The following is a 144,179-nucleotide window of genomic DNA, read 5'->3' on the forward strand; positions in this document are numbered from 1 at the left end:
CAGGGATCACCCCGGGACAATCCTGGGATAAACCTTAGGTCTAGCTAAGGCCCGTATGACAAACACAAGAGGCATTGGATTAGGTTTCCAATTATTTCGCTGTACTCGGGGATCTAGTTCATATGCTGCCATTTGATAAATCTATTTATGTCAATGCAAACCCATATCAAATTGATCAAACCTTTTGTGCTCCAAAAATTTGTGATATGCTAAATTAATATCAGAAGCCACACACAGGCAATATTAATACACCCAAGTAAATCCGTTAATCCTTTGCCTCTGGAGGGTGTCCTTTTGAACTGTAACACACCCTTCTACTTAACAAGATGCATTGATCTCCCTAAAGAAGTTCCTCATTCCTCTATCACATATCTCCTGATCCAGCAAATGAAGCAATCTTAGTGGCATGACTGTGACACATGTACATCTTGGTTTTAAAAAGCCCAAAATAAGTTTGATAAAATCTCAAATTGGCTCCTTTTTTTGCCACGATTACAATGATAGCCAAAATACAGCAGGGGTGTTGAATTTGCCTCAACGCATGGGCTGAATTTAATTTTGGAGAAGCTCTTGAGTCCACATTCCAGTGGTGCGTGAAGCCAAAGGCAAAAGGGGAGGGGCCAAAATACCAGCATATTCTAGCTTAACGCTCTCACTGCCAGGCATGAAGCCTTAGGAGAAGCATCTCAACCTTTTAGTATGGTGGGAAAACACGCAAAGAGAGAACCCACACAATAATCAGTGGTGAGACCAGGGAAAGTGGCAGGGTCATATGAGGAGCCCTGGACAGTTGTATTAAAACCCCAAGTGGGCCGGATTTGACCCACGGGCCTGTGGTCCACCACCCCTACAATACAAGCTCTTAGGTTCCATGGACTTCTGCAATCAGAATAATGAGCTGGTGAAGAATAGATGTGTTGCCCAGCCAAATGGGACGGAATGGAACAGCATCACTTCCCTGTGCCTGGAGGCCCTCCATCAGCATGCCTCTCATTGTGGGCGTATCCGCCTCTCCACCTCCCTTTGTCTACCAAGCCAAATTAGCATGTATCCAGTCCATGGCTCCACTTGGCATGGAGAATTTGGCTCGAATACATGTTGGCATGAGAAATTGGCCTAAAGCATTGGCCATCATCTTAAGCTGATGCTGCTCTGGCTGCCTTGGGCATCTCAGAGGAAGAAGCAGTAGCCAATGCCAGGGAAGCAGTTCCATTGCCGGGCTGGGCCTCATCCTCAGGAATAGCATCACCGTTTCCTGCCACCTGGCAAAACATTGTACTTGTTATGCTCAACAGAGGTGGTGGCAGGGAGGAGCAGGCCTAAAGAGGTTTCCGAGGAAATCTATTGGGTTGTTGCTTAAACACCCCCTTAAGGCGGATTTCTGTTGCCATTCTGTCTCATCCAACGCGAAATTAAACCGCATATGACTGCCAGGGCTCATGAATGGGGCATATGTTTCTACAGTTGCTGTATCTGCAAAGCTAGCCAGAAAGTAAATCTATCTGTTACAATTCCAAATCCCTCTAAAGGGGGTGCAGGCCTAGGTTCTCTACTTCTTGAGGCGATGGGAAGGAAAGAAGAAACGGAGCCATTTCCTGCTAAATCAACCCTCCGGAGACCCCTGAGTACTTTAAGCAGCTATCAGAGTTGACCTCTAGGGAACTAAATGGATGTTGTTTGTCATGCTAGCATTTAAAGGTACAGCATGGTCCTTGCAACTCCCATCCATGCATGCAAAATCATCTTTTTCCAATTAGTAGTACAGCTGGCTCACATCCAGATCTGCTGACAGCAAAAATCTGGCAGCAGCTTAAGGCCATATTAGACGTTACATGATGCAGATGTGAGTAACAAACCCTCAATGTCTTATTTTAATGACCAACAATCTTGGGAGGCTGTAAAATGGATGGGGAGTGAGAGAAGGAGATCCTTAATTCTTTTTCCACCAGCTGTTTTTTCCATTTGTTTCCCCCCAACATGAGGAAAGATACATATATCTGTTTAATTTCCCTTACAAGGGGGGAAACAATTGGGGCAACCAGTTTTGAGCAGAAAAATGACTCAGTGGTGGAAGAATGAAGGCAGGCCATGTTGGCAGGGGATGATGGGAACTGTAGTCAAAACACATTTTTGGGAAACCAGGTTGAGGAGGGCTGAGATAAAGGACTCCCTACTATTTTTCCCCTCCTGATTGCAAACCCCGAAGGGTGCTCTGCCTCTCAAATCTGGGCTATTGGGCAGAATAGAAACGTAATAAATGTAATAAATAAATAGAAGTGTAATAAATAAATAAAACATCAAACATTGTGTAAATCTTGTATGCATATAGCTTGCGACGACCCTAAAATGCTGAGGGCTGCCATTTTTTATTTCACTGAAGACAGCAGGGAGGTGGAATCAGGCGTGGTACGTAAGGGACACATTCAGCTGCATGCTTTAAATCATTTCCTTCGAGGACCTATTGATTGCAATACGATGATGCAAGTCAGCTGGGGGTTGTGGCCATAGAAACCAAGTGCTATTGACCTAGCTATTTAATAATGGGACTCGGGCCTTAGTCCCATAGACATGCATAGCTGTGGCATCGCATACTGCATCTTGTGTAGCTAAAGCAGAAGCCTAAAGGCAGGTACGAATAGGTGTGGCTTTTCCCCAGTGCGGGCAAAGCAGTTGGCAGAGTGACTGGGGGAATGACACAAAAGGGAAGGATTAAAGATCACATCTTCCATTTCAAATAGCTGCATTTTAAAAAAAAAAGAAAAAGAAAACGTGGGGAGGGTGAAGAATTAAAGAATGTAATATAATGTGCAGTTCTAAATCCGTTCTGCGACAGTTATTGGCAATAACACTGTAATGAACTAACTACGTCACATGTTTGTGTATTGGCATAAGGCTTTGTAGAAGTGAAAGGCCTCGAGATAGGATGTAGTTGAGCCATCTCCAGATCACCCCTTCTCCTGCAATTAGTTGTCAATGATCACTGTCTCCCCCATACTGCCCTTGCACCTGGTAGTCCCTCCTTGCATGCGCATGTGACTTCGCCTATGTCACTTTTTCTTCAAATCCTTCTTTAAAGCCCATCTTTTCCATGAAACTCTTCCTTAACAGATGGCCTTTCCCCAACTGGTAAACCACAAAAGCATCCCTTACAGCTGCTTTCCTACACACACTTACCTGGGATGAAGAATATAAGAAGAGCCATGCTGGAGCAGACCAAGGGTCTATTCAGACACTAACCCATCGTGGATCACTCAAAAACATGGTCCATGGTGGGCTAGTGCATCATGTGGCAGAAGAATTCCCTCCCCATGGTGGCCAAGTACCCAAGCCTGCTACCACCATCTTCTGCAAGACGGTTAGTGGACATCCATGGTGGTTCCCGTGTTGCATGACAAGAACTTTGTGGGGTATCGGCATCAAAGTGGTGAAAATCAAGAAAAAATGGTGGTGACCACAGAACCTACCATCAAGAGTGACCACAACTTCCAGCTGCACTCTTGCCACGATGGACGTTCTCCATGTTCAGTGGCCATCTACAGAGTGGCTGCCACCCATTTGGGAAGTGAAGTAACTACAGAGGGGCTAGTGGAACTACAGGGAACAGCATGGTTTCCGTTTGCATGGCGGACCTGTTTATCATGGTTCCATTTCTCCTCCTATCTGTGTAGTTCTCTGACCCACCCACCCTCTATGCATGTCTGAGCAGACCCCCAAGGGCTCATCTTGTCCAGCATTCTGTTCACAAAGTGGCCAACCAGCTGGCCATGGGAAGCCCACAAGAGGACATGAATGCAATAGCACCCTCCAACTTGTGTTCCCCAGCAACTGGTATACGGAAGCATATTGCCTCTGGTACGGGTGCCATGACTAGTAGCAACTGACAGCCTTCTCTCCCATCATTTTGTTCAATCCCATTTGAAGCTGTCCAAGTTGGTGGCCATCGTAGCGGGAATTACTTCCAAGTAAACATGCATAGGTTTGCACTGTAAATACGTTGCCTGTGTTTATCCCTCATTATGGCTGCCTTTCTCATTGTCTTCTTCCTATATTGTCTCCTTAGTCATGTCTCTTTCCATACCCACCCAGCTTTAAATCATAGTATGATCTTTGGGGGAAAGATGCTGTCTTTTTACTTGTAATACTTTGTAAAACAACATTTATAGTGATGGCACTGTATCAATAATAAAATCATCAATAATAATATATTTTTGGGACAGATCAATAAGAACATATGCTGCTGTTTTGGCAAAACGTCTTAGGCCCTCTCATATTCCTTACTGGTGAAACATCACAATCGGCAACAGTTGCAATGGTGGTAAAATCCCTGCACTTTTATTCTTCCCATTTATTTGTCCAGACATAGTGACTCATAATGTTGAACTACTGGACTCTTGAATAAGACTATGCATGTTACTGAATGTCCTCATTGATATGTGCAGACAGACTTGCATGGGTACCCACTGAAACAGCAATATACAAGCCTTTTGCAGAGGCTTGGTGTACACACAGCAGACATCGCACTGTAGTTTGACAAAAAGTGGGGAAATTAGCTCACTGGTAAAGATTATGAAGAAACAACACAGCTTTATTTTACCGTAAATGTTTACAGAAACAGGAAAGTTTGATTAGTATTCTAACACCGGATTGACATAATAATCAAGACAGAAAAGACAAAGGTGGGGAGTTGAGATTCAAAAAATAAGAGGCAAGGAGGGTGCTAGGGTATGAAGGTGTGAGGCCTACAGAGGTAAGGCAATGAAGTCAGGCTTAAAGGCCTAGGTTTTTTTCTGTTGGGAGGGGGTAAACCTGAGAAGCGTAATTTCATTTCTCCAGTTAAGATTAATTTCTTCAAGACAGAAACAGTACTGTCTGTTTTAGGGGGAGAGAGTATAAAAGAGTGAGAGAGGCAGCCAAGAGAGAGGCGAAGACCAGAGCATGACGAAGGAGCAGAAAGAAGCAGCCTGAAAAAATCTAGGTGCAGTTTAGGGTAAAAGAACTTGCATTTTTGCAACTTTTATTTTCTTTTAATGCCTTTTGTATTATTCAGCTGCATTGACTGAATATCTTTAATTGTAATTTGATTGTTTTAATTCACTAGTAAACTGTTGTGTTGCCACAAGCGCCTGGAGTGTCACCCCACGGTACTGGGAGTGGGAAGGTAAAAAGAAGGAAGGTGGGGCTCTTAAAGAAGCAAGAGATCCTTAAAGAGTTTCTCAGGGAGTCCAGGGCCAGATCTACATGTCATTGCGAAGGTGCTTCCGTGCGCCTTTTTTAAAGAAGTACCTAAAAGAAGCGCCTCTTTCTTTACTGTGTGTACTGTGAGCTAGGCAGCGCCGCCTGCGGAAGAATCTCTACCCCATTCAAAGATGCTGCTCTGGCCGCTTCCCCCTCGCGTGTTCTTCCATTCGAATAATCCCCCCTCCCACCCGGCGGCTCTTCTGGCGCGTCCTGGCGCCAGCGGCTCCTCCTGCAAAACACTTTTCTCCCTCGGTGTGTTTGTATTTGCATGCGTGTGTGCAAGCACACACCGAAGAGAGTCCCAGGGAGATGACATCACGGGGGAGAGCGAGAGGCAGGAGCTGAACTCATCCGCCGCGCGCACACAAACGCAAATACAAACACACCGAGGGAGAAAAGTGTTTTGCAGGAGGAGCCGCCGGCGCCAGGACGCGCCAGAAGAACCGCCGGGTGGGAGGGGGGATTATTCGAATGGAAGAACACGCAAGGGGGAAGCGGCCAGAGCAGAGCAGCGTCTTTGAATGGGGTAGAGATTCTTCCACAGGCGGCGCTGCCTAGCTCACAGTACACACAGTAAAGAGACGCTTCTTTTAGGTACATCTTTAAAAAAGGAGCACGGAAGCGCCTTCGCAACGACTTGTAGATCTGGCCCAGGACAGAGAATGAACCCTGACATAGGGAAATGTTTGTGGGAATCTTTGGAAGCCTAAGTGCAACAGGGATTCTTTCAAGTCTAATGGCACAAGGTGGGCCTTGAAAGGGTGTTTGTGCCCCATGCTTCCGAGAGACCACTGTGTAGAAGTACTTAGAACAGAGGGGACTATGACAGGTACTCAAGTAGTGCTTTAAGCTGCTGATCTCTCTTCAGGATTAGGCCACATTTTGCACCAGTGCTATAGACTGAGCAGTTTAAAGCAGCTCTTTCTTGATGCCCAACTGCCTGGATGAGTAAAATAAGCAAAGCATGTCTGTCAGATAATGTTCTTGCAGTAGAATCAACAGAAAACAGGAAATGAATACAATAAACTAAGCACCATCACTATGGAAATAGTCACATAGTTTTCATAGTATGAATCATCTGAATAAGAACACCCCCTACACACAATACACTTAAATGCCATAGACTTATACCAAACCCAAAAATGTATGTTTTCCAAAAGTAACCCAGCACACACACACACACACACCACAAAGTCATTTCCTATCTAAATTACTAGTGTGCTGTTTGGTGGGTTCTCATAACAACTGGAAAAAGTGGTATGTGGGTTTGGTACTATTTCTAAAATAAATTCTCCCCCCCCCCCACCTCCCCAAAAGAATTTTGCTTACCTCCATTAAACCCCAAATGGTTAAACAAACTGAAAACCAGGCATAGTTTTCAAGCTGTGTGATCTTGGTTTCTCCAGACTTTAAGTAGGGAACAAATTAAGACCATCACAGGCCTCCCAACCAAGTATGTAATGTATGCTAAGTTATTGTTTATTTATTGCATTTCTATACCGCCCAATAGCTGAAGCTCTCTGGGCAGTTCACAAAAATCAAAATGTTCCAGAAGAGAAGAAAAACACACTGGCTGGTTACTAGAATAGTTTGACTGCTGACGGAGACAGAATGAACACAACTGCAATCTTGTAAAAAAATATCTATAAGGTTTTGAATGTATAATTTAATTCATTTCATTGTACAGCTCCTGACGAAGGATCCACAAGATCTGAAATGTTGAGCATTGTACAAGTTTGGTTTAAAGTTTTTAGAACATTTTTTTTTATATTTCGTATAAGAAAAATAAAGAAACCTTTTTGACATTTCATAGCACCAGAGCTAGTTGCCTCTTTTTCTATAGCCTTTTTGTGGTGCTTTTTCCCTCTTTTTCCACAACTGGTTACTAGGCAGCCATCTGTAGTACTGGGTCCATTTCTCTTAGGACCACATCATTCTTCCCCTCCCTCTTTAAGGCCAAAGTGGATATTACCTGCTGCAGATGTATGTGATAACCAAAACCAGCTTCAGGAAGTGTTAATTGGGAGGGGCTGCATAACCCTTTCACAAACACAGATTTAAAACCGCTGTGGGAGGAGGGGATGCAGCAGTGGGCCGATAGGAAATTAGCAATGGCTGGTGTGACCTGCAGATCTTCTTCTTCTCCCTGCTCCAGATCACCATCTTCTGAGGATGTTTCCAAAGTTGTTTTTAAGCTTACACACATCTGCATTTCATCTAGTTTGGCCTCCAGACTCCATCTCACCTATAGTAATTGTGGCTGGAAGTGATTTCTGGCCTCAGGCCAACTAAGATAGTTTTCCAAGTAGACAGAAGTTTATTGGTGGCTGCAGATGTCACTTGCCTCAGGTCCACTCCTAACTCCTCTGCTCCCCCTCTCTACAAAATCGTTACATTGTCCAGAGAGACTGTCTGAATAATCTGAACCACTTCGGATCTATCCAATCTGCTTCAGATCAGATTCGGATTCAGACTGAAGTGCACAGCCCTACTAACTTGCCACAATGCACTGTAGGTTCCTCCACTGTACAGATGCTCATTGTTCTTCCAGCTCTGCAAATTCATTTTTTCCTGGATGTTCAGGCAATTATAGCTATAGGAAATAAATAGAGAGAATATTTGGGCTGCTCTCTCGATCGGCTACTTTTTAACTTGCAGAATTTCCTATGAGTGTAGAAGAAATGATGCCTCTTCTGAGCCACATTTAACATGAAGTACAAGTATCTCAACATTTGTGGGGTCTTACACTGATTTAATTTGTATGTCATGGGAGACTCGTTCACATTGTTGAAGAATGTGTGGGCAGGTTCCATCATAAGGATGGGGGATAAACTTCTGTCCTACCAAACCAAAATGTCTTCCCATCCAGTTTCTCCACACTAAGCATAATTTTCTACACCTCTATCACGTCTCTCCCTTATTCACCATTTTTCTAAACTAAACAGTCCCAGATGTTGCAACCTTTCCCCATAGGGCAGTCGTTCCATTTCCTTGGTCATTTCGGTTGCATCTTTTCTAACTCTAGGGATACATTAATGGGGATGAGGTCAAACATTATGTTCTACTATGTTTATTTATTTATTACATTCTAATCCCCTGTTCCTCCAAGGAGCTTAAGGAGATGTGTGTAGACATTTTTCTCCCCATTTTATTCTCACAACATTAGCAGCATGAGAGAACAATAGAATGGGGGGCACAGTCAAGGCAAAGTTCATGTCAAGGAGCAAGTTTTGTCTCATGTTAGGAAAGAAAAAATGGGGGGATAGGTCAGGATGAGCTATTTGTCCTCTCCACCCTTCCTCTGGTGCTGTGAGGTAGTTTGGGGGGCGGGGGTGGAGAGAGAGTGAGATAGAGAGAGTCACACATGAGCATCATTGTTGAGTGGGGATTGAACTCAGGACTCAATGATTTTATCTGAGTCTGTAACCATAGAATTGCTGCTGTAGCTGTACAAACAACTCTCCGGTGTCACAACAGGCTAATTGTCCTCACTGTTTTTAATCCTTACTTTCTATCAGTCATAATACTGCAATAAGGCATAAAAGGATGTTATGGAAAAAGCAAGTGGCTGGGAGAGGGGGCACTCAACAAACAAGAGGAATCTATTTCAACATTTTAATGTCAGGTGGTGGAGTTGGATAATAATGCCAGGAAGAAAGCTAAATATTATGCAGTGCCCCTGAAGGATCAGTGGAAACCATTCAATCTGTTTATTGAAGCTTTCCTTGACTGCTTCAATATTAAGATTAGAATCATAGAATCATAGAATAGTGGAGTTGGAAGGGGCCTATAAGGCCATTGAGTCCAACCCCCTGCTCAAATAACATTCTAGGCTAGAAAATGTTTTAAATCTTCATTCAATTTTTTTTGGGTTCTGAATAAAGGCCCTTGGATTTTCTTATAAGATTTTGTGATGATGACCTAAAAACAACACTGCTGCAGAAAATATGGCAGATGCCTAATATTACAATAAATTGGGCCCTTGACTGTTGCCAGAACTTTTGCCTGAAATTTATTTTTATTATTGTTATTACTATTGCATCTATATCCTGCCTGTTTTCCTCTTGCAAGGAACCCAAGGCAGCTTACATATTCCTCTTCCTCTCCATTTTATCCTCATAACAACCCTGTGAGGTTGGTTAGGGTGAGAGTCAGTGGCAGCAATCTTTGAAATGTGGTTCATAACAGCAGAATAATATTAACTACCAGCGGTAATGCATCTACTTTCAATCCCTGCCATCTCCAGTTATGGCTGGAAAAGTCCCTTTCTGAGCACCTAGAGAGCCATTGCTACTCAGTAAAGACAATAGTGTTAGGTGGTTCAGTGGTCTGACTTGGTAGGTGGCACCTTCCTGTGCTTCCTGCACCTTCCTCTGCAGACTCCACTTCCAATGTGGAGTCTGCAGAATCTGAATTATGGGTTAAATCCAAATCAAGGATGCAACCCTATATCCACTTACCTAGGGTAAGCCTCATGCTTCTTAATAGTGGTGCATGGGATTGCACTACAAGTTAAATTCCCATTAAAATCAATGGGAAGTAAATAATAGCTAATTTGTTCCATTAATTTCAATGGGACCTAAGTTCAATTAACTCCATCTGGATCCAACCCTATGATTTGTTTCTTGTAGATGTGTTGTACTGACTGCATCTGAGTTGTGCTTGGTGTGATTCTTCTTCCAATTCTCTTATAAATCTGGATGTAATAAGTTAATATGAGCCAGGGCTGTTTTGAATGGTTGCTACATATTAAGATACAAGGGGGTTGGTTAGATTTGACTATTCAGCCCAGTGTGTGATATATAACTGTGATCTTTTAAAAATTATAAATAAATAAAGAATCCTGCATTAGGAATATATGGTGTCATGGTTCCGTCTGTCTCCAGGACCTCTTGAGCAGCTCTTTAAAGATCTCTTGCCTCCTTAAGAGTCCCACCTTCCTTCTTTTTACCTTCCCAACAAAGTAGGGTTTAGGCTGTAGATGTGGAATGACACTCTACACACTTGTGGCTTAACACAACAGTTTACTAGTATATTAAAATAAGCAAATTACAAATAAAGGTATTCAGTCAATAGAAGTGACTGATACAAAGGCATTAAAAGAAAAGAAAAGTTCTAAAATCCAAGTTCTTTTTCCCTATCTGCACTTAGGCTTCTTCAGCTGCTGCTTCCTCATGATCTCATCTTTTCCTGCTTGCTCGCTCTGTGGCTGGCTTTCTCCTCTCTTTTGATACCCTCTTCCTTTAAAACAGAAAGTACTGTTTCAATCTTAAAGAAATGAAACTTAACTGGATAAATTAAACTACTCCTCTCTGGAATACTCCCTCCCAACAGTAGAACTCCAGGCCTCTAAGGCCTGACATTTTTACTTTGCCTCTGCATGCCTCAAAGCTATGAAAATTAGGGATTTTAAGTGCTTGAGCAACTTTCAGATAAGCAACAGCCTGAAGGGTATCTGGTACAAGAGTTACATTTCAACACTAGTCCACAGAATCAAATGTAATCAGCTGGAATGTTACCAAACTGGCATCTTCTATGTAGAAACATTGCTCAAGGATGTCTGAGAAATTGTTTGGAAACACATTCGCTATGTACAGGGGGGAAAGCTTAGAGAATAATGTGCAATATAAAACAGTCAGTCTTTGCATCAGTGTTGCACTTGGACTGTTGTATAACATCACCATAAACAATTAGGTATTGAATTGGGAAATGTATGGACTCTGGGGTTTGCTGACTGAATCACAAGTGCAAATGTTATTAAGCCATAATTTTAAAATTGTGGTTTTTTTCTGGACTTATAAGGTTATTTGTTGGCTCTACTGTCTCACAACTAACAGCTGTCAGACCTGAACTTAACATGTCAGCCTTTCTTTAACATGCAGCCTTGGATTTCTGTGTTGTTGTTGTTTTGCTTCTTTTAAAATTTTGTTTTAACTGTTTTATTCTGTTTTTATTTTCATTTTACCTTGTACACCGCTCCGAAATTTTTCAATGGGGAGCGGTATATAAATATTCTAAATAAATAAAATAAATAAATAAACTGGAGGCAAGTGTCAACTGGAGACGAAGAGGTCAGAACCAAAGATAAGCTGAGAGACACAGCAAATTGTTAACCAGAAACGAATTATAGTCATTAATCATGCAAATGACCTATTTATCTGCATACCTAGTTCCAAATGTCGTTGTCATCGAGGACCTATTCCATGATCCCTTTTAAAATGTACCTCTTGGCTTTTTGCTCCTTTTCATCTAAGTCAGCCTTCCTCAACCTGGGGCGCTCCAGATGTGTTGGACTACAACTCCCAGAATGCCCCAGGCAGCAGAGCTGGCTGGGGCATTCTGGGAGTTGTAGTCCAACACATCTGGAGCGCCCCAGGTTGAGGAAGGCTGATCTAAGGGATGGCACATGTCCCAAAGTGTTCTGGGCTGTCCCTCCTTCAAACTTTGTATTTTACTGTGACTTTAGAGTTGTCAAAATTTCCAGAAACATTAAAGACATGGGATTTAAAAAGGGGAGTGTTCCCGGGGGGGGGGGGGGGGGGGAATCCAAAATGTTGGGGAAATTCAAATATATGCAATACTTACATATCAAACCTGAGCTTATTTTACTGCTTTAACTATAAAAAAAAAATCATCACTAACTTACAGCTTAATCGTCAGTGTGTCTTTGTGTGGGGGAGAGTTTTGTGGTGGACTCGCTCTGGCCAGGCTGAGGCGTATTGATGCTCTGTTTGTTTAGTTCACCTTTTTCTTGGCATATCTTCGCTTTTTTTTAAAAAAAAAAAATCACTCCCATTGAAAACCTGGAATAGGTTGGGGAGATGATCCAGGGATGTGTTGGAGGAGTGGAGGGTAGGGTGGGATTCAGTTGATACGAGGTGACCCCAACACATACCCCAGAATACCCTGAGTTGGGCCCTACTGCCAGCAGTACTTCTATGCCAGGGGTGGACAATGTGTGGCCTTCCAAATGTTTTGGCCTACAACTCACATAATCCTGCACCATTTGCTATGCTGGCTAGGACTGATGGGAATTGTAGGCCAAAACATCTGGCAGGTCAGCCACTGCCCGCCCATGTACTGTGCCCATTGGAGATTCCTGTGGGGTCTCTGGGGCAGATGGGCGGCCTCCTTCATACAGCCCTTCTCCACCTATCCTGAATAGCTCTGCCCCCTTCCCCCAACCAAGCATTTGGTGTTTTCTTGGCTTTTGTGCAGTTTACCCTGTTCTAAAAGGCTGAAAAGCCTCTCCTAAGGTTTATAGTGACTGCCAGTAAGAGCTTTGAGTTACAATATGCGGGTACAGCTGTTACCTTTGGCCCCACGCACCACTGGAACATGGCCCTCAAGAGAGTCTCAGAAATGGAATTTGACCCTCGGGCTGAAAGAGGTTCTGCAGTCCTGTCTAGCATCATTCCAGGAATGAGGTAGAGTGATTCCACAATAAGAGCCTCAACAAGAAGCAAGGGTTGTCCTAAAAAGCACTTTAATCATTCCAACAGAAAAAAAAAAAATCATAGTAGGGACTCCCCCCGCCCCCGTTTGGGTTTCCAAACATTTCCAATGGTTCCATTTGGAGAAATGGCGTGGGGGGAGGTCCAATTTTTTTTCTGGACTTCCACATGTCTATAACAACTGCTAAGATGCAGTGCAGTGTGTGAACCAGCCCTGTAATGTGACTGGAGCAGGTGTTCCTTGGTTGCCTTAATATGCACCTGGCACTTTAAAGGTGAGACGGGCAAAGTAGAGAGGGGAGTTGCAGTGAAAAAAATAATAGGCAAAGAAGAGGTTAAGCACTCCCTGTCAGCCATTTCTCCGCTGGAAATGTTGGAAGTATTGCAACCACATCTGTATGTTTCTGGTCAGAGGCAGTGTTACAGTTAGCTAGTTCATGGGAATTTGACCACAGCTAGTCTTAGGATCTCTGTAGCTTACAATGTGGTTCCTGTGATTTCTTCCTTTTGCTCCTCGTCTTCCTCTGCCCCCTGACTTCCACCATTGCTGGCGGCATGTCTGCTTGCTCTCTCCCTCCTACCTGTGCAATGGAACACAAAATAAACGAAACACACTTCTTTTTGAAACTCTACACTGTACCTGCATTTTTATGCAAAAATATTTCTCTGTGAAAACCAACCATTGGGGTTTAAAATATGAGCGTTGCTACGTAACTTGTATTTTGGTCCTTATGGGAATCATAAGATGAAGCTGGAGATCACCTCCACTGTTGCCTTGGCTATTACTTTGATCACAAACAGGAATTAAAATGTTAATTTGGGGGCACACTGCCTTGATGACCTGATGCTTTACCTGCGACATTTAATAAACTGAAATTGAATGAACAGAATTAGCCTTTTGTTGAAGTGACAACTTAAATTAGTAATCCATTACAGCCTATCCTACAACCATATCCAGACTAACAAGTATGAGCAAACTGGCTATTTCTGGATGCTTTTTCTTCCCTCTGGCAGCATAGCTACAAATAATCGTTTCTACTGCTGTGACTGAGAAAGTTTTTAATCTCCCTATGTTGCAATAGTTCTTTTTGAGCATCTATTCTAGTGTGTCTTTTTGGAGGCAGTCACAAGCCACATCAGTGGGCTGACAAGCGCTGATCCAGGCCGAATTTCGCGCATGACAGCAGCATGCACATGACCCGCTCGAGCACCAGAGGTTTGCAGGCAACTAGAATTTAGTATTCCTTAGAATAGACTTCCACTTCGCAATCATCATCATTTATTTCAAAGATTTAGACGCCACCTTTCAGCAGAGCTTCCAGGGCCAGTTTAGTGAAATGAGATTGAATGCACAAATAAAATCTAACCGCAATATATTGAGAAACAGAGATGGGGAAAAGCACTTTAAAAGCCTGGGTGAATAAAACTTGTCATTGCCTAGCATCAAAAGGATAACAGCTTTGGTGTCAGATAAGCTGGAGCATGTACAGAGGAGGGCAACGAGGATGATCCAGGGGTCTGGAAGAGAGACTTAAAGAACTGGGCATGTTTAGCCTGGAGAAGAGAAGACTGAGGGGAGACATGATAGCACTCTTCAAATACTTGAAAGGTTGTCACACAGAGGAGGGCCAGGATCTCTTCTCGATCCTCCCAGAGTGCAGGACACGGAATAATGGGCTCAAGTTAAAGGAAGCCAGATTCCGGCTAGACATCAGGGAAACCATCCTGACTGTCAGAGCAGTGTGACAATGGAACAGGTTACCTAGGGAGGTTGTGGGTTCTCCCACACTAGAGGCCTTCAAGAGGCAGCTGGACAACTCTCTGTCAGGGATCTTTAAGATGGATTCCTGCATTGAGCAGGGGGTTGGACTCGATGGCCTTGTGGGCCCCTTCCAACTCTACTATTCTATGATTCTAAGCTTACCTGAGGAGGTAATTACACAAATGGAGCACTACCACTGAGAAGTCTGTTTCTGGCCATCGCCTGATGGCTGGGGCACCTGGCAGAGAACCTCTAAATGTGCCCTCAATACACAGGCAAGCTGGGACGGAAACAGGCATTTCTTATGTGGGTTAGTTACTATGGGGGCCAGTGTTAAGGACAGGGCATGGTCAGGCACTGGCTGAGGGCCCACACCCTAGCAGGGCCTCACTAACAAGAGCTCCCAGGACTTGCTCCTCCTCATCGTTGCAACCTGCTCATTCACATACCTCTTATTCTTGCACATGCAAATGACACCAATGATAAGAAGCAATAGCAGCTGGTGACAATGCAAGTAAGAAGGTAGCCTTACTCAAGAAGGGGCCACTGAGAGTGTCCTACCCAAGGACCCTCAAAAATCTGGAGCCAGTACTAGTTACTATCTTCTCAACCTAAAGTAATATCAATGGAGGTTGGCAGCTCCTTGGATAGCTCCTTTGACTGGTTCTGAGTGAAACCCAGAGCGCGTTCACCACCCCACTGTCATCGGAGTCACCAGCCTCCGCTGAAAAATCTCTCATGGGTATGTATGTGTTTGTGTGATATAATTGCATATGCCACCATGAACTCCTTCAAGACGCCTACGTTACAAGAGTTATAACGACACATAGAAACTTTTTTCATTTTAATGTTTTGTCCTTTTTGCGGGAAGAGACACCTTAAAGATTAACAGCCACACAATGGCACAAACTTTTGCGGCCATTTTCCTAAAGCCCAGGATACACTTCTGACTAAGCTCAGGTTTTTACAGCCTTCACTATCACACATTCCAAGATTACATGGTCAGTTTTCTTGGACGTTCCCATCACTTTCACTTCATCAACAAGTTATTTCCTGTTAGCCAGGATTACATACAGTACAGCAGATGACTTGTTCCTTTCTCTACCTGTTGAAAGTTAAAGTTGTCAGCAAGGCAAGAATTTATCAGATATTTCATTTTTAGCAGATTTCAGGATAGTTTAAATCCTGCATTACTTCTATAGTTCTTCTTTGTGAATTTTTTTTAATCTGCTTCAGGAAACCATCATCCATATCTTTGGTTGGGTTGGACAGGCTGTAGTATACTGCCACAACATCACTTTTTTCTCTGTATGTCGTTCTATCATCCAGATGCTTTCAACATGGCTCGCACACTCAGATTCATAGATATCTATGCAGGTGTACGCATTCTTTACATATAACACTACTCCCCTTCTCTTTCTGTGGGGTTTACCCCTTTTGAATAAGGCAAACAATTCGATTGCTATATTCAAGTCATGAATTCCAAAACAGCAAGACTTAGTGCCCCCATTCAGAAGACACCTTAAACCACGGCTTTAACCACAGTGAATAAGGCTTACTGGCTTAACCACCATGGTTAAAGCTGTGGTTTAAGGTGTCTTCTGAATGTGGCCATTGATACCTATCAGATAATACTTACCATTGCCTTAGGATTTCAAGTTCATCCTATTTGTTTCCTATACTGTAACTTAGGCCATAGCTAGACCTAAGGTTTATCCCTGGATCGTCCAGGGGCCAAACTTGTTCATCTAGGTGACACACAGGGGATCCAGTGCTCAGGCAGGGGCGAACCCTGGATGATCCCAGGTTAAACCTTAGGTCTAGCTGTGGCCTTAGACAGAGGAGGGCAACCAAGATGATCAGGGGTCTGGAAACAAAGCCCTATGAGGAGAGACTGAAAGAACTGGGTATGTTTAGTCTGGAGAAAAGAAGGGAGACATGATCGCACTCTTCAAATACTTAAAAGGGGTTCCCACAGAGGAGGGCCAGGATCTCTTCTCGATCATCAGGAAAAACTTCCTCACTGTCAGAGCAATACAACAATGGATCCAGTTACCTAGGGTGGTCGTGGGCTCTCCCACACTAGAGGCCTTCAAGAGGCAGCTGGGCAACCATCTGTCAGGTATGCTTTAGGGTGGATTCCTGCACTGAGCAGGGGGTTGGATTTGATGGCCTTATAGTCCCCTTCCACCTCTACTATTCTATGATTCTAGACATTGGAGGCAATGGGTATTGCCCTTTCACCATGTCCTTATTGTATTTACCTGTACTGTCCCCAATACTTGGCTCAGTATTTACCTCTTGGCGTTTGCCTCCCCTACCTCTGGATTTAATTTATAGTCATTGTAATCAGGGTTGTCAGGCTCCTGCCCGACATGTTTGTTACAGCCTTCGCAATGTGCATCCCATAGAGAAGGGCCAAATTCTGTTTTAGCGTTGTTGGGGGCCATGTCTCACCAGTGGGCGGGGCCAAAAGGAAGAGGCAGGGCCAAAAACCTAGCATGTTTAGCCTCAGGCTCTCACGACCAGTAACTAAGCCTTAAGAGAGGCATTTCAACTTTTTAGAATGTGGGAAAGGCAGGAAACCATCCAACGGTTGGGGTTTGAGGCCAAGAAAAGCGAATGTGGCCTTCTGGGGAATCCCCAGAGGGCTGGATTGGAATTTCAGGTAGGCCAGATTTGGCCCCCAGGCCTGAGGTTCTACACCCCTGCCATAAAAGATAAGTCACAATGACTCTATGCAACCTGCAGGAACAAAGCCTCTGTTGCTGGAGAGCAGCAATGAAAGTGATCCATTAACTTGATATTCTCCTTGTGAATTCCCCATGGGCATCCAGTTGGCCATTGTTGGAAACAGTGCTGTACTAGACACATCTTTAGCCTGATCGAGGAGGGCTTTTCTTGAAATCGATCCTATGCATGCTTGGCTTGGGAATATGCCCCATTGAACTAAGTGGGAATTACTTCTATGTAAACATGCATAGGGGTGCTGTGACTTATTATTGGGCTGACTCTGGCTGATTGCAGCAGACATGACCTCGAAAGATCTACATCATGGACAGTGTAATCCTGTGCTTGCTTACTCAGAAGCAAGTCCCACTGTTATGTTCAATGTGATTTGCTCTAAATAAAGAGCCAGTGTGATGTAGAGCCTTATTACACAAGGCATTTATTGTGTGCTTGTGATTCCTCACTCACAGTAGTTTACACAATGTCATTCTCCTCCAGGGTCTCTCTTGTGCTTTGCAACTATGATAGCTTTTTTATTATTATTCTAATAATAAGGACAATCTGGTATTTCTGTGAATGGCAGCATGAAATCCTAGTGTATTTGCGGAATTCCATTATACCACAGCACCACTTTTCTATATGTTCCATTTTCTATATGTAATGGAACATATAGAAAAGTAGAGAGGGAAAAAAACATGTGTAAAAGAGCTGATCTTGAATCCCACAAAGAATCTGGAAGCAGCAGCCTGGCTGAGGCGGACAGTTAAAAGCCTCATGTAGAGTGTCAGTCTCCGACTTGTGAGTTCCAGGTTCTATCCTCCACTCAGCCATGAAACTTACTGGGTGATTTTGGGTAGTCTAACCTAACTCGCACGATTGTTGCTGTGAGAATAAAATGGAGAGACCATGCAAAGCCACCTCGGGGTTCTTGCAAGAGGGAACGGGAAAGGTGGTATACATGAACAGCGTTATGAGGAGCCACAAACGCAATTTCCGTTAGGAGCACCAACGCACGAAAGGCCCTGCAACCTCATCTGAAGATGTGTCAGGCGGCAGCGTTACCAGCCAACAACGGACCAAGAACCTTCCTCTCCCGCATGAGATAGGGCACGCGGTTGTTAACATGTGGCATCGATTGATAACACGCGCTCTCGCTTCGCGGTCTCGGAGCAGCCTGGCTACGCGGGCCTCGAGCAGCGACTCTCCTTTCCTCCGGCGGTGGCGCCGAGCGCCGGGGACTCCCCGACCACACAGCGAAGGGGGAATCCCCGCGCTTTTGCGAGGAAGTCCGCCACCGCCTCCGCTTTTTCCGCTTCCCAAAAATCGTGAGCGAGGGAGACGGGGCGTCTCTCGCCCAGCCCTGGCTGGGGGAGGCGGCGTCCTTTCCCTCCGCATTCGACGGGCCAACTTGTCCCGTCGCGCGCCCTCCCGCACCGCGATCCGAGCTCCGCTGCACTTCCCAGACTGTTTTTCAGCGGGAGCCCCCCAGCTTCTGCAAGCAGCTGCGGCTGGGCTGGGCTGCGCCTTCCCCGCAGCCCCCCCCCCATCTGTTTCCACTCTTCTCCCTCCGACCCATAGTGTGATCACAAATCAGGGGTCGAGTCTGTGCCGGCCACGCCCTCCGTCTTGCCCCACCGCGACTCCCCCCACTTCATCATCATCATCATCATCATCTGCGTCCCGGAGTAACCCCTCCTCCTCCTCCGGCTTCTCCTTTGCTCGGTGGCCATGAAGCCGCGCTGTGGCTGATGAGCCCCACCCTCGCCACCGCGCGAAGAGCCCCCGTGAGCGCCAGCGCAATTCCGGGGCGTCGGGATTGGTGGACGGCTTGTTGGACGGCGAGGGCGTGACCAGCCTATATAAGCGCCGAGCGCAACCGCACAGCCTCCCTCGCGCCTCTGCCTCCACCAGTGTGCACCGGCCCCCCGAGCCCTCGAAGTCGCTGCCGCACCGGGACCGGACACCCCCTCCGGATTACAAAGATGAGCACCGTAAACAGCCGCCAAAGTTCCTCTTACCGCCGTATGTTCGGGGGCGGCAGCCGGCCCAGCACCTCCGGCAGCCACCGCTATGTCACGTCCTCGAGCCGCTACTCGGTGGGCAGCGCCATCCGGCCAAGCAGCGTCCGCATGGTCTCGTCCGCGCCCGGCGGGATATACGCGACCAAGTCGGTGCGGTTGCGCAGCAGCCTGCCGCCCATGCGCCTGGTCGGCGATGCCGGCGTGGATTTTTCCTTGGCCGACGCCATCAACTCCGAGTTCAAGGCCAACCGCACCAACGAGAAAGTCGAGCTGCAGGAGCTCAACGACCGCTTCGCCAACTACATCGACAAGGTCCGCTTCCTCGAGCAGCAGAACAAGATCTTGCTGGCCGAGCTCGAGCAGCTGAAGGGCAAAGGCACGTCCCGCCTGGGCGACCTCTACGAGGAAGAGATGCGCGAGCTCAGGCGGCAGGTGGACCAGATCACCAACGATAAGGGCCGAGTGGAGGTGGAGAGGGACAACCTGGTAGACGACATCATGCGCCTGCGGGAGAAGTAAGGGCCTGCCGCTGGGGAGGGTGGAGGGGCGAGGGAGGCTGCTGGGAGGCTGCTGCGAGCCTGGGGACCCGGGGACTGAGCGCCCGGGGACGGGGTTCAGCCGCGCGGAAGGCTTCCGTTTCTTTTGGGGAGACTTGTGCTGCCAGGCTCTTTGCCCTCACGATAGGGTCTTGCCCTGGGGACCCGCTCTCCATCATTGAGTAGTTGGTATATATGGGTGGAAGTGAATAGCTGAGGCGCTTCCCGGGTCTACTTTCGCAGGAAGTTGCAGTGGGTGGGTAGCTGGAGCTGCCAGCAGTAAGGCTGCAACTGATTGCTGAGTTCGCTTCTGCAAAAGAAACGGGGGGAGGGGGGAACCCGCCCTTTTCTCAGCTGAACAGCTGCCCAAAATTAATTGGGCAGCAAATTCTTTTTAATGAAGTATTTTTAACACAAGTGCATATAAATGCACATGTTTAACATTCTCTTAAGAGGCCATCCTTTTCTCTCTGTAATTATACATAGGAACGCCTCTTCTAAGAAGTTGCCTGTATGTTTGTCACCTAACGCCAAAGACAATGTACTCCTTGCTTCAAAGTGTTTTTATTCCTGTGCAAATGTATGCAGGCGAATTATATGCTAGATTCATTCATATTCTTTGGTGGAGTTGTGTCCCTTGTTAAGAGTTGGATAGTCTTCACTTCCATGCTTGGAATGAACTGGACATGCCAGTCCTAAGCAAACATAAAATTCCAATGGTTCATCCCTTTATCATTCAAAAGCTTGTGGGAGTCTGTCAGATGAGTTGATTCAGAATTGCTCACAGCAAACTTTTCCGGAGCCCAGCGTGTGAAAGAAATCTTGCTGCCGGCTGGAAGCAACAGTAAATGTCTTTGTTGAGAAGAAAGCTCCTGGTGGTCTTCTTCCCACAGGCAGCACAAAGAACAAATGATAAAAGTTCCTTCCTTTATTTTTATCTTTTTCATGGCAAGCCTACGAATGCCTATTCGGAATGAATTCCTATGGGGTGTGGCTTACTTCTAAGTAAGAATGCATAGGATGTAGCTGTAAGGTTCCATCCTATGCAGGTTTATTTAAGTGCGAGTCCTATCCAGTTCAATCCAGTATTTGCATCCACTATTTATGCCTGAGTTATTGTGTATAAAATTGTAGCCCAGTGCTGTAATTCTGTACATACTTATTTTGGAGTAAATAATCCCGTTGAATTCATTGAGAATAGGGTTTTTTTCTTAGTACTTCTGAGTAGACATGTGTAGGATTGCACTGTCAGGGTCTGACCACAGTTGCATCCATTTTGGCTGGTGTTTTAGTCATGTAGTTAGAAGCTGCCACGTCCCTACCAGAATTACAAGGTCTGGGTCTGGTCTAACTGAATTACTGGCTTGGAGAGCTGATGCGGCTTTCTGAAAACCTCCCTTTTTAGCAGTATGTGAATTTGCAAGACTAGGTAAACAAACTACAATGTAGGTCAATTTTCTTGCTTGCTTGAATTCAGTGGGCAATCCTTTTGGCAGGGTTTGTGCTAGGGTTATTGGTGGATTAATGCGGCCATTACTGCAGATCTGCTCCGAGTCTGATCATTTAGTAATAAAAATGGAGTCACACAATTCAAGGAATGGGATGCTTTTGTTTGGAAGCCTCCTCTCCTCTCCTCTCCTCTCCTCTCCTCTCCCACCCGTCCCTGTCCTTGCTCTAATGGGTGTGTCTGTCAAATCTAACATTCTCTTCGTTGACTTGTTATACATCTTTGAATGTTTCTTTCTTTTCTAGACTTCAAGATGAGATGCTCCAGAGAGAAGAAGCTGAAAACAATCTGCAGTCTTTCAGACAGGTTTGTAGTAGTTATCTGTTTTTTAAAGAAAGTTTTAAACATATGCGCAAGATCTAGACCTTAGAGTTTAAAAGTGGAATTTTAAAGCCATCTAGTGGCTGAAAAAAGAGATAAGAGCACCAATTCTTTGGCATGGATTCATTAAGCACTCATGAAAAGCTGTGATGATTCCTTTGATGATTTCAGCTTTGTTTTGTTCTAACAAATGTGTTTTTGGGTTTTTAGCAGTAAAACGTAATATACGCCTTCATGGGTCAGAGCAAAGGCCTATCTAGGTCAGCATTCTTTGTTACACAGTGGTCAAGCATATGTTTCTGGAAAGTAGAACATTAGTGCAAATACCTTTCCCCACTATTCTTCTCCAACAACTGGAATTTAGAGGCATGCTACCTCTGAACTTGGAGGTAGCATCTAGCCATGATGACAAGTAGCTATGTTGAGTAAAATCTTACATATTTGTACGTATCTATACACATTCTATAAGCAGTACAGGGTCTTGTCGCACCTTAAAGACCAGCAAATTTGTTCTGGCAAAAGTTTTCATAGACAGTGGGTAAAATGCAACATAAGTTCTACTTAGCGCAGACCCATTGAAATGAGTTGGGTATCAATTAACTTTACACACAGTGTCCCTGAAAGTTTGTACCGGAATAATTTTTTTAGTCTTTCAGGTGTCACAAGTCTCTTGTTTTTGTTGAAACCAATAATGTTAGTATCCCCCTGGAAATTTTTACATGTATAAAATGCAGTACTTAAGTATTAACTTGCTAGGGTATGCTTATTAACACCCAGCATGTATATACTGCATGTAAGTTTTTGGCATATACTGGGAAAGGTCCAGTCTTGGTCATACCTAGAGTAGACCCATTGAAATTAATGGGACAAGTAAGCCCTAACTAACTTAAGTCCCATTGATTTCATTTTGATTAAATCTAGATCTGCCCACTGTCTCTGTAGTAACCCTGAAAGTTAAAGGAAATGTCTTGCCCAGGACTGGTTTATGAGTTTGTGGCTGTGAGACTTGAACTGAAAACTTTTCACTCATGATCTTGGGCACTGAGTTGTACTTTCTGTGCTTCGATTAACAGTGGCACTTCTGAGCATGTAGAAGACTTAAACCTTAAAAACTGTTTGTTCTACCAAACCTTCCAGGGGCCAAGTATTGTCTCTGTTTTTATCAAAGTCTAGCCGTGTTACACAGTGAAGTTGTGTGGAATCCGTTTTTCTGATTGGTAAGGGTGAAAGGGAGCCATCTGTTCAGTTCGCTCGGCTGAAAGGTATTAATGGTTTCTATGGGATTCACTATGGAATGCAGATGCCGGCATTACAGCGAGTGTGGTGGCAGCAGATTGAAATAATAGAAGCCTTTGTATTCTGGGGTGCTTATAGCAGGCTGCATTCTTACTGAATGTGTAATGATGTAAGCATATTTTAGAAACCCACAAATTAGAAGCATTGGTCATTTTGTCCATCCTCTCTGCTTCTAAGCAGAATGAGACTGCAATTAAATCTTTGGAAGCAATGTGATTTCAATAAATCAGCTGGGATGAACTAAGTTGGGCAGGCCAAAATCTTACGAAATAAATTGCATTTTGCAATCACAATGTATGCAAATTCATTGCCTGTTTAAGAATTTTTTTTCAAGTTTTTGAACTAGATGCTCACAATTTGAGATGGAAGATACCCCCTTAGCCTTCAATCTTATGTATGCGCTTTCCTGAGAGTAAGTCCCATTGTAATAAATGGGAATGACTTCTGAGAAGGCATGCGTAGGGTTGTGCTGTTAGTTGGTTTCAGCCCTACAAGCAATGGGTGCCTATCATTTGAAAAAGAGGTCATAAGGGGCTCAGTTATCAACCCCAGATTCTGTAACTCTCCCTGGTGGGTAACCAAACCAGGTCTAATCAGAGACAATAGCATCAGTCTTGGAATTTAATTGGAGCACTTAAGATACTTTACTTAAAAAGTAATACACAATTTAAGAATTTGCCTGGTGGTTACATGAGCTGAAATGTTTGAGCACAAGTGATACAGATTAAAGACAAATGAAAGCGCCTTGCATTGGATGGTTTTATGAACATCGTTTGGAAGATCTTAAGTGATTACATTGGTAGCAGTGAAATGAGATATAGAATAAACTTGAGATAAAACAAGAAGTGTGCAGCTGTCAACATGATATTATGAAAGTAGGAAGTAAAATGGCTTGTTGGACTACCAAGATAGCTGGCTAAATGATATGATTTCCACTTGGGATTCTCCTGCACATTACTTTGGGTGCATGTTTAGACAGAATTTAAAGGTGTGATCCTATGCATGCTTAGACAGGAAAAAAAAGTCCTATAACTTGCTACCTGCCCCATTCAGCTATGGCTGGGTCATGCTGGGAGGTGTAGGACTCATTTCTGTCTAAACATGCATAGGATTGCACCTTTAAACTTTAAAGGATAAAGCGCTACTAAGACATGAGAGTAAGTCTCATTGAACTCCATGGCACTTATGTTCTGTGTAGGCATGTGTATGATTGTACTATAAGTTTTCCCTAAGGCATTTAAAAGTTAAATATCTAGGAGCCAACGCATAGAAATTAATAACTTAATCTAAAATTTAAGCTTACAGCATTAGAAGGGTTAACTGGAATGGGAAGTTAACTAACTGTTCCTGGATTTAGGAATACTATTTAAGTTCTAACTTTAGGTTCTAAGGTAACTATAACTTAAAACTATTAGAATAGAATTGTAAAGGGTTAACTATGCCTAAGAATTCTATTGTGGCCAAGAACTCTTGGTTCCAATGGAGGAGTGGTCCAGCAAAGAATTAGCATACACTTAAAGAAAAGTGGCTCTTCAGGATGGGAATGTGCCTTGATCTCCACCACATGGACTGCTGTATGTTTGTCCTGGTCAAAGCTGGATCCTACCATTTCACCAATAAGGGATGCAATGCGTGGATCTCAGCTGTTAAAGGGACAGACCAAAAACAATTTCTAAAAAGCACTGTTATCATTTAGTGCTTCCATCTAAAAAAGGAAATAAACCAAAAATAAAAGCTCGGGTAAATAAATACCAGCATCTAACTTGAAAAAAGGAATATAATCAATACCACCATTAAATCCTGTCCTTCCCCTTCCTCCTTCCCACCCCTTCCACTGAGCCCTTGTTAGATGGGCCAAACACCCATCTATCAAAAATACAGAGGAGGAGAAGCATGGAGGCGCCAATTGTCTCTGTGGTCTTCCTGCTCTTCATAGGATTCCCATTAGCCCCTGAGTACGGAGGGCTTCAGGATAGGATTGTGCCCTTAGCTATACTTGCCAGTTAGACTATTGGATGCTTTGATGCAACTAAAGCCTGATGTTTATTTAGTTTCAACATTGTAAGGTTAGGCACTGAGGAGGTGGGTGCCGGGATGCAGGGAATGGAGCAAGCGTATGCAGCCCCACTCCCCTACACACCTTGAAGCTCTCACGTGTTCAGGAGAATGCCTGTAGAGAGCTCCAGTCATGGTGGAGATGTCATCTAGTAAGTTTCTGTAACTCGCATCCAGTAAACAAAACTAAAACAGGGCCATGTTGGTTTTTAAATGCTTTTTTCCAATAGGCAAAATAGTTGAAATGCAAGACTGAATTGTAGGGTGTGGGATTCATTAGTGTTCATAGTTTTGAACACTATGCTCAAAACTAATTTCAAGCTTTACGTGGAAGTTACTGAATCATGACCATGACAGCTCAGTAGTATATCCCTTACCATGTTTAGATTCTAAGGAGAAAAATATGAAAGCACTGAGAGCCGTTAGCTTGCTTGAAGATCCGTAAAACCTTCCTGGGGATAGTCACCTGGAAAAAGTTAACTACAACTTTATTTTTAGATTTGACTGGTAGTCATTCATTGTTACTAATTCATGCTGCAAAACAATGCATTTCTAAAAATGGGAAACTCTCTGCAGAAAATGATGGCAGTGAAAAATGTGTTGCCTAAATTGTTCACTTCCAAAAAAAATTCCATGGAAAATGGTCATACACATCCCCGCCACCCAACCACACAGAAATACTGGAAGGAAATGGAGTCTGGTCACTGTTTACTTAGATAGTTATCACCATAAGCTTAAAGATATTGGTTTGGATCCAGATTCAGTTGGCATCTGAACTTACTTAAAGGTTTTCTTCCTTTCTTTCCTCAGGATGTTGACAATGCCTCCTTGGCCCGTCTGGATCTTGAACGTAAAGTCGAGTCCCTGCAAGAAGAGGTTGTGTTCTTGAAGAAGCTTCATGATGAGGTAAATTGACCTTGGTCAAGCTTTTGAATGCGGATTCCTGGGAAATGAATAGCATTGGCAAATGTTCCAACCTCTGGCTTTTCTTCTTTCTTTCTGGAAGGAAATCCGTGAGCTTCAGGCCCAAATCCAGGACCAGCATATCCAAATTGATATGGATGTTGCCAAACCAGATCTCACTGCTGCCTTGCGTGATGTGCGTCAACAATATGAAAGCGTTGCTAATAAGAACCTTCAGGAAGCTGAAGAATGGTACAAATCTAAAGTAAGTGGAAGTCTTATCTGAAGGCCCCTGTGGAAATACATTTTAATTACAGGATTTCTCAATAGAATTTTAATCGAAGAAAATAATCTGTAGTTCATCATCTCATTATAACTATCAAACAAGTCTCAGTACCACAAGAACTCTGCCTTAAACTACAGTATACCGCAGCCTTTCTTTTGGAATATTAGTTTCTCATATTTGTATAAGAAATTTATATCCTGGAGTTTGTCTCAGAAGAGAAACACAATGTAGTTCACATCTTTCAGTAAAAAAAAAATCATGAAATACAAAACAATTAAAACACAGCCATCATTCCATTAAAAATTACAGTGAGGAACAAAAATATTTCTCTTCAGTTTTTCTCATGTAAGGGAGGGGGTGTCACTTAAGCCACAAGATCTGACTGGAAACTAAAATCACAATCCTATGCATATCTACTCAGAAGTAAGTCTAATTGTGTTCAGTGAGACTTACTCCCAGGTAAGTGTGTATAGGAATACAGCCTAAGTTTTCCCTGGCATGATAAAACAACCAGCTCTTGCCACATGAAGTACATCCAAAAAATATTCAGCATAGTTTAGGGTTAAAAAAATACCTCATAGTGATTTCATCGTGTCAAAGAAAACCAGCCCAAAATTTTGTAAAACCTCTCTAGAACTGCATTTGTTCAAGGGCAGTACATAAATATTTTAAGCAAATCAAATAAGAGCTGTGTTCCTTGAGAAATAGAGCTATTTGCCTGTGCAGTGGCTGAAAATACTGGGAAATGTATTTACAGAATTGAGAGTTGAATGGTTCTAAGAATGTATTCCCCACAAAACTAGAGGGTAGACTACACATTCAGCTCAATTGGCTTTCTTGCTACCGGATTAAAGGGCAGGGTCTTCGTTCCTTTGCATCTTGCCCTGTTCTGAAGAGGTAGTTGCAGCGCAGAAACATGACTTCTGCATTGTTGCTAAGGTGCATCTATGGGTCTGGTTACGTTGTTAGAAGCAGTTGGAATTCTATGGGGATGTCTCTGTATTGTAAACAAAGGCCCTGCAGACAAAGAACAGGAGGTCAGATTGCAATCTTGCAAACCAAGCCAGTTAAAATATGGGAATTTCGAATAGTATGCAAGTCTCAATGAATCTTAATTATGCATAGCCTGTTCCATCAAAAGAGACTTGCCCAGAAAGTTATTAACCTGCATTTGGCTTCTACAGATTAAGTCATATAATATTAAATCTTTGCACTAGCTTTTAGTTGCCTAGTCCAGGGGTGGGGCATCTAAGGCCTTGGGGCCAAATTCGGTCCTTCTGGGACCTCAGTCTAGCCCTCCAGGGTTCCCCAGATGGTCACACCCTTCCCCTGGCTCCACCCCCTTTTGCCCAACCACCAATCATTTGGTGGTTTCCTGGCCTTTCTACAGCTTTCCTCCCATTTTAAAAGCTTGAAATACCTCCCTTAAATCTTAGGTTATATTTGTATATTTGGCCCCGCCTCCTTTGCCTTTAGCCCCGCCTGCCACTAGAATGTGCCCCTTCCCCCAAGGCTTTGTTGCAATTGGATTAGGCCCCCAAGGCTGAAAGCACTTCCTCACCCTGGCTTAGTCCTTCATCTGCACGCATTGGCTGAAAGGCTGGCAATTCTTTTACTCCTAAAACGTTGGTCCTGTTCTTAACCTCGTGTGTTGGTATTAGTTTGCAGATCTGTCTGAAGCCGCTACCCGGAACAATGATGCCCTGCGCCAGGCCAAACAAGAAGCTACTGAGTACCGCAGGCAAATTCAGTCTCTCACCCTTGAAGTGGATGCACTTAAAGGAACTGTAAGTGAAAGAGGCCGCATTATTGTGAACCGCCCAGAGAGCTTTGGCTATTGGGCAGTATAGAAATGTAATAAATAAATTAATTAATTAATAAATTATTAGCTGTTAAAGATGCCCCTTGACGGGAAGGTGTTTGCTTTTTTCTGCACAATAGTACTTAATTGCTCAGTATCGTACTTCTCTGGCTTTTCCGTGGGGGACCAGAAGAGCCAAGCATGAGGCCACCCAAGAATCCATTAGACTTCTCCCCCCCACTCTACTCACCTGCCCGCCAACCTGCGAGACTTACCTGAGGCCTCTGTGCGCTGGTGAACCACCCTTCCACCCTCCCAGGCACTCTGCTTTGCCCCCATCCAGCTATGTTTATGTATCCTCTTGAAGTCCTTCTCATAGCTCGGAACCTCCAGTGTGTCATAGCTCAGAGCCTCCACGCCACACATTGCCACGGATCACCTTAGCGTTTTTTCAAAGTGTAGATAGGTCTGCATTGCTCAGGAAAATCGATAACGACCAAGAAAAAGAACAGAACATAAATACAGTGCAGTATGGCAAAATAGACCTTTATAAAACAAACAAACCCAACTATTGATATTTATTGTAATGAATTCCCATAGTCCAACTTCCTTGAGCCAGGTGCTCTCCAGATGTCTTGGACTGCAACTCCCATCATTCCTAGCCTGCATGGCCATCTGGAAAACATCTGTTTGGAGAAGGCTGATGTGGGCCAGCATTTTGAAGTTGGACTGGAATTGGATATGGCAAGGACTGAACTGGAAACCTTAGTACACATATGAGCTATATGCTTTACCATGAGCTGTGGTCGCTCTAGAATGTGTGCATGCATGAAATAATTCAGTTCCTAAGGTGTTGGCCTCTTTCTGTATGTTAACAAGCACCACACGCTTCTCTCTCTCATTGCACTGTGCAACATGTGAAGGAGCCCCCGGCCTTGCATATTTACAGCTGAAGTAGAAACGGGAACTTCACTGAAATATTATTCCTGTAAAGTGTGTTTTAAGCCATTGATTGGCTTAAAGCACATAGGCACACAGCTCATAGTCAAACTATGGAATTCGCTACCACAAGACGTAGCGATGACCACGAATTTGGATGGCTGTTGAAGGGAATTAGACAAATTCCTGGAGGAGAAGGCTATCAATGGCTACTAGTACTGATGGCAATGTACTACCTCTAGTATCGGAGGCAATATGCCTATGTATGCCAGTTGCTGGGGAACATGGGTGGGAGGATGCTGTTGCGCCCATGTTCTACTTGTGGGTTCCTGGTCGACAGCTGGTTGGCCACTGTGTGAACAGGATGGACCCTTGGTCTGATCCTGCATGGCTCTTCTTAAGTTCTTACCTGCATACGATGTTGAATGGTCATTCCTGCTTCACACTTCAGTCTGTGGCTTTTGAAAATCTCTACAGAATGAATCCCTGGAACGCCAGATGCGTGAGATGGAGGATAACTTTGCTGTCGAAGCTGCTAACTACCAAGACACTATTGCCAATCTCCAAGAAGAAATTCAGAACCTGAAGGAAGAAATGGCTCGCCATCTTCGCGAGTACCAAGAACTGCTGCATGTAAAGATGGCTCTTGATATTGAAATTGCCACTTACAGGAAACTGCTGGAGGGAGAGGAGAGCAGGTAATAGATGCATCTGGTGGAGGGAGCCCACAGCAGGCAAACCTGAAAACAACTGCAAGTGTGTAAGCTAAATATAAATTTTATCTTCTTCTTTTTTTTTTGCAGAATTACAATGCCTATTCAAACTTTTTCTACCATGAACCTGAGAGGTAAGTAGCTGCCAACTGTACCAGGAAATGGTGCTTCTCAGAGTATTAGCAATTGGGTTGTGTTGGCATCTAAACAGTATAAGTGGCTTGGATTTCACTGGGATGGAGGCACTCCTGAAGTGTTGCCAGGCCTGCCTTGTGCCCATTGGGCTAGGAATGTTGAGGAGGCAAGCGTCATTGCAGTACAGCTACAGTTGGTGGGTGGTCCTGGTTTGTGGCCAGAGGGTTGACTGGCATTTGGCTTTTCTCTGCTTTTGTTTCATTAGAAGGCACCTTAAAGGGCTAGTACCTTAGTGAGGATGGCGGGCTGATTTGGCTTCAACCAAGCCCTCTGCAAGCTGGGGGATATCTCTGCGTGTGGGCTTACACCCTACTGACATATCACTCCATTAATGTTGCCTTTGTCTGTGCTGAGAGAGGCACGAAGTCCCATGTCCCTCCCAGCATGGAGAAAGGGACTTGGGCAGTGTTGGGAAGAGCGGTTGCACGATCTGCCAGCATCGCTTGTTCTTCAACTGGGATAAGGAGCAGCCTGCAAGGGAATCCCTTGGTTATCTCCGTTCCACAATCATTGATAACAAGAGAACTCTTCTCACCACTGCTTCCTCAAGTAGCCTCCAGGCCAGTGGGTAGAGCCCATGGAGGGAGCACAAGCCTCTGTGGGCCAACTGGGGAAACTTTTGCAGGCCAGAGGTTCCCCAGCACTGCCTTGGTGGTATGCGTAGCAATTCAGTGGTGGCTGGTGCCCATTAGGACTGGTGGGTGGAGGGCAGGGCAGATACTCAGTGTTCTACTGAGATTATCAGAGGACAGAAGAAGATCATGAATTACAATCGGCAGCTGCATGTTGTGCATTGGAGCAAATGCACTTGGCTGTGTGGGGGGTTTTCTGCCCCAAGTGGGTGGGGGAGAGGTGGAGGGTCACTGCCCTATTCTCCTTGCCCCCTCTGCCTAGTGTTGGACCCAAGCATGACACAGAGGTCAGCATTGCTACAGTATGTTTCTAATATAAGTGAGCGTTCTGTAACAGATGTCTTAACTATGGTAATGTCATTCCATCTGCAGAAACAAACCTTGAGTCTATCCCAATTGACACCCACTCAAAGAGAACACTCCTAATCAAGACTGTTGAAACTAGAGATGGACAAGTGAGTGCAAGTCATACTACTTGTGGGTGGGGGGAAAGTAGCCTCAGTTTAAGTTTCCATACCCGTTTGCATGGACAGATGGATTGGGGGCAGGAGTGAATGCAGGTAGCTGAAGGTTACCTAAGATGAGAATTCTTCCTAACCATCACCTATTGGAATGGGAAGACAAACATACCTGAGTACTTTCCATTGTAATACACCCATAGTTGGAGCCTAAAAGTTATGGAGTAAAGAACATTGACTATGCCAGGGAAATTGACCCCTTTCTGGACTGTAACTCTCTCATTCCGTCTTCAGAGTCTACCACCACAAAATAGTCTGCCATAGATGTAATCTTCACTCATAGGGGAGACGCAACAGCTGGGATTGTTTAGCTTGGAAAAGAAGCTAAGAGGAGACGTGATAGCAGGGTACAAAATCATGCATGGTGTGGAGAATGTGGATAGAGAGACATTTTTATCCCTCTCCCTTAATGCTAGAACCCAGTGGGATCATCACATGAAGCCGATTGGTGGGAGATTCAGGACAGATCAAAGGCAGCGCTTCTTCACACAGCCCATAGTCAAACTATGGAAATCACTATCACAAGATGTGGTGATGGCCACCAATTTGGATGGCTTTAAAAGGGGTTGGATAAATTCCTGGAGACAAAGGCTATCAATGGCTACTAGCCCTGATGGCAACTTATCAGAGGCAGGAAGCCTATATACACATGTTACTGGGGTACATGGGTGGGAGGGTGCTCTTGCATCTGTGTCCTTGTGGGTCCGTGGTCGACAGCTGGTTGGCCACTGTGTGAACATAGTGTTGGGACTAGATGGACCCTTGGTCTGATCCATCATGGCTGTTCTCATGTTCATCCTGAGCCCGGGGTGCTTAACTGGCATTAAGTGTCTATCTTCAAATTGAGGTTTACTAAAAATCCAGATGAGAGAGGGATGGGCAAAGGATTGTTGAAATGGTATGGAGACTGTAGTATAGGTTTGTGGGTAGGGCATAATTCTATAAGAGATTAATATAGGCTTCTAAGTAAGAAAGGAATCCCACCTGCAAGCCAGTAATAAAAAAGCCCGTCCAGCAGTCCATTCTAAAGCTCTCTGCAGCCTTTTTGTCGGATTGCTGGCTCAGTTCAAAGCTTTCCTCCCCAATGTGAAGAAATTCCACACTGGATCCCCTGCTTGTATAATGTAGCCATTCCAAGGGAGGCTCCGATGGAGCAGTTGGCGCAGGCTGAGGGATGTGATGAGAGAGAGAGAGAGAGAGAAGGCCAGCTGTCTCTCAACTGCAGAGTTTCCATTGCTTTAAGCCTTTTCGCCCTCACTTGGCTTGGAGAAAAATCCCTTGGGCAGGTGGTAGAAGGCGGGGAAGGATTTGTCGTGCAGTTGGCATGCTTTTCAGGTCAACGCAAGAAGGGTTCCTAGGGTGGCCAGGGTGAGAGAACTGGACTTCTGTGTGGAAGAGCTGTGGGTACAGTTCTGGCACTCAAAACAAAGCCCTGGCCTCAGGGTTCTTTAATTTGAAGTGTATTCTTTGCACTTGGCTCCATTTGGTGGACCTTGGGAGCAGTGGGGGCTGGTAGCTCCGATGTCAGTGGGGCATTGAATTTGCTCCGGGTTTCAGTCAGAACTCTAAAGGGGCCGAGCACCTTGGATAGTTCTTTCTAGAGTTCTGACTGAAACATGGAGAGTATTCAGTGCCCTCACTGAATCTGGAGCCACCAGCCTCCACAGCTTGGGATTCTAGGAAATGGCAAAGTAGATTCTGCAGTCCTGAAGTCTGCTCAGTCCTGTTTTTTAGAGCATCCAACAAACTCAATAGGAATGTCCATGTGAGATTTCTAGTCACTAGTTCGAAGTAGAATTTTTTTAAAGGCTCAGTCTTATGCATGTTCGTAGCATGGCTGGCGGGACAGGGGGATGCAGGACTTTTTTCCAGATTGCATCCTAAAAAGATTGACTGTGAAATGTCTTAAGAGTTGAGGTCATTGAACAGTTCCCTACCATTCTAATGCCCCCTTGTCTCTCCTAGGTTATCAATGAAACCTCTCACCATGATGATCTGGAGTGAAGAGAGGATAGTACATCTCCTTCTGTGGAAATGAACGCTCACCAGCAAGACTAAAAAGAGAAACCGCTTTCAAGTGCCTTTCTGCAGTTTTTTCAAGAGTGCAAAGTGGTTATGCTAGAACAAATAGGTATTAATTAGATCTTGCAAAGTGACTCTCTCTTCATGGAATTTACAGAAAAGAAGTTTAGTTAAAATAACAATATCTGCAGTACCGTTTTTTTAAGTTTCTAAATTTAATAAAACAGCTTTTTTTCAGTACAGTATGAGCAACCTCTCACTACTTCAATAAACATTTGGGAAATGGCTTAATAATATGGTCTAATTTGTGGCTGGGTCTTAGCAACAATTGGGAATCTTCATTTCGTTGTGGAAGTGGTGAGAAATGCATCCATCATGGCAGGAGCCCTGGTCAACAGCTGTTTGGCCACTGTGTGAACAGAGTGCTGGACTAGATGGAGCCTTGGTCTGATCCAGCGCAGCTCTTCTTATGTTCTTAACACAAAAGCACATCTGCTGTAAGCCTGGATCCTCTCAAGATGAGGAGATAAGCAATGACTATACATTCATTTTGGGATGATTATGGGGAACAAATGTTTTCCCCCTTGAAGTAGTGTAGCAAATTCAACATTTTCCGAGCACTTGAACAACAATGTTTTATTAATGGGAAAAGCAACAATATTTTATTTTCCCTGACCCGTTGGAACACTAATTGCACTTAGTGATAGGTGCTCCCCTCATCTCTGTTTGAAATCAGGTATTCATGTTGAAAAGCTAGGTTATCATTCCTTTCCTACCCAAGATGATTCCACAATCAGCCCCTCCCGCTTCATGCCTTTGATAACATCAGAAAGTGACAAGCCCAGAACACCTTTCCTTGATCCCAAATGTAACTGGCAGGCGTGACCATGGGGCCTTTGTATGAGATCTTGATGTCTCTTGGGTGTGGAATACTGAAGCAGGTGCCAAAGACCATGGAAGATGTAAATCTGACTGGCATACTCGGTACGAATATTGGGAGCTCTGCAAGCTCAATTTTCCCAGGGTACCTAGAATGCTGTCATGGCATTATTCTGGACGCTGGGGAGGCATGGAGACCTTTGGAGGGAACGGAAAAGGCTGCTGGCAGAGAATGATACAAGCCAGACCCAAAGATCAGAGGCCTTGGGGTGGGAAGGTTTACAATCTCACCCATTTTAGGCATCACTTGTTGCAATAGTGACGAAGGGTGTTGATGTAGTTGCACAATGACCTGTTGAATGGTGCTCGTCCAAGAATTAAAACGGGATCACTGATCAGCTTCTTTCTCGATGCCACTCGAATGCACTCAGTTCCTGGAAAGAGGTAGAAACCAAAAAGGATGTTCTGTTCACCCTGTGGCAATTTCCTGTCACTTTTTTCACTTCTTTGGCTCACTGCTTTTCTAGCTCTACGGAATCTTTGGTTACACTGTGTTGGCTGCCTTGGCCCTTTTGGTCAAACCAGCAAGGGTAAGATGGCTAGTCCACATCCGTCTCTGATTTGAAAGACCCCACGATATATGTAGGGAACCTAGTGGGGGCGGGGGGGAGAAGCATGACCTCGGTGAGAAAGTGTAAATAGGGTTGTTAGTTGATTTAAGAAATCTTAAAAGTGCAATCCTTTTACGGAAAGAAGTCATGCAGCTCCCCATCCATTGCACTCTCACCTCTCGGAAGCCTTCGAACTCAGAGGTTTCTATTTCTATGCCCTGCTGTGCAGAAGCTGGTAGGGTGAGAGGAGCAGCAGTGATGGCGATCTTTGCCTCCCTCTCCTCTGTGTTCGGTGATATTTTTTCAGCCTGTCTAGCGTGGCGCTTCAGAGGGGGAGGTTAAGGAGGTTGGAAGAGGCTCGGGATAACTCATATCCCGGCCTCTCTGGTCTCCCCTTCCCGCCCACCGGAATGTCCCCTTTCCTCCTCGATGGTTGGAGAGGTAGGCAGCACAGTTCTTCCCACAGGAGCTATGAGGGGGCACGATCGGTGGCCAGATCTCCATCTCCCCACACTCTCTCCGGCCTTGGAGATGTTTTCTAAGAAGTCCTATGGTCCTGCTCCCAGTGACTATAATATTGCTCTCTAATTGTATGAGTGATTAAATTTGCATCTGGGTAAATGCAGTTCTGAAGCAAAATGCGTTCATTATTCTTGGATGATATGTATGTCTGTGAGAGATTTCCTTCTGCGTCCAATCATTCTTCTCTCATGTGAGGGAAGGAGTGGGCCCCACTGCCTTTCCTTTGTTGAAGGAGAAAGGCAGAAGCTGAGAGTCTAGTCTCTGTGTGTGTTCCAGTTATAACTGGAGGTATGCACAAGTGGCCTCTCTAATTTCTCCACCCTATTTTTGGGTAGAGAAATTGGGACAATTTCACTGAAATTCTTCCAACAATTTCTCACAGGTGAGCATTACCATTGGGAACAAAACCTAAGGGGTTTCAGTTTTTCGGCAGTGCCGCTGCAAGTGGCAACGCCATCAACGGTGTTGTCAGGCTGGCCCCCGTTTTGCATCCCCCACATCACTCCAGGGCATTGAAGGGAGGGAATGCCGCTACCCCAAAAAATAATGGTGAAGAAAATGCGGAGAAAATTCTGAAAAGTGTCCTTTTATTTCTAGAAGGTAAGAAAAGAAAAATCTCAAGAATTTCCTGAAAGTTTTCTTTCCCCATGAAAGGGGCTTCCATTTTTCTGTCTGATTCTCAGGGCAGTTTATAATTTATTTGAATGTGTGTGGGTGTTTTTGACCACAACTAATCCCTGTGAGGTGGCTGAGTGTACTGTCTATATTCTTTCTATTACACATCTCGCCATTGCTCTATAGTCTCCCAGGCTGCCTGCACGTCCTGATTCGAAAAGACACTATGGGAGGAATAAAATTCCATGATGTCTTCCCCTGAGCGGGTAGTGCAGGAAGCCAAGGAGGCTACAGGCTGTCAGAGAAGACTGCACCACCACCACCACCACAACAACAACACACACACACAGCATTCATCTAAGTGAGGTGAGCACAAGAATCCATTAGAATTTCTCTGAAATTTCTTATCCTTTGAATTTCTTTTCGAAAGCAATTTTTTTCTATCAAATTGAATGAGAATGGTCAACATTCTCATGGGAGAAATTTTCAACACAGCACTAGTTATAACTCCTATTTTGCAATGGGGAGAATGGAGGAGCAACATCTAGCACATTGACTTTCAGATAATGACCCCCCAAGGTTGTCTCAAAAGTGGCACGTTTATGTGCATCTGTAATTAACCAATGGAAATTGAAATTACTTGGTATTACTGAATAGTAATAATTCAGTTTTAAATCTAGACTCTTCTGAATGAGTCATGGCTTTTACGTATTGTAAGTGTTTTATTGGTTGTTCTTTATTGTGGCTATACTTTTATGTATCTGTATTTTATAGACATGTTATACTGCTTTTGTGCTGACAGTTTGCTTTATTTTATTACTGTTGTATACCAGTCAATCATGTCCTACTTACAGATTTCCAACGCACAGCTGCTTGGCCACTGTATGAATAGAAGGCAGGAGAAGATGGAGCCTTGGCCTGGTCCAGCACAGCTTTTCTTATGCCTGTTGATTTTAGGTTAATGCATGCATCTAATGAAGTGGACAGTGTCCACAATAACTTATCCCAGAATATTCCAATAGCTTATCCCAGACTCTTTGTTATTTTTCCTTTAACAGACTTGACATGGCTCACAAATAGGCTGTCCGTGTGTGTGTGTAAGTAATTGGCTCTTGCAGCTGAGCTCTTGTTTTCCTTGTAGATGCTTTGTCTGGGATACCCAGGTTTTTCCCTTGGCGGCCAGTGGTGCCTCCACGACTGGAGATGCAAGGCTGAGTTCCCTTATTCTCTCCCCACAGGCTTTGCGCTGGAGGGACTACACAGTTACTAGTTTATCTCCCTGAAAGTTAAGCCTACTATATTGTTCATACTGTAAATACAATTATTTATTGGATGATCGTGCGGTTTACCCCAGCCTCTGAGAGTTTGTACCAGCAGATCTCTCAAATGATAAATACCCCTGTGTGTGTTACGGCTTAATCATAGCTTTGGCTTGTGAACAGAAGGACAGTTGATGCAATAGCTTTCCAGATTTTTATTTTGTTTTGTTTTTTACATCCATGTTTTAGAACAGTATAATATTATTGCTTCCTGGTGCTTAGTAGCTGTAAATTTTATTACAGATTTTCATTTATTATAAATTATTTATTTATTTCTACCCTGCCCTTCAAAGAAATTTGCAGAGTGGTTTACAGTGGAAATCAAACTACAGTGAAACTATTAAAATACACATCCTAGAAATAATGTTTTGAAAATTGCAAAATTTAAAATGGAAAGGTCTGGGAAAACAGGGAGGTCTTCAGCTGGTACTGAAATGATATTAAAGTAGGTGCCAGGGGAGCCTCCCTGGGGAAAGGAGTTCAAAATGGGGCCATCATCACAGAGAAGGCCTTTTGCAAGCTAACCATCCGTCTCACCTGAGATGGTGGGAATACCAGGGAACAGACGTCTATTGAAGAGGTTCGTGTTTGGATAAATACATGTAGAGCTGAGCAATCCTGTTTTTGTGCTTGTCCCAAGAAATGGGAAGGAAGAGAAACCAACAGGACAAACATCAATTGTCTCGTTTAGTTTATCTCCTTTCTTTTAGGCTTTAGCCCCAATGGGGGAGTCCCCACTTCTTGATAGACCTGAGTGCTTTTAAAAACTTCATGTCAAGTGGAAATGCAACAGCTGTGTTTTTACCTGATCTAGAAATGCCATGATGAGAACCAAGTGGCAGTGCTACCTAGACTGAACGGCATAGGAAAATAGCTTCAGAATTTATAAGTAATGAAACCTGCTAAGCCAGGGTGGCTTTCAGGGCCTTATGTAAACTCAACAAGAGTGGTTCCTGCTTTCATTCTATGGTCACTAGATCTTGTCCCCTCCCACCCTTCCCAGATGTCTTTATGGGCAGCTGGTCACCTAGGTTTCTACCCGATTGGGGGGTTCTGATCCCATGGAGTGAGCATCTGCTCATGTGTAGACTTCCCTGACTCAGACATCTGCACCAATGCACAAGATGTCCAAGAAATGGGGCTGGTGCCATGTGTCACAGCAGAGGTGGACCTGTCATCATTTAACAGCTACCTGGAGAGAACAACAGAGTTTCCATGAGTATTCCTCAAAACACAAGTGTGATTATTTATGAATCCCCTAGCAAACCAAACAAGATTGTAGAAGTCAGGATGGATTGTGAAGGATTCGGCGGCATGTAATTAACTCAACATACCACTAGGTGTTAGTGTTCTTACAAATATAGGACTGAAGGGGACACACAGAAGGAGCCCTTTACAGCAGAATGGTTATATCATTGTAGTTGCCCAACCCTGCATAAAAGAATTGCCTAGGCATAGTGCTGTTCAATTAAAACATGAACATAATAAAAATCCAGCAAAATCACAAATCAATAAAATTCAGCAGTGCATAAAACCAAAGAAGCACATACCGAGACAGCATAGTACAATACAATACAAATTCAAAAACTAAACCCAATTCAAGAGCTAAAAACACACCACCGGGACTACAGTAGCAAAAGCAACTTAAGTAGCCCATCCTCGCACACGCACCCCGCCACTAAAAAAAATTACAATTGAAACAATATTGGAAGTAGTTGTTTTTCTCTTAATATAATGCAAAGGCAGCAAGCTTAGATGTCTGATCAGGAAAAGACATAATGTGTATGTAACCTCTGCTTATATGGGTTCTATGGGGCTTAATTAGAATAAAATTTGCAAAGATATAAACTGAACAAGAACTAAAGTGATACCAAAACATACAACAGTTGCCTCAATACAAATAAATGCAAATAGAGTCCAAATAGAAATACTTTAATTTTTAGTTTTCCTCTGAGTGAGGACTCCATTTCTAAGGGACTAAACCATCCAATTCATAGGGGTTACGTATACACAGGACTAAGCTACTTTACAGAATCAAGAGTGCAGTGAATCTTTCCTCCAGTGAAAAGCATACATGTATTCGTTTCCTCAGAGTTAAGTCCTTTCAGGATTGGTTCCAGGTTTGAGGGGACCCTGGAGAAAGGACCCTCTGGGGAAACCCCTCCTGTGTTGGTGGGCTTATGTGCTGGTAGCAGCTTCAACAGTGCAGCTGGTTCTAACTGCCATTTCAATTTTCTACAGAGCCTCAAACCAACATCACATAAAGGCACTGTGGGAAATTAAAATGGTGGCTGGCTAAACCCAGGCACCAAGTACTGCTCAGAGCTCTGGGCTGTGGGAAATGTTTAAAGCTTCCCTCCCAGGGCAGCTCTCAAAAATGGTCCTGCCCAGAATGCTGGTTGCTGACCAAGAAGGAACCATGGAATATGAATTAAGTTTGAAGGAAAGGCAGTCCTTTTATCTGTCTGCTTCACTTACCAAAAGAAGGCAAGAAAGGCCAGCGAGGCTAGAGAAGGCCATATATCAGGGGTGGGCAATGGGTCCCCCCAGATGTTTTGACCTTCAACTCCCATGATTCCTCACCATTGGTTATGCTGGCTAGGGCTGGTGGGAGTTGTAGGCCAAAATATCCAGAGGGCCACAAGTTGCACACCTCTGATGTATATAAAAAAGAAAGACTCGTATCAAAAGACCTGAAGGACAAAGATTTTAGAAATAAGTCTTGCTTAGACTTTAGTTGTCTCTCCTCAGACATCACTGCTTTTTGCTTCAGAGCATATCTTCTTTGAATAGATAGTTTGGGGGCATTTGGTGGTTTCTGCTTAGAATATAGTTTATCTCCCCACCTATACACACACCGGCCCTGGTCTTGGCAACTTGTTCTTTAATCAAATAGCTTCTGGATCTCTTCGGTGGTTTCTTTCTTATTCTGGACTGTAATAGCCGGCAAAATTCATTCAATTCCACTTCAAGAGTGAGCCGCCAGCACTATCGGTTTAATCATCACTTCTGTTCACACCTCAGTTCACATCACAGTTCAGTCTTGTTCAGTTCTGTAGACTGCAGCTCAACTGCATTTAGGCAGAATGGTAGATTTGAGTTTTCAAGGTTTCTCTCTGAGAAATCAATGTAACCTAAAATGTTTTAACTCTTTCATCAGAAATCATTCTTAGTTTTACAGAGAAAGTCCAGAAGTGTACAATGAATCTCTTCTGGAAATGATGGGTTCCATCACACCTACTTTTTTTTTCCTGGTTTGCCTCCGTGATGTCTACCTCTGTTTCATTAGCGGGTCAAGCTAAGGGTCCCTTTCACGTGTGTTTGTGGTATCGCCACTATACCGGTGAAATCTCCTTTCGCTTGTTTGCTCTCCTTCTCCTTCTCCACCCCCCTTCTCCTTCCCCCTTCAGTTAATTGGTTCTTGTTGTTCAATTGAGTCAGCACAAGCCCGTTCATTTGACATGGCTGGCAGAGGAGAACTGCCCTGCCCTCTTCTTTCATCAGCAAGACCTCCCTTCAAAGCACCCCCCTCCCCAACAAAGGACATAGCATGAGGACTATGAGGGGGTAGAAGCACGCATTAATCCTGCATGGACGAAATAAACCGGAGTTTCCTGCTCTAGGAATGCACAGAAAATGGAGGGGAAGAGGCAGGGTGACTGCAGGACAGGCACAATGTCATGTGAATACCAGGCATGATGAGAGTGCAATAAAATGCTGGTGTGATGGAACCCAATGAGGCCTACTTTAATTGGGTACTTGTGGCCAGGGATTGGCAGATGCACCTGTATTATCTATTCAGTTCTAATTGGTTGGCTTTATGTTTCCTTGTTTAAACAGAAATGCCTTCAATTGCTAACGCAGAACACAAATAAAGAGGAAGGTGACTTAACCTCTTGGGGCAAGGAGTTTCACATATGGGGCACACAACCACTGAGAAATCCCTCTGTTGTTTTGCCACCAACTGGGCCTCTGAAGGCAATGTCACACACATGCAAGAGATGTTCAACAGGTGATCTTCAAGGTCAGGCAGGGGTCTTTACACTCCAAACCTTGGGGTTCCCCTGAGCCTGCAGACACCTCCCTCTTGTGTGTAGGCAAGTGCCTTTCGGCTACATAATGTTCGACACTCAACTCCTAATATAGCTAATAAAGGGAATGAGGGCATCTGGATGAGAGCCAGTGTGGTGTAATGGCTAAAGTGTTGGACTGGGAGTTGGGAGATTCGGTTCTAGTACCCACTCGGCCATGGAAACCCACTGGGTGACTTTGGGCCAGTCACAGACTCTCAGCCCAACCTACCTCACAGGGTTGTTGTTGAGAATAAAATGGAGAGGAGGAGAATTATGTATGCTTTTGTTAAATAGCAACCATGAAGAAGGCCTGATCAGGACCACACTGTATGGGGAATAGGAGTTAATGCTTTCCTCCTACACCACAGTCCTGCTGAAAATCACACACACGCACACATGCACACAGAGCGCCTATTCACCCTGGAAGCCAGGAAAGTTTCCACTGAATAGGGGTAAGAAGTCTCCAACTTTTCAATGGCTTTTCTTCATGCTTTCCTTTGGGATGACCATTCATTTTAAACAAACAAGCTGGTCTGGACTGAACCAAACTCTCAAAATTCCACTATGCCTCTTCTATCTTCTACTTTTGGAAATATAGAACCTAAATGACAATATGAAGATAGAATTTCTCATCTCATTTTTTTTATTTAAACCGACAACCCCTTTTTATTCCCAAGGCCATAATTTTTGATTGAACAGCATTAACTTTAATGTCACACATTAATGATTCATTTAGATGAAATGGTTTGAGATTAAAGGAGCACCGGTGCTAACATATGGAATGGGAGGGTGGGGAATGAGAGATGATTAAAGAGCATTGCTTGCATGGTGGTTGAGGGCAAAGTTGCTATCTTATTAATGTTTAAGGTGGCATTTATTCACTCCATGTGTGAATGAACACATGGCTTCTCTTCGCTGCCTTGAATCTGACTTTCGGAATTGCTGGTGCTGCTCTTTTGCATTCTACAGTTTACAGACAGGGATGATCCAATCCCGTTACTTTTATTAATTATAAAAGTGTTTCTATGCTGCCCTTCAGTTCAAAAGGTCCAGGATGGCTTGCAAAGATTAATCAAAACGCAGTAAAAATAGAGAAAGGCAGGGCTAACACAATCACAGCACAGGGACGGGGACATATTAGGGTGGCCACTTGCGCCTTGCCAAAAAAGGACTGCATCACCAAATAACAAAGGATACAGATTTGCACATAAAATGTACCTATGTTCATGTATATGCCCACTTGCATTGGCTGCCTATACGTTTCCGAGCCCAATTCAAGGTACTGGTTTTGACCTATGAAGCCTTATACGGCTTGGGACCACAATACTTGACAGAATGCCTTTCCCAACATAAACCTACCTGCTCACTGCGCTCCACGTCTAAGGTCCTCCTCCAAGTGCCTACTCGGAGGGAAGCTCAGAGGATGGCAACAAGGGAGAGGGCCTTTTCAGTGGTAGCCCCCCAATTATGGAATGATCTCCCTGATGAGGCTTGCCTGGCGCCAACATTGTTATCTTTTCGGCACCAGGTTAATACCTTTCTCTTCTCCCAAGCAGTTAACAACATGGGCTGAGTTTGTTCGTTTTTAACTGACCCCAGAATAGCTGTTTTCACAAGGATGCTGTTGTTTTTATGCTTCTTATGTTTTTAAATTTTGTATATTTGTTTTTAATGTTTACTGTTTTTAACTTTTGTAAACCACCCAGAGAGCTTCGGCTATGGGACAGTATATAAATGCAATACATACATAAATAAATGTATATGTAGAGATGCACATTTAGAAACCGTTATTATTAGGGCTGTGCAAGCCTCAGCTTTGGTCTTCCATGGTCTCAACGCTGCCGCAATCAGCCGCCCACTGGCGTGATCACCTGCCCACGTGATCAAGGACATGCAAGTCCCTGGAAGGGTCTTTACACATTCTGTGAGTGCCAAACAGATGCCTCCTTCCCCAGAGAGCCACCCGTTTCTGGTAAAGGGTGGGCTCCCAAATCTAAAGCCGAGGATTGCACAGCCCTAATTATATTTTAAATAGAAATACAGTATGGGCCAGTTTGTAGATTCGAACAGCCCACTGTGGTTTATTTAACCCATGCTGGGTTGCAGGGTGTGCGGGTGGCCTTTTTGAAAATTCAAGCCCTGGCTGTGGCTCATTGTGTCATCCGAACCTGAGGACTGTGGGTTATGTGAGGGTAAAACAACCCTTTCATAATCCAACAACAGCCTTCGCATAACCCATGGTCCCTGGGTTCGGACAAGACGACAAGCCACAGCTGGGGCTTGAAGAGTCAAAACCAGCCCGGCACATACCATCACAGAACTCTGAAGGAGCTATCCAAAAAAAAAAATTCTTCACACCTTGGATAGCTCCCTCAGAGTTCTGACTGATTCTGTCTGAAACCAGGAGTGGATTCACCACCCCACTGACATCAGAGCCACTAGCCTCCACTGGCTACTGCCCCTCCACCACTTAGATTACCAGAAGCTCTACTCTTGGTGCCCCCACTATCAGAGGCTAGCAACTGGGGCTAAGACTATTTTGCGTGTGGTTGCATCCTCTCTCAAAACATCCTCCCCAGAAATGTCTTCTTAATGGGGCAATGGGGCATGCTATTATTATTAAGCAGAAACAAGCTAGGTTATTATACAAACATATTAGGTGAAAATGATTTTTTAATTATCTTTTGACGCTTCACTGCTTTTCCTCTTGGCCTTTCTTTGCTGTTGGATTTTTAAACTGCTACTATACGTGGGATGGTTAATCGTATGTATTTTTTCTTAAAGATACAATTATTTGTTTAAAATTTTGCCTTGTAGGTTGCCTTAAGCCCAAATTGTGGAATGGTGCAAGGAACATCATTTTAAACCAATAAAAACAGCAAAAGGGCCACTAGGCCACAGATTGGTCTGTACCACTCTTGATAAGACAGAAATTGTGCCCCACAACTCTCCATTTTTCCTTCTCTTTTATATATTCACATTCGTCTGACTTCTCTGGTGGACACGGATATGGGACAATCAATCTAAGGTAGCCTTCCCCAACCTGGTGGCGTTCTGATGTCTTGAACTACAACACCCACAATTCCCAGCCAGCATACAATTGAATGATCTATTTATTTTTTAAGGTTTAGAAACCAAACAGCTCTGCAGTCTAGGGCTGTGCACAGCCTCACCGCTACCCCGACTCGTCTTGGAGGCATATTCGGCTCGGGTCACTTCAGGAATGTGCCAAACCACTTCAGATTTGGTTCCAAAGCAAGATTCGGGGACACACACACACACACACACGAAGTGAGTCGGCCATTGCAGGTTTCTGGATGCAACCCAAGCAGCCATTCCAGTGTAAAAACTCACACCCCATTTTCTATTTAGTTGTGTGTGTGTATACACACACACACACACACATGCTCTTTGCGGGCTTTTCATTCTCCCTCAGACAACTGCCCTGGGTTTCTGTCCATCAAACAGCACTTTGAAAACACCCTCAGGACAAACACTGTAAGAAGCCCTTCCCAGGAATAAAAAGCCTTCTATAGTACAAATATTTTAAATTTTGTCTTGTGAGTTGCCTTGAGCCCAAATTGTGGAATGACGCAAGGAACATTATTTTAAATGTTCATGTGGTTAACTTCTTGCATTTGCAACTGGGAAAAATAAATTTCCTTTTGTTGGGACGCATATAGGTTGTTTGGAAGTCACTGTCTGAATTGTCTTCCATCCCTAGAGACAATTTGGTGTAGTAGTTAGAATTAGAAAGACGTGGGTTCAACTCCCCTTTCAGCCATGGAACGCTCTGCAGAACCGTAGGCCGTTCACTCTCAGCCTTTACCTACCTTGCAAGGTTGTTGCACTGCCCTGACTTCCTTTTGGAGGAATAATATATTAAAGGACATCGATTCTGCTATCAAGACTCACCTTTTTTGAGATCTTCTTACGTAACTAAGGAACAGGGACAAGATGGTAGTATTGCACTGTTTGTGAGTTACTGGTTGACAGCTGGGTGGCCACTGTGTGTGGTCTAGGTGGCCCCTTGGTCTGATCCAGCTGGGTTCTTCTTATGTTCTTATAACAAAACTGTCAAAAAGAATCCCACCTTCCCAGTGCACCCCCCTCACCTTTTGAGTCTTTCATCTTTCTGGGGTTACTTAGGGTGACCATATGAAAAGGAGGACAAGGCTTCTGTATCTCTAACAGTTGTATAGAAAGGGGAATTTCAGCAGGTGTCATTGTTTTGCATAGGGCACCTGGTGAAATTCCCTCTTCATCCAAACAGTTAAAGCTGCAGGATCTATACTAGAGTGACCAGCTACAGAAGAGGGCAAGGCTCCTGCAGCTTTAACTGTTGGGATGAAGAGGGAATTTCACAGGTGCCCTATGCAAAACAATGACACCTGCTGAAAGTCCTTTTTCTATACAACTGTTAAAGATACAGGAGCCCTGTCTTCCTTTTCATATGGTCAGCCTAGTTTACTGTTCCAAGGAATTACTCCAATGCAAGCCTAACTAAACAACAGCAAAGGAACGAACATTTGCACTTCTGAATATTTGGCATTTCCCCTCACATCAACACAGCTAATGGCAAATTCCTTCTGGGGTTCTTACATTTTCATTCAAATTGCACCTCATCAAATAAACATTTCTGCTAATTGAAATTATGCCAAATAGCTTCTCTGGATGAAAAAAAACACCCTATATGCTAATATAATTTAGCACAACTACAGACTGAAGACTTCCAGCTCTGTAGTTTTTTATTTGTTTCTTTCATAGACGTACCTGCAGCTGTGTTCATAGCCTTCTCATCTGTTGTGCATCTTTCTCATTCCTCCATAGGTCATTGCACAATGAGGGAATTAGTCTATTAGTCCTTGACACGAAAAGACAATTGTATCCTGAATTGGCAATTACTGTAGAGTTGGAGCTTTCCCATTAACTTGAATGGAAGGGAAGGCCCCATCTGGACCAGTCTGCATGAGAAACTGCTCCCTCTCTTCAAATGAATGGGGATGAATTACATGATGTGTGTGTGTGTGTTTGTTCGTTCACATTCCCACAGCAAACTGCTGGATGAGGATAATAATGTATTGTTAGGATAGATTGGATCTTCTCCTCTGAGGTCAGAACAAGGCCCAGGCTTGGAGAGGGATTGTTGATCTTGCCCCAGCAATAATATCCCCAACATTGGTGCTTCAATGTTGGAAGAGGTAAACTGCCCGAAGATCCTTGTGATATAGGGCAGGATAGAAATGTTTTAATAAATAAAATAAACAAATATTTTATTTATTTATTTATTGAATTTATATACTGCCCCATAGCCGAAGCTCTCTGGGCGGTTTACAAAAGTTAAAAACAGTGAACATTAAAAAGTATACAAATTTAAAACCATCAAAAGTATAAAACAGCAGTATAAAACAGCAGGGGGCTGCTTAGGGGGCTGGCATGGATGGGGCAGAGCAGCGGCACTGGATACACAGTATTCAAAGCTCACAATGGCAGGGAAATGGCTTTAAAAAACGAAAACAGGAATTCGTCCCTTCCTGCCTCCAGTGCTTTGGAAATGTCAGGGAGCTCCAACTTCGCAGTCGCATTGCCCTGCCACTTTGACATTTATTTTGATAATTGGGTGTTGATTATTGTTGTTGTTTCTATATTTTGTATGCTGCTTTGAATGACTGCTATTTTTAGAAGGGGGAAAGTGGGATATAAAACCATGGCTGGATGATGGATGGATAGATAGATGACAGGCATTTTAGCACTAATCCTGATAATGAGCTATAAAGCCCTATACGGTTCAGGACAAAGCTACCAGAAAGACTGCCTTCTCTCATATGATCCTGCCCGGTTCTTAAAACCTTCTGGAGAGGTCCTTCTTTCCAGACTGCCACCATTAGGGGCATGTTTGGTGGCAATGTGAGAGAGGGTCTTTTTGGTGGCTGCTCCCAGGCTGTGGAACTCTCTGCCAAGGGACACTAGGTTCACTTCCTCTCTGCTGTCCTCCTGACGGCAGGTAAAGACAGCTTTATTCAAGAAGGCCTTTGGCCTGCAAGTGGGTCTGTGAGATGTTTGCTTTTTTTATTCTATAATTGTTATTTTTTAAATGTGTGCTATTGTTTTAATCTATTTAAAATTGTTTTTGTAAGCTGCCTTGAGTTGCCAGTTTTTTGGTAGAAATGCGGGATATAAAGAAATAACCCTATGCCTTGACTGATGCATGCACAGCTTTCCCCCAATTGTTTCCCTCCAGATGTGTCTGTCCAAAACTCCCATCATTCCCAAACTACATTTAGTTCAACACATCTGGAGGGCATCAGGTTAGAGAAGGTGCTGAGGAAAGTACATCTCCATCACATATAATTAATTTATGCAATTCCCTGTCTCAAGAGGTGCCACCAGCTTAGGTTGCTTTAAATGGCAGGGGGAGGGGCAAATTAAACAAATATATGGAGGGTCAGTTTCTCAATGGCTATTAATTAAGATGGCTACAGAGAACCTCCAGCCAATGTGACTATGAGTTCCATCAGAGGAGTGTTTTATTGCATGCTCATTACTGGGCACTCATGGATTTTCGTGGGTCCCTCTCACAATGTCTGACTCCCGCCCCTTCTAGCCTTCTTCGCATGACAAAAAAACATCCCAGTAAGTCTGACTTATTTTTTGAGATGGAACTTGCCGCTGTCCCCTGCTGTGGGCAGGAGAAGCAGTGTGATCAAAACAACCCACTCAATGGGCTACGAGCACATCGTTTACTTCCTGTTTCCTCTCCCTTGAGAATGAGGAAGTAATGAGGGACAAACACGCAGGTGGAGAAGCGATGGTAAGGAAACGCAATTTCCCCCGTGTGATGATGCTGTATGAGATTTCTGACAACTCCGATTCTGAACCAGAGTTGGAACAGCACAGGGGAGGAACATCCCCCAGAACCAAGGTGCTCAGAGAGATTCTTCACAAGGCCTTGACACACAGATGCCCAAGCTGAGTCGCCGCCTCCACTACGAGAACTCAAGTTATTCTGAGGAGGAGGGAAAAGAGGGTCATGACTTGAGAGATGCTAGAGTATATCGCAAGTTGAAGTAGGCCAAATTAGGGGCTAGAAGCCAACATAAAAGGGAGCCACCCTGAGGGAAGGACATCACTGTGAGGCAGGTTGGACCATGGGTGTTCACGGGCAAACTGTCAGCAAATTTCACTACCCTAGGGATTGTCTTACCTAATAGAGATCTTAGGTAAGCTGCTTAGAGCTTGGGGCAGCCTGAGAGCTTACTTGAATCTGCATACTTAGAGCAGACCCGCTGAAATCAGTGGGATTTCAATTTGTCCTGCCTAACTCAAATCTCATTGATTTCAATGTGTCTGCTCTAAGCATGAAGTCTAAATCCAGCCCCATAAATGTACTCATCTGTGTTGACCCACTGTTGCAAGCAGCATCTTTTGTAAGTAGACTGCAATCAAGCACAGCATGGATGTGATGCTTATTACTTATTCACTTGGACTTAATTTGCTATGCAGTGTGAGGGCGCATGAGCCTGTGGGTTAGTGGTGTTCAAAAATGCAACATCAAAAGTCCCAGTGGATGTGTAGCAGAGTAAAGTCTTTATTTGGATGGCTTTAAAAGGGGCTTGGATACATTCCTGGAGGAGAAGGCTATCAGTGGCTACTAGTCCTGATGGCTAAGTGGAACCTCCAGTGTTAGAGGCAGTAAGCCTGTGTGCACCAGTTGCTGGGGAACATGGGCAGTGGGGTGATGTTGCACCATGTCCTGCTTGTGGGTTCTTGGTTGACAGCTGGTTGGCCACTGTGTGAACTGGTCTAGATTGGCCCTTGTTCTGATCCAGCATTACTCTTCTTATGTTCTTACGTTTATTCTCTGAATAATGCTCCCATTTCTCCAAATTTTCCTTCTTGATCAAAACTATTATATCAAAGAGCCCAGGATACTACTGCATAGAGCAAACATTTTTAAGGAATCAAAGCAGGTGCCTCCTTGTTCATGTTTCAACATTACTAGGGCTGAGAGCATTAATTAAACCATGGAAATGAGAATTTTCCGGCAGAGTTTAATCAGAATCATCATTTTACAATAAGAATAAAGAAAGAAAAGGGTTTACTAGTCTTGTTGGGCATGGCAAACAATTTATTTGCATCTCTTGCTTCAGGATGTCCTTTGGAGAATTTTTCTCAAGAACTGTTAACATTTCTGTGCTATTTAAACATGAGAAACAATTATAGTAAATCAAATATACCACGTACACTGAGACAGTGTAAAATTCATCTTAGCTTCCTCATTCTCCAATTAATCCAAGAAGGATTGACGAGTGGTCTGATTTACAAATTCAAGCAATACGTATTTAGGGTGTGGAATATACTGATTGTTCCAGTTCCATCTTCTTTGTGTGCCCTCCTATGTAAAGTGCCATGGGTTGAGGCCTACAATACTGCTATTTGCCTGAACACAGGGGCAGCATCAAGGGGTAGGCATGGTTGAGCACTGGCTGAGGGCCCAAACCCTAGCAAGGACTCACTATCAAGACTCCCCTGAAGTTGTTCCTCTTCTTTATCATTGCATCCTTCTTGTTCACCTGCCTCTCACTCTAGCCCAAATAATGGTGGTGGTGAGAAGGAGAAACAGTAGATGCCACCACCTACTTGCTCATTGGCGAGAAACAGGAGAAGGAGCAATAGCAGCTGGTGCCCATGGTTGTGAGAAAGTAGGCAAGCCACTGAGAGGGCCCTGACCAAAGGCCCTCAAAAACTGGGAGCCAGCACTGTATGGATGTTGTGGCTGCATTGAAGGAAGAGCCACCAGCACTCAGAATTAGGTTGTTGTCAAACCTTTGCACAGGACACTTCCAAAACATCGAAATTTTTATCAAAAGATGTTCAAGAAGCCTGCTTTTCTTTAACCCAATGGTTCTGAAATGTTGTATTTTGGGGCTCCATTATTATGGTTACATGTGTTTCACCGCAACAAATGGGAGAAGAACTGGAGAAATTCCAGGAAGGTTATGCTCTGTGATTTTCAGCACAATGTATTTATAAATGTGTTTATTACATGTCTGTATTGCCCAATAACCAAAGCTCTCTCACATCCACAGGCGCGTTTAGTCAGAAGTTAAGTTGCACTGTGTCTAATGAGGCTTCCTTGCCATTTTTATTTTTGCAAGTTTTCGCAGTCATAATCATCTGGCTGAAGCCATGTGAATGATCCCGTAAAAGACATAAATATAGCAAGCTCTATGTTTGTTTGTTTTATTTCCAAATAAAATTGCAAAAATATTCCAGTTCACACCTAGTTAGTGCAACATCCAATGTATACATCGTAAACATAAAAGCAAACAGTCTTTGGCACTGAGGCACTTCATCAATACAAAGCATCCATGATGTAGGTTGGCTGATGACAAAACCTGACCTCATAGTACAGTAAAATTTAAAACAGGACTCCTCCCAATACAATGCACAGAAAGAGAAGTTATTCAGAAGTGAATACAGTCTAACACTTAGCAACAGTTTTAAACAGACAATACTATCACATTCAGATTTTAAAGCATCAAATGCCAAGTGGCAATACACCAAAAATAAACTTTGGGTGGGGTGGATAACAGTTGCAGAGCTTACCTACACTTTCACCAAAAAATAGGATTTGGGGCTTCTCTACATTAAGGAAAATTCCGCAGCCTTACCGGTGCTTCATCTTCCAGAAACTTTACGGGTTTACAATGGGCACAAAACATGCGCTTTCCCCATTTTGTTCTTCCCACTTCCTTTGTGGGCACATTCCATATAATTAATTTATACAGACAGTAGATGGTGCTGCAAGTTTTCTAAAATATTACACAATACTTGAATTACACCACCAATTTGATGGCAGTTTTGGAGGGGGGGATTGTTACTGCATTTTCGGTGATTTTTTAAAATGGCGGAATAAATCTAAAAAATGACAAGAGAGGCACTGGAGGTTGCCGAAGTCTTGAAAAGGACTCACAAACATCTGTGAGTGAACGGTCAGGAGCACATGATAAATGCCAAGTGTAAAAACTCCTTTTGTGTCCAACACACAGGGACAGTTGTAGGAGTTCAGAGGTTATGGGGAATTACTGCAATTGTCAAGTATTAAAAAGAACAACCAGAATGCAACCTTGACCTCAACACACACACATACACACACACTCCCTGCCAGGTGGTTCGCTACCACGAGCAGAGGCTTCAGGTAAGTCCCACTGGCAGATGGGGGTCAGTAACTGGCCATCTGGCTGAATTGGCCTAAAGCCCTCAATTGCTTTAGGCTGAGGTGGCTCAATCCGACCCTGAATCAGATTAGGGTCAAGACGGGGCAAATTGGCCCACTTTGACTCAGATCCAGGGTCCAGGACCAAGGCAGTACACCCCCCTAAAGAAGATCACCCAGTGTCATGTAGGGATACTGAAGAAATTCAAGATAGGCTACAATGAATTCAGATTCGTAAGAATCCAACCTGAGGAATCCACCTCGGACTGGACTCCCCAGGCCACACAGTTTGTTTGTTTTACTTTCCCACACTTTACACAAATTTATTCACAGGAAAATATGCTAGTTTCTCCTGAGACATATGCCATGCTGGAAAATATACATGGGGGGAAAGTCAAATGGAACGGGGGACAATAACGCTAATTGTTACGTACTAACATTGATTATGTAAATTGTTGCAAACTTCCTTATGGAATTATTTACTATTTTTCTGCATAAAGGGGTTTTCTGCATAAAGGGGTTGGGGAAATCCGAATCCATCTGTGAATGGATGGCGGAAAAAATGACACCACACAATCCACAAAACAGATTTCACAAAATTCAGACACTTCTAGCGTCAGGTGTATAGGGCAGATCTTGTCCCTGTGTCCATTCAGAAACGGCAACTGCACAGCCCATGTTGTTTCTGCAGTTGCTGCCATCTGGGGTACAGACTGGCAGAAATAGTGAGAAATCAGCCTGGGTATTATATGTGAGGCGTGTCATGGATGGCAGGTATGAGAAGTGGTCTGGATCGATCCCTGTTCCATTTCAAAATGTCAATGCAGTTGCCTAACTTGTGACCCGGAAAGCTGGATACAACCCATGTTTCATGGCCTGTCAGATGTTGGACACCCCTACTGTTTGTGAAGTCACCAAATGACAGAAGAAGTTGGGTTTATGAAGTAGGGCCTGCATCAAGGGTTGGCATGGTTGAGCACCTGCCAAGAGCCCACACCCCAACAGGGGCCCACTGACAAGAGCCCCTGAGTAACATTCGGAAGGCTTTTGTCAGAAAGAAGGTAGTCCTTGAGACCATCCCAAACATGTAGGAAAATGACCGACTTGGGATATTTGATCTTGCTGAAAGATTAATCCCCATGGAACCCTCAGAAAATTCCCATAGGCATTGGAGAACGTGGTCCTTACTAAACTCTCCTTTGCTTGTCAGGTATCTAGGTAGGGCTGGCATCAAGGCTAGGAATGGCTGGATCCCACTCCCCAGTAGTAGCCCACTGTCAAAAGCCCCTTGGACTTGCTCTCCCTCTCCCTCAGTGCAACCTGCTTGTTCACCTGCTTCTCACTGTGGCCGAGATAACAGTGATAGTGAGAAGAAGGAGCAGGAGATGTCACTGTTTACATGTGCATTGGCTTTCTGTCGGTCAAGCAAGAAAGTGATAGCTATGATGAGGGAGGAAGAGAGAGAGAGAGAGATGAGCAATACAACAACTGACAACAATGGCAGTGAGAAGGTTGACTCACTGAAGGAGGGGGCCCACTGGGGACCCTCAACTATCTGGAGCTGGCACTGTTCTCAAATCCCTGGTGGACTTCCATCCATATCCACTCGGTGGCCAAGATTAAGTCTAACATATTAACATTCATTCATAAATAGCCTCCACTTCTGAAAATTACAGTGTCCATGTCAATAGAGTCCCTCCTCCATCTTCCTTTCCTAGTGAACATCAATCCGGAAAGTTATTCCCCAGGTTTCTGCAGACATGTTCCTTGTTAGATTAATAGAACTCCATAAAAGCCCTCGAAATGTTGCCCAAGAGGCATATCACCGTTTTTATTCGATTGCATTATGTAACGTATTCTCCCTTGCCTCATGTTAATAGAAAAAAATTTAATCAAGCCTTGTTAATAATTTAATTCTAATAGGTATTTTGATGAAAAGAACATTAAGAATTTAAACTTAGGAGCCTGATGTGAAGCTCTTCTATAGAACATGCATCAATTAGATATAGATATATCTTTAATATATGTTGATTCACTAGAGTATAAAATAAAGTCTAACTGTACTCACATACGTTCATTTTTTTACAATCAAATTTTGTTCTACCAAATAAATTTTGGGTTTTTTTAACCAGGTAAATTTTGCTAGTCTGAAACTTACCTCCCTGCAGTCTGTTGTTGAAGGTGACTTCCTCTCAGGCTCCAGTACTGGAGTTCCCCTGGACGCAGCAGCATCTTTGGGGTCAGGCTATGAGTATGTAAACCACAGGTATGGGGGAAGGTTCTCCCCTCCCTACCCACTAGCCCATTTTGCCCCTAGAAGTGGACTACCACTCCCTGCTTTCCACGTGATTGGGTCATATCTGAGTTTAAACACGCACGAGCTGCTGCTGTTGTGAAACTTGAACCTCAAGGACAATCTGGACGTGATAGTTGCTGTCCACATGTCTGTCCTGTTTAACTACAAAGTGGGTATTTCTTTAAAGGGGGGTGACTCTTCCTCTTCCCCTTGAAGGAATCGAAGGAAGCTTTTCAGGTCAGATGTGGAACTTTCTAGGCTGGATTAGGCCTGTGGGCTTGAGGGGAACAAAACTGTCTTATTGCATTGCACTCTGTTGCTTACAGGCCTTCCCCCACCTGGTGTCCTTGAAATATGTTGAACTCCAGTTCCCACCATCCCCAGCCAGCATTGGTATATGGTAGGGGAAGGCAGCTTTAAACAGTTTTCTGCCCTCCCAAATCTGTTGTCAGAAATGAGCCAGGGTAGGATAAAGTAAGATGGCGGCTCTGTGATTTCTTGTCCAGCCCTCAAATTCCAGAAGTTCCTCAAGCAGCTTCTAAAGTAGGGACGTTGAATCTCTTTCAGTCTGAAGGCTGAACTCCACTTGGGAGATGCTCTTGGGGGCGGGCACATCTCAGCAGTGTGCAAGGCTAAAGGCAAAAAGAAAGAAGAAAGAGGCAGCCCCCACCCCCCTCAAAAAACCCAGCCCTATTGTAGCTTAAAGCTCTTTCTGCCAGGAACTGAGCCTCAGGAGAGGCATTTAAAACTTTTACCATGGGGAAAAGCCAGGAAACCATCCAGGGTTAGGTGGTCGGGGAAAGGGGTGGAGCCAGGAGAAGGGGAGTGGCCAACTGGGAAAATACAATAGGCTAGATTGGGACACTGGGGCAGGATCTATGCTACTGCTTTATAATGGTATTGAAGTGCACTGACAATTGTTGGGGCCCAGGACACATTCCACATACCATTTTCAAACCACTTTCAAAGTGTTATATTCTGCTGGGTGCAGATCCGGCCCAGGAGGGCTGGATCCGGACATTCTGTACCTCTGGTTTGGCAACATTATCTAGAACGCAGTCTGTTGCACAGGACAAGTAAATAAGGTGGTAAAACTGATTGGGAGCAATACCACTTCAGACTATAAGTGGGGGTGAAGGGTCACATGGTCAAATGTACCACTATTTATCATTGTTTGCAGATCAGTCAAACGGTGCAGTCCTGTAGTACCAAGGTATCAAGTCAGAGAGTTTCTCAGACAGCCTTAACAAAACCATAAATGCTGTTACAAACATAACTAAACAAACATCACTGACAGCTATCATACTGAGATTGTGCTTTGTTCTCTATAGTGGGCCTTCTGGGTTTCGAAAATTTTGCCTATGTAAAAAGGCAGATTACAAGAATCTAAACACACACACACACACACACACACACATGTTAAAAACAGATAAACTCAAGACCGCCATCCTGAAGTGCAAAATACTTCGGAATTATAATATCACACTTTAATGCTTGCGTGTTGACATTTGATCAAATCCACTATATCAAACCATGGAGGCACATCAACAGTCTCTTCTCTGAAAAAAACAACAAACAAACGAAACAAGAAAGTGCGGCATTACTATTCATTTGCAAGCAAACTGTACAACATACACAGAATAAGCAGCAGTTGGCATTTATCTGCCTTTGCGTTAAAGGGGAGGATGTGTGTTAAAAAGGCCAAATGAATAAATGAGTTGACATCAGCTCTTTAATGAAAGGAAAAAAATAGCTGTCATTTCAGTTTTGGCCCAATTTAAAATTCATTATTGCTTCTCTGACATTAAGTAATTAATCAAAAATAATTTAATTTCATCCGTTTTGGTCATCTTGATTTAAATGGCTTTCCTTTTTTTCTTTCTTTTAAAGGGAAAATACTCAACTTTGCTTTATAGGGCTGCTCTATACTTCACTTTACACAGGAGACTCAATAACTGCAGGGACATCGGTTCTAGGCTGGCATTAGCCACACCAAACATGTGAAATGTTGATGACATGCAAACCTCTGTTCCAAGGTACCCTGTTTGGGCCAGAGGCCAAGTTCCCCTCCTTAAGGGGGAGCAATAAATTGTGGGGGTGAGTGTGATGTTCAGCTGCCTTTTATGATGTAGTTGTAAATATATATACACAAAGTTATTGTTTATAAATTCAGGAAATAAGTAGGCCTCAATTTGTAGAGGGGGGGGGGGGGGTTGAATGCCTGCATGTTGATTGGATGGCTGAGGGGGAGTGCAGATTGGCTGAGTAAGAGTGGGAGGAGCTAGAGAAATGTATCTATATATACTGAAGTTAAGTGAGATGAGTCTGGGAGATGAGTCTGAGGAAGTGTCAGTGTGAGATGAGTCTGTGTGTAGGTTAGAATTCTGTGAGGTAGAGAGAAGTAGAAGATTTTAAGACTATATAGTGCAGCAGTTCTCAACCTGTGGGTCGGGACCCCTTTGGGGGTCGAATGACCCTTTCACAGGGGTCGCCTAAGACCATCGGAAAACACATATTTCCGATGGTCTTAGGAAACTGAACTATGTCATGTATCATCTTTTGTATTATTAAAGCTATTGTTATGTATTATTTTCATTAGCAAACCATCCCATGACAATGGATCGTGTAGAGAAGAACAAAAATAATTTTATGGTTGGGGGTCACCACAACGTGAGGAACTGTATTAAAGGGTCGCGGCATTAGGAAGGTTGAGAACCACTGATATAGTGGAACCTTGTAATAAGGGAGTGACTTAAACCAAAACGCTTTGAACCTCGTAACCATACGCATTTGAACTGAGGAAACCATTAGGCTTATTCACGCATTTACTTGAGTTAATAAATTCCAATTATATTTACAAACAACCGGTGTGGTCTGTGGAGGTGTCTGAAGAGAAAACAACAAATGGTGGCAGTGGAATGGGTAAGTGAGGGCTAGGTTGCTGGGCTGTGAGTCTGTGGGGCCTGAAGAAGAGGCGAGACAGGAACAGCAGCAGTAGACCTAAACCCTCAAACACGTCATTGGCACAGGGGGGATTGAAGTGGTCCTGGGTGCTAGTGGCATTGTGCTTGTGGGTGTCTCAGGTGAAGTCGAGATGACACGGGGGCAGGACGCGTCACAGTGAGCAGGCCAGCAGCAAAGTGAGAAAGACTGGTAAAGAGTGGCTGCATAGCCCCAGCAGTGTCTCCTGTGGGTCTATTTGTTCTCGCCCCTTCACCAACTGGACCCAATTAAGCGCTGCCCACATAATTATTAGATGCATATATAGGGTTGCTTCAGAAGAAGAAGAAGAAGAAGATGATGATGATGATGATGTGAGCATGTCATCCACAACTTATGTGCTTGCTGGCCACCATAGGGAACAGGTACTGGACTAGTGGATCTGAACCAACAAGGTTCTTCTTATATCCTCCAAATCTCTCCCAAGCACTTTCCACAAGCATACGTTAAGTTTGCATAACGCATGACAAAATTAAAATTAATACTGTGCTTAATGATATGTCCAGCAAACGGTTCACTCTTGTCTGTAACACTGCTTTACCTGCAGCAGTTGTGTCTATCATGTAAAGCGTGGAGCCACCTTTGCTTAGTTAACTAATAAATATAGTAGGGGTCGGCAACCTGTGGTCCAAGGACAATCTGTGGCCCTTAGCCTAAGTTCAAAATGAAGGAATCCGTTCAGACCTCTGGCAAGAGTAACCTGTTCCTTCCCTGGCAGCCCACTGGGTAGGGAGGAAGAGAAAGGGAGCCTATGTAAAGCAGCTGCTGGGGAACATGGGACTCACGTCCTGCCTGTGGCTTTCCTTTGGGCACCTGATTGGCCACTGTGTGAACAGAATGCTAGACTAGATGAACTTTGGTCTGATCCAGCACATCTCTTCTTATGATCTTATGAGAGGGAGGGAGGGAGAAGAGAAGGGAGGCAGAAAGAGGGAGAGAAAGGGGGTGGCTCCACTAAATTTTGGCTTAGCCCCACCCATCATTGGCTTCAGAACCCAATGGATTACCCATGAGGGAATATGGCCCTCAAAATAAATGCATAAAGAAGCATACCTGGGGCTATGTAAGACATTTACCGAACTGCAGCTTGAGGATACCTCTTCCATGGAGCTGGAGAATCTGGTTGTACTCTTTGGGCATTGCATGGAAGCCAGGCTTAGGAAGCTGGTTGTCGTAGTAGTGGTGGCTGATGGGAGCACCTGCGATGCTTTTGGAGAAAGGCCAGAAGCCATAGAGCTTCACGTTCTCACATAGTTCGACAGCAGCGCTGGTGATCATAAAGCCAGAAGACAACCGGTAGGCTTTGACGCCCTTAGTCCTCCAGAACTGGGCGAGACTTCTAAGGTACCTGGGGTAGAAAAATATGGCCTTCTGCTTGGCGCTGAACTCTTTGAGCGTGTGGTGGACTTTGAAGGAAGCTGCAGTGTTACTCCTGAAGGAAAAGGCCGGTAACAAAAGGAAAGCTTCTCCATAGCTTGCAATGTTTTCCAAGAAGGCAGCCTTCTTTTCATTCAGTTTGTTATATCTGTAAATGACACAACAGCTTGTGAAAATTCTTAATGAGAACAGAAACTCTACCTGTGGTTAAGCACTGTCTAATGCTCCGCTTAACAAATCTACGCTGCTGAGGTAATAGTTCACACAACAAGGGGTGTTAAAAAAACTCTTCCAGCCCAAGTTGAAATGTCAGGAAAGCTCGTGGGTCCCTGGACAACAGCTTGGTTGGCCACTGTGTGAACAGAGTGCTGGACTGGATGGACCCTTGGTCTGATCCAGCACAACTCTTCTTATGTTCTCTTGGGAGCCACATTCCAATGGTGCTGAAGGAAAAAAGGGACAGGCCCGAAACGTTAAATATACTATCTATTTTAGCTTACAGCTCTTACTGCCAGTATCTATGTCTTTGATTGTCAGAATGACTCCTGAATGTGGAATCCTGACCTTATGCTGGCAAGCCATGCCAACCTTACCAGTTACCACTAGGGCAAGCAAATAGCATAGATTTAAAATATTAATGAATGAATGAATGAATGCTAATAATAATAATAATAATAATAATAATAATAATAACAACAACAACAATAATAATAATAATTTCTTACCTGCCTCTCCCTCTAGATTAAGGCAGGGAACAACATTAAATACAATATAATACATAAAACTAGTTAAAAGAGCATATAAAACCAATATAATGTTAAAATAACAATCACAACATCTTAAAATTCTTAGATTTAAAATTCAGCTGGGTAGGCCTGCCGGAAGAGACTAGTCTTTATGGCTGTCTTAAACTCAGAGAGAGCATTAAGCTGACGAATCTCTTCCAACAGGCCATTCCACAGTCTGGGAGTGGCAGCAGAAAAGGTCCTCTGGGTAACAGTTGTCAGCCTAGTTATGGCTGACTGGAATAAAGCCTTCCCAGAGGGCCTGAGTGTGCAGATTGTGAAGAGTTGTCAATATATTTTAGAAATATGAGGCTACATGTAATTCGGGAATCTCCTAGTGATGCAGGAAAACACTTTCAAGTGGGCACAACTGGTACACAACTGGTCATCAATAGAACTCCTTCACACAGCTACTTCATTTTGCACATATTGAAGTATCCACACACAAACTTTCAGAAGGCAATGACCAAGCAACTTAAGGAGCCAGTTGCCCCCTATCTGCTTGCTGGCCTTATGTTTAGCCAATGCACCTAGCATAAAACTAGCTGCAGTACTGAGTCATGATAGTACCTTGAACTCCGATTTAGCATGAAGCAAAACCTTGAGTACATACGAACATTAGAAGAGCCATGCTGGATCAGACCAAAAGTCCATCTAATCCAGCACTCTGTTCACACAGCTGTCAATCAGGAACCCACAGGACATGAGTGCAACAGCACCTTCCCGCCCATGTTCCACAGCAACTGGTGTATATAGGCTTATTGCCTCTGATACTGGAGGTAGCACATGGCCATCAGGACTAGTAGCCATTGATAGCCTTTAGGTATTTATCTAACTCCCTTTTAAAGCCAACCATCAGTACATCTTGTGGTAGCAAATTCTGTAGTTTAGCTATGCACTGTGCGAAGAAGTACTTCCTTTTCTCTGTCCTGAATCTCCCATGAGTCAGCTTCATGGGATGACCCCACTGGGTTCTAGTATTGTGAGAGAGGGAGAAAAATGTCTCCCTATCTCCATTCTCCACACCTTGCATGATTTTGTACACCTCTTTCATGTCTCCCCTCATCCTCCTTTTTTCCAAGCTAAACAATCCCAGCTGTTGTAACCTTCCCTCATAAGGGAGATGCTCCAGCCCCTTGATCATTTTAGTTGCCCCTTTCTGCACTCTTTCCAGCTCTACAATAACTTTTTAAAAGTGTGGGTGATCAGAACTGTACACAGTATTCTCAGTAGCACTGAGATACATCAGTTGCCTGAAACAAGAGCCCAGAACACCATTGTTTAGAACAGCCCTTCCACAACCTGGTGCCCTCCAGATGAAGAAAGTTTCAACTCCCACTGTCCCCATGTTCACGCTGGCTGGGGAAGATGGGAGTTGTAATCTCACACATCTGGAGGGCTCCAGGTTGGGGAAGGCAGGTAAGCAACTCACTGCAATGGGCAGGTGTTCTCCCTTCCCTGGCGCACTCCTTTTGATTTAATCTCGCCCACAGAGGATTCCATCTTTCCTGTAGGCACCGGTTTGGGAGTGGCTGGTTTACGTGGTGGATATAGTTCACATATACTGTCCTTGGGGGTGTTTTCATGGCACCAGGTTGATGCGTGTGTCTGAAAAACCCAGTAGCTTCCCTTTCCCCTGAGGTGGCGTTGGGTAATCCAGACTCCAAGGAAGTAGTGCAGGGACCGGAGCTGTCCCCGCCCTCTTCCTGGTGGAAGGCGACTACTCGCAGGTTGCCTTCCACCAGGTACTATCTGGCCATGCCTCGGCTGTGACTCCGGAGCGAAGCAAGGGGCTGTCTTGAGGCCATCTCGTGCATCCTTGCCTCACTCCAGAGGAAAAAGTCATGGTGAGTCCCTGAGTCTTTTTCACTGCAGCTTCGACAGAAAGCCCTGGGTTGGGAGTGCGATTGCAGTGGCATCGTAGAATTGACGCCGTGCCACCGCGCACCCACCCTGGGGCTTTCCAAATGTCTATGCAGCGCCCTTGTCTCATCACTAAGAACTGGTGGGAGGAAATGGCAAGAAGCGGTTGTATTCACATCACCAAAAGAACGAACAGCTTAAGGGCATTTCTATTTGCATTCGCCTGGCCTTTAAGAGGGAGCGTGGGACCACTAATGAAGCCATTGCAATGCAGTAGCCATGGTGAAGACATACCAATAAGTTTCTAAAAGGGAGCATCAAGCAATTAAGCATGAGTCACAAACAACAATGCAGCCATACTCACTTCTGTGCTATAATGCTCGGATTGATGGTCACAAGGTTTGTCTTATTGCCAACATCTTGACTGATGCTTCCCATGGTTGGGGGAAGGTTACACCTGGAATTTTACAAGAGCTGTTGATCAATTTTATTTATTTATTTTTTTATTTATTGCATTTCTATACTGCCCAATAGCCAAAGCTCACAAAAATCGTATCTGTAACTCATGTTCTTATATACAAATTTTATTAATTAAACTTTTAGTATATAATTAGCTGCAAGACAGTTTGTAGGATTACACTGTTAAAGGCACATAATGCACAGTGTACCATTCTAAAATAGACAGAAACAACTGGTATTAACCTTAACCAAAGTAGTACAGTGGCTAGCAGAGAAGTGAAGGATGTAGTTACCATTCTAGCTACCATTCTAAAATATCCTAATTACTTTACAAAGTTCTTCAGCAGCTGCATACAAGTATAGCAAGATATATTTACAATCAAGAGTTTAACATCTTAATTTGCCTAAATATTTTAGAACTCGATCAAATTAGTGCTTTCTTTCAGCTTAACTGTATGAACATACCCTGCCTCTAAGGTGGGTTGTTATTGTTTTACATTCTTAGATTACAAACATTTGCATACAAAATGTACTTACAAAAATGGTTATTTCTGTAGGATTTAAATTTGAAGCACCCGTTTGGGACCCAGCTGTCTGTAGTTCTGAGTCCAAACTTTCTGCCCTTATAAGGTTCAGATTCCTCTCAGGCAAGACAATATATGTCCCTTTCGTCTGGTTTCTCAGGATGCAGTCTTAAAGCTGCTAAACATACTAGCTACCTGTCTAGAATGACACTCTGCAGGAATGTTAGATAATGTAGAACCTTTTTTGGGGGATATGAATGTTATGTTGTTTAAAGCATGTATTATATTTCCTTACGTATATTATAATAATAAAATAAAAATAAAACCCATATCAGGCTCAGGGCCCCCAATTTTCATTATAATTGTAATGCATGGGTGTATGTGTCTAGCCCTTCCCACCACCACCACCACCACTGTGGTCCTAAGGCTATAAGCCTTGGAAGCACAGCTCCCACTGGATCTAATTGTTCAGAAATCTTATATAACAGCTGGCTCTCTTAAACATCCTCATGGCAAACCACATGCATATTTTGGAACATAGCTCTGTTCTTCAAAGTGTCCAAAACATCTGCAGTTAAGTAAAAATGGAACCAGGGCTCATAGGGATGCAGGCACCAGGAGCTTTTGAGTAGCAGGCATGAGTCCAAGCCCTCCCACCGAGATGTGAGACAATAAAGAGGTCTGCTGTACAATCCACAAAAGCTTTGTTCAGTAAATAGACATCTCTTCACACCTAAAGGGAGTGTGAATGCTAAGAGCTATCCTCTAAGCTTAATAAGCCTAACAAAGCAAAGTAGTTGCCTATCAACTAAATCGACAGTTTCCCACCATGCCTGACAGGCTTTTACTGGACCCCTCCTTCAGGGAGGGTAGTCAAGCTGTAACATCTGCCATGTGGCTAGTCTGGTGGTCCGCCTCAGCTACGCCTACTTGACTCTGGGATCTATCAATTCCTATGCTCTCTTTCGCCCTCCAACAAAGACTGAGGGCTCATCTACACCAGGGAGGATATTCCACTATGAAAGCAGAATATAACAGGCAGTAGCCACACCAAGCAGGATATAGCGGTATGAAAGCGGTATATGGTATGTGTCAATGGGCCTCAACAGTTGTCAGTGCACTTCAATACCGCTATAAAGGAGCAGTGTGGCTCCTGCCTTTTATATACCGCTTTTATAGTGGAATATCCTGCTTGGTGTAGATGTGCCCTGAGTTGCTGCAGGGGGAGAATGGGGAAGATGATCTCTGAGGCTGTTCGATAAGCTCCTGGGAAGATTCATTCTTGACTCCTGAAGAATTTTGGAGAATTTCCTTCCCCACTTCCTGTCTCGTCTGGTCTTCTTCATCCTCTGAGTCCAATTTGGAATCCATACCAAAGAGACCAGGCCTCATCCTGACACAAGGACACTGGTGTCATCTGCCACCCATCCTCAAAGTTACCTGTCCTCTATGAGCTTTGCTGCAATTATCACAGAAGCTTAAGAAAAATGAATTTCCCCAGCAACATGTATTGTTGCCAGTACAACAATGTATTGTAATGCAAAGTATTTTGGGAGGTGGCTGGGTCATGAATGGGCTGTTAACACCCAATAGGTTTACAAAAGACCAGCTCCTGGTGGAGATAAAAATGGCTAGAACTGGTTCCTTGATATGGAACCTGAATGTTTAGACTCTACTTGTTGGGAGAGGCTGCAAGGAATGTCATGATGAGCACCTGCACTTTCCAAGGGCATCATTACACCGCTGGTAGAAGCCATGAACTTTTGATAACACATTTAAAAATTATGAAAACAGACGAGGAAAATGGCTGAACACAACTGCAGACATAGCAGGCTGATCATGAAGTAAAATAACATACGCCTCTCTGCTTGCACATTATGGGCCTATTTAGACAACACACTAAACCATGGTTAGGCTGCTAACCCATTTGCAGCAAATGGTTAGTGAGCATGTTTAAATTATGGTTATGTAGCCACCATGATTAGGAATGGCTCACAACACACTAAGGCCATTTCTACACCTGCCTTTTTCCCCGGGATCGTCCCTGTGCATGCAAATGACACACACGGGATCCCGGGAGCAGGCAGGGACGATCCCTCCATTTTCCTGGGATAATCCTTTGGTGTAGAAACGGCCTACATCATGGTTCACATTACATGCTAAGCCATAATGTTTAGCTCAAAATACTTAACCACTGTGGTTTAGTGTGTTGTCTGAACAGGGTCAGAGGCCCTGTTCAGAAGACACCTTAAGCCACAGCTTTAACCACAGTGAATAAGGCAAAAAGCCTTAAGGTAAAAAGCCGTATTCATTGTGGCTAAAGCCATCTGCTGAACAGGGCCAGAAACTGATAGCCTAGACAATGAGTTTCATACTTCCTTATATTTCTTACAGCGTAGTTAAAATCTCTCACCTAAATACAAAGTCCGATTTATCAATTTCTGCTCCACAACTGGAGCTCTTGAGAATCCCCCCATTCCCAACCACTGCACAGTGCTTGAAGGGATAATCCAGAGGCTGCGACTGAAAACAAAAACAAGGGAGAGACATTCATTGTTGAATGGTGGAATTTAAGCAAATCCGTCTTTCTGGATATATGCAAATCGAAATGCATTCCTTGTAATTTTCATTTATGTATTTCTAAGAATATATATATAAACTTCTAGTAAATGGTATGTGAGAGAGCATTGCATGCCTATACCAGCTGCTGAATGTGGATCATCTTTTCTTGATTTGAGTAGAATCCCAAAAACCAAACCATGAGCGAACAGCATCACTCCTTTCCTCTTTACCTTCTCTTACCCTTTAGATCCAATTTACGAGTGCACATCAGGGAATTCAGATCTGTCTACTGTGTCTATGGAGCCAGACATGAAGGTGCTTTATACTGAGACAGTCCATTGGTTCATCTTGCCCAATATTATCTATTCGGGCTGCCAACAGCTTCCCAGGATCAGAGGCAGAGGTCTTACCCAGCCCTGGTCATGTGACATTTAAGTCCACATCTAATCAGGCTGCAATGAAGGAGAGAAGGAAAACAGGGCCTCTCCATTGGCTCTGCAGAGAAGTCTACTCCATCAGGCTCCTCCCTCCATCAACTGTTAGCTGGCCAAGGAGACCACATCATGCCAGTCTTTTTCCAACTTCACTGGCTGCCAGTCTAGGTCCAGTAACAGTCTATAAATTTAATTTTAACTTTGCTGTTTTAAATTTGTATTTTAAATTTTTATTTCTGCACTGCTGCTGATTTTATCCAGGTTGTGCTTTATATTGTATTTTATATCATGTTTTTATTAGTTGCTGCCCCTGTAATGATGTCGAGGTGGAGTCCATCTTGCATGTACTATTTTACTGCAGTTACTATCAAGAGGCCAGGAAATACCTAATATTTATGATTATACAGCGTTTTCCCGGTCACTCTCCTGAGTCTCTTATGATTTTTTTACTTCAAGGTACCAATAAGCCTATTACTGAGCAAGTGGCCAATTTTTTGAATCTGGCTATTCTCATTAGACCACTTATGGATGTCTGATCATTATTGATGTCTGATTAGCATTTTTGCAGATTTTTTTTTTTACCATCATGTATTTTTATTAATGTCTGTGCACTTATATGCTTAATGGTGGTCTGTTAACTGTCAATAAAGATTGATTGATATCATGTTTTTATACTGTTTGTTTTATACTTTGAATGGTTTTAATTTTTGCAAACCGCCCAGGGAGCTTTGGCTATTGGGCGGTATAAAAATGCAATAAATAAATAAATTCCATCATGCTTCAGCAAAGGGGAGAAAGGAGCAGAGCCACTCCATCGGTTCTGCAGAGAAGCCGGCTTCATCAGACTTCTCCCTCCGTCAGCTCTTAATTTATTTATTTATTTATTACATTTATATACCACCCCATAGCCGAAGCTCTCTGGGCTGTTTACCCTGTCAGGTGGCAGTGTGGGAGAGCAAGAAAGCCAGGCTATCCTTGGCTCTGCAAAGAAGCCAGGTCTACCAACAGCAGCAGGTTGTTCGAAAATGGCCTGCTGGCTTCAGAATGAGGAAAGGTGGGATTTGAATGTATGGCCCAAAGGGGCCTTGGGTTCATTTAAATGAAAATCTGGCAAGGGGGTTAAAGGGTACAGACATACAAATGCATTGCATTGTATTGTATTCTTTTAAGTAGCTGGATTGTATTTCATATTTTTAACTGTATTGCATCTTAGCCTTTAAACAGTTTGTGATTCCCCCAGAGAACGTTATTGGCCAGATTAAAAAATAAAACAAAATACCTGGATAAATCAACAAAGCCGTATTTATTTGAACTCTAATAACACTAGAATTCCCTCCCTCCCTTTAACTACTGTAACTGCCATTAGACCCTACTTGTTGTTCCTTGATTCCAGTTGCTGTTTTGCACACACATGTAATGAGAAGCCATCATGTGGGGAATTTCCTCATGGAGGGACAACCAAGGTGGGGTATGTGTTGTAGGGCTCTGCTAGACCTGCCGGGATAAGCCGGCAGGGAGGCGGGGCGACGGCGTGCCAACTTTAAAGCGCGCTGCCCAGCCTCCTAGATGGCCGACGCATAGGGCCGACGCAAGCCCTGCAGCGTCGGCCATGGTTTTTTTTTTTTTAAAGGGGCCATGTGGGGCCCGAAGCCGCCGGAGAAGGTAAGGGTTTTTTTATTTAAGCCCCCCCATCCGCCCTCCCTCGCCGTCTCCCGGTCGTCGCCCTCTGCCCCCCCTCACCATCTCCCGGTCATCGCCCTCTGCCCCCCCCCTCACCATCTCCCGGTCGTCGCCCTTTGCCATCCCCTCGCCGTCTCCCGGTCGTTGCCCTCCGCCATCCCCTCTCCTGCCGGTCCGGCCTTCCCTCCCCCATCTCCCCCCCCCGGATCACACACACACACCCGGCACGATGGGCACAGCGCTCGTATGAGCGCTGTGCCAGGTCCGTGGCTTTTCGTGGCTACTCGCGAGTAAGCGAGTAGCCGCAAAAAGCCACGGACCTTCCTAGACGTTTCGCAGCCCCGGCCTGAGGCTGGGGCTGTGAAAAAGGCGCACCATAAGCGACTTCGCTTATGGCGCATTAGAGAAGGCCTCAGTGCGGCCTGGTGCCGAATTCCCCTGTGCGTCACCTGGACGCACAGCAGGGAAACCGGCCCACAAAGCGCGCTAAGGCCTCGTCTAGGAAGGCCCATAGTTTTTTGCATGCAAACCTGGCAAGTGTGTGTTTTTAGGGTGCTTGATGGACCACCCAGAACCCACCCTCACTGTAATGACAAGCTACAGTGCATTCTACCCCATGTGGCTCAAATATTTAAAATGGCGGTCATTGCTACGACAAGAAGACCTGCAGGGAAATTCCTCCATGGTGGCTTCTTATTACATGTGAACCTGCGCAGTGTATCCTAGCTCTTTCCTTCATGTCGCAGGCCTCCTGCCACCACTTCCCCCAGCAGCTCTTCTGACCTTCAAGGATCAGTCTATCAGGTGTGATGATGGGTGAACCCCCTTCAGAAAGAAAACCTTTAATTTCCTCCCACTTTGTTTGCTCTGCCTTTTCCCATTGCCTTTTTCAACAGCCACCCTCTCAACTTTCCATCCTGTTAGCAACTGTTGCTATGATTTCCCTCTTCCCATCATTCCATTGTCCTGGCTACTGTTCCCTAGTACCAATGACCCTCTATTTCTTCTATGCCACAGGATTATGAATCCTGTGCCAATGTACTTGGTAAGCATCACCAGTTCTAATAAGCTATGGAAGAAATGGGGGGTTCATTCTAAAATGAGTGTGGAGCTATGTTTAATAAAGCACAAGAAAGTATTTTCTCCACGAGCATTTTTAAAGAGCATAGATGTGCCTCTTTTTTAAGGGTAATACCGTAAATCAAGGCTAAGCAACATTGCGGGGGGGGGGGGGGGTTTCCGACAGGCCACATTACTGCCACCACTACTCCACTGAATTTAATGGTGGCCACCACAATGGCAGGTGCATGTTGTCCGCCCCTTTCTTAAACCCTTTGATATTCTGGGGTGAAAGGGTTGCATGCGCAGGAGGTTGATTGCACAACTGCTTTTCTCTTCCTATCTTCCCCCTCCAGCTTCCTGTACCACCAGAAAATCATTTCTGAAGGGTCATGGGACCTACTGAACATTATGGACTATGCCATATTAGGGGAACTGAGATGCACCCAAAATCAGATAGACGGATCTTACACTGGCAGAACTCTGGTCCGTGCACAGTTCCTCTGCTCACTCTCACTGCAGCCTCATACTACACAGCCCAAAACGTTCATCTTCATTTCACTTATTACAGTCACAGACCCAATGTTCAGTAGCTCCCCACCCTCTGGAGAGACTCTTAGCAAGCGTACAGGGCAGCTGCAAGAAAGAGGGAGATAAATCTTGTTTGCCTGATCTGACTACAATACCAAAGAATACCAAAGAATGAAGGTATTATTCTTTTTAAAAATGCAGCAAAGCTCTGGTATTTTTTAAAAAAAATGTTAAAGGAGCTCTTCTTACCTCAGGCAACATCTTGAAAATCTCCTCAGTGATGTGGATGGTTTTTTTATTGTCCACTTCGTAACTCATATTGCTTCCCAGTGGGGTGTTGTTTTGAGAAGCGACGAAGTTGTGAACGGCATCGCAGCATGAAGCAAGCTCTGACCTGCAAAAGAAAAATGAAGAAAAATATAAAAAAGTTCAGTCTAATGAGTGTTGTAGGGGTGGCCAAGAAATGCCAGATAAGCGCAGCTTCTTATTCGTGTTGTGAATAACTATAGCACGGCGTGTGAATCCTTCCTCAGGATGCTTCCCTGGATTGCTCTTCGCTCAGGTTTGGCTTTTTAAGAAGGTTCCAGGTTTTTAGCAGGAGCATGTCATGGCGATGTGATGAATGACAGTATTTATTCTTATGTGTGCATTTGTTCTTATTTGCCTCCCCGAGACTTGAGATCTGTTGGAGGAGCCCTCTTCCGCATCCCACCAACACAACACATACGCTATGATGGGACAAGGGAAATAGCTTTCTCTGTGGTGGCACCCTGGCTGTGGAATGCCCTCCCCTAGACTAAAACAAAGAATATGGACATTAAAGATTAATCAAACTCAATATATGTATACATAAAATTAAAGATAAAGCATGGGTGGTGCATTCTAGTGTGATAAATTTGGAGGGTGTATGTACTGCTTCTTAAATGTCCAATCTTGTCAAACCCAGATGCAAGAATGCTGCCATAGCAGGCATGCCATAAGGAAGCCTTTAACACTCCCTGGAGTTTTTGGCAGACAAACACCCTGCATTGTGTTGTAGCTACTACAGAAAGTATGCAAGAGCCCAAATCTGGTTTTGCTTATGGATTTAAAACACAAGCAAAAGCCAGATCTCTAACATGTGATTACTGTAAATATGAGGGGGGGGGGCGGGGGGAGAGAAAGAGAGAGAAAAACAGATATAACAAATAGGATCAATGGGAGATGCTATGGGTTGGATTCAAATTTAGTCATACTTTGGGCTCATCTACACCAAGCAGGATATTCCACTATGAAAGTGGTATATAAGAGGCAGGAGCCACACTACTGCTTTATAGAGGTATTGAAGTGCACTGACAACTGTTGGGGCCCATTGACACATACCATATACCGCTTTCATACCACTATATCCAGCTTGGTGTGGCTCCTGCTTTTTATATACCGCTTTCATAGTGGAATATCCTGCTTGGTGTAGATATGGCCTTAGTCCCACTGATTTCAATGGGGTCTACTCTTAGTATGACCAAATCTGGATCCAACCCAATGTTACTAAGGGCATATTTTTAAAAGTAGAGGCAGCCTCATCACCACAAATGCTACATGGAACCTATAGTCTTGTTATGGGTGATGTATTTGAAAAACTTTAACAGTTATTTTCAGCATCCTTGGAAATTGAAGCCACTGTAGGATGCAGGTCACAATAAAACAAAAGAGCTCATTTACTGTTAGTAGACATAAAAAGTCTACTGCATTTTCGCCTAAAAGAATAAGAGATTCTTACATTTATTTTATTTGTCATCTAATGTTGGAATGGCTGATAAATAATGGGATCTCCAAATGCCATGCTTTGGACCAGGTGTGGGCAACTTGTCGCCCTCCAAATTTTTTTCGGCCTATGACTCCCATCAGCCAGCATAACCAATGTTAAGGGACGATGGGAGATGTTATCTAAAACATCTGGGGGGCCACAAGCTTCCCACTCCTGCTTTAGACAGTGGCCTCATATTGCAATCCCAAACGTATCTACTCAAAAGTTAAAGTATCCACTGAATTCAATGGACTTGCTCCCAGGTAAATAGGTATATGATTGCAGCCCGACTGGAAGTTCTTCTGCTTTTAAGTGTGGTAGTAACAGACTGCATATCATGCAATCTAGACTACTTAAATTCACTGGATCTTAGCTGTTTGCTGCTAAGTGAACCAGTAAATAAGTACACACCAGTATCTCCTGTGACTCCTTTCACCACCACAATTGTCCGGGCCAGAGCTAGAAGCAGATGAACAAGCAAGTTGCAACAGTGAAGAGGAGAAACTCCATGGACACCTAAGGTCCCACACCCCTGAGGAGACCACTGACAAGAACCTCCTGGAGTTGTTCTTCCTCTTCATCGCTGCACCCTGCTGGTCCACTTGCTTCTTACTCTGTCCCAGACAATGGTGGTGGTCAGAAGGAAGAGGAGCAGATGCCTATTTCTATTTCCTCACTTGCTGTCCGCCTGTCAAGCACACAAGTCTGAGTCATGAGGAGGAGGAGGAGGAGGAGGAGGAGCATCTAGTGTCAATACGGGTGATATGGTAGACTCACTGAGAGAGACGGGGGAAGCTGGTTTCTCCAGCCAGAAATCTGAAGGAGCTATCCAAGGTACTGGACCCAGTCTGGTGATAGGGTTCAGCACCTTGGATAGCTCCAGGCTGGTTCTAACTAAAACTCTGCCCCACCGAAGCTTGAGCCACTAGGCTCCACTGGAGATGGATCATTGAAGATGTCTTGCCCAAAGATCCCAGAAACCTGGAGCCAGCTTTCCTGCTTTAAACCCTTTTGCAATGTTTCCATTTTTTAAAAGTATTCTAGAGCATTCGCTTCTAGTTAGGAGAAGACTGCCGAGCTGTGCAACACAAGTTTATGTTTTCAAGAAAGATCCAAACATCAAATGAAATGCCTTTGTGATGGATAACATTCATTAACAAAGATGGTGCACACATTTCCTCTTGATTACTCCCAGCATAAAAAAGGAATACTTCAATATTACCAGAAATGGTCTGGCATTTTTTTAAAAAAAGGTTTTCACAACTAATAAGAAAACAGTAGTTTCTAATTAATGTTATGCTTCACCTAATGTGGTAGAAGGCAGCCAAGCAGTAGTATATTAATGCAAAGCATCAGCGAGACCCAGGTGATCATGCAAATGCATTTTAAAATTATTCATTTTTCTTTCTTGAGTGATCAATCAGCTCATGTCAAAATAAACATGGATGAGGCTCTTCAGCAACTGCAGTTATACACATGTTCCCCTTTGGAAACCATGGCCTTAGCTAGACCTAAGGAATATCCCAGGCAAAAGGAGGGGTCGTCCCTGCCTGCTCCTGGGATCCCCTGTGTGTCATTTGGATGTACAGGGATGATCCCGGGACAATCCCGGGATATAGGCCTGGTCTAGCCCATATCAAATGAGCGGAGACTTTAAGGTTAGGGTCACTTGGTTTGCCTCCCAACGCCCTACCCATCCTACGGCTTGGACATTGTCAGAGACAATTTTTGATAAAACTTCATACAAAATGTATTGATTAGTTTTCTATGAATTAAAAAGCCTCACGTGCTTTAAAATAAAAATAACGCTGCAAAGCAAACACATTTAAAGTGAACGCACGCAACAATCAAGCCAGCAGCAGCAAGATTTTCATTAAAATAGATGCAAGCCCATAACAGCTCCCTTATTAAACAGCGAGATTTTCACCTGGTGGGTACTCAGGCTGTGTGAGGCGGCATCATGGCATTTCCAATATTTACAGGGAGTGGGTGGACAACATTATCTAATGAGCAAAATACATGTATTCTCACCCTATTGCTCCAGCTCTAGCAGCAAGCATCCCATTTTGGTGGAGTGATCATATGAAAAGGAGGGCAGGGCTCCTGTATCTTTAACAGTTGCATAGAAAAAGGATTTTCAGCCAGTGTCATTTGTATGCATGCAGCACCTGGTGAAATTCCCTCTTTTGTATCTGGTCAACCTAGTATAACTAGCTTTAACTGTTGTGATGAAGAGGGAATTTCACCAGGTGCTGCATGCATACAAATGACACCGACTGAAATTCCCTTTTCTATGCAACTGTTAAAGATACAGGAGCCCTGTCCTCCTTTTCATATGGTCACCCTACATTTTAGTAGATTGAGAATGACCACGTCTATCTCTCTGGCAGCCAGATCCTATGATGTTGCGGCATGAGTTGCAATTTGCAACATTGCCATTGGAAGTAGATTTTATTCTTGGGGCTGCCTGTTTCTGCCCTTCTAGGCCCAAGTACACCATTGAGTTAGAATACAGGCAACAAAAAGGAAGGACACATATAACAATGCAACAAGGTCACTAATTAAGAAGGAAAATAAATTTACAGTACTTAGTCTATCACAAGTAAGCTTGTGGGGAAATTCGAGTGAAGAAGAAGCTCATTAACTACTGAGAGAGTTTGGATGAGTTATGAAACAAGATCATAGACAGAATATATATATATATATATATATATATATATATATATATATATATACACACACACACACACACACACACACACATCTGGATTTGATTGGAATGTGATGTGACATGAACCTCAGAATCTACAGTTATTATTTTCAAGTAATAACATGGACAGAACCTACAGAGGAAATTACACGTTACGCATGTGATTGTTTGTTTTTAAAGTCAGATGGCCACTTGTCCTAAGGAAAAGCAGCTTTGAAGGGGGATGATTTTGAGTGGAGAAGCGTTAGTGGGAAAGGGTGTTGACCTTTCCCTGTCTATTGCTTCTCCAATCCAAATGCCCCCCCCCAAAGCCACTCCCTCCCCTGCCATCATGGAGATGGGAAGAAGAAGCAGGTAGGGGTGGTTTAGGGTGGAAACATGGCAAGCAGGGAAGGAGTTAAGCACCCCAGCAGCATAAGATCATAAGAAGAGGCATGTTGGATTAGTCCAAGGATCCATCTAATCCAGCATCCTGTTCACACAGTGGCCAATCAGCTGTTGACCAGGGACCCACAAGTAGGACATGGTGCAACACCCTTCCACCCATGTTCCCCAGCAATTGATGTATATAGGCTCACTGCCTTGGATACTGGAGGTAGCACACAGCCTTCAGAACTAGTAGCCATTAATAGCCTTCTCCTCCAGGAATTTAAACCCCTTTTTGTGCCATCCAAATTGGTGGCTGTCACTACATCTTGTGGTAGCGAATTCCATAGTTTAACTATGTGCTGTGTGAAGAAGCACTTCCTTTTATCTGTCCTGAATCTCCCACCAACTAGCTTCACGGGATGAACCCACTGGGTTACAGTATTATGAGAGGGAGAAAAATGTCTCCCTATCCATTTTCTCCACACCTCTGCTTAAAATTGCCCACTCCTGAAGCTACTTTACCTGAGCTATTTTAGCTACCTGTGTGTGCATATAACATGTCAATCTGCCCTAAAGCTTTCTGTCACTTTATTTCAATGGTTGCTTTACCCTAGAATCATAATGGCCCGGTATTTGGGGCAGCAGCATGCGCAAAAATGTAGGTTAATTAGTATGTCGTGTGGTTCACCGAGCAGCCAAAGAGAATTGATTTGTGACTGTGGTCTGTGATTGACATTTTCCCCATTTCGAACTTTTAGTTTTAAATGATGTGTCAGTGAACATTTGCCAGTGATGGATGTCACGCACTCTCCGCGTGCTTACAACTTCAAGATGCTCATTAATTAAATACCGGCCTTCTCGAATGCTAGATGTGGTGCCAAATAATAGACAGGAATGTGTGACAGAACGGTCTTCAGCAAAGCAAATCATTAACATAGCGATAATAGCATTAAAAGTCCTATACTCCCTCTTAATGTTTAGAGAATACAGAAAACAGTTCTGATTCTTTCTTTCAAGGCCCAATTTTACCCTTAGGTCGATGCTGATGAACTTGTTACAGATGTGTATTTCATTGGCTGATCTTTGTTAGCCATTTTAGATATAATATACATTCATCACAATCTGATTCCATCAACCCATTGTGTTCATCACAGCTTTTCGGTGACACACGGGAACATTGGGGTAGAATCCAACTAAAGTCCTACTTCCCATTGAAATTAATGGGACCTCAGTTAGTAATTTCATTTCATTGGATCTACTCTAAGTAGGACTTTACCATAGCTGCATTCTACTCATAGACACCACACTGATGTGCATATCTGCATGTGTCAGTGCCTATTATCAAATGCAATGACCCACCACCAGAAACCATAGACAGGGCTGTTTTCTGGTGGTTTTAGCAGCAATTGGCAACATATAATGGTGGACAGCCAAAGCTGGCCCATCATCATCATCATCATCATCATCATCATCATCATCATCATCATTTTACTGCCTTCCACCTGGGTGTTTGATTCTATGCCAAGCAATGAAAAGCAATGATATGCTGAAAAACTTAACAATAAATTATCAAGAGCTGATCAGTATACAGTTTGCTTTCTTTTCTTTTGGTTCTGCCCTTTTGTCTTCCCCTCCCACCACTGGACTTCCATTTCTCTGAAATGGAATTTGCCCCCCTGCCCCTTTTGTCTTCAGCCCTACCCTTCACTGAGGCCCCCAGAAACTTCTCCAGAATGGAATATGACCAGTGGCTGAGTCTGGGCTATTGTTGAACCATTGTGTGTGTTTTTTGGTTGAACCGTGGGCTAGCGTGTTGTCTGAACCCAGGACATTTTCCTCAGGGTGGCTTGTTAACCATGCAGTGTGGCTTATTTTTCATCAAACAAGCCACCTTGAGAACCCATGGTTTGTTGTTAGGTTGTTCAGGGTGGTTAAAAAGCCATACTGGATGGTTAACAAGCCACCCTGTGGAAAATGTCCTGGGCTCAGACAACACACTAACCCATGGTTCAACAAACAACCCACATGTAACCACTGAGTATGGGTTAGTGCATTGTGTGAACATCCCCAGAGGCTCTACACCTCTGGTATGAATGTCTACTCAGAAGTAAGCCCCACTGAGTTCAATGGGGCTAATTCCCAGGTCAATGGAAATGGGATTGTAGGCTCAGTGTCCCAAATGAGCCTCCTTTAAAAGTACAGGCAGCAATTTTGTCTTCAAGACACTTGCTTAGCTAAAACAGCCTTCTCTGGAATTTGGTCACCCCGGAGGGTTGTTGAGTTGGCTTCTCTAACAGGGCTAGGCCTGTGCATGGGGACATGGGCATCAATACACACTATGTCTTCGTACTCAAGCTGAGAAATGCAGGGAATGCAGTAAACTCTTAACAGAAAACTCTGTTTTCTCAGATGCATTCAAAGATCAGAACTCCTGGCAGCCTCTGATGTGTTGACAAAGCAAGATCTCTGAAAAATTTTAATATCCTGTTTCCAAAAAGTGCAAAAAGGAAGAGAGATTGAGGAAAGAGAGTTTACACGAAAACAGGCGCTTGTTAAAGAAATATTTTCTCCTCAGAACTACTGGCAACACAGTGGTTATGCATGCAGAAAGAAAAACATTTTTCTCTCTCCCTCATTCCATTAGTCCAGTCACTGACCAAAAACAAAAATGCTAGATTTGGAAACGCCTACAGTTCTAATGCAGTTTGGCCTACTGTTCACATTCTGTTTCAGCTGTAGAAATGAACCTTTTAAAGCAGATTTTTATTTTATTTTTAAGACCTGTGGTTTCCCCCCCTGAAAAATAGCCACATGATAATCTGCTACAAGGAAAATGCCATGGCTGCCACATGTGAGTTAAAATGGAAGATAAGCCCTAAATCTGTGTATCTGGTATTGTTTAATAAGCCTTCCCCAGTCAGGTACCTTCCAGACGAGTTGAACTACAACTCCCACCATTCCCAGTCAGCCTGGTTGGGCATGTCTGGATTATTATTAGCTTCCATCCCTCATCCCCACACATCTGCATCATCAGTATGTAGTGGCGTGATCCCAGACCCATTAACCTCAGTGGAAATATCTCCCATAACTTCAGACATCAATGGGGCTTATGTCAAACCATGGGGCTTCTGATGCTGCAATGGATCAAAGGATGGAAGTTATTATCATAGTAGATCTTTTACAATCATGGTGGTGGGCATGATCCAACCAAAGGAAATGTGCTTCGGCAAGGAGCTCACCCTGGCCCACTGAAATCAATTGGACATAAAAGCTCAGAACGTTGGCTGCATTGTGAACAACGGATATCATGGTTCCTTCTTTCGTAAGAGCATAGGAAGAGCTCTTCTAGATCAGACCAAGGGACACTGGCCAATCAGATGCCTCTGGGAAGCCCATAAGCAGGACAGCCAGAAGAGTGCATCCTCTCCTGTGATTGTTCCTGGGAAATGGTATTCACAGGCTCTGGGTTCTGCAGGTAGGCTAGCTGTCATGGCTATTGGCCATTGATAGGCTTTTCCTCCAAGAAGAGCCAAACTGACTGGGGGTGATGGGAGTTGCTAGAACATTCAGGTTGGGGAAATCTGTGAAAATACTTTCTAAGTGTTCCTATTGGTTACGGCCCCCTTTTTCCTACCAGGGCCTTTTCAGACACATGATGTTGTGACTGATGCATCAGCTTTACTACTAAACATATTAAACCTACAAAGCTAATACTGGTTAGTTCTGTTATTTGTCCACAAATATGGAGTGAAGCTAGATGAAACTGATCGTTTCTTTCATTTTTGCACCACTGAAAATTTCCCTAATACAGCATTGTATTCCCAAAGTAGTAAAAAAAATCAGACGACAGTATACTTTAGGAGAGATCTAAAAATATTGTTTGATTATTTCAGTATATCACATTTTCATCATTTGATTATTTCAGTACATCACACTTTCATAGTTTGATTATTTCAATATATCACATTTTCTCCAGCAAACTGCCATGGAAAAACATTTACAGAGCAATGCTGCATACGTCTGTTTGGAAATAAATCCCACTGGTTTCAATGCAGCTTTCTCCCCGGTAAGTGGATATAGGATTGCTGCCTTACCTGAATTTGACATATTCTTGTGGCCTCCTGTTCCATGTACAGTTCTGTAGTTTCCCCACTATCTGCAAATAATAGTCTTCAGAATATCTAAAAAAGATTAGAAGAATAGAGGCACACATTTGCATCAAAAGCACACAACTGTTAACATGGTTTTCTTCAATCCTTGTGTGACGTAGGCAGTCTGGAGATGGCTGGCCTGGCTTTGGTGCCCCCCAGAAAGGTTTTGCTCTCTACCAAAAGGCACTGAGACAGAAGCCGGATGAACTTACCTGAGGAGGAGTTTGAATAGGAGTTTGAACATTTCTTGCCTCTCAGTGTCTCCCCCACACTTACCATGGTCCTTCAAGGTATGATAGGGCAAACTGTCAGTTCTCTATTATCCTTAATCATTAAATCAGGGGTGCACAACCTCAGGCCCAGCATTCCAATCTGGCCCTCGAGAGGTCCCCACTAGGCCACACCCCTTTCCTCTGACCTCAGACTGATTGGGGTTTTCTTGGCTTTTTTGCAGTTATTTCCCCATTTGAAAAGGTTGAAATGCCTCTCCTTAAGCTTAGTTGCTGCCAGTCAGAGAGCTTTAACCTAAAATGGCATTCTTGGCATTTGGGGCTCTGCCCGTCACTGGAATGTGGCCCCTGAGAGCTCACAAAATGGAATTTGGCCCTCGAACTGAAAACGGTTCTGCACCCCTGCGTTGAAATTTATTTATTTATTTATTTCATTTATATACCACCCCATAGCCGAAGCTCTCTGGGCGGTTTGGAAAAGTTGAAAACAATGAACATTAAAAACAGATATACAAAATTTAAAACCACCAAAAGTATAAAAAGAAACAATATCAATTTAAAACAACTATTCTTGGGTCAGTTAAAAACCCAGCATATGCTGTTAAATGCTGTTAAATGCCTGGGAGAAGAGAAAATCTCCTGGCACCGAAAAGATAACAATGTTGGTGCCAGGCAAGCCTCGTCGGGGAGAACATTCCATAATTGGGGGGCCATCAGAGAGAAAGCCCTCTCCCTTGATGCCATCTGAGCTTCTCTCAGAGTAGGCACTCGGAGGAGGACCTTAGATGTTGAGCGCAGTGTATGGGTAGGTTCATGTCGAGAGAGGCATTCCATCAGGTAAGAGAGGTGTTCAATCAGGTAATGGAATGATACTTCCCCGTTGGTAACCAAAGTAGGGTGCCCATGTCTTCTACATTATAGAGTACAGACCTCTGTTTGAAGGCTGTCCAGGTCATACTTGTTTTAAAGATAAAGAACCATAAGAAAGGAGAGCAGCAGTGGCCTTAAAGTGGCACATCAACATTTAGTACTTGGACAGCAAACCGAGCAAGGCCCACAGGTTACCTGGGGGCTGTCTATACGTTGTCGTTGCCCTGGGGTGGCTCAGAATCTGCGCTGCATCAGTTATATGATGCAGCTGCTGATTCAGAGCCAACCCGAGGCAAAGAGCCAAAGAGCCATAGCTGAAAAGTCAAGGGAGCCCGGGCTGCCTCCCCCAGTGGGGATTATTTGCCACCACCCTGCAGCAACAATACTGTGGAGTTTAGTGGCAGAGTGGCACCAACTCAGCACCATGAAGGCAGCCTCAAGGTCCCACCTTCCCTACTACAATGAGATGTGTTGCATTTCTATCTAAATTATAGTAATGATTTACAAATGTGTACCCATACATATAAAGGATTGTGTGCCAATGTAATGCAAGCCTGTGCCTTCTTCTTACACTAGGTGGCTGATGTAATTCGGGTCCTACCTTGACCTGTGGGGTTCTGTGGAGTTCTCTGCCTACTACGGTATATGACAGCCTTCCCAAAACTGGTGCCTTCCAAATGTGTGGGAATGCAACTTTCATTATGTTCACGCTGGCTGGGGGTGATGGGAACTGTAGTCCAACAGATCTGGAAAGGGCAGGTCAGATAAAGCCGAGATGTAGGCTAAGCCTCTGAACTGTAGCAGAGCAGACAGGGAAAGGTCAGCACGCAACCAAAGCTCTTCCAGTTGGGGCATTTCTGGCTGAATGGGGTGGCCTTTTCTCCACACCACAGATCTCTCAAAGATACTAGAGTTGCTTCTGAAGAAAAATCTGGCAGTTCTACTTGAAACAGCCTCTGACACAGACATCCCTTCCTGCATTTGTGCCAAGGAAAATCTCCTTCTTGTTAAACCAGCTTTTTAAACATTAATGATGTTTTGAGAGACAACCCTTGAAAGCAACATAAAGCAGTGCCTTGCCTTGAATTTCATTTCTTTCTTTCTTGGGTTCTTTCAGCAGCTTCACTTTTGTGTTCAAGACTGATGTTTAATATTAAAAACAAAAAGCAGAAACTAAATATTTGTCTGCCGAAACATACTCAAGCGGAGCATCCGGATCGTAGCAAATGAGCCACCACAAAGACTACAAAGATGCACATACGACTGAATGGTGTGGGGTTTTTTATCCTTTGATTAAGCATCTTGCAAAGAGACACAATTCAGATTTGAAAAACAAACGTTATGTGTGTTTGTTGCCAGCATTAATTCCACTTGCGCCTTGAAAGTCACATAGTGCAATTTGGGGGGTGGGGGGAGAAAAGAGTAGCCACATTACCAAAGAACCATCCAGATGTGTAGAGGGGATACCTCTACACATCTGCAGGATCGCCTTTTCCCTTACAATCCACCCTGCACACTCAGGTCCTCTGGGAAGAATCTACTTCAGTCAGTCAAAATTAGGCTGACAACTGTTACCAGAGGACCTTCTCTTCTACTGCTCCCAGACTGTGGAATGGCCTGCCGGAGGAGACTCGTCAACTTAACAGTTTATTAGCATTCAAGAAAGCTATCAAGACTGATCTCTTCCTGCAGGCCTATCCAGTGGAATTTTAGGATGTTTTTAGGATGTTTTAACAATGTATATTATGTTTTAATTTAGTTTTATGTATTTTATATTTACTGTTGTTCCCTGCCTCAATCAAAATGGAGAGGCGGGTAAGAAATAAAATATTATTACCGTATTTCTTCGATTCTAAGATGCACTTTTCCCCCCATATAAACATCTCTAAAAACGAGGTGCATCTTAGAATCGCGGGTGCATTTATTATTTCTTAGAATCAAAGCTTTTTTTCTGTTGGTGGTACTGAAATTAGTGTGCGTCTTACAATCGATGGCATCTTAGAATCGAAGAAATACGATATTATTATTATTGGCCTTCAGATGATATTTTAACATGAAATTCCATACATATATACTCAGACATAAGCCCCACTGAGTTCAATGGGACTTACTCCCAGGTAAGTATATATATTTACATATCTGGTAGCAATCCTCATTGAACTCAGTGGGGTTTCCTTCTGGCTATGTATAGAATTTTACTTCCTACTTTGGTCTAAAGGCTCTCTCTTGGGAGTTATGCATATTTCAGAGTTAGAATGCCTTCCATTCTCTATGTGTTTGCAACTTTGTTGGATCCTATTAGCGAAATATTGTGGTTTTCCATTTGGATGTCTGGAAAAGATACAGCCCCATGTTCTATACAGATGGGGGTGAAGTCTTCCAGAGCTAATGTGATCATTGATATGAAACATACAAGCTCTTTCTTAGGTCTAAAAATACAACTGCACCGCTGTCCTCCACTGATTTACACTGGTTGCTTTGGATAAACTGTATATTTAAAACCCTCCATAAATTTTGGCACCAAGAAAAGCTGAGTTCTCTGATCTCTATACATTAAATATGGGCAGTGCTGGGCAGGGAGAACGTTGGACAAAGTAGCAGGACTTCACTATAATCTCTATGTCAGTATAATGTTACATGAGCAAAGTAATTCATGTAAGTTAAAAATCACCCATCTCTTTCAAGTCAATGGAGAGCCAAAATACACCGCATATCACTACATCCTTCCATTCCACCCCCTACATAGGGCTTTTCTACACGAGGCACTCACAGTTGTTTACGGGTTCTTTACACAATGTTGTGATTCCAGCAGGCCTACCCAATGAAATTTTTGAATGTTTTTAGAATGTTTTTAGGATGTTTTAATCATGTATGCTATGTTTTTAATCAGTTTTTAATGTGTTTTATATCCATTGTTGTTCCCCGCCTCGATCCAAGTGGAGAGGCATGTAAGAATTATTATTATTATTATTATTATTATTATTATTATTATTATTAATATTATTATTATTATTATTATTATCCCCCACCCAGTTTTGCTTCTGTGTCTAAGCAGCACGGTATTTTAGAGCAGAGAAATCCAGCATTTAATTGTGAAAGTGAAAGGAAGCATAATTTCACCTTGGGTATTTGTGCTATTCCACTATATCATAGTGCCACCTAGAGGCTTTGTAGTGGAAAAGCATGAAAACAAACACTCTTTTGTCTAGTGTTCAGATCTCAATTCTGTGATGAAACCGAAAGCAGATAAAGTTGATTAACTGCCAATTAACAGCCTCATGTTGAAAAATTCATAGTCATGATGGAGCATAGGATTCCACTACCTCTGCAGCCAGTAATGGCATACCTACAACAGCATATAAACCTCTGTCAGGGAACCTATTACTGATATGTTAAAGCAGAGGCAAGTAAGCCTGAGACCTCCAGATGTTTTGGACTACAACTCCCATCAGCCTCACTAGCATGGCCAATGGTCAGAGATTATGGGAGTTGTCATCTAAAACCATCTGAAGGTCAGCAGGGTGCCTATCCCTTGCAATAGGGCATGGAGCTCTCTCCCCTCCCTCTCTCTCTGGCCTTGTGGAGACTTTGATGATGGGAACTGTGGTAAAAACTTGGCCCAGCCAGCTTGGTCAGACATAGGAAAAGCATCACTTACTTTTCCCAAAAATAAACATTTCCATGTAATCAACCTTGACAGATTGTAGCTGATAGACAAATTCAATGAGGAAGACTTTTAAAAATCCAATCACTTCAATTTAGCTGGTTTTACTAAGCTTACATAAAAAGTATGGTAATATTAGTGTCAGATGACAGTTCAGTCAAGCAAAGAAAAACATAAGGGGGCTGTAGGGAAAATGGTTCAACAGTGCCATTCTTTGGTGCTGAAGATCATCATACACTCCAGAATATTTTTTCTTAGAAGGCTGGCGCCCGAGGGGAAAAATCTCTATAAATTAAGAGAAAGACTACAAAGCTGAAACAACAGAAAGGAGGAGGAGGGAGGTGACTTGGGGCTTTTATACCATCTAGGGGAAACTCCTGTGAGGTTCTAAAAGCATATGGCTGCCTAAGGACATGCGCTAGCTGGAGATCAGAAAATGAGAACAATTCTCAGAGCCTAGAAGAGATGTCGTTGCATTGGCAATGTATTAAAAAGCGACATTCAGCTTCAAAGTACATCAAAGTAGTTTTGCTCAGCTCCAGCTCCATGGTCACATGAAGGACCTATATAGTTGTACGCATAATGCACGTGGAATGTTTGTGAAGTGCCCTGCGGCCCGCCACAGGAGTGCTGAAAGATGGGGTGCAAGCATTGATGGTAAAATTGAACATAAGTCCTGCTTACAGTAGGCCCACTGAAATGAATGGGACCCCAGCTATGACTGACCTGTGTCTATTCTAAGTAGGCCTTATGTTGTATTTTATCCTTAAACAAAAATAATTAATTGATCCTGAGGATTAAAAGTCAAGGGTCGGAAGCTGGATGGCTTGGGCCCTTGTGTCTGAGGCCTTAGCTAGACCTAAGGTTTATCCTGGGATCATCCTGGGGTCATCCCTGTTCATGTAAATGACACACAGGATATCCCAGGAGCAGGCAGGGACGACCTCAGGATAAACCTTAAGTCTAGCTAAGCCTTAGGCCTCATCTACACCAAGCGGGATATTGCACTATGAAAGTGGTATGAAAGTGGTATATAAAAGGCAGGAGCCACACTACTGCTTTATAGCAGCACTGAAGTGCACTGACAACTGTTGGGGCCCATTGACACATACCATATACTGCTTTCATACTACTATATCCCGTTTGGTGTGGCTCCTGCCTTTTATATACCGCTTTCATAGTGCAATATCCTACTTGGTGTAGATTAGGTCTTAGTCTGGCCTATGCATTGGAGGGGTGCTAGTGTGGCTGACATCTTGAAGAAGGCCAGCATTCAGCATTGGTATGTTTGGGCCCCTGCCGAGGGCTCACACTGAGCAGGGGCCCACTGACAAGAGCTCCTTGGACCTGCTCCTCCTCTTTACCATGGCAACCTGCTTGTTCATCCACCTATCACTCCGGCCCAGACAACAGTGGTGGTGTGGAGGAGGAGCTATAGATGACAATACCTGCTTGCTCATTGGCTGTCTGAATTGCAAGCAATCAGGTTGAAGCAATGATGAGGAAGGGGAGCAGTATCAGCAACAGCTGGTCACAGTGCTGATGAGAAGGCAGACTCACTGAGGTGGTGGTGGGGGAGTCCATGAGGATGCCTTGCTCAAGGGCGCACCAAAACCTGCATTGTTCCTGTGACTGATAATCCTGTCAAGGAGAGGAATGCTAATAGGCAAAACTCCCTTCCACTTGAAAGGCTGTGGAGTTCATGCATTGTACCTGCTTGGAACCCTGTGCACTGCTTGGAATAGCAGGTGTTGCAGGGAATTTGCCCTGCCACGTTTTCAACTTGTACTCCACAAAGGCCCTGCAGGCCTTTGGTATCCCATTGCACATTGTATCTTACAGGTACTTCCTTCTGTAATTTCTCCAAGATGACAGGAAAGAGGTGAGGTTAGTCACTGTTTATGTCCTCACAGGTGTCCTTACTGAGGAGGGAGACAATTTGCAGAATTATTGTCTCTTAATCAGTGTGAGATAGGAGCTTTTGGACACCACCCCTTGCGTTAACTACTGACCAGCAAACCATGAAGTTTTCCATCCAAAGTTCTCTGTTTGATGAGACAAACAAGCACACAAGCATGATCAAACTATGGTGGTACTGGGTGACCCATCTTGTTCCCAATTCAAGGACAAGATGAAGCACCACTGGGAAAGAAAACAACACCTGCTTGGTTCATCTTACCTACACTCAGTGAAATGCGACTTCCTTTATTTAGAACAAGGGTGGACAACTTGTGGCCCTCCAGATGTCTTGGCCTGCAATGCCAATCTGTCCTAGCCATCACAGCCACTGGTCCTGTTCAAACAACACGCTAAGCCATGGTTAGGCCACTAACCCTTTTGCAGCAAATGGTTAGTGAGCGTGTTTAAACCGTGATTATGTAGCCATCATGGTTAGGAATGGTTCACACGACTCGCTAAGTCACACAACACTCGAGGCCATAATGTTTATCTCAAAATGCTTAAATACTGTGGCTTAGTGTGTCATCTGAACAGGGTCACTCCCTGCATTCCTGACCATTGGTGATACTTGTTGGAGGTGATGGGAGTTGTAGTCCATCTGGAAAGTACCAGATTGGAGAAGGCTGTAATAAGGAGTACTGGGTTTCCTGTTGTCCAACACCTGTCCAGATTACTCCAAAAGAGATCTGTCTAGATCTGATTTTATGTGGTATGCCCTGTAAACATGCAGCAAGATACTAAGATCAGTTGGAAGGCAGGTGATAAAACCACATGATCCACCTGAATTGTATTTTTCCATGACTTTACCCAATATATATGGTACCAAACCAACTCTTAAGAGCATCCTTAATTCTAAAGGGTATTAGAGCAACTGAGGTCATTGAGGAACAAATCTTTCCCATTGACTGTGCCAACTAGGGATTTAGGATTGACGAACACTGGCTCTATTCTATTTCCTTAAACTCTTGACACTTTCTATCCCGCTCCCTGCGTGTCCCATTTATCCTGAGGTTTAGAAATGTTTATAAACAGCAGCTTTCCCACCTACACACGTAGTCTTCATCGTCAGCAATGTTCTCCAAAGGAAATCTTCAGTTGCGTCACAATCGTTGTTTGCCACAGAAGATGGATAAAAAGAATTAGGGATCGAAGCTACTCACAATGACGGGTGCAGTGGCATCCACTGAAAACACATTTATTTTTACCCACCATTTCATCCAACACAGACTCCCAAGGTGGCTATTTTCTGGTAGATAGTGGTAAGACAGAGCGGTGTGTGGGAGCGGGGAGGACATTGATCTGAATGTGGATTGAAGCAGATACCTTTAGGTATTGCACTGCTTTGAAAGGTTCATTGATGATCCACAACAAAGCCAGGATTGGGAGGAGATAATTTTTGCACGCTTCTTATTGAGGATGCATTAGAACAAAACGTTAACAGAATGCTGTGTGACACAACACCCATTCAGTCCCAGACATCTGCAGCTAAATGAAGAACTCGACAATTTGCTACCTTTTCTTTTTTTAAAAATGTGAAATAGCTTTGGTGGATCTCCAAACATATCTATCTCCTTTCCTACAAAAGGCTTTTCTAGTTAGATAGAATCTGTAATGGTGGGTAGTGTTTCATTATACAGCCCTGTTTAGATTGTTGTCATTCTGTCTTACATGATTTTTTTTATTTATTTTTTTGCAGACAAGACATTATTTGTTTGCTTCCTGCCACCAAGACAGCTTCTTTCTTTCATTCTTTTATAAGGTTGCATTCATTCCGTCCCCTCTGTGCTCAAAAGATAACTAATAAATCCAAATACCCAACCCAATACTTATTGTGCAGATCAAGCAATGTGTTTTGTTTTTATCTGGGTAAATGGCCCAGCCACAACAGAGAACAGTTATCACATTTATAGACTTTTCTGCTATCCAATGGATGATTTATTGAATACCTTCTAATCAGCTCAAAGACATGCCAACCGAGTCAAAATAAAATACTACTGGGTAAAACCAGTGTCCTGTCTCCAGCACCAAATGCTACACAAGGGGCTGGATCCACAATCTACCTTCTGCAACAGCAGAACTTTCCATGAAAGGAAAGGCTCAGCTTGTGGAAGGCCCCTCGACCTGATATTTGGGGATCCCAGTCCCCTCACCCCAGACCACAGCTCACCCCAGGGTCTTCTGACTCTGTGTAGCATTTTCAAGGGGATGGAAGGGCTACTGGGAGAAGGAAGGGTTGGGAAAGACCACTTCTATTAGCTCAGTTGACCCAGCATAAATCTGAATCCAACCTGTTGGTGGGCAATCACAGAGCAATAATGGATTAGAGTTCAACTCTATATCGTTAAACAATCTGAAGGACATTGAAATGATTGGATAATCAGAAATTTAAATCAATGGGAGTTCCATTTACATTGGCTTGGGTCTACTTGAAGGACACACCATGAATTCAGGTAATGAGGAGATCTGAATGAACAAGCATAAAATGAAGGGGGCCAAAGCTCAGTGAGAGTGCACTTATTTTGCATATATAATATCCCATGTTTTTGAATCCCTGGAATCTCCAGTTGAAAGGATCCCTTGACCAAATCCTACAGACCTACTGCTGATAGGTTCTGGCAGTGCTGGGCCTGATTATTAGCGATCTAGCAGTATAAAACTCAAAACTCAAATAATATAGTTGGTGAAGTGATGATCTTTACGGGACTCCAATCTCCAGTGTTATTTTTGAACCCTAGGAAAATATAACTAAGGGTAGATCTACACCACAGCTTTGTAGCGGTGTTGAAGTGCACTGATGGGGCACATCCACATCCCATATACCACTTTCATGGTGTGATCCCTGCTTTTTATTCCACATTTTCTTCGGCTGCCCCTTACGCCTGGAACGCTCTTCCAGAACATTTGAGAACTACAAGTTCAATCGCAGCTTTTAAAGCTCAGCTAAAAACTTTTCTTTTTCCTAAAGCTTTTAAAACTTGATGTTGTTCGGACTTTATACTGTTAGTTTGGTGCATTCTCTTACCCTCCTTATTGCTTTATTATGATTTTATTAGAATGTAGCCTATGCAGCAGGGTCTTGCTATTTATTGTTTTACTCTGTACAGCACCATGTACATTAATGGTGCTATATAAATAAATAATAATAAATAATAACATTATGCCAAATACTGCAACAAATGTCATTGTGTGTACTACGAGGTATAAATGCGCAAGAGGGAAATACGTAGTGTTGCCCTGATGGGATCGTAATGATTTGACACAACGTGTAGATCTGGCCTAAGCCTTGAACACAGGAAAAAAATACCTCCTGTATACCTTGGCTAATGTTTCAATTTATTTACATACCCCACCTTTCCACCAAGAAAATGGCAATCAAAGTGGCTAGCAATCATAGAAAACAAAATTTTAAAATAAAGACATGGGCCTTGCAGGATGGATTGGGTGAAAATCTCACAATATTTTTATCGCAAGGTCTCCCCCTCTGTTCACACGTGGCGTGTGACAACCTCAGAGGGAGAAGCGTTGCACCCACCATGTGGTTTTTTTTCTTAAAGGAGAAGATGTGCAATAGGTAAGCTTTTTTTTTTAAAAAAAATCCCCGCTCACCCCACCCCACCCCTGATGGGCGCAGTGCCGCTGACGCTGGCTGCAGTTTATAGGAGTTTTAATCTGAAACTTCTAGAGGGCACTAGGTTGCCTATCCCTGTAATAGGCAATTGGTCTAACCCAGCATGGCAGTTCTTAAGTCTGCTGAATGCACTGCTGATCAGGAGAAGGGTCTCCGCACAACTGGCAGCTGTATTGATCCATATCAACAAACCAGCTCCAGCAGTTTTCATCTCTATCAGAAGTAGGAATTTTGTAAAGCTAGTGCGTCATAATTCCCCATTCAAGACCAAGCCAGCCCAAAATAGTTTGCATTACAACAGGAAACAATATACTGTAGCTGGGGAAAGACATTCCCTGTCCTGGCATCTGTGAAAATTATGGCTGAGCTTGGAGGGAACAGGGAAGCCCGAGGAGGGTGGCAGATCAGCATCCCTGATAATATAGAAGCACTATGTCCTTGCAAGCCATGGGTCCACTAGGGCACTGGTGGGCAGTCCTGCCCTATCACCCCCATAACGAAAGGGTAGAGAACTTTGTGCCCTTCAGAAGTTTTGGATTACAAGTCCCACAATCCCCAACCATTGTCCATGCTGGCTGGGGCTTATGGGAGCCGTAGTCCAAACGTGTGGAACTGCTCCAAAATCCAACTGCTTGATTGGCCTCCTCTGATTGTAGCCTTAGCAGTAGCTGAACTGTGTGACTCAAGACTTTGGGCCCTCCGCAGCGATGGCCTAGAATTGCAGCACACACCACTGCACAGGCGGGCAGCTGCACCCATCGACTGTGTTGTGTGGCATCGCATCCTGCTGTGATTCATCAGAGCATCCTGAGTGTGCGACCTGACCTAGCAGGCCTCTTGTTGAAAAGATGTAGGCGTTTAAACAGTACGTGCTGCTCAAAACACACAAAAAGCCCGAAGAGCTGGAATAGTCAGGCCAGCAAATGTCCCATACTTCCGGGGACTCTGGGGCTTGAACTGGGAAGGCAGGGGCCTCAGCTAGACCAAGGGGTTGTACTGTGACGATCTCGCGATTTTATGATCACAAGATCGTCGCACTGGTCTACACGCGGCGCGTGACATCGCAGCCGCCATTTTTCTGTTTTAAAGAAGGAGCGCTTGTGCGCAGAAGGTAATTCTGTTTTTCAAAAAAATAATTTCCCCCGCTCCCCCTACCCAATGGGCGAGATTCCAGGCTCCTCGCAAGGAACCGGGACAAACTGCGACGCCCACACACATCTTCCGCAGTCTCGAGTCGGAGAATACACATTCCAGTTTTAGATTCAGATATGGCCACTCCTTACTTAAGCCTGCAATCTCCAGTCTTGACCAAGTTCGTATAATTCAAGGGTCTTTAGGTCCAGGAGCCCTTCTAGGATCCCTTTCCAGTCCTTCAGGGTCCCCCAAATAACCACACCCACTTCCCCTGGCCCCACCTCATTCCTCCAACCAAAGATTGTTTGATGACTTTCTGGCTTTTGTGACTTCCCCCCATTCTAAAAGGCCTCTCCTCGGACGAAGGCCTTAGCTAGACCAGGCTTTATCCTGGGGCAAACCCCGGGATCATCCCTGTGCATCCCTCCCTTGCCCCGAGATAGAGCCCTCCCCTTTGGGCCCGCTTTGTCAACGGTCTCGGGCTGAGTCCGAGACCGCGGAACGTGTGGCCCGTTTCCACGGTTTGACCTGGCTCCGCGCGATTACTAGCGCGGAGCCGGGAGCTGCACATGGGGTGCAACGCTCCTCAGGAGCGCTGCACCAATCGGGGTTAGGGTGGGGGGAGCGGGGAAACTAAATTAAATTTTAAAAAACCCTTACCTTCAGCGCACAAGCGTTCATGCACTCCATTTTCTTTTAAAAAATGCAGGCACGACGCCTCTCTTCCTGAGATCGTCGCGCCTCATGTGTAAACGGAGGAGGGATCTCAGGTTAATCGCAACGTGAGATCTTCCCTCCTCCGTCGCAGAACAAAAGGTTCTAGCTAAGGCAATAGTTACTGGCGGTAAGAGCTTTTAAGTACGCTGGTATTTTTAGCCCTGCCCCTTTTGCCTTTGGCCCCGCCCCCCACTGGAACATGGTCCCCAAGACCTTCTCCAAAGGTGTTAAACCTCAGGCTGAACGAGGTTCAACACCTTTGCTATAATAAGGCTCCATCATGTCCCTGATCTGCGATAGGCGCATCACACATGGAACAACTGCATGTACACGTTTGGCTTTTCAGGGCTGTAATGGTGCATCACACATGGAACAACTGCATGTACACGTTTGGCTTTTCAGGGCTGCAATGGCGCATCACACATGGAACAACTGCATGTACACGTTTGGCTTTTCAGGGCTGCAATGGCGCATCACACATGGAACAACTGCATGTACACGTTTGGCTTTTCAGGACTGCAATGGCTGCGTTTGGATGTAAACCAAACTAAACTGAAAACAGAGGCAGGCAGCCTACCTTTTCTTCTTGATAGATGACGACCAATTGTTGCTCCACATCTCTTTGCATTTTGAGGTTTGTTCAGACTTCCGAATTCCAGTTTGATTAGAAGTTGTTCTGTTTATATAAAAAGGAAAAAAATCCATCTTTGAAAGAATATAGAAATGCTCTTGGCAATGGCACAATGCATTGCTGTGAAGCAAAGATAAGCAACAGCTAGAGTTTGGGAGGAGAAGAAACATCAGCAAAGTCTATTTTGCTTTCATTCTGTGGTTTCCATCTAGAGAAGGACTCCTTTGAGTTGCCACCAGAAGCGCATTCGGGTTTTTAAAAATGAAGTTTAGCTTGTATCGCACGGTGCATTGTGCTGATTCTGATGTAAATCAGAAATGCAATGTTTCTTTTAAAAAACAACAACGGAACTTGCATATAGCTTCAACATAATTACATTTCAAAAATGTACCGGAATATTTGAACAATAAATATTAATGGCTTCTACAGAGCTATTTCCAAGATGCTAGTTTCAAGAATAAATGTGCATTTCAGATAATACAATTATAGTTTATTTATTACTTTTATAGGCTGCCTTTCTTCATGATGGAACACAAGGCAGCCTACCCAGGATTCCCAGGCAGACTTACAATGAGTAGAGACGAAGGCCATAGCTAGACAGGGCTTTATCCAGGGGTGATCCCCGGGATCATCCACATGACACACAGGGGATCAGGGAGGGATGATCCCTCCCTTGCCCCGGGATCTCGCCCTCCCCTTTGGCCCTGATGTTTTCACGGTCCCGGGATGAGCCCAAGACCGTGGAACGTGTGGCCGGGTGCCGCGGGAATCTGTGCGATTCCTCATGAGCAGCTGGGAGCTGCGCCCATCAGGGGTAGGGTGGGGGAAGCGGGGAAAGTAATTTAATTTTTTTTAAAAAAACCTTACCTTTTGCACACGAGCATTTGTGCACTGCTGTCCCTTTAATAAAAAAAATGGCGGGAGCGACACCTCTCCTTCTGAGGTTGTCGCGCGTTGTGTATAAACAGAGGAGGGATCTCGAGTTAAACACAACGCAAGATCTTCCCTCCTCCGTAGTGGGCTAACACGTAGGTCTAGCTAAGGCCATATACCTATTTAGGATGTCCAGATTTCCTGCGGTAAGCTCACGTTCTAGGCCTTTGATATCAGAAGCACACCTCAATATTGCAGCAAAATGTTCAACAGAGAATTCCATTCAACTCATTTATTTATTTATTAAGGATGTTCTCTGTAGGTTTAGCTGTTCACCTGCAACTCAGCCCAAGTTACAGTGGCTATGTGTCCAGTTGTACAGAGGGCAGTCCCCTGTTTGAAGCTGTCCTCTGTTTGAAGCTGTCCTCTCTTTGAAGGAGTGTCCTGTTGAATTCCGGTTTAAAGATAAAGAACAATAGGAACCATAAGGGAGAATACAGAAGAACCCTGGTTCTATCCCCAGCTTCTCCAGGTAGGGCAAGGAAAGAATCCTGCCTGAAATCCTGGAGCATTGCTACCAGTCAGTGTTGGCAGTACTGGGCTAGATGGACCAATGGTCTGACTCGGTATAAGGCAGTTTCCTATGTTCCTGTGTGACAGTGGTCCATCCAACAGTAAGCCCCTTAACAGAAGACTTAAAACGCAAGCACACAGCTAACCTGGTCACAAACTTCCACACTATTATGAAATAATTTTGATAATGTAATTAGAAATACAGTACAATAATTATTTCCAAATTTGCATCAAATACATATAAATTAGCACATGCAAATTTTATTCAGCCTTCTCTGGTTATCACATCTGCTTTGTCTACCGCAAGCAACATCTAAGCACGCCCAAAGTTTGAGGCATTTGGATGCTCAGTCATGCAAAATGTACCGGTGCAGAAAATATAAATGAACTCGTACACAATCTCTGTTTGAATTACAAAAATATTAAAGTTCGCTGAAAGGAAGCCAAGGCGCATTACACACTAAAGAATTATGGACCTACTTAGACTAGTTTTATGAGCCATATAATTTTGAGTTTAGGTGGCATCATTAGCAAACAGTGCTTCTGCTGTCCTGCCTGTCACTGAAACTATTACCATGGGCTTTGCCCTCTCCAATTCTATCCTAATTGGATTTCACATTGTGTCTGTTATTCCTCTCTCCTGAATGTGGTTCGTGGTTCTCTGGTTGCGGGAGGACATTTCCAGAACATAAATGGTCCTCCCCTGCAACCCTGGTTCTGTCTTAAGATGGCCACTTAGACATCTCCAAAAAGGAAGAAATGCATCAGCGGGAGGGGGGAAAGGATAAAAGAGGACTCCAATCTGCATATGTAAATTTATGCAAATATATAAGTACAGGTGCAAATTTGCAAATACTAACTATAACTTAAAGGGAAACGCAATACATCTCGCCACTGCAGAGAAGACTGGATGATGGGCATCCCTAAGGCTCCGCCCTGCTCTCCTTCCTTATGGTTCTTTGACCTTAAACCAGAGTTCTATAGGACACCTCTTAAAAAAGGACACCTTCAGCCAGCTCTCCAAACTAGAGGAGTGACTTTTGCAAAGTAGGGCACCTGGCCACCTTATTGTGCCTGCAGAAGGAGAAACAGGCATAATAGTACCCATAATAACCGGACTGGTGGAAGCAGGCTGGGTCATGCAGCGTTAGGGTTGGTTCCCCCGCCCCCAGCTCCGGGAACTCTGATGTCTCCAAGCACAGCACTTTAATTTCCCCTTTAGGAATGAATGATGGGCACACACATATAATGGAGAAAATAACATGCTGTACTAAAAATAAAGGGAATGTTGTGAACTGTCTCTTAGACGAACAGATAATCATATAAGCCAAACAGCGAGTAGCACTCTGATTGTAGCTGTATTAAATAGTATTAACAGGACAGCGCGAACAGCCGGAATCAATGTGCTAGATTGCAATTGTGTATGAATGAATGGTGTGTATTTACCACTTCCCCAGCGTGACGTTGCATTACAGTGGTAAACATGTTATGTCGCCATAAAATGCAAGCACATCAACTTGAATATTTGGGGAGGGGGGCGATGGCATACAGCAGAAAACACTAGTAAAGCAAAGCAAATCCAGCAACCACAGCCAGAAGCATTATTGTGTCCTAACAACAGCAGCAGGCTTTAAATAAAATCAATCATGATCTCGAGTTGAAAAGCAAGTAGCTTAGAGTCATGCAACTCAGTTCTATTCGAGTCTCAGGGCCAACTGATATAATATTATTTTTGTTGGGTTTTGATATCCAGCAGTCATTACATCTTGGAAAACGTGTCATAGACAAACTCATACTGCACAAATCTCATGTTCATTCTTTTTCTGGAGTATAGAATCATAGAATCATAGAGCTGGAAGGGGCCTATAAGGCCATCGAGTCCAACCCCCTGCTCAATGCAGGAATCCACCCTAAAGCATACCTGACAGCTGGCTGTCCAGCTGCCTCTTGAAGGCCTCTAGTGTGGGAGAGCCCACAACCTCCCTAGGTAACTGGTTCCATTGTCATACTGTCAGGGATGCTTTAGGGTGGATTCCTGCATTGAGCAGGGGGTTGGACTCGATGGCTTTGTAGGCCCCTTCCAACTCTGCTATTCTATGATTCTATGATTCTATAATTCTAACAGTCTAACCACTCCACAAAACAACAACAAAATAGAAGAATGTAACGTGCCATCCAGCCCCCCATTTGTGATTCACATTCCCTCTGTGGTAGCCAAGGCAAAGCCAGCCCTACTGTTAGGCAGAGTGAGGCAACCGTTCCTCTTGAGCCCTTCGGGGGATTCCCTTCTCTTGTAGGATAGAGCTATGAATGCAACACAACCTGTCCTGCACCCCCTAAACTAGTCTGCTGTCCTCAGTTGTAATGGTGAATACAATCCCTTGACTAGAGTCAAAGTAAAATTCAACTGCCAGTCCAGTCGGCTTCTGAATGTGGAATGGAGGTAGGTGAGGGTATCATCTTGTCCTTTGCCTCAGGTAGCAAAACATCTTGGGCCAGCCCTGAGCCAATGACACCCAAAACTGGTAAAGACTGAATTTCTTAGTCCAATACCTTTTTACCCAATTGCAATATAATCATTCGTTTCAGATATTCAGTGGCTTTAACTTTTTCTGCATGTTAACTCTCCCTTTTTTTCTCAGTCTTGCTAATACTGGGAGTATTATCCAGATTATAAGAGGATAGACAAAACTAACTCCAGCCACATGACCACACGCACAATAGATGCCCCTGTGCCTAGGTCTGGCACAATACATTTTCTTGCCTCAGGTGAAGGACAACATGGCACCTCTCCTCCCATGCCAAGTACACAAGCCAACTTGACTGGCAATGGAATCTTACTTCAATACTAGAGATGGGACACTGTCCCGCACTGCACCTGAGGGCAGCAGGCTATAGGGTGGCCATCCTTCTTCTTTTACAGAGAACAGTCCTCTATTTGAAAACCAGAGAACTGCACTCCATTTTGAAGGCATCCTCTATTTGAGGGACTATCATGTCAAGTTCAGTTTAAAGATAAAGAACCATCAGAACAAACAGTTGGGCCTTGTAGTTGCTCATCAACAGCATCTGTACAACAGACTGAGCAGGTCCCAGTCTTCTACGCTAGGGGGAGATGTACTGTATTTCTATTTAAATTACAATAATAATGCCTAAATTTGCATCTATACATATAAATCAGCACATGCAAATTTAATACAAATTGAGAGAGACGTTTTTCTCCCTCTCTCATAATAGTAGAACCCAGGTTCATCCCATGAAGTTGATTGGTGGGAGATTCAGGACAGATAAAAGGAAGAACTTCTTCGCACAGCACATAGTGAAGCTATGGAATTCACAAGCACGAGATGTAGTGGTGGCCACCAATCTGAGTGGCTTTAAAAGGGGTCTGGATACATTCCTAGAGGAGAAGGCTATCAGTGGTTATAAGTCCTGATGGCTACATGCTACCTCTAGTATCAGAGGCAGTAAGCCTATATACACCAATTGCTGGGGAACATGGGCAGAAGGGTGATGTTGCACTTGTGTCTTACTTGTGAGTTCTGGTTGACAGCTAGTTGGCCGCTGTGTGAACAGAGTCTTGGGCTAGATGGACCCTTGGTCTGATCCAACATGGCTCTTCTTATGATCTTATGCCCTTTTGGGTGATGCATTTCCTGTTTGTTTTGTTTTGTTTTGTTTTTGCAGTTCATAAGTAGCCACCATAACAACTAGCCGAGAGGATGCAGGGCACACACAGATCTCAGCATCCCCAGCATCTCCAGCATCTGTTGCCTGACCAAGCCGCCTCAATCTGCCTTGCCGGAATCTTTGCATCCTCTGCTCCCTCATTTCTCAAAGAGCTGGCGAGGTTTCCTGATTGCTGGCTATACTTTCCCCTTCTGGCCCCAACACTGTCCTAAGTGCCTGCTGCTGTTCCCCAAATTTACCACTTTCTCTACCTTGTCTTACCACAGGCACATGGGCAGTTGGGTTGTACCCTATTAACAGGATGGAAAGTTGCACAGATGCCCCAATGCCCATTTCTTCTTCCCCAAATCTAGGACTCCCCTGCTACTTACAGATTAGATACCTCCTCCGACCCAAAAATTGGTATCACGCGTCAAGTCCGACAGTGTCCTCCCATGTTATTGTATTCTTAACATTGCTCTGTTCATTATTCCTTCTTTCACACTGTATTAAGTGAGCTAGTATTGCCATTAGAAACCAATATCTGTTTCTCAGTAGGATACATGCTTTTAACTTCTTAAGTATTCTGCCACTAATTTCATTGAATTAGATAATGAGACTGCATTGCTGTTTTAGGGTTCATGACACTTTGATTAATAAGGTAATATGCAATCTAAATGCTGGGTGAAATGGACCGTAAAATCTTAAACTGCAGAAGTAACAATTTGTCTTATAACATTAATCATGGCAACTATGTAAAAGATGGTCTGACATTCAGTGTTTTTTCCCCCTTCTCCTTTCCTTCATGCAGAATTGTCACTAATGTTTTGACCAAGTAAAGAAGATCGAATTAAGGCTTCGCCGCCAGACATCTCCCCTCCAATGCCCAGAAAACTCATCTGGTTTTCTGGCATATTCTTCATCAACTGAGGCTCCTACGCAATGGGAGAAGGAGAATTGGGCCCTTGGAAATAGCTGCAGTTCATATGAGCAAGAAACCCACTCTTCCCTAAGACGGGGCAAACAACTGGTAACCTGTGACCAGGAGTCTTGGTACAAGAACTAGCTGCTGGTTGGGGAACAGTGATATCAGTGAGTTGGAGAATCCACTGCAGATTTCAGCCAGTCAGAACTCGAAAGGAGACATCCAAGCTGCTAACCGGAGTGGATTCGTCACCCAACTGACATCCGAGCCACCAGCCTCCACTGGTACAGGACTTTTGTTATTGTTGATGAGGGCCCCATTCCCTCTGAGGTAATTTGTCAGGGGCCACAAGCCAGGAGTCACCCATTTCTCTCTCTTTCTGCCACCCCTTTTTTCTCTCTTTCTGCCACCCCCTTTTCTCTCTCTCTTTCTGCCACACTAACCCCCCCTCTCACAGGCCTTTGATAGATCTCATGTTGTCAATAACATGAGATCCCGCCCTCGTTTACAAGTAAGGCCAGGCGACTCAAGAAGAGAGCCGTCGTGCCCGCTATTTTAAAAAAGCTTTTAAAGGGGATGATGTGCACGAACGCTCGGGTGTCAAGGTAAGGGTTTGGTTTTTTAAATTGGGTTTCCCTGTTACCCCCACCCTAACCCCGATCGGTGCAGCGCTCCCGGCTCTGCGTGATTACTCCCGGCTCGGCCCGAGACAGCGGGGAAAAAGCGGGCTTGAAGGGGTAGGCTATATCCTGGGGCCAGGGAGGGTTGATCCCTGCCTGAGCCCGGGATCCCCTGTGCGTCATCTGGACGCACAGGGACGATCCCAGGCATCACCCCGGGATATAGCCTGGTCTAGCAAAGGCCTCAGACTCTCTTTATCCTACTTCCTTCTCACCCAGAGAAGGCCAGGTGGCTCTTGCCAATCACTTGCAGAGGGCTTCTGAAATTAGGTCATGTGGCTTGTTACAGAGGACAGTCCTCATTTGAAAGGCTGGCTGGGGGTTGTCTTCTCTTTGAAGACATTCTCTGTTTAAGGGGTTGTCCAGTCCAAGTCTGGTTTAAAGATAAAGAACCACCATGAGAACAATTGTCCATCAAAGGTTAGAAAGAACAGGCACGCACCCCATAGATCACCTGGTCACAGTCTTCCACGCTAGGCTGAGATGTACTTTATTTCTATTAAAATGATAATAACTATAATAATTATTTCTAAGTTTGAATCTATTCATATACCTCTGTGCATGCAAATTGTATGCAAACCACTGTCCTCATTTTTTGGTGATGCATTTCCTCTTTGGGGGTAATTCATCAGCAGAGACCTCATATCAGGCCAAGAGCTGCATGCAGTGCTTAGGCCACTGGTTGCCAGCCCCTGAGCTGTGCCCACGAGCTGCAAAACTGAGAAGGGAAGCTGTCGGCCGACAAGTTCTCCATTTCAAAGCCTGAGCCTGTTTTTTCGCACAATTCAGGTGGAGCGAGCTTGCATGAGCCAGCTCAGCAAAAAGGAAGCCTAATCAAATCAGAGATGTGCCGGGAGGGAACAGAACACTACTGAATGCTGAATGCATTGAGAGCCACTGTGAGTTCAGTAGCTGCAATGATGCGATGGTGTCCTCTTCCCTAGAAACCTTCGCCTGTCTGTGGAGGGCTTGGCTGCGGTGAACGAAATGCACTCTGCATGTGCTCAAAGGCACTTATATCCAGGAGTTATAGGAAATTAGACCTAATGCTGCAAATACTGCAGCTAAGCTCTATTTCACAATATATTCAATTCCTACCCCCTTCTCCAGCCTGAGGTCCACAGAGGCATTCTGGCCAGGTGGAGCAAAAGTACAGGGCAGGCAGCAAATAGGCAGGACCAGAGACGTTTTGCTGCCTGACCAAAGAACAAGATGGTATCCTCTCCCATTCCACATGCAAAACCAAGCTGGGCTGGCAGTTCAATCTTACTTCAACACTTGCAATAGGTTGGCATCCTCTGCTGGACCTGAAGGCAGCAAGCTAGCTTAGGTGGTGCAGAACAGGTTGTGTGGCATACTCAGCTCTCTCCTCCAACATCTTGCTGCCACTTCCCAACACCTGCCGCCTGAAACAGCTGCTTCACTTTGCATAATGGTAGGACCGGCCCTGCTCACTGTGGCACTGGATTCAGGATCAGGTGAGATACCAGACTTCACTGGCAAGCAGAAAGTTTGGCATCTTGCTCTGAAAATAGCCTTGAGCCAAATGGAAATGGAAGTCATCTTGTGCAGCAAGGTGGGTATCCAAATCTCTGCTTGGCTTCAAAGGGCTGCTGCACCCTATTCCAAAGGCATGTGCTCCAGAAGGACTGTGAAGCCATTCATTTTTTCTGGCTGTGGTATGGAGAGGTGCCTCCCTGAGCTGCAGGTAGTTCTGAGCTCAGAGTCAGAAGATAAGATCAGAACAACTTCCTCATAGCTGAGGAAGGAGACATCAATGTTCCCTAGAGCTCATTTTCCATGTGAATGATGACTTCTGCAGCTTTCTCCCTTGGGGTGGTTCCTGATCCTAATTCTCCCTATGCTCACCACTTCCTTGATGGGAACACATGGGGGAGGGGTCTGAGCCCTGGCCCATGACACCCTTAGAAAAAGTAGCAATGGTGGTCCTTTGCAGTGTATCCTTAAACCTATTGAATCCAATGTTCGTCCTACTTAGAGTAGATCCATTGAAATGAATAGGACTCAAAGTAGGACTAACAACGGAGTCAACCCCCAGTGAGTACTTTTTGAGCTTGCAAGCAGGCCCAGTTCTAGGATTTGGGGTGTCCCTTGAGAACACCACCATCATGGATTCCCCATAACCTGGGAGATACACACTGAGAATAGACTGCATCTGATCTTCTTGAAGACCCTGGGCAAAGAATAAGCAATAGCACTGTTAGGGGAAGTGAGCCCTCCACTAATCTTGGGAGCAGGTTTGGCCCAAAATATTTTGCTGCCTGAGGACAACTCTACAGGTGAGGCATGGCTGCCCAGAGTTCCAGGGTCACATCACAGACCAGACAGGTTCTAATGAGTCAATGAAAATATAAAGAAGTGGCAATGTAGAAACTATATCATAACCGTTGTTGTTGCTGCTGCTATTAGTATTACTATTTCATTGTGGCTAAAGGAATTGGAAGAGATAAGAAGGCTGATCATGAATATGTTTACTTGGAAGTAAATCCCCAGTGAGTTTACTTCCAAGCTAACGTGCCTTTGATAGGGCTGTGAGAACGTCTTCTGCTTGATCAGAACAAGATATAGCTTTATTGTGGCAGAAGCTTGCATTGGAGCATCCATTCCTTCAGACATCTCAGTTCTGTGAGATACGCCCCAGAAAGGGCCTTTCACAACATGTCGTCAAGAAATATTCTGGAAGGAACTAATAATATTAATGACAGCAGTCAATTCAGCCCAGCTGCCAGGTTTTGCTGAGCAATGGCTATGACAACCCATTACTTATGTGCTAAGTAACTATTCCTATTCTTTGTAATAGCTATTTTACCCTGAGGGATACAATATTCTTACAGAAGAACGAACACAGAGGTCTCAGTAGCACAGTTAATATTTAATTACAGATAGTTAATTATTCTACAGCTTTTCCAAAAAAAAGTTCTGTTGTTGTAGACAGGAGCAATGGAGAAAATATGGGCTATTTCCCCAACCTGGGGCCTCCATATGTTTTGGACTACAACTCCCAACCTTCCTGACCATTGGCCATGTTGGCTGGGGCTGATGAGAGTTGAAGTACAAAACATCTGGAGAACATCAGGCTGGAGAAGGCTGCTCCAGTTATTCCTTGTCTCAATACTCATCACATACCAGGAAATCAATGCCTGAGCTACTGTGATGTCACAGGATGTTGGTAAGTAGTCTTAAGCCCTGAAGGCATAGGATTGGTCTTCATGGTATGTCAAAAATCAGAGCAGGGGCTCTGACAGAGGTACAAGTCAGTATGGGAGAAAAAGAAGGCAGCAGTGAAATAATATTTTTTTAATTGATCCTAAGGACAGAGATGAGCATGTGATACATTGTGTATAGGAAGTCAATACAGAGGGACAAGAAGGAGAAGGGGAAATGAATGCTCAGAAACAACCTAGAAATAGGAGTGCTTTTTGTTGGAGGGATACATTTCACGCAACCTTTTACAATAACCAGCTATAATTTTGACTTCTGTAGCATTATATATTCATCTAATGTTGCCTTCCCCAACATGGTGCCCAGATGTGTTGGACCACAATTCCCATCATCCACAGCCAACATAACCATGTTAGTGGGGATGTTAGTGGCAGATGAAGTCCAACATATTTTGAGGGTACTACATTGAGGGAGGCTGAGGTAATACTCCCTCACGACAAATAGCTTCTTCCCCTACTTCTTCCTCAATACATGTCTCTCGCTACTGCTTCACCACTGTTCCTACAACATGTACATACAAGCTTTCAACAAAACCGAGGGTAGAGATAATAATGTATGAGTAAATAGAAAGAGGCATCTCATTTATTTATGAGTCCTACAATTCTGCACCTGGTTATTCTGACATGAGAACCTTACCAGGAAGGGGAGTTCTTATTGATGCTTGTGCAAAGTTTTTTCTTATCACTGCCACCACACCATCGAAAGCTCAATATAAACAACTAAGGGAGTAATCCTATGGCTCCTAGACAGCATGTGTGGATCTATAGCAGCCTTCCTCAACCTGGGGCGCTCCAGATGTGTTGGACTACAACTCCCAGAATGCCCCAGCCAGCTGGCTGGGGCATTCTGGGAGATGCAGTCCAACACATCTGGAGCGCCCCAGGTTGAGGAAGGCTGATCTATAGCATTGGTTGGAATCCCCACCACCACCACTCTGAGTTCAGGGATGAGCACTCCAACCTTGGAAGGAGTAGTCAGAGAGCTGCCCTCCCTCCCCGCCCCGCCCCCCTTGGAGCCACTGCAGAAAGAAGCGTGCCAGCTTCCCTCCAAGCTTGGGAACTTGGAGAGGAGAGGAAAAGGGGTGTTTCAGTGGGCAGGGAGGGGAGGAGACTGGGGCCTAATCTACACCTGCCAGATATCCCAGGGTCAGCTCGAGGCCATCCCTGTGCATCCAAATGACGCACAAGGGATCCCTCTCAGTTGTCCCAGGATAACTGGGACCTTGGTTTTCCCGATTTTTCCCACGGTCCAGGAACAACCCTGAGGACCATGGGCAGTGTGGTATAGGCTCCCGTGTCCTCCCTCCTCCCCACAAGTAATGGGGCTCTTCAATCGGGCATGGAGCTGTGCAGGGTGACTTCCTGCCCATCGGGGGTGGGGAGAGAAATTTCACCATCGCTGGAATGGCTGCCAGCACTTTTCAGCGCCAAGTTTTTAGTGTTTTTTTAAACTTACTTTTTGCGCATGATTGGGGCCATCCTCCTTCAAACCCCCCCCAAAAAAAACCACTGCGCCAGAACATCTGTCTTGACTTCTGGGATGACACACTGGCATTTAGGTGCAGGGAGACAATCTCGGAAGCAGGTAAGCCCGGGATCGTCCCCCCGCTCCATCCTGGAAGACCTCAAGGTGTAGATGAGGCCTGGAGAGGCCAGGATCTGAGCAGTCCTGAGCCTCTGCCAGCCTCCTTTCCATCCTCTCTAAAACGCCTTCACAAGATGGGCAAAAAAGCCCGTCTTGTGAACAATGCAGGGTGGGAGGATAGGGCAGTGAAACTGGCTTCCGCCACTCTTTCCACCTTCATCGGATTCGGGGGCTTACAATCATCGAGGGCACAATCTTATCAATTGCCTCCTAAAAGAACTTTGAATCAAAGCAAGCATGAGATTTATAAAGGGGCTGGCACATCACCTAAGCAGCAGCAGTGTTATTGAGAAGTACAGCAAATCTTAAACACTGCATTACAGAATGAAAGAAACATTATAAATCCTTCACTGCTTTGGGCCATAAAGTATTTTGACAAAACACAAGAATAGCAGAAGGGGCAAACAGGCATGAACAAAGCCAGTTTTGCCGTAAAGGTCTTTAAACAAAGCAAATGTTCCTCTATTCTCCGATGCTCTCTTAAAAACAAAAAGGTCCACTGTCCAACTCGACCCAGCAAATCCTTCATTAATTGTAATGGAATCACTCTCTGACAGCCACTGTTTGTGCCATTAATCTCTCAGAGTGTAGGAAGGGAGGCTTATTCGATGTTGGGGTTTGGGCAGTTCGGCAGAAGCAATGACATCAGTAATAGAAAAATGTCAGTGGATTGCTGAAAAAATACTCTCAAAAGGCATGTGTCAGCTGGGGAAATAGCTACCCACAGGATGAGCGAGCCACCTTCACGCGGACCTTCAAACCACACAAGAACAAGATACAACGCCATTTTGGGGAGGATTCTGTCAAATAGAGGGCAATCTCCTATGGCCACCCAAAACATCATCTGGGGATCAGCACTTTGCAGACCTGCCTGAGGATGTAAACATGTTGATAGACTCAGATTGAAGATCAGGGCTTGACAGAGCCGGCCCTACCATTCTATAGATTGTTTAGGTACTAACTATAAAAATGAACTTCCACCCATTAGCTTTCAAGTATATTTCTTCTTCAGTTTCCAGTTTAATGCCATTTGTTCTAGATAAAAATCAGCACAGCTTTACTCTGAGACCACATTACCAAGTGTTGCAAGAGCTACAGATACTATACAGAACTATAGACAATAACAGAAGAAATAGTACACTGAAGAAATAGTACCCTGAGCAAGCAGCAAAGGCGCTCCTCGCTCAGGGTGCCCACTTTTTGCCACTGCTCCGCTCTGATCTTCTCTTTCCCTTGGCCAGAAAAGGACATGCATGGAATGTGTCCCCCTGGGCAAGAGGAGAACTTCCGGAGAACCATTCACAACACCTGGTTCCACATTTGCAAATCTACTCATAAAATACTAGTGCGAGCAAGGCTTTATTCTTGTCAGGGGGCTCTCAAACCTTAAATTTATTTTGGGCTCCACAGCTAACACATGATGAGTGGCAAAGCTGAATGGCCAAGAAAGAGTGAAAGGAAGGAGAAGGCCTGAGGGGGTGGGGGGGAAAGGTAGAATGAAAGAGGAGGGTTAAGAAGAAAAGAAATGCACACCAAATGCTGAAACAACAAGGAATGTTATGGCACTTTAGCGACTAACAAATCTATGATGGCATAAGCTTTTGTGGACTACAGCATGAAGCGTTATATGCACATGGTTGTGGTCACATGTCATGACAACCCAGGTTTTTTTGGGGGGGGGTTAATGCTGGGTTGTCGTGAATGAACAGCAGATTTCCTGGGTTGTTTATTGTGACATCCAAACCTGGAACTAAGACCAAGAAGTGCCATGCTGGATCAGACCAAGGGTCCATCTAGTCCATCACTCTGTTCACACACAGACTGTTAGTCCCCGTTGTTGACTAGGACCCAACAAAGCAGGGACCAACAAAGAGGAGAAACAACCCAGAGTTGGGACCCACGGCTAAATCCTGGATTCCAACTCTGGGTTGTCATTCATGATAAAGGTTTGGACTTTGGACATATGATAAACTACACAGGGACACAGCATCCTTGGCTTGTTTAGCTGCAGCAGCAGTGAACAGGGTGCCAGAAACTAGCACACTTGTTTAAAAATTCCTGGGTTGTTATGACGTGTCACTGTGGGGGCAAGGTGGGGGAGTAAAAAGCAGGCACAGAAGGAAAGGAAATGCAAAATGTACCGACTGTGATAACTACCTTATTGACAGTAGCCATTACAGTACAGTTCTTGGGTGACTACACAGACATCCTTGAACTTATTAACACACAAAGTCTGATTCGTTTTAAAATGAAAACAAAACACCTTTGTTCCTGCTCAATCCACAGGAGTTAGAGTCCAACCTCTTGATGATTTGTACCTCCACGGTTTTGCATGGAACCTATCTTTGAAGTTCCTTTGTTCAGAAATGGTCACCTCAAAGTCTGTAACAGCTATTTAAACTCCTTGAGTTAAAAAAATAAGTTTGGCTTGAGGTGGGGTTTAGATGAGAGCACTTTTCGAAGGGCTAATTGTGGGGAACTGTGCTTGTGTTCTGGTGACATTTCCTTTTCAAAAAGTTCTCATAACAAATCCTGAAATGGTTTTTTTTTAAAAAAAAAAAAAAAGTGTGGGAGTATACTGAGCAGAGGGGAGTTGAGTGGGAGAAGGGTATTACCGAAAAGAAACCTCTGGGAAAAAATTACTGCTCTCACAGATCACAGTGAAAGTGTTTGGAGGGAAAAGAAAGAAACATATAAACTCAAGGATGGTGACTCACAGTACAAAAACCCAAAGGAAATCAAAGTGATGGATAAGTCAAGTAGGCTAGAAAGCCAGAAAAGTGGGTGTAGACAATTTTCCTAGCTGTTTTACCGCTATGGTTCCTAGGCTAGCCTAAATGTGAAGCCATTCTTGTTTTTATTTATTTTTCCTGGAAAGGGATATGTTTTCCATAGTTATACATTTGTAAGGACTGAATGGTTATTAGGGTTGCTGCTGGATGATAAAACCATTTCGTCTGCAATCCTTACACACGTTTATCTGACAGCCATTGAACTCAAGGAGGCTTATTTCTGAGTAGACATATAAAGGGATACACCATAACACATTTTTTTAAAAGATAGTGCTTTTTGAAAATACGGTAATAATAATAATAATAATAATAATAATGTAATAAGAACATCTACCAGCAATAGAACACTTCTGTATAACTGTTTGTGAATGATAGCCAGACATCTGCAAAAATCATAGGTAAGGTTGGCCATGTCTGAAAGGGGAATGGGGGATACAGTGAAAGGGGTGGGTGGTGTGGAAAACCCCCAGTAGAGTAATACTTTATTAGTGACCAACCAAAATGTCACAAACTCCGGAGTGGTTTTTGCCGGTGATGTGCCCTCCCATCAGAGCCCTGGTCACCCACAATCCAGATGTTCATGCTCATTCCTTCTCCACCCTGCTGTTCTTGAAGCAGTGAAACTATTCATTCTGGGCGAAAGCATATACTACAGCAGAACCCTTTCCAAAACACATGCACATTCAGAACAACAAGCCAAGCGCCTTTACCTGAGGGTGGCCGCCGGAGGAGCAAGCCGGACAGATGTTGCAGGCGATCGGAGGGATCTCATCACTCTGGGGGTGCCATCCGTGGCTGCTCTGACCTCTTTCTCCCAGCCCCTGGCAAGCAAGCAAGACAAGCCAAAGTTGCCCGGGCATCCAAGCCACAGAAAGTCGAACCAATGCCCAACCACCGTTGCTGGAGTCCTACTCTTCCAGAGCAGTGGAGGCTGGTGGCACTGTTGTTGGTTGGGTTGTGCATCCGCTCTGGGTTCCAGTCAGAACCAGTCAGAACTCCGACGGAGCTACCCATGGTGCTGAACCTATTTGGGGGGGTTGAGTTGAGCACCTCGGATAGCTCCTTCGGAGTTCTGACTGGTTCTGACCGAAAGCCAGAGGGAATTTACAGCCCCACCACATCGGAGCCACCAGCCTCCACTGTTCCGGAGCATCTTCGTGCAGCTACAGCTGTGCTCCCCGCTGGCCCCTGACTTTTCTCCCCCCAGCATGAAGTCGTCCCCCTCCTCACCTGCCAGCGGCGACCCCCACACCCACTGCACCCGCCTCCGCCTCCTTCTCCGCCTTACCTCTCGCCAGCCGAGCCGTCGGAGGAGAGCCACGCGAGGCACAGGAAAAGGAGCAGGCTGCTGAGCAGAGCCACCAAGGCGAGCAGCGCCCGCATCGTGCGTCCGCCCGCCCGCCGGCAGCCCTGGCCCAAGCCGGCCAGCCAGTCGATCCCAGGGCTCGGCGCGGAGAAGGAAGAGCGGCGGCGGCGGCAGCGGCGGCGGCAGCAGCAGAGCCCCCCACTGCAGCCGAGGCGATCCCGTCAGGACGGCGGTGGGCCGGGGAGGGGCGCCGCTTGCCTGCCTGCCTGCCTGCCCAGGGTCGCTCTCCCCCGACTCCGCCACGCGCTTCTGTCGCTCGGCTCCGCCCCCTCCCCCGCCGCGCCGCTCCAGCGCTGCCTCCCCCCCCCCCCACCCCGCGCCGCCGCTCCACGGCTACTGACATCAGCTTCGCATTCTTCTGGGTCTGCCCAAGCAGATGGGGGGCGGGACGCCTGAGGCGCATCCTCCCATCCCTGGGAGAAGCAATCCCTCGGCAACTATCCTTCATCGCTCTCTTCCCCAGCCCCCGGGCCGCTCTCCCTCCCTCCCTCTGGAGAGAGAGCGGCTGCTCGCTTGCTTCCCCTCCACCTCTCCCCGTAGGGACGAGTGGAGGATACAAGAACCAGGGAGCGAGGGGACAGGAAAGGTGAAGAAGAGGTGCTCAGCGGGGGGGGGGGGGGGAGATCAGGAAGATGGGCGGGGCGGAGTGGGGGGGACGACGCCAGCTTTTTGTGGGAGAAGGGGCAGCAAATGGCAAGCAATCCATTTCCGAATGGTAAGGGCTGCCATCTCCCGTCCCCGACCGGCGTCAGGAAGAGTGTGCCTCTGTGCATGGGCAGAGTAGAGCGAAGGGTTAGGATTTGAGTCTTCCTCTCAGGGTCGGATGAGACATGATCTAGAACAGCTTCCCCCAACCTGGAGCCCTCCATCCCTGCCACTAGATACTCTGGCTGGGGCTGATCGGAGATGTAGTCCAAAGCATGGGGGTGCCAGGCTGGGGAAAGTGGCCATAGAAGATTCAGATCTGGACCGCTGGTCTTTTCGTTTTGCTATAGAAGCAGTCTGGGGGGGGGGGAGGCGCTTTGGATCAGGGCCACAATACTGACAGAAGGTTTGCCAACACTTTCCCCAGGGATGATGATGATGATAATGGGCAATGGGGGCTTTCCTTTCCTAAGGTTAATGCACTGGGGGTGGGGGTAATTCATTGGAACTGCAGCTGGGGAGGCAAGGGTTAACCCTCCCAGCACACTGCACTTCTAATGAAAATCGAGGCCCTCTGCACCTGATATTAAATTTTAAAAACTAAGATGTGGTTTCTAATGACCCATTCGGCATCATGTCTAGTTTGCTCTTAAGTGTAGAAGGGTGGACAGACATTGATTATATTTCCCTTCCAGCCATCATTTATCTTTCCACAGTTTCAGTAGTAAGATTTGGCTTGTCAGGTCGTTGCTTAGCCATCAATCCCCTCATCATCAGCGACTGGAAAAGCTGTAGCTTAGCGGCGGAGGACATGTTTTGCATGCAAAGGTCGTAGGTTCAATCCCTGGCATTTCCAGGGTGGAGTGGAAACAGAGAAGGCTGGCAGTTCCGATGTCATCTGGGCAGTGAATCCGCTCTGGGTTTCACTCAGAACTGGTCACCAGGTTGGACAAGGCTTCGTACATTGGACAGCTCCTTTAGAGCTCTGGCTGATTCTGAGTGAAACCCGGAGCGGATTCACTGCCCCACTGGCATCAGAGCCAGCAGCATCTGAAAACCTGGGGAGATTCTGCTTCTTATGGGAGTTGTAGTGCAGCACATCTGGAGGGCACCAGGTTGGGGAAGGCCAGGGATGGGGGAACCTCTTTCAGGCCAAGGTCCGGACTCTATTTTGGAAAAGCTCTTGAGGACTGCATTCCAGGGGTGGGTGGGGCTGAAGGCAAAAGGGGTGGGGCCAAAGACACCCCCCCCCCAAAAATGCCGGCGCATTGTAGCCTAAAGCTCTTAGTGCACAATGCCTTAGGAGAGGCATCTCAGTCTTTCTGAATGGGGAAAAAACTGCAGAAAAGCCGGGAAACTGCCAAACAATTGATGGCTGGGGGGAAGGGAGGGGCTGTGCAGGTACCCCAGAGGGCTGGATTGGGTCCCTAGGAGGCAGTGGAGACTGGTGACTCTAATTTTGTTGGGGCACTGAATGCACTCTGGGTTTCAGTCAGAACTCTAAAGGGGCTGAACCGTACCTGCCAAATGGGTTCAGCCCCTTGGATCCCTCCTTTAGAGTTCTGGCTGGTTCTGACTGAAACCCAGAATGAAAACCCAGCCCCACTGAAATTGGAGCCACCAGCCTCCTCTGATAGAAGGGCAGATTTGGCCCCAGGTTCTAAAGTTCCCCACCCCTGGTGTGTAGACAATACTGAGCTAGATTGACCAATGATGTGATTGTATAAAGCAGTTTCCTATGGCCCTAAGTCAATGATCCAACTATTTCATCTCCTATGGCGGGGATAGAGAATATGTATTCTTCCAGAAGTTATTGGACTGCAACTCCCATCTTTCCTCACCATTGGCTATGCTAGCTTAGGGCTGATGGGAGTTGCAGTAGTTTTGTGAGATGTTCAGGACAGCTATCTGACAAGCATCTTGAACGCTAATAGCAGATCACAGTTCCTAGAGTGCCTTGCAGGGAAGCCATATGTGACTTAAATTTGTGGCGTGAATGGAGCTGAAGTTCCGAAGAAACTTGGCAACTATGACCTCGCTTCTATTAACTTGCTACAGTAAAATGATGGTATTGTGCTAATAGATATCTACAAGTGTGAACTAAAACAAAATGTTCACTGTTCCAGTCAGTCAGCTACGTAAGCATTGTCACTCATACCTGAGCACTGGAAATAGAAGGAATGAAAAGGATGGTTCAATTAACTGAACTCTATTTTATTCCTGTCCTTCAGAGGTGTTGGTACAATGTGTGAGAAGGCTTTGGGTGCTCTAGAGAACATTTATTTTTAGCATGTCATAAATTAAGACTCTCTTGTCGACCCAGTGCTTCTTCATCCCCCCACTGCACCCTACCCACCCACGCACCCAAATTCTACCTCAGTCTTGAGGCATAACCTACTGAGTGGACATTTTTGCATGCATGAGCGTGAACACAGGATTGTCAGCAGCAGGAAACTATTTCACAACGGAAACTCACCTGCGGTGATGGAAAACAGAAGGCTTACCAATACTGCAAAATAAACTCTGCCATCACTTAGTAAGGCGCACAGAGTTGAGCATCTGGAATGTTAAAGGTATTTTATGCTAAATTTGAAATAGCTACAGGGCATTCAGCAAAGCAGAAATGAAATCTAGGGTGAGATTAAGGACATAAAAAGAGTCTTGCTGAATCAGGACATTGTCTATCTAGCCCATCACCTCCAACAGTGGTCATCCAGTAGAGAATGAAGCAGGGTATATGAAGTCATTAGTCAACAGCACGCTCTAGTGCCTGGCCCTGGCAGCTAGTATTCAGAGGTCTAATGTCTCTGAAGATGGATTTTCTGTTTAGCTATCACGGAATAATGATTTCCAACTTGGGCTCACTTAGACTCTTCTATCATACATGTGCGGCCCAGTCCTACACATGCCTACTCCAGAATAAGTGTGAATAGGACCAGCAGCACATGTAATGAGAAGATCATACAATGTGGGGAGATTCTAGTGAGTTCAAGGAGATCTCAGGTAAGTGTGCTGAGATTGCAGCCTAGAATGGTCCTCCCTGCCCCACTTCTATTTCTAGGCAAGGGAGTCTATGTCCATCTATTAGCTGCTCATGAAGCAGAAATTCCAATTCCCCAGTTACCTTCAATCAGATCCTCCAGTTATATTAATGCTCAGTTTCTGTGCTGTGTTGAACAGTGTCAGAAAAGCAAAGTGCTTGAATCAAGTGAGAGCAAGCATAGTAAAAAGGCAGATGATCATCTGACCAGCCGGGAAGTGTCGAGAATGCTATTTTTAGAAGTATCTTTTTTTAAAAAAAAATGCTTCCATTTTTAATCTCACTTTAACATTTCCACCCTCAACTGATTCTTTTTTATGAGCTATGACCTCACTGTTCCACTGAAGGCTCTTGTAACTTTGATCCAAGATTTGACTTCTGCGGGACCTTCTGCGTGACAAAGGGGGTCAGTTTGCAGAAGGCCTTCCACCCAGTTTTGGGGATCTCCTCTACCCATTATTTATTTATTTATTTATTTATTACATTTTTATACCGCCCAATAGCCGAAGCTCTCTGGGCGGTTCACAAAAATTAAAACCATCATAAAACAACCAACAAGTTAAAAATACAAATACAAAATACAATATAAAAAGCACAACCAGGATAAAACCACGCAGCACAATTGATATAAGGTTAAAATACAGAATAAAAACAGTATAATTTAAATTTGAGTTAAAATTAAGTGTTAAAATACTGAGTGAATAAAAAGGTCTTCAGCTGGCGACGAAAGGAGTACAGTGTAGGCGCCAGGCGGACCTCTCTGGGGAGCTCATTCCACAACTGGGGTGCCACAGCGGAGAAAGCCCTCCTCCTAGTAGCCATCACACTGCAGCTCACCCGATTCAGCAGGGTCTCCTGATTTCTGTATAGCATTTGAGGGGGGTGGAGGGGGCAGTGGAAATCCACTTGTTCAGGCTTAAATCTGGACCCAACCCCAAGACTATAATCCTGCTTGATCAACATCAAGGGGAGTTTTGCCAGTGATTAGGACTTTATGGTCCTTGCATCTTTATGGACCTTTTTGGGCTGATCAAATGACTTTGCTTAAAAGCTGTGGCAGCATTCCACTAGGGCAGGGCCGGCACCAGACTATATTGCACCCTAGGCAGGCGCGTTCTGAAGCTGCCCCCCTCGCTCGCTCACTCGCTCGCTTGCTCACTTACCGCCCCCTCACTCGCCTGCCCACCCGCTCGCCCGCCTACTCCCTCCCGCTCCCGGCTTTGAAGCCAGGATGCTGCGGTTGGGGGGCGGGGCAGAGGCTTTGAAGCGGCACGCCTGGGTCGCGGAGCCGGAGCACGTCGCGAGCGAGAGCCGGGGCGAGGCGAGGCGCCGCGGTGATGATGACAACGCAGGGTGGGGACGCCGCCACCGTGGGCCAGCCCACCGACCCCCTCACAGCCACCGCCGCCGCCTCTGGGACATGAGGAGCTGCTGCCACCGCTGCTGCTGAGGGGCCGCCGAGGCCGCCCCCTGCCCGGCTGCCCCTGCTGCTGCTGCTCCCCCCCACAGGCCAGTCAGCTGGTTAAAAAAAGAAAAAAAATGAAGCGGCGCGCCTGGAAGTACTGAAGCCTCCGCCTCCAACCCCAGCATCCTGGCTTCAAAGGAGCCAGGAGGCTGGGGTTGGGCGGAGGCTGGGGTGGCGGCTTTGGAACAGCACACCCGGAAGCCGGTCTAGGAGAGCAGCTTCCGGGTACGCTGTTCGGCGCCCTCGTTTGCTTGGCGCTCTAGGCGGCCGCCTGAGTTGCCTCTATGGCAGCACCGGGCCTGCACTAGGGATGTCGGAGAAATCTGTTTGGGACGTGGAGCTCATTGCGTTTCCTAGGCTCAGATCCCCGGACTTTGTTTCATTTCCCGTTGTGGTGCCTGACTTGATCTGTAGCCAGTCAGGGCCAATTCACTGATTTTCTGGGCATTATGCACTGTTGTGTTCTTGCCTGTTCCCTCTGGCATTCACACGTGCTGGCAAGCTGACATGAGACACTCACATCAGTGAGACTTGTTTTATTGAGGAAATCACACGGTAAACAAGCTTAATGGTTACAGAGTCTCCAAAACACACTTAAAGCTGAACGATGGTTAAGAAGCTTTAGGTTCTTTTTTCTGAAACAATCCTTAAGGCAAACACTCAGAGAGAGGGAGTGAATAGGGTATGCCAATAACAGCTTTGAGCTTCTCCAAACGCCACATACGCTGGCTCCTCAAAGGGACATGGCCAATCTCCTAAAACAAAGTCCCAGGAAAGGTTGCTCTGAGCCACCAGACCTGGGCAGAGATATCCGTCACACACTTGTCAGTCTCAGCCTACCACTACTGAGCTGACCCTGTTACCATGACTTCAGGAAAGGTTAAGCCTCAAGCCCCGGAGTCCCATCCTTCTGCGAAAGACTGGGAACTCCTTGCCACCTGAGTCTGGGCACGAACACAGAATCCACAGCGTATGCAAGTCCAAGTCTATGAAAAGCCTCACTACTTTTCATGGCACAGTTCTTAGATGTCCAAATAGCAAAGCGTCTATGTGCAGAGTGCTTTCAAAGTCCCAAGTGGAGTTGGAATCCAAAGCAGGAGGGAGGTCTGGCGTTGCGTCGAGAGATGAAACCCAGCAAAGCTTTGCACCAGCCTTTAAGACCTATTCAAAGTCACTTGACAGACAGGTCCTCTGACCTGTAAACCATGCCCACGTGCCAAGAGGGCAGGATGTTACAACCCACTTCGAAGAGTGTCCCCCACCTTTTCCAAATCACTCTGAAGTTCCCAGAGAACCAGCTACTTCAAGGCCAAAGCAAAGGAGTGAACCAGGTACTCCCATGGGAACTGCTTACAGAGATAAGCTTGCAGGGAGCAGCTGACATTCTCAAAGCATTTCCTAATAAATCTAACCACTAGGTACAAGGCCTATACCTGACATGCACTTTGTGGAGGGAGGTGCTGTAATTTGTGTAAATTTCTAAGCAACTAGCACCAATTATGGCAGTAATTTGCACAAAAAAGGTTCTGGAGTTTTGGGGAGAGCCCACAGCTCACAGATCCAAAACAGGTCATACACACTGCAGAACTCCATCAAGCCGAAAAAGAACTGGATTTCCCAGCGACAGACATCCCTACCTTCCATCCATTTCACTCTGCAGATGATGATATTGGGGCCAAAATAGGCAAAAGGAAGGGGGTCACAGATCACTCATGGATCTCATGTAATTCATGCTGAAGGTATCCCTATTCAAGGGAGTTTCCCAAACTGGTGCCCTCCAGATATGTCAGATTGCAAGTCCCATCATTCCCAAGCAGCAGTACCAATAGCTGTGCTGGCTGAATATGATGGGAACTGTAGTCCAACACATCTGAAGGGCACCAGGTTCCCTACCCGTGACATAGATGATGAAGAAAATGTGTTTTCTGTTGCTGCAGTGGCTACGACCTGAACCAATGGGTTCAAAGGACTAGAAAAAGAATTTCAACAAGACATTACGAGACCTTGCTGAAAGTACAAACTGTCTGACAGTGAAACAGGCTGCTTTGGATGGTGTGGCCTCTCCTTCATTGGAGGTTTTTAGGTAGAGGCTGGGTGGCCGTCTGTTGGGGATGCTGCAGCAGATTTCCTACAATGGCAGGGGAGTTGGAGATCTATTCCAATTCTAGCATTCTAAGAGGATCTTTGATAGGAAAGCTTGGAAAGGCCACTGTGCAGGACCCTAAACAGCCATCATAGCAAGCAGCAAAGTGTTAGATCTATACAGAGTTTAGCTGTCAGCATCAAATCTGTTTTTAAACTATTTATTTGTTTGGTTGATTTCTATTCTGCTTTTCAATCCAGAAGCCCCTAAGTGGCTTACATAAAAGTAAGAAAACTTAAATACGTTAGGGCTGCTTCTACTCCCTCTGAAACATAGGTTTTCTCTGTAGTTGTTTATATTATCCCTCCAAACACCCAGGTCTTATTGGGCCAATGTGGCACTTCACTTCTTTGTTTATCCCATCTCACGTTCCTGATTTCTTGGATAGTCCCTTGCCTGGGTGCATGTCATAAGAATACAAGGACATAAGAAGAGCCCTGATGCTGGATCAGACCAAGGGTCCATCTAGTACAGCATTCTGTTCACACAGTGGCCAACCAGCCATCGGCCAGGGATGAACAAGCAGGACATGGTGCAACAGCACTCTCCCACCCATGTTCCCCAACAACTGGTGCACACAGGCTTACTGCCTCGAATACTGGAGGTAGCACACAACCATCAGGGCTAGTAGCCATTGATAGCCTTTGTCTCCAGGAATTTATCCAACCCCCTTTTAAAGCCATCCAAATTGGTGGCCATCACTACATCTTGTGGTAGTGAGTTCCATAATTTAACATGTGCTGTGTGAAAAAGTACTTCTTTTTATTTGTCCTGAATCTCCCAACAAACAGCTTCATGGGATGACCCCACTGGGTTCTAGTATTTTGAGAGAGGGAGGAAAATGTCTCCCTATCCATATTCTCCATACCATGCATAATTTTGTACACCTCTATCAAGTCTCCCTTCAGCCTCCTCTTCTCCAAGCTAAACAATCCCAGCTGATGTAATCTTCCCTCATAGAGGAGATGCTCCAGCCCCTTAATCATTTTAGTTGCCCCTTTTCTGTCCCTTGCTGTTTTTACAGTCCATGGGCCAAGAGGGAGGACCCAGGTCAAGTTTAGGATTCTTTGCCTAGAAAAATATTCAGAATCTACAGGGGACTCACATATATGAGGACCATAGCATCAAATGCAACCCACCCTAAATATTTCTCCTGTGGTCTTCAGCAGCTCCCATTCATTTCACTGGGCACACACTATAAAACACCTTGGGGGACTGGGCCCTTAGCTGTATGAATTCTATTGAAATCAATCCTTAGTGCTAGAACTGAAGATGGCAGTGAAAGGTTTTAACAGGGGCACATTTAACTTACAGCATTAGTCCAGCCTTCCCCAATGGGATGCCCTCCAGATGTGTTGGATTACAAATCCTAGCATGGCTGACTGGGGGTAGTAGAAGTTATAATCCCACACATCTGGAGGGCATCACATCAGGGAAGGCTGCCTTAGACATTGCTTTAGACCAAGGGTGGGCTGAATCATAGAATAGTAGAGTTGGAAGGGGCTATAAGGCCATTGAGTCTAACCCCCTATTCAATGCAGGAATTCACCTTAATGCATACCTTGACAGATGGTTGTCCAGCTGCCTCTTGAAGGCCTCTAGTGTGGGAAAGCCCATGACTTCCCTACGTCATTGGTTTCATTGTCGTACTGCTCTAACAGTCAGGACGTTTTTCCTGATGTACAGCTGGAATCTAGCTTCCTGTAACTTGAGCCCATTATTGTGTGTCCTACACTCTGGGATGATTGAGAAGAGTTCATGGCCCTCCTCTGTGAGATAACCTTTCAAGTATATGAAGAGTGCTATCAAGTCTCCCATCTATCTTCTCTTCTCAAGGCTAAACATTTCAGTCTGTCCTCATAGGGCTTTGTTTCCAGACCCCTGACCAACCTCCTTGCCCTCCTCTGAACCCCCTCCAGCTTGTCTGCATCCTTCTTGGTTGCGCCCAGAACTGGATGCAATACTCAAGATGAGGCCTAACCATTGCCGAATAGAAGGGAACCAATACCTCACATGATTTGGAAGCTATAATTCTATTAATGCAGAAGGGAGACCTCCAGATGTTTTTGGCTTCAACTCCCAGAAGCCTCTGCCAGCATGGCCAATGGTCAGGAATGGTCAGGAATGCTAGGATCTGAAGTCCAAAACAACTAGAGATCTATTTTCTACTATGCCCATTACTGCTTTAGATCACACCCAGTGCTGCCATGAGGGCCCTCAGGAGGTTGCCAGGGTGACAATCTGGCCCTCAGATTGGAAAGAGTTCCCCACACTGGTTCCAGTGTTTGAGAACCTCCCTTTTCATTTGGGATATATGTTTTCCCAGCAAGTCATCTGAATTACTATCTTTTAATTTGGCAAATCTGGGACAATTTGGCTTACAACTCCCTCACTATATCAGCAAGGAAGAAACAAATAATAAAAAAATACCTTACTGCAATGGCAAAATAATCACACCATTTTAGCTAGTGGGGAATGCTAGGAGTTTGGGACATTTTCCAGTCTAAACATGGATAAGATTGTGCCCTTAATTATTACACATGGATTTAGAAAAGGGCTCATTAATGTACAATTATAATTATAGATTCAATGATGCAGCAATTTTAAAGTGGACATGCAAATTAACACCTCTGTGCTTTACACAATTAAAAGTTTCCTTGCTGTTAAGAAGCCAATTCCCCCCATTCCCTGAACACATATTTTGAAGTGAAAAGCAGGACTGGTTTGAAGTTTGGTAGATACACCATTCCATCATAACAAAACTATAGGCAAACTCTCTCCCTTATTAATGTTCTGCTTACTATGGCTCAAACTTCCAAACATATTATGGATGGCTAACATTGAGGCCTAAGTCCTAAACTGGTAACTTGGAACACATCTTGCTGGTGCTTAAAGAGATCCGCTAGTCCCTGGTCTGTTTATGACAGGGGTGGGCAGCCCATGGCTCTACAGATGTTTTGGCTTACAACTCCCATCATCTCCCATCACTGGCTATGCTGGCTGATGGGAGTCAGAGGCCAAAGTCTGGAGGTCCACAAGTGGCCATCCTTGATTTAAAAGCACAATTCATAGAATCATACAGTTGGAGGGGGTCTTGTAGGAATCTATCGAAAGCCAGAGCTGGAACATTCTCAATGGATAGCTGTCCAGCTTGGGACCTGGGTACCCAAAGGACTATCAGTCCTAGATCAACATGTCGGTATACTGAGATCATCTTCAGACGCTGTCCTATGGATGCCCGTGTCATCAGCAACTGGGAGAGGGCCTTCCAGGTTGTGATGTCCTGCTTATGGGATTTTTCTCCCCAGGGAGACTTGCTGGGTGCAAGTGCTTTTCTTCTTGTCCTTGTATTGTGTTTGCTAGCTTGGGTAGACATGGTCCAGAAAGGCAGCTTGTAAATATTTAAATAAAAATATAGAATTAAATGCTGCTGTCCTTTTAAGTGCCAGGTGAAGAGCATTTTTATTTGGCCAGGTTTGCGATCGTGGAGGGGTATTCCTTGCTGCTGAAAGTGTTGTAGATCAGCTTAGTGTTGTTTTATTGATAAGGTGTAAACTGCCTTGGGAATTTTTCTAAATTGAAGGCATCTTTTAAATAAATGAATATGTCCTTGGAGATATGATCGGTGGTGAGGAAACTGCGGATCTCCAGATGTTGTTGGAATCCAACCCCCATCAGCCCCAGCCAACTTGGTCAAGGGCCAGAGATTATAGGGGTTGTTGTTTGACTGGTTTTAATGTGTGCAATTGTATGGTTTTATATATTGGATTTGTGGTTTGTTTTTAATGCTGAATGCACCATCCTGGGATCCTGTGGATGAAGACTGGTTGATACGTAACCTGGATGATACAGAACTCTGCAAAACCTCTAAGTACCGACTGCATATTCCATGTATAAAAATGTGGGAAGTCTCACTCTCATTGCCTAATCCTGGATGCTGCTGCTCTGGCGGTGGTAGCATGCGCCTTGGCTTTCACAAATGGCTGCTAAAGTGGGATCATAGGCTCAGGAAGCCCAGGCCTTCTCTATTCCAGTGCAGCAGACAGAATAAAGCCCTTTCCTGTCATCAGCTGTATGGGCCACATTGGCTTCCCTTCATCTCTGTGACAGTTAAATTGCTCTGCCCTCTAAAGGACTGTTTGGGGAAATACTCAGTGCCTGTAGCAGGAGCTGTCATTTAGCGGGGAAACAGGGGAGAGAGCGGCATCACACAGGTTGCCATTCGTTCCTCCACAGAACATGCTCAATGGACCATTATTGCTCAACGGAGCATCATTTGCAAGATGACAGTAACCCAGCCATTGTAAATAATGCAGTCTGAGGCCCTTTGCATCTCTCTCTCTCTCTCTGTGTTGCTGTCTATCATGACACAGGGTGAGCTGGGAAGAACCAGATAGGAGTAGGAATAAGAGGCAAGTTAGAGCATGGTGACCATATGGAAAGGAGGACAGGGCTCCTGTATCTTTAACAGTTGTACGGAAAGGGGAATTTCAGCAGGTGTCCTTTGTATGCATGCAGCATCTGGTGAAATTCTCTCTTCATCACAACAGTTAAAGCTGCAGGAGCCCTGCCCTCTTTTGTATCTGGTCACTGTGACTGTTGTGATGAAGGTTTACCTGTCGTGATGAAGAGGGAATTTCACCAGGTGCTGCATGCATACAAACAACACCTGCTGAAATTCCCTTTTCTATACAACTGTTAAAGATACAGGAGCCCTGTCCTCCTTTCCATATGGTCACCCTAAGGGAACTTAAGAACTGGAAGGGTCTTCTGGTTGTGCTCTACCAGTACAATGCACCTTTCTTTCTTTTGTTTGTTTGTTCATTCAATCTTTTGTCTCAGGGCACTCTACTCTCACAAGGCAGCCTATAAGATGCTAAGGGTACAATCCTGTGCATATTTATACAGGAAAAATGCCTGTCTACAGGAAAAGGCCAGCATTCCCCAGCCAGCATGTTTAAACATACATAGGATTGCATCCTAAAATGCATGAAAGTACAATTTCAATTTCAACGACAAAATATACATACACACCAAAAAAATGTGTACCAGCTAAAGGGCAGTATCCAATGTTAGCCCTACTTAGAGTAGACCCATTCATTTCAGTGAGCCTACTCTGGGTAGGACTAAAATTGGATACTACCCCAAGATACAGCACAACTCAACCAAATACAGCCTGAGGTGAATGGGCCTTCAGAATGTACCTGGTAGTAAGTCCTATTGAACTCAATGACATTTGCTTCCGAATAGACATGTATAGGATTGCACTGTTCGTTTTTGTTAGCTTTCATCAGCCTTACGCGATCCTGAGAATATCTATTCAAAAGACAGCAAGGGTGGCTGGATCCTTTCCCAGTGCCCAAATCCTTTCAATAAGATTGTATGGCTTTGGCTCCAATGCCTTGCCCTGCTCTTCCTGCTTCTCTGGAAGCAGGGAAACAGTGCTTAGTGGAGTTTAATTTTCTTTGGAAGGTCACTGGAAGCATTGAGTAGTGCACATTTTTGTAGTTTATTTGCAAATATACAGGTTGAGCTGGGATTGTTCAGCTTGGAAAAAAGGAGGCTAAGGGGAGACATGATAGAAGTGTACAAAATCATTCATGCTGTGGAAAATGGGGATAGGGAGACATTTTTCTTCCTCTCCGATAATACTTGAACCCGGTGGGGTCAGTCCATGAAGCTGATTGCTGAGAGATTCAGGACAGATAAAAGGAAGGACTTCTTCACAAAGTGCAGAGTTAAACTATAGAATTCGCTACCACAAGGTGTGGTGATGGCCACCAGTTTGGATGGCTTTAAAAGGGGGTTGGATAAATTCCTGAAGGAGAAGGCTATCAAGGGCTTGTAGTCCTGATGACTATGTGTTACCTCCAGTATCAGAGGCAGTAATTCCTGAGGAACATGGGTGGGAGGGTGCTGTTGCACCATGTCCTGCTTTGTTGGTACCTGGTCAACAGCTGATTGGCTACTGTGTGAACAGAGTGCTGGACTAGATGGACCCTTGGTCTGATCCAGCACGGCTCATCTGAAGTTCTAAAGGAGGCACGACCTGAACCAGGGGCATTGTATCACTTTCAGCCTAAGGGCTGAATTCCATATTGGAGAAGTCTCGGGGGCTGCACTCCAGTGGTGGGCGGGGCCAAAGGCAAAAGGGGCGGGGCTGAAAGTACCAGCCTATTTTAGCTTCCGGCTCTTCCTGCCAGCAAATAAGCCTTAGGAGAAACATTTCAAAAACAATTTAAAAAGAAAAAAACCTGCATAAAAGCCAGGGAACCACCCAACAATTGGTAGATAGGAGAAAGGCAGATGAGGCCAAGGGAAGGACGTGTGGCTCTCTGGGGAACCTGATTTGACCCCAGACTCTGAGGTTCTGCACCCTTGATTTAGGAGGCACGGGTCTGGAGCCTATACTGGCTTGAGGGAAGAATCAGTTGATCCTGCTGGGTATATAAGGAGCCATTCCCAGGAGTTTGCATTGATGCAGTACCCTATAAGTCTTGCCCGTGGTCCTGAGCCATCACACCTAACTGCCTAGAGGTGAGCATTTAAGGACAACGTCTAGCTCAGCTCACACACAGAGGTATATGAAGGCATGGGGGAGAATTCTAAAGAGGGGAGGCAGCGTAAAGCTATCAAACACAACTTTCGTCCTTGTCCCCGCAGGCTATATCTCTCCAACATCAATGCAACATCTCTTTTCCTCCCTCCTGTATACAGTATCCAACGTCCAAACAAACAAATGAAGAACCAAGAGCAATTTATTATTTCCCGGAGTTTCTAGTCATCCTAAATTAGCCTGGATAGTGGAGGGTTTTGTTTTTTTTGTTTTGTTCTGCTGTACACGAGCATTTACAACACATTCCCCCAAATCCGCTCTGCTGTTCATACACACTCACAGTTTGAATTCTCAAGGAATTATGATGAAACATGCTGTGAATGCAAACGAAGCACATGGTGCAGTGTTCCAACCAGCGAGTGGCATGATGTCGAACTCAGGCAGAGCAATTAGCTCTAATGCCGCTGCTAAGCGGACAAGCCAACGCGATAAAATCAGCTCTGAAACAAACCGGATCAAATTACATTTGCTCCATTCCTGTCGACGTGCCAATTATTCTATAGGCAGGTGGGCTTGCACCTAGACTTCAGATGTTGCGCATGTAGCAGAAAGAAGCTGTACAAGTGCCTGTGCTTCCAGGGGAAATGGACAGAAGTGCGTGGAGAGTATAACCAATCTGCCAAGCCAATTATCTGAAATCAAGTAACATCCGTTCTGCACTTTCCTCCAGTGGAGAGGGCTGAAATGTAACCATCCAGCACATTTGTGCCAAAATATTTTTTACTTTCTCTAGAATTTATAATCCCCCGACCTCTACCGTGTTGAATTTGGTTATTATTCATTACAGCCAAACCGATCCTTTTCCAATCATGCAGTTACATGCATTGTCAAGCATACAGCATAAATTAAAGAAGTCCTGCTTGCCTCGAGTCAGTATCTTTAACCTGAATTTTCTGCCATTTCAGGTTGAGCAGGCCGTGCAGACATGCATAGAATCATAGAATCATAGAATAGTAGAGTTGGAAGGGGCCTATAAGGCCATCAAGTCCAACCCTCTGCTCAATTCAAACCAGCTGTTTCTTTTCTTTCCAAGCAAACCTCCCTGGAATCTCAATATGAAATTGGTCAATGGTAGCAGTCCATTCTCCCAAATCCTCCGCTTTGTCATTACACCCGCAATCCCATGGGCTGACATCCTGCGACATCAACGAATGATTTCTGTGAGCTGCAGCGACTGTATATGCGTCTGCCGTTATGGTGCCAAGGGCATGGTGGCATTTTCAAAACCTATTTTGCATCACCAGTGCCTTCCCATGAGTAGAAGCTAGCGGTGATGCCAGTGGTGCTCATGTGCCACTGGTCTTATGTTGGGGCCACTGAGAACCAGAAGTGCAGTTGAGCCAGAGTTCGCAGGGTTCGCAGCTTTCCGTACCTATTTCAGCCTGCAGGACGAATTCAATTTTGGAGCTCTCGGTGGGTGCATTGCAATAGTGAGTGGTGCTGAAGGCAAAAGTGCTGGGGCCAAGACAAAGGGGCGTGGCCCAAACCAGCATATTTTAGCTTAAAGCTGTTACTGACAGCTACCAAGCCTTAGGGGAGGCATTTCAGCCATTTAGAAGGGGGGACTGTAAAAGCTGAGAAACCACCTAACAATCAGCAGACAGGGGGAAAGGGTGGAGCCAGGAGAAGGAGGCGTGGCCATCTGGCCTTCCAGCCTGAGGTTCAACACCCATTGATGAAAGTAGTAGAATCTTGTGTGTGTGTCATCCTTTGAAAATACCATGACAGTGAACAAGCACTTCCAGAATCCTGCCCTTGGCTTGGCTAAGCTAGCTACCTTGGCTTGAATCATTCTCAAAGGTCACCGTATTTCAGCTGACCCTTCTTGATCACACTGGGAACATGTTGCTGAGAGAGGCCACCAGGCTACCTGGTCTGCCTGCTCCACGCATCTGCTGAGCTCCTGGCTTCGCAAGGAGCACCACAAGACACCCCATAACACTGCAGTTTTCTGGCAGTTGCTCCTTTCCCTCCCCCGGCAGGTTACGATTTATTGAAAGCATGTGTTATCTAACTCAGAACATGCAGCATGATGAAAAGGAAGGATTGAGATTATTATTTGTACTGAGCTGTGAATATGCAAGGTGATTTCAATAGATAAAGGCTGGCCAACAAAGAGAAGTCTAAAGAACATGGCATTCTCAAAGGCAAGCAAGAGCAAACCTGGAACATTGAGGCACAGAGCTGCTGCAGTCCCTGCAGCTGGAAACTTCCCTGAATGTATAACCTAAAAATCGCTTAATATTTTAAAAAGATCCACATTTAAGCATTAAGCTTCCACACCTTGGATAACTCCTTTAAAGTTCTGACTGGTTCTGACTGAAACCTGGAGTGGATATACCACCCCACTGACATCGGAGCCACCAGCCTCTACTGGTGTAAGCACCTACGAATCGGCCTCTGCTGCTGCCTGAAAAGGAGGACAGGGCTGTGTAGAAAAAGGAATTTCAGCAGGAGTAATTTGTATGCCTGCAGCACCTGGTGAAATCCCCTCTTCATCACAACAGTTAAAGCTGCAGGAGCCCTGCCCTCTTTTGCACCTGCTCACAGCAGCTTTACCTGTTGGGATGAAGAGGGAATTTCACCAGGTGCTGCATGCTGAAATTCCCTTTCCTATACAACTGTTAAAGATACAGGAACCCAGTCCTCCTTTCCATATGGTCGCCCTATGCAGGGCCACAACTGTTTCAGTCACATCCAGCCTGTACGAAAAAGCCAGGAAACTCTTCCTAATGAAGTTGATTGATTAATCTTCAAGGACTTTGAAGTTGTTGCATTTTCCCCTATTTAGGTTGGGTTCTGTGTGTGCATTTAGCATTTGATCAATTTAATTCAATTACATGAACAAGACTCCATAAAACTATTAATACCTGGCAAAATTCTGAAAACCATTTGGATGTAGCTAGCTCCCCTTTAATAAGGGACCAATGTGTAAAAAAGCATAAATAATTCTGAATGCAGATATTCATTTTGGTACTGGGGGAGAAAATATTTGCATACACCGAAGCCTCCACATAATATACTGCTCCCTATAATATAGTGAACCCAAATTTTTGCTTTTAGAAAAAGAAGCAGATCCTTCGCACAGATTTTCAGACTTCCTGTGTGTATGATAGACTTCTTGGTTGTTCTGGAGGTTGTTTTAAATTTGTATATTAAATATGTTTAGGATTATGCCAAACTATTTCTGTTTGAATTGTGCTTATCATGTGCAACCCAGTGGGATTTTTCATTACTGACTTTTTAAATGGGCAGCATCATAATTCCTCAAAATGGGTTTACTAGGATACTCCTGTGGCGTTACACCCCACAAGTCAGTTCCCTAATGTATGTCTGTATTGCTAAGTCTGTGGTGCTTAGAATGTCAGCCTGAGTGGGTGGAGTTAGAATGTCTGAGGAGGGGGGAGGAGTGATATATAAGGGAATGACTGAAGGGATTGAGGGAGACTTTTAGGTACTCTTAGGGTGTTACTAGACGGGGCTCTAGCGCGCGTTACCTTCCGCAGTCACGTCGAGGCTTCCAGATGACGTTCACCAGGATCCGCCATTATCCTGCGGTGAAGCCTCTTTCTCCCAACTTTAAAAAAGTGAGTTTTAGTGCGCCTTTTCCTGCCGTCCCGTGGTAATTTGGAGTACGTGTGGGAGGATGTGAGGTCACTGCGGTCCGCACTGGGCAGGAAAAGGCGTGCTAAGGGGGAGTGGTCAGCGGCTTCGGTCAAGCCGCCTCCGCCATTTGCGCCCAGTCCGCCAGCTGGGGCAGTGTGGCAGAGCGGCTTTTTTTTTTTTTTATTCCCCCAGTGATAGTTTGCGCAGGAATGGAGGAACGGAAAAGTGGCTGGTGACTCCTTGCGGTGGGCAGCTACCGTGGCCGCATAATGGCGGTGCTGTACGCTGCCTGTTAGTGTGGGTACCAGGCTGGCAGAGGGCAGAGCTGTTTGTGGGCTGCTGCCATAGCTACGGCCAGATGTGGGTTGGCTCCTTGGGATGTGGCACAGGGCACAGAGGCGGTCATCGCCGCTGACACCTCAGAGGCATGATGGGAGATGTAGGCACAGAGTGCCCATGCAGACGATTGACCTCGGGTCATATTACATCCGCCACGACCCCCATCAGGAAGTGAGCGCATCAATGCCCTCAACAGCACCAGCAGCACTTCAGCTGGCACTGGCACTGCTGCTGCCGGCTCCGCCGCCGCCAGGGCCGGCGGCGGCATCACTGACGGCTGCGCAAGTTTGCGGTCTTTCGGACGTGCGCAAACCGTGCAGCGAGCGAAAAAAAAAGCCGCGGCAATCAGGCCGGTGTGGCTGCGCAACCGTGCTCGCGGCGGCAGCAGCACAACCGGCGCAAACTTCCGCCACAAATCGAAGGCAGGTGTGGATGATGAGGCGTCACGGCTGAACGGGAAAATCCGCTTTCACCGCTCCTCAACGACGGAACACCCAGTAGGTCTAGCAAAGCCCTTAGAGTCTTTAGCGTTTAGTGCTTTAGCTCTCTGTGTGTTCTGGAGAGAGAACTTGGGTTCTGGAGAGTTTGAGGTTCAGTATAGAGAGTGGTGTCTTTTGAGTGGGGTGTGCAGATAGACAGTTTGTGTATAATAAACAACAGTGATAATAAAGTTCAAGAGAGATTGTGTGAGAGAAGGAAAGTGTGTATGTGAATGAGTGAAAGGTTTGGATGAGAGGTTTCAAAAAGGTTTTTAAATGTTTTAATTTGAAACAAAGCTTGTGAACTTTTAAAAATAAATTTTAATCATTTTGTTTTAACTACCACAAAAATCCCACGTGTCTGTTTGGCAGTTATCATCTGAAGTTTATAGATTTAGCACCCACTCTGACAATAATTCACCTCAGCACATATAACTCACTGCACATTATTTTATAATTGAAATCCTTCTCCATTTAACCCCTTTCTCCACATAGTTTGGAGAAAGGCGGTGTTTGTCCCTCACCTCAGGCGTATCAAGCAGTGGTGCCTGGCTTGAGCAGGGAGTGTCCGCAGCCGGGCCTGTTGTTCAGAGACTGTGTCGGGCAACTCCCTACAAACCTTAAGAGTTCATATAATAACATTTATACAAAAAGCTCAACAAATGTATCTGTGGAGTTTTTAATGTAAGCCCTATTTGTGAGCTGGAAAAGAGTTGCCTTAAGTTAATAAATCCCATTATTCACCATAATTTTTAGAGCTTAATTGCCTGTATCCCACCAGTTAGTCACATAGATTGTTCTACTCATCTGAATTAATTAGACTCAGATCTTAACTTGCTGTGCAATTTATAACTTCCGATACTTGACAATTCCTTTATCACTAAAAATATATCACTTAGAGCACAATCCTAAGTGAGGGCAGTGAGGATGTTCAGGGGGCTGGAAACAAAGCCCTATGAGGAAAGACTGAAACAACTGGGCATGTTTATCCTGAAGAAGAGAAGACTGAGGGGAGACATGATAGCACTCTTCAAGTATTTGCCAGGTTGTCACACAGAGGAGGGCCAGGATCTCTTCTCGATCATCCCAGAATGCAGGACACAAAATAATGGGCTCAAGTTACAGGAAGCCAGATTCCAGCTGAACTTCAGGAAAAACTTCCTGACCATTAGAGCAGTACGACCATAGAACCAATTACCTAGGGAGGTCGTGGGCTCTCCCACACTAGAGGCATTCAAGAGGCAGCTGGACAGCCCTCTTTCAGGTGTGCTTTAAGGTAGATTCCTTCAATGAGCAGGGGGTTGGAATGGATGGTCATACAGGCCCCTTCCAACTCTACTATTCTATGATTCTATGTTGAGGCAGAAAAAAAAGTCCTACAACTCCCAGCATTCCCAGGACTCCTTTCCATCTCAACGTGCATAGCGTAGCGCTTTTAGGCTCTGTAAAAGGATACATGGCAGATGAACCTGTGATGTCCTGCACAAAATCACTGGGTAAGCCAGAGTAACTAGGCTAGTAGCCTAGTCTGTCCTTTGAATCCAGACGCACAATACCTTTTGTTCATAATAAACTGCTGCCCCTAACTCTTAAACTCCAGAGTGCATTCATTCCACAAACACCCAGTAAAAAAGAGATTGAGAACTCTATTATAGCCATGGCAAGGTTTCTTCTAATTCATGCTAAGGCATAATTAACAACTATTAGCAAAGAGAAAGTACATTGAAATTAAACTAGGGTTGAAATCCTATATCCACTTATTCGGATATTTGGTCTACTTTTGTTGAAGCCTAGATATAATTGCCAGAACATTGTATTTATATATATATATGCATTTCATACATACAATAGGATGATACAAGAAACAGAGCAGAATGGGCAAACGCTTAAAGTAAAAGCCACACACATGATCACAGATCATCAGAACAAGGTGAAGGGTGAGGCGTCATAAACCATGATAGGAATGAGGCTGCTAGTCGAGAACTAGGTTTGCATAAAGCTAGATGCATTAAGGATTGTTATGTCACCTATTGCCCTGCTAATGGATTGCAGCCCTTTCTTCCCTCTTTGAGTCATCCACATTAATCTGAGGATCCATTTAAATGACCAAACAGCCCAGTTAAATTCAGCCATGAAGAATAGCATTGTTACATTCTTTTTCTGGCCATGCTCCTGTATTTTTAATAGTAGCCTGAAATTGCTTCAATGGGTGCTGTTTTTCTCCACTTATATCCATGCCAGTTAAAGTTTCACCAACTGATCTCTCTGTGTCATGGCATAGGGCCGGCTCTACCATGAGGCAGAGTGAAGTGGCTGCCTCGGGAGGCAAAAGTTGGGAGATGAGAACAGGGGCCAGGTACCAGAGGACAGCAGGCATCCTGCCTTACACTCCTAATTGCAGCTTTCCAGTTATTTTCATTTTTTTTTAATATTAAAAGGCAGAACTTTGGGGAAAACTTTTACACTTTTACATTTTATATTGTAATCTATAATGTGCTTTGTGACTTCAATTGTTGTGAACTGATCAGAAAGTTTCATTTGTGCCAGTTTTTAGGATTTATCACACAATCCTATGCATGTTTACGCAGAAGTAAGTTACAGCCAATGGGTATTAAGAGCCCTTCTGGACAAGGAAAGGCTTAATTGGTGTTTTTCCTCCCCTCTTTTTTTTTTAAAATGTAACTGTTAAAATAATTTACACAGATACTTGCCATCATGAACGTGTTTAAATATGTGATCATATCTACAATGCTTTTTCTGTCTAGCATTGCATAATATTCATCAATAAGATAAAGTAAACACTAGATGGCATAATAACTGTTCCAGATCAAAAGGCAAAGCAGATGATTACTAAACCCCTGAGTCACCTACATCAAAACATTTCATTTAGGAGAAAGAAAAAAGCTTCTTCTTTTTCTTCTTCTCCAAGGTGAACTCAAAATAAATCTTTTGCAAATGCCAAAGGTTTGGTTTGGGGTGGGGGGGGGAGGGGGTCCCTTCTGGTTGCAGTGACAAGATAGAGTATGTGAAGGAAGCAAAGGGAGACTCAAAGTAAGAAGCAAACCGTTGTACAAGTGGTTGCAACTCACAGTCAGAGAAGAAGCTCCAAGGAATACCAAGCAATGAACAGCAAAACGGAGTAGCAGACTCCGAGTCTCTGAGTCAAAGAATTGCACAATTCACATAAGCGTCCTTTGTTGTATACTTCAGGCTCTTATTTGTAAAACTTAGAAAGTTTGCTGCACAAAATTCTACAAGTACGGTTATCAACGGAGACTTTGTCAGTTGCAGAAAGTGTCCCCATCTCGGCACTTGCAGGCTCTGTGTCAAGTAGCACACAATGTTCGTCCATCCCACTGGATTGCCTCTGTAACATCTTCACATAGCTAAATCTGGCTATGCGGTGTTGTCACATTGACTGTGTGACCCTTGATTAATTGCGCTCATGTACTCAGCAGGAAGAAGGTCTTATGTAGGGATGTACAAGAATTTTGTTTTTGTTTGCAAATCATATGAACATGCCCTGTTGACAACGTGAATGCAAGCAGAAGCGTACTTTCTCGAGAAATATATGCAAATTCCCAAATTTGCAACCGTGTTTAAGAAAAAGTATCTTTGGTTGTTGTTGTTTTAAAGCACACTTTTAAAAGATGTGCTTGGAAAGGTGCACTTTCCCTGTTCAAAATGCTCAATGAGTGGGAAAAGAGATGAAAATAAAAAACAGGAGCAGGCCAAAACAAGCTTCCAAATGGTTTTTGGAGAATTTAGGCAAACTTGAAAAAAAATCCCTGGTTCTCCCAACCCAACTCTTTTTTTAAAATTTGCGCCAAAGGAGATGTCACAAAGGCCTTTCACAAAGTCAAAAGAGAGACACAAGCACAATTAGGTCTCCTGGAAACCCTGAGTTTGGGGGCAGAGTATATTACTAGGAGTATCGGTGCACCCAGTACTTCTTTTATTCATACGTTTTGGCAATGCCCAACAGTTGCCCCCTTTTGGGAGGAGGTCATAATAAGGATACACTTTGTACTGGAACAGTCTTTAATATGGAATGGTGTGCATGTACTCCTAAACTACCTACTGGTTTCTTGGAAGTTAACGCAGGGTCAGCTCAAATGGATTTTCCAAGCTCTTATAATAGCTAAAAGACTGATATTATTATGTTGAAGGATAAATGTTCACATCCCATAATAAAATGGACTGAGGACTTAACAATGCTATCAACATTTGAACGGTTGGTATATAGACACCAATTGCGAGTGGACAAATACATGGATATTTGGTCTGCCTTTATTTTTAAATTGTAACCAAAAAGTGATCAGCCCCCTAACAATTGATGTCTGAACAGTTGTTATATAAAAATAAGAAAAGTTAATTAATACAGTTTTAAGGGGGTGAAACAATGCAAATACTGTATTTGGTTTTTTTAAAAGTGACATTCCTATGCATGAAATTTTTGTTCATTTTTAATTCCATGATTTGTTTTCAGTTCTGTTTTGTTAAACACACAATAAAAGGAAAGCAACAAAAGCAACCAAGGAGTATCGATGGGCCAAACACGATATGATGAGAGTAGCCACATTTGTTGCTGGGCATCCTCATTTTATTTATTTATTTATTTATTTATTTATTTATTTATTTTATTACATTTATATACCGCCCAACAGCCGAAGCTCTCTGGGCGGTTTACAACAATTAAAAATAGTAAACATTAAAAGTATACAAAAAATTTAAAAAACATAAAAACAGTATAAAAACAACAGTATCCATTTAAAAACAACAATTCTGGGGTCCATAAACAAACTTAACGTTGTTAAATGCTGTTAAAATGCCTGGGAGAAGAGAAAAGTCTTGACCTGGCACCGAAAAGATAACAGTGTTGGCGCCAGACGAGCCTCATCGGGAGATCATTCCACAGTCAGGGGACCACCACCGAAAAGGCCCTCTCCCTTGTTGCTATCCTCCAAGCTTCCCTCGGAGTAGGCACCTCGAGGAGGACCTTAGATGTTGAGCGCAGTGTACGGGTAGGTTCATGTCGGGAGAGGCATTTCGTCAGGTATTGTGGTCCTAAGCCATTAATGTCAAAAGTGGGTACAGCCTCTCCATTTCTCGCACATTCTCCTGTCCCAGGCCCTTTTCTCTTAGCATGGAAGGTAAGGCAGAGAAGAAATTACCATTCTGCTCCCCTCAGCTGCCTATCTTCGACAGAAAAAAGACCTACAACTCCCAGCATTCCCCAGGCAGCCAACTTGGAGTAGTAGTAGGATTTTTTTCTGTCTAAACATGCATGGGATTGCGCCTTTCATGTTTAAATAAGCCCCTCCCTGCTTTCTATGTGAATAGGGAAAACACATTAATAAAGGATAATTAATTAATAGCAAATTAATAATTAACAATAATTAATACATGCAAATGACTGCCCCCATCACAGCGTGTTTCTCAAAAGAACCCTTCCCCAACTTGGTGCCCTGCAGATTATTGTACTACAACTCCCATCAACCTCAGCCAATAGGGCCACTAGTCAGGCGTGATGGGGCCAGTAGTCAAAAAAACTGTGAAGCGTTTCAGGTGGGGAAGGTTGCTCTACAGGGAAGGTGGCAGCCAATTGCCAGAAAGCAGGTTGGCTGCACATTATGCATTGTAGGGATGTATTTAAGACATTTTTAGGAGTAACCTATAAATGCAATATGAATGTAGCTCAGCAGGGGTCCCTGCACTTCCGCATCAGGTTTACACACCGTTTACACACAGTGGTGTATTCCATTAACAAACAGGTGACACAATAGGGGAAAGTCCAGAAAAATGAGTATGGGGGAGCAAAGGGAAATCAGGGGTTCAAAGTTTGAATCCAAGCCAGTAGAGGCTAATGGCTCTGATTTTGGTGGGGCTGTGAATCCATTCTGGATTTCAATCAAAACCAGCAAGAAGTCTAATAGAGCTATCCAAGGTCCTGAACCTATTTATTTGTTTTATTTATTTATTTTATTATATATTTATTACATTTTTATACTGCCCATCAGCTGAAGATCTCTGGCCATAAAAACCATAAAACAAGTATAGATAAATCTAAAAACATTAAAAGTTAAAAACCAGCTAAGTTAAAAACCAGGGAAAGCCTGTGTAAAAAGGTATGTTTTCAGGAGGTAAAATTTAAAAGATATTAAATTAAAAGATGTTAAATATTTGGGGATAGAGCCACCAGCCTCCACTGGTCCAATCTATGTAGGACCTTACTATATGGTAGCTGAAATCTGGGGCAGTGAGTGGGGTAGAGGGGAATATTTTGGAGGGGAACGGCCGCCACTATCCTAGCCCCATCCCTGCAACGTGCATCTGAATTAAGAGTTCTACGTCTTAGGACTCACACTCATAGGCCACCCCATGTATGCCTCCGAGGCAGTAAGGTCCACTGTGCATGGGATTGCAGCCTTAGGGCTGCCACCACAGGCACGTCTACTGAGAAGTAAGTCCTGTTGAGCTCAATTGGCTATTTACTCCCACGTCAGTGTGTACAAATTGCAGCCTCAAAGGCCTGTCTGCCACAAATTAAAATAAGATTGAATCACCCTAATCAGTGTTGCCATTCAAACACAAGCTTTAACTCCAGCAACCAATAATGAAATAAACAAACAAGGGTTGCTTTTAGGAGAAAAACAGGATGAACTAAGACAAAACAGCTACTATTTTAATTTCCGTTCACTCCAAATCACAGGAGTGCTGCTGAAGCAGCTGTACTTTGAAATTCTACCTGGAGGAGGCTTAAAAGGGTTCAGATGAGTTTTCTGTTTCAAACAGAATTACATCATGCCTTAATCTAGGAAGATGATACCATTTGCTATTGGCATTAATATTGAATACATCCAGGGTCCTTTCTGACAGAGGCAGATTGCTGCTGGCTTTGCTATTATCATTAAATGGTCCCAAATCTTCCCTCTGTCATCTTATAAATATTACTGCTCTGCTCTTTACTTTCCAGCTTGCTGCTGGCTTGCCAAAAGATGAATTCATCATTCAGGTTTTGCAGTATCATTTAAAGAGGCAGTGAGGTCTTAATTAATGGCTTGCAATGGAATGGGCTCTTCAAGGCTTCTTAGATTTCTCTAATTGAATTATTGGTTTCCTTTGAACTGCTGTGCATTGATGTTCCCAATTTGCATTAAAAGTTGAGAGTTGACTTTTACAGTTATTAAGAAATAGTTTGGGGTGGGTGGGTTAAAGGATGTGGAACAGCAATCATTTGTAGGCCCACTTTTATTACCCTCATAAATTTCTCATGAACAGCAAATTTATGATGTCTTGCTGATTTATATGTAGGTAAACTGGCAGCACAATGATATGCATGTTACTCAGAAGTAAGTTCCATTTAGTTCAATGTGACCTACTCCTAAGGAAGTGTGAATAGGATTGTTTCCTTATTAGGTGAATATGTAGGATTGCAGCCTTCTGCTAGATCTGCACAAGCAGCAGAATAAAGTTAGGGTGACCATATGGAAAGGAGGACAGGGCTCCTGTATCTTTAACAGTTGCATTGAAAAGAGAATTTCAGCTGGTGTCATTTGCATACATGCAGCACCTGGTGAAATTCTCTCCCGGAGGCTACAAAACTTCCTTAAATACTGTAACATTCTTGTTCTGGTCTGTCATGAGGTTCATGGCAATATGGAGCTTTCCATGGCAGAAGACGGGTGTAGGCAGATAGACGTCAACTTGGTCCACAGTCTGTCCCTTGTTTATGGGCCCTGTGTTACTGGCCTATCATTGTGCTCTGGCCTGCACCTGTGTTTATAAAGGTGTACAGAGACATTTTGTGTTCATTTTTCATTTTGCTCCAATTTGCAATTAATTATACTTGACTTTTTAATATTAAGAATAAATAGTATATTGTTATAGAAGAAAGCCGAATTCTTAAAAATATTTTATGCTTATAAATAAATTCCTGATTTTGAATTAGAGTGAGAGCTGCCGTTATTCGTGGAATAGTATAAAGAAGGAATGAGGTGGTAAAAGTCCTGAGATGGTAAGAATGGACTGTAATACCAGCCTGTAGGTGCTGGATCAGATATTCTATATGCACATTCTATGCCTGTTTCATATTCCTGGCCTAAATTCTTAATAAAAATAAATACATTAAGGGTGCAATCCTAGTAAAACGTCCTACAACACCCAGGATTCCCCTGCCAGTCATGTTGGCTGGGGCATGCTGGGAGTTGTAGGACTTTTTCTGTCTAAACATGCCTAGAGTTGTGCCCTTAATTGACTGAGCTAAACAACTAATCATTTAAAAGGGGGATAGTTCATCAGCTAAGGGTGCAATCCTGTGCATGTTCAAGCAGAAAAAAGGTCCTACAACTGCCAGCATGTTCCATGGTAGCTGGGGCTGATGGTAGTTGAAGACCAGAATATCTGGAGGGCTCCAGGTCTGGAAAAATTGAACAAGGGCTAGAGTACACACACACACACACACACACACACACACACACACACACAGGACACAGCTAGACCTAAGGTTTATCCTGGGATCATCCAGGGTTCGCCCCTGCCTGAGCACTGGATGCCCTGTGTGTCACCTAGATGAACAGGTTTGACTCCTGGACGATCCAGGGATAAACCTTAGGTCTAGCTATGGCCACAGAAACCTGGTTTAAATGCTCACTTGCCCATGAAGCTCACAACACTGTCTTTAAAAATTCCAACTGTGCCAATTGATCCTAAAAGGTTGGGGACCCTGCTGTCCCATTTCCAATGGGTAACGCCTTCTTTAATTGAACCTTAATCTTGTCAAATTCAAGTTCTACGCCTTGAGATGCAGTGTTCTCCTGGATGTTTGCTAGGTCAGTGGGATAAGAAATATTGTACTGTTCTTCCAGATCCAAGCATGATGTATTTTGACTATTTGTCAGAGTGAACAGAAGGTCTACTCTGTGGGATAAGGCTGCTAGTCCACAGTGTTCAGGCCACATGATCACAGGCTGGGCATGAAGCAACAGGTAACCCCTTCACATCTCAATGGTGTCTGCTACTCAGAGCAGGGGCAGCCCAAGACATTTTTCTGCCTGAACATTAAATTATGGACCTTACTGCCACAAGATGTAGTGATGTCCACCAATTTGGATGGCTTTAAAAGGGGGTTGGATAAATTCCTTGAGGCGAAGGCTATCAATGGCTACTAGCCCTGATGGTTGTGTGCTATCTCCAGTATTCGAGGCAGTAAGCCTGCGCACACCACTTGCTGGGGAACATGGGTGAGAGGGTGCTGTTGCACCATGTCCTGCTTTGTTGGTCCCTGGCTGACGGCTGGTTGGCCTCTGTGTGAACAGAGTGCTGGACTAGATGGACCCTTCGTCTGATCCAGCATGACACTTCTTATGTTCTTATGAACAGAAGGACAAGATGGCACCAACCCCACATCATCTAGAAAAGCCAGCTGGATTTAAAGTTGGATCTTTCTTCCACATTGGCAATGGGACAGCATCCTCCACCACATCTGAAGGCAGCAGGCTTGCTTAGAGGATGCAGGGCAAGATGCACAGCCCCCAGTTCTGCCCTGTTGCCTTTAATACCCTGCTGCTGCCTCTCAATATCTGCTGCCTGAGCCGACTTCCTCACTCTGTGTAACGGTAGGGCCGGCCCTGCATGATATAATTGTTTTTCTTCTATTAGGCTCTGATAGGAAGAACTTCGGTTTTTGAATTGAAGCAATTGACCCTAGAGCTGTGATCAACATTTATTGAAATGCTTTCAGGTTAACATGTTGGCGGGGAGAGGCTCCATTTAGCTCTTAAGTCTAATAGCTATTGATAAACCTATCCTCCATAAATTTTTCTAACCTTTTTCAAAAGTCATCTAAGCTAATGTGGATGCTTCCACCTCCTGTGGTAACACATTTCCTAAATTAATTGTACACTGGGCCACTAAAGTAGCAGGGATGGGGAAATAATTATTTCAATGCAGATGAAGCCCAACACATTTAACACATTGACAGTCCCTAAGGTCAGCTTTGGAGCTGACACACATTTCTGTTCATTGCATTGGCTGTAGAGATGGCGATATTTTATTCCCATAAATACCAAACAACAATCTTTCCTCACCGTGGGAGAGGGCATGCAGGTGTGAGAGAAGTAGTCCTTTAGAATGGCGTGTCAGCAGCCTTGCGCTGTAAAAATAAAGATTTAAAGTGACCCTCCACATTGGGCCATCCATTTTCAGAGCAGAAGACTTGCAATAAAATTTTAGTGCCTCCATTAAACCTTTCCCCCCCTTATTTTTGCCTGTGACAACAGCTGTCAGCCTTGCCTTGACTGGGTGCTGTGATTCAAGTCTTCGATTCCGAGGGAGTAAATGAAGTGCACACCGTTAAAATCCATTTCTCAGTACAAACTGCTGGCAGCTTTACAAGCTGTCTCTGCAATTAAGAATATGTAAGGCGATCCCCGACCGAGAGGAGTACAGTAGCAATGAAGGGAATGAAGTCAAGTTGAATCCTAGGCCAGCAAATAATTTTCCTCTGGCAGGACTTGGCAGGAGACACATGAGCCGATCATAAAGTCAAAGCTATTCCCCATACAGTTTGTCAGGGTGCAGCTATGTAGGAGGGACAGTGCCCCCCCCCTCCCAATGCTATTCTTGGACCCTTTCCTGAATTTTTCAGATTTAACTTTTTATTTCAAATTCAAGCGCTTTTATGTACTGTGAAATAAGGAAAAATGCAAGTAGTGTTCTGAGTTGTTCACTAAGAAGGAACTAGGGTGACCATATGAAAAGGAGGACAGGGCTCCTGTTTCTTTAACAGTTGCATAGAAAAGGGAATTTTAGCAAGTGTCATTTGCATATGTGAAGAACCTGGTGAAATTCCCTCTTCATCCCAACAGTTAAAGCTGCAGGAGCTATACTAGAGTGACCAGATTTAAAAGAGGGCAGGGCACCTGCAACTTTAACTGTCGTGATGAAGAGGAAATTTCACTAGGTTCTCCATATATACAAGTGACACCTGCTGAAATTCCCTTTTCAACACAACTGTTAAAGATACAGAAGCCTTGTTCTCCTTTTCATATGGTCAGCCTAAAGGAACAACCCAGCCAGGAGTGGTGTCAAGGGTAGACATGGCGCCTGTGAAGGGGCCTATAGTGAGTTTGTTAGTGGGCAGAAATATGGACTTCACAGAGTTCTAAAATGCTGCTAAGAGACCTGTGTAGACTAATATTGTGAATAGATTTTAGCAGGCTTTAGCTGATGAGAGTAGGCCTCATTCCCTGGATGGGCCTCTCATGGTTATGTCACCCTTTTCTCATAGAGCCTTATCTCAAGATGAGTTGGGAGGTTTTTACTCCTAACCAGGTGCTAGAAAGGCAATTAGTTTCCCAAGCTGAGTGTATGAGAAGAACCCCCCCCTCACCACTCCTTCTGAGAGTGGGGAGGGATGCAGCCTGTCAGCTCGTGAGAGGGAGGAAGGCAGGCAGGCATTTAGCAGAAGAGGCTATAAGATCCAATGCATTGGCTTCATGCTTCGGTCTCGCTTCAGGAGGAATAGCACAACCGGCCTGGAGAACTTGCTGTGGCTCAAAGGCATGGCCTCTGTCTGTCGTGAGCCCCCTGATAGACACCCAGCTATGAGAGCTTGATTAGCAGAAAGGAGGTGTGAACTTTCTTTGCATGTATAGATTTTGCATCCATTTTCTATCAATAAACTGCCATCTTTTTGCACAAGTGGCTTGTTGTTGTTGTTGTTGTTGTTGTTGTTGCATTTATATCCTGCCTTTTCCCCTGCAAGGAACCCAAGGTGGCATACGTAATCCTCCTCCTCTCCACTTTATCCTCACAACAACAACCCTGTGAGGTTGGTTGGGCTGAGCGTCTGTGACTGGCCCGAAGTCACCCAGTTGGTTTCCATGGCCAAGTGGGGACTAGAACCTGGATCTCTCTACTCCCAGTCCGACACTCTAGACACTACATCAAAAGAACCTGATTGATGACTTGGACCTTGCAGAACCAACACAGGCCCACACCTCAACAAGGACTCATTGACATGAGTCCCTTGGAGTTGCTCCTCCTCTTCATCATCACTGCCTTCTTGTTCAACTGGCTCTCAGTCAGTCCCAGACAATAGTGGTAGTGAGAACAAGGAGCAGTAGATGTCACTGCTTACTTGCTCTCTAGCTCTTTGCCTGTCAAACAAACAAGCAGTACCAAGGAGGAGGAGGAGGAGGAGGAGGAATAGCAGCTGGTGACAATGGGGGTGTTTCGATAAACTCATTCAGGGAGGGATCCCATTGAAGATGTTCAAGAGCCTTCAAAAACCTGGTGCCAGCACTGAAACCAGCTTTCCCTGATCTAGAGCCTTCCAGATGAGTTGGACTGCAACTCCCATAATTCCCAGCCAGCATGGCTGAGAATTATGGGAGCTGCAGTCCAAGACATCCGGAAGGCACCAGGGAGAGGGAGACTGGAATAAACTCACTCCTGTCTTCCAACCAATGGGCTGATTAAAATATCAAATGATTGTTTCATTTTACATGAGTAACCTTTGGACTGAGGGCTCCTGCTTCTCCCTTCCAACTAATCTCATGGCTTACCTGATTTTCTTTTCTGCAGCATACATCTGGACTGGGTAAACAATGGTTTGCACCAGGTAGAAATGATAGTAACCATGAAGAAACTGTGGTTTTGATTTCTGGTTTGCAGGCAAACCATGGTTTGTCCAACTGGGATGCAATGACCATTTTGGCTTGTCATGAAAGATGAGGCGGGGGGATGACAAGGCAACAGGAGTAAGGGAAGGCCAGGGAACTTGGAAGCCTGAAGGTCACCCATAGTACCAAATGATGGTTAGCACCACATCTGCATCAGCTCAACATTGTGAGGATAAATCAGTTTATTAGCCCTCATCCAGTCCATTACCGTGCCCAGGCACTGGTTCAGAACAGTCACTGCCTCACCTGGGTTTGATGAAAAGGAAAGGTAGAGCTGGGTATCATCCGCATATTGATGACACCTCAGTCCACATCTCCGGATAACCTCCCCCAGGGGCTTCATGTATATGTTAAACAGCATAGGGGATAAAATAAAGCCCTGCGGAACCCCATGGCTTAGGAGCCACGGCACAGAGCAATAATCCCCCAGCACCACCTTCTGGAATCGGCCATCCAAGTAGGAGCAGAACCACTGCAACGCAGTACCTCCAACTCCCAGCTCAGACAACCTATCCAGAAGGATACCATGGTCAATGGTATCGAAGGCCGCTGAGAGATCCAGGAGAACCAACAGGGTCGCACTCCCCCTGTCTCTCTCCCGGCAGAGGTCATCCCACAGGGCGACCAAGGCAGTTTCCGTTCCAAAACCAGGCCTGAAACCCGATTGAAATGGATCTAGATAATCCGTTTCATTCAAGAGTGCCTGGAGTTGTCCTGCAACCACCCGCTCAAGCACCTTGCCCAGGAAGGGGATATTAGCCACCGACCTGTAGTTGTTAACATCCTCCGGGTCCAGGTTAGGCTTCTTCAGGAGTGGTCTAATCACCGCCTCTTTTAAAGAGGCTGGCATCACTCCCTCTCTCAAGGAGGCATTTACAACCTCCTGGACCCAGCCGGCGATCCCCTCCTTATTTGATGTAATGAGCCACGAGGGGCAAGGGTCAAGCACACAGGTGGTCGACCGGACTTGGCCAAGCACCTTGTCCACATCCTCGGGCCTCACTAACTTAAACTCATCCAATAAAACTGAACCGGACGGCGCTCTGAATGCCTCTACTAGTGGAGCTGCATTAAGTGTGGTGTCCAATTCATGACGAATCTGAGCGACTTTATCTTCAAAGTGCCGTGCAAACTCGTCACAGCGTGCTACCGAGGGTTCCACCATCTCTCGCCCTGGCCCAGAGTGTAACAGGCCACGAACCACTCGGAAAAGCTCCGCCGGATGACACTGAGAAGACGCAATGCTGGTGGAAAAGTACTGTCTCTTTGCCACCCTCACCGCCACAGAATAGGCTCGATAGTGAGCTCTAACCCATGTTCGATCAGACACAGCACGAGTTTTCCTCCACCTGCGTTCTAGCCGTCTCCCCTCTTGCTTCATTGCCCTCAACTCAAGTGTATACCAAGGAGCTGACCGGGCTCTGCTCAGAGGGAGAGGACGCTTGGGCGTGATCGTGTCAACTGCCCGAGTCATCTCTGTATTCCACAGAGCGACCTGGGCTTCGACAGGAGCACCGGCCATATCAGCAGGAAAATCCCCCAGGGCCCTCTGGAATCCATCGGAGTCCATTAGCCTCCGGGGGCGGACCATTTTAATAGGCCCCCCACCCTTGCAGAGAGGAAAAGCCACCGAAAGTCTAAACCTCAATAGGAAGTGATCCGACCATGACAAGGGGGTAGATGTTAATTCTCCCACTTTCAGAGCACCACCCTCCTGCCCAGTCGAGAAAAACAAGTCAAGTGTGTGTCCCTTTGCATGTGTTGGGCCGATGGCATGTTGAGACAGCCCCATGGTTGTCATGGCGGCCATGAAGTCCTGAGCCACCCCGGATACAGAAGCCTCAGCATGGAAGTTGAGATCCCCCAGAACCATCATCCTGGGGGTCCTCAACACCAGATCCGAGACAACCTCCGTCAGCTCAGGCAGGGAGACTGTTGGGCAGCGGGGTGGATGGTACACCAACAGAATCCCTAATCTGTCTCGAGTACAAACACTCCAGACCAGTACTCGACTGAACAGGAAGCCTAGAGAGGGAGATTGTATTTCTATAGACCACGGCAACCCCCCCTCCCCGGCCCTCAAGTCGGTGCTGGTGCTGCACCGAATACCCAGGAGGGCAAAGCTGGGTGAGAGTAACCCCTCCCAGTTCACCCACCCAGGTCTCCGTGATACATGCCAGGTCAGCCCCCTCATCCAAAATCAAATCATGGATGAGGGAGGTTTTATTTTGGACCGACCTGGCGTTCAGCAGAAGCACAACCAAACCCGAGGGCAAGCTGGTAAGGCTGCCAGGAACCATTTGGTTGGGGGGGAAACCAGAAGAGGGGATAGCTGTAAGAAAAGATGCTAAATTGTTAAATAAATATTCATTGCCTCCGCTCTTGCTTAGGCGATCGGACTTTCAACATTTCATTTTACATTTTTGCTACATAGATGTTCTTTGCAAACTGCCATTAAACTCCTCTTCCATTCATTAATCACATCTCAACTGTAGATTATGACTTCAACCTGAAATACATCTGTGCGCCGGCAGTAAGAAGAGGTGAATGAAATTACTGAACAGTTATTACTCTTTACCAAAAATAATAATAAACTTAACCTTCAGATACCTGAAGGGCAGTCACATGGACAAAGACTTGCTCTCTACTGTCCCAGAGGGCAGGACAAGATCCAAAGGGCTGAAGTTACAGGAGGGTAAATTTGGTTCTACATTAGGAAACAACCTCTTGATGGTGAGAGCAGTTGGACAATAGAACCGAGGTCCTAGAGAGGCAATGGGCTATCTGACAATGGAGGATTTTATACAGCGAGTGGGCAGCCATCTGCTGTGGAAGCCCTGCCTCTGGATTTCCCTGGAAGTCCTAGCACTGACCAAGAAATATTTAAAATAATAATAAATAATAATTTCCCACACTGAGCAGTGAGTTAGAGCTCCATCAGATGAGCGTTTTATTGCATGCTCATTACTGGGCACTCAGAGATTTTCACGGGTCCCTCTCATGACATCATCTGCCTCCTGAGCACCTCCCGCTTCTTCGCAACACACACAAAAACAACCCAGTAAGTCCAACTTATTTTTAAAGATGGAAGTTGCCAGTCTCTCCTGCTGTGTGCAGGAGAAGGAGCTACTATTCTTGATGGCTATGTGCTACTTTCAGTATCAGAGGCAGTCCGCCTAGAAACACCTGTTGCTGGGGAACATGGGTGGGAGGGTCCTGCTGCATTTGTGTCTTGCTTGTCAGTCCCTGGTCAAAAGCTGGCTGGCCGCTGTTGGAACAGAGTGCTGGACTAGATGGAACCTTGGTCTGATCCAGCAGGGCTCTTCTTACATTCTTCTGTTCAAGCAGCATTGATCCCCTCTTCTTTCTACTAGTATATGATCAGTGACATCGTCCCGAGGGAGTCTTGAAGCATCAGGATTTGGGGATGCAGTTTGCACTACAGCAACAGTGGGGAACATCAGGCCCGGGGGCCAAATCTGGCCCTCCTAGGGTCCCAGTCTAACTCTCTGAGATTCCCTAGATGGGCTCATCTGGGGTGTTACTAAACGAGGCCTTAGTGCGCCTTCAGAGCCAGTTTCCCTGCTGTGCTTCCACATGACGCTCAGGGGAATCCGGCCCCAGACCACACTGAAGCCTTCTCTAACGCGCCATAAGCGAAGTTGCTTATGACGCGCCTTCTCCCCAGCCCCGGCCTCAGGCCGGGGCTGGGGAACGTCTAGCTACTTCCGTGGCTTTTTGCGGCTACTCGCTTACTCGCGAGTAGCCGCAAAAAGCTGCGGACTAGCCACAGCGCTGAGCGCTGTGCCCATCGGCCGGGGGAGACCCCAGGAGGGAGAAGGAGGAGAGATGACACAAGACACACACACACACACGGAGGGAGAAGGAGGAGAGACGACACAGGACACACACACGCACGGAGGGAGAAGGAGGAGAGAAGACACTGGACATGGAGGGAGAGAAAGATCAGGAAGGGATCAGGAGCGGATGGGGGGGTTAACTAAGAAAAACCCCTTACCTTCTCCGCAGTCTTCGGGCCGCACGTGGCCCCTTTAAACTTAAAAAAAATGGCCGACGCTGCAAGGCTTCCGTCGTCCCTGCGTGTCGTGCGTCTAGGAGGCTGGGCAGCGCATGATAAAGTTAGCGCAGCGTCGCCCCGCCTCCCTGCCGGCTTATCCCGGCAGGTCTAGCAAGGCCCCTGCTTTCCCCCAACCACAGATCATTTGGTGGTTTCCGAGTTTTTCTGCAACTTTTATTCCACCCATTCTCAAAACGAAGTGGCTTTTCTAAGGGCGCATCTACATGAAGGGTTTGCCCCTGGGTGGCTTCACACCATCTACATGACGCAGCCACCATTGCAAAGCCATCCGGGGGCAAACCCAAGGCTTCCTTACTGGCAGGAAGAGCTTCAAGCTACAATACGCTGGTATTTGTGCCCCCACCTTCTTACCTTTGGTCACACCCCCTTTGGCCCCATCCACCACTGGAAGGTGGACCCCAAAACCTTCTCTGAAATTGAATCTGACCCTCGGACTTGAAAGCGTTTCCCCATCCCTGCACCACAAGCAGCAAATATGGGGAAATCCCTGGGAAATCACTAGGGATGTGCTCCGCTCCGATTAGGAGCGTAGAAGCAGTAGCGGATTGGCCTGCTCCGCCTTACCCAGAGGCGGAGTAGGAGCGGACCGCGGACCCCCTAGAAGCAAGGCGAAGAGAAGCGCCCATTTTTCGGAGCTCCGAGTTCAGGCGGAGCGCTCCGGTCGCCATCTTGAAAACATTTCGCCATAGGATTGCATTGCGGCAAATAATCGCGCATAACTATGTTGTTTTTGAAGCTATCATTCTGAAAATTCTTGTGCACAGAGAGTCGTGGATGGGGGTCATTTTGAGACCACTCTCACCTCTCTGCATCGTACGGGTCACGGGCTATATTTTTGTGAAAATCGGGTCAACCGCGCGGCTCAAACTGCGTTTCCGGCTTTTCGCCCATAGGATTGCATTGAGGGAAAGAATCGGGGATAACTGGGGGGGGGGTTTAAGCTATCATTCTGAAAATTCTTGTGCACAGAGAGTCGTGGATGGGGGTCATTTTGAGACCACTCTCAACTTTCTGCATCGTACGGGTCGCGGGCTATATTTTTGTGAAAATCGGGTCAACCGCGCGGCTCAAACTGCGTTTCCGGCTTTTCGCCCATAGGATTGCATTGAGGGAAAGAATCGGGGATAACTGGGGGGGGGGTTAAGCTATCATTCTGAAAATTCTTGTGCACAGAGAGTCGTGGATGGGGGTCATTTTGAGACCACTCTCAACTTTCTGCATCGTACGGGTCGCGGGCTAGAAGTTTTTAAAAAATCGGCGGGAAAAATACCTTTTTCAAAGGGCTGAGGGGCAGAGTCAGCTCCCAGTCATGATGATCCCAAAGTTGGAGGAGGGCATAGGCAAAACAGGTAACTTGGGATTCTGGGAAACTTCTCTTTCTTCATCTGAACGGGCTTTTCCCCGTGTTTTTTAACACACCTCGCAGGGACGTTGTGTGTGGGGTGCCCGATTTTCAAAAATTCGCCAAAAATCAGGGGATGATGGGATTGCTTTGAAACTTGGCGTGCATGTGTATATCCCCATGAGGTGTCATGGTGCCAAACATGAGGTTTCTAACTTGAACAGAAAAAAAGTTGTATAATTTTTTAGCTTTCAATGCAAGCCTATGGGGGGGGGAACGGAACTCCGGATCCGGATCCGGAGCTCCGGGCGGAGCGGAGCGGAAGTGGGCGGAGCGGGGGCGGGGCGGAGCGGCCCGATCCGAAAAATGGCGGATCTGCAAGTGAAGCGGAGCGGGGGGTCCGTGCACACCCCTAGAAATCACCACTGCAAGGAATCACAGCCCTTCCCTGTGCCCTGACTCAGAGGGCAAGAAGAGAGGGGGGTGGGGAGAAGCAGCAGGCGGTAGGGTGCCCAGGTGCCCTTTTTCTAAAAACATAGTTGGGGGGTGGATTTGAATTTGGAGGTGGGGAAGCTAACACTTTATACTACAATGCCGGACCTACATCATGGGCCCAATCCAAATCATCCTGCTAAAGATGCTGTAAAGTGCAGAGGGGGAAACATCACTAGTTTAAGGTCTTTAAACCCACAAGGGTAGGGTGGATTTGGTTTTTTGTTTGCCTGTGTCTTATAGTGGGTGTTGAGGAAGATTGGAATTGGGATCATAGTGTGGGTTCAGAGTCAGACACCCACCCATCCACTCCTACATGCAGAGGGGGTCCTGCAGCTGCTCTTTAAGAAAGAAAAAATATATATCAGAAGGTCCAAGCTTGGAGCTCCCACATTGCATCTAGTTTGCACCTTATCCTTCCGAATGTCATGGCGAAGACAAGATGTAATGCAAAAACATCACTCACTATCAATTCTTCAGCAGCTGTGGAGCGAGTTTGGCTTCATATCGAACATGACAGACACGATACCAGTGAATGGATCGCTGGCTCAACTGACCACCCTGCCTGCCCCGTCGGCCATTCTTCCAATGGGCTGGCCAGCTTCTTATTTTCATTAAGCCACATGTGATCATTCTTGCAAATATCCATTTGTTTGTCTCTTACCCATTCTAAAAAAATATTTAAAATTATTTTTTTTTAAATCCTTAAAATTAAAATAACAACGTACTAAACTGCTCTGAGGAAAGGAGGGCACTTTTGATGACATCACAGAGAAAGCCAGCCAGTGCTTCTGCAGTCCAGTCTGTGGACCTCTGCTTGAAACATGCAAAATAAGTGTCTAACACACATACACACACACACACACACACACACACACACACACACACACACACAAAGACAAACAGGGGCAGATCTACACCTTGGCTTCATCTACACCTTGAGGCCTTCTGGGACTTGGGCAGGGGTGAGGATCTCGGGCTTTACCGCTTCCAGGATTGTCCCCCAGTGTCCAAACACCAGTGTGTCATCCTAAAGAGGGACGTTCTGGCACAGCGTGTGTGTTTTTTTAAAAAAGAAAGGACACATTGTGCAATTGCACAGGTGCGATCCTGCGCGAAAAGTAATTTTTTTAAAAAAGCCCTGCAAACTTGGTGCCAAAAACCACCAAGAGCCATCCCAGGGATGGCAAAAATGCTCCCCCTCCACCCAATGGGCATGGACTCCCCCTGCAGAGCTCCATGCTTGTTTGGTGAGCCCCGCTATTCATGGGGTGGAGGGGAGGACCTGGGAGCAAATGGCACACTGCCCGCGGATCTCAGAGTTGTCCCAGAACCACGGGGAAAATCAGGATAAGTACAGGCATTTATCCCAGGACAACTGGAAGATCCATCCGACGAGCATTTTCTTGCACGCTCATTACTGGGCACTCAAGGAGTTTGCTCAGGTCCCTCACATGATGTCATCTGCCTCTCTCTCGCCTTCCGCCACTTCTGGCCTTCCTTGCACGACAAAAAAAAACCTTCATTAAGTCCGATATTTTTTTAAACTCAGAATTGCTGCTCTCTCCTGCTGTGTGCTAAACAATCCCAGCTGTTGTAATCTTCCCTCATAGGGGAGATGCATCTAGGTAGACTGATTTCTGGTTATTTTTGTCATTGCAGACAGAATGAGAGAATTACAGTCCAGAAAGGGGACAATTTCACTGGCATAGTCAATGTTTTTCCCCCCCCAAAAAAATGTTAGGCTCCAACTATGGGTATACTGCCTCTGATTCTGGAGCTAGTATACAGCCATCAAGACTAGTAGCCATTGATAGCCTTCTCCTCCATGAATTTGTCCAACCCCCTTTTAAAGCCATCCAAATTGGTGGCCATC

At 44.8% G+C, this 144,179-nt stretch overlaps 2 protein-coding genes across 2 annotated transcripts; one reads left to right on the forward strand and one right to left on the reverse strand.

The window, feature by feature from the left end:
• Window positions 1-19,093: 19,093 nt before the first annotated feature.
• On the forward strand, window positions 19,094-33,223 carry VIM (vimentin). Its single transcript, XM_063127403.1, has 9 exons — window positions 19,094-19,720; window positions 21,494-21,554; window positions 25,731-25,826; window positions 25,927-26,088; window positions 27,771-27,896; window positions 29,327-29,547; window positions 29,653-29,696; window positions 30,762-30,844; window positions 32,873-33,223. Exons 1-9 carry the CDS (start codon window positions 19,167-19,169, stop codon window positions 32,909-32,911), a joined length of 1,386 nt encoding a protein of 461 aa, XP_062983473.1. The 5' UTR covers window positions 19,094-19,166; the 3' UTR covers window positions 32,912-33,223.
• A 24,275-nt stretch (window positions 33,224-57,498) lies between these two features.
• On the reverse strand, window positions 57,499-105,320 carry ST8SIA6 (ST8 alpha-N-acetyl-neuraminide alpha-2,8-sialyltransferase 6). Its single transcript, XM_063147616.1, has 8 exons — window positions 105,274-105,320; window positions 104,696-104,806; window positions 89,533-89,631; window positions 76,697-76,783; window positions 67,987-68,131; window positions 63,885-63,994; window positions 60,853-60,945; window positions 57,499-57,988 (listed from the first exon to the last, which is right to left on the reverse strand). The coding sequence occupies exons 2-8, from the start codon at window positions 104,755-104,757 to the stop codon at window positions 57,523-57,525; spliced, it is 1,062 nt and encodes a 353-aa protein (XP_063003686.1). The 5' UTR covers window positions 104,758-104,806; window positions 105,274-105,320; the 3' UTR covers window positions 57,499-57,522.
• Between the last annotated feature and the right edge of the window lie 38,859 nt (window positions 105,321-144,179).

The sequence above is a fragment of the Elgaria multicarinata genome, chromosome 1 (genome assembly GCF_023053635.1).
Source record: "Elgaria multicarinata webbii isolate HBS135686 ecotype San Diego chromosome 1, rElgMul1.1.pri, whole genome shotgun sequence".
Taxonomy (NCBI): Eukaryota; Metazoa; Chordata; class Lepidosauria; order Squamata; family Anguidae; genus Elgaria; species Elgaria multicarinata.

What these genes read in the sequence shown, in the direction of transcription:
- VIM (XM_063127403.1), top strand. Translation starts at nt 19,167, where the DNA reads ATGAGCACCGTAAACAGCCGCCAAAGTTCCTCTTACCGCCGTATGTTC. An exon ending in CTGGAGGGAGAGGAGAGCAG is followed by an intron (nt 29,548 to 29,652) that starts GTAATAGATGCA and finishes TTTTTTTTGCAG; the next exon opens with AATTACAATGCCTATTCAAA. An exon ending in TTGAAACTAGAGATGGACAA is followed by an intron (nt 30,845 to 32,872) that starts GTGAGTGCAAGT and finishes TGTCTCTCCTAG; the next exon opens with GTTATCAATGAAACCTCTCA.
- ST8SIA6 (XM_063147616.1), bottom strand. Translation starts at nt 104,757, where the DNA reads ATGAGATCCCTCCGATCGCCTGCAACATCTGTCCGGCTTGCTCCTCCG. An exon ending in CAAGAATATGTCAAATTCAG is followed by an intron (nt 68,132 to 76,696) that starts GTAAGGCAGCAA and finishes TTTCTTTTGCAG; the next exon opens with GTCAGAGCTTGCTTCATGCT. An exon ending in AAATCGGACTTTGTATTTAG is followed by an intron (nt 60,946 to 63,884) that starts GTGAGAGATTTT and finishes GTAAAATTCCAG; the next exon opens with GTGTAACCTTCCCCCAACCA.